Source organism: Rutidosis leptorrhynchoides, chromosome 5, assembly GCF_046630445.1.
Source record: "Rutidosis leptorrhynchoides isolate AG116_Rl617_1_P2 chromosome 5, CSIRO_AGI_Rlap_v1, whole genome shotgun sequence".
NCBI lineage: Eukaryota > Viridiplantae > Streptophyta > Magnoliopsida > Asterales > Asteraceae > Rutidosis > Rutidosis leptorrhynchoides.
Window position 1 is genome coordinate 381,756,219 of NC_092337.1, and position 144,179 is coordinate 381,900,397.

Here is a 144,179-nt window from a genome sequence, read left to right on the forward strand (position 1 = left end):
AACCCATCTGTTATTTCCTTTTACGGCTACTAACATACTTATTAATTCATGAATTAATTAATGAACCATAACAACCCATCATCTCAACCGTTACCTTCATCGCAATCACCTTAACCACCTTGAAACCCACCTGCAAATTGATCCTGTACATACGTCTGTTCCTATTTTATTTACGAAACCAAAAGCCAATCGAAACGAAAACCATTGTCAACTTAATTGCTATTGGATTACTTATGAACTGAATAAGGATCGAACAAAGGATGTTGCTTTTACGTGCTTTTTATCAATGACAGAAAACCCTACTTTTAATAAAGGGATAGATGATGGTGTAAATAATGAGCTGGAAAGGGGGAAACTATGTGTCGATATTATCAGATGAAACCCCACCCAAAAATCACATCGAGCAGTTTAATCTAAAAGGTGTTATGGGCTGTGAAATTATGGATTGGTTATATTCTTGGACTTGATATACGAATTGGGCCAATGGCAGACTAATCACAGTATACGGGTTATATGGTTTAAGATACGATTTAGAATAGAAAAAGCATAAACAGTGTAACGGTTTGGAGTCTTGGCGTTTATCAAGAGGTCGAGGGTTCGAGCCCGGCTTGGTGCAATTTTTTTTAAAACTGACTCCTAAGGTAGTTTTATACTTTTAAAAATTATTATTATTATTAATATTATTATTATTATCCTTAGGTATTTCTACAATTATTAATTTTACAAAACAAAAGATATATATGTAAATATATTATTACATAAAATATACTAATATTACATAAAATTATGTTTCAACTAATATTATTGATATAACATTAATTAAATATCAAATAAGTATCATAATATATTATAAGAATAATTAATACATAATAAATATATAAACTTAATTGATTTATACTATAATGTGTTAATACTTGATATAGGTTCGTGAATCCGAGACCAACCCTGCATTGTTCAATGTCGTCATATGTATTTTTACTACAAAATACAGTATGGTGAGTTTCATTAATCCCTTTTTAAATGCTTTTGCAACATATATTTTTGGGCTGAGAATACATGCAATGTTTTAATAACTATTTTACAATATTTGTATGCGTGAGTTTCATTTACCCTTTTTTACTCTTTACGTTTTTGGGCTGAGAATACATGCAAATGCTTTATTAACTGTTTTACAATATTTATATGCGTGAGTTTCATTTGCCTTTTTACCCTTTATATTTTTTTGAGCTGAGAATACATGCGCTACTTTTATAACTGTTTTACGAAATAGACACGAGTAAATGAAACTACATTCTATGGTTGGATTATTAAACCGAATATTCCCCTTTTTATTAAGTCTGGTAATCTAAGAATTAGGGAACATACACCCTAATTGACGCGAACTCTAAAGATAGATCTATCGGGCCCAACAAGCCCCATCCAAAGTACCGGATGCTTTAGTACTTCGAAATTTATATCATGTCCGAAGGAGGATCCCGGAATGATGGGGATATTCTTATATGCATATTGTGAATGTCGGTTACCAGGTGTTCAATCCATATGAATGATATTTTTGTCTCTATGCATGGGACGTATGATTATGAGAAATGGAAGTATGAAATCTTGTGGTCTATTAAAATTATGAAATGATTCTTTATGATAAACTAATGAACTCACCAACCTTTTGGTTGACACTTTAAAGCATGTTTATTCTCAGGTACGAAAGAAATCTTCCGCTGTGCATTTGCTCATATTAGAGATATTACTTGGAGTCATTCATGACATATTTCAAAAGATGTTGCATTCGAGTCGTTGAGTTCATCAAGATTATTATTAAGTCAATTATATTTGGATATATTATGAAATGCTTTACATGCCTGTCAACTGTCGATGTAACGAAAGTTTGTCTTTTAAAAACGAATGCAATGTTTGTAAAATTTATCATATAGAGGTCAATTACCTCGCGATGTAATCAACTGTTATGAATCATTTGTAATCGATATGGACTTCGTCCGGATGGATTAGGACGGGTCTCTACATTATGTACTCATTATTTGTTTCTCATATTTTTTTTGAAGTTCACGATGTATACTGCTGGAGTAAGAAATCGGTCAAATGGTGGAGATATTTGTATTGCAGACAGTGGTGCTACTCACACCATACTCAAATCTAAAAAATATTTCACAGACTTGAAAGCAACGGAAGGAACTATACATACTATATCAGGTCCTGTGGACTTAATAAAAGGAATGGGAAAGGCAAAATTCATGTTACCAAATGGTACGAATTTTATGATAAATAATGCCTTATTTTCTCCCATGTCAAAGAGAAATTTGTTAAGTTTCTCTGACATATACCAAAATGGATATGATTATCAGTCAGTGACAACAGAAAATGAAAAATATTTAAGTATCACTGATAAGAATCGTGTAATTGAAAAACTACCAAGACTTCATTCTGGTTTACATTATACACATATAAATGTACCTGAAGTAAATGTGGTAGTTAAAGAAAAATCATGTGATCCTGTAATGATCAGTTTGTGGCATGAGAGATTAGGCCACCCAGGATCAACAATGATGAAAAGAATAATACAAAATACACATGGACATCCATGGGCGGATCAAAGGATCCCTCATGATGCACTTATCCCATGTACATCATGCTCACTTGGAAAGTTGATAATAAGACCATCACCTCTTAAGGTTGAAAAAGAATCACCAATGTTTCTTGAAAGAATTCAAGGTGATATATGTGGACCAATTCATCCACCATGTGGACCATTTAGATATTTTATGGTTCTAATAGACGCATCTAGTAGATGGTCTCATGTTTGTCTATTATCAAGTCAAAATATGGCATTTGTAAAATTTCTTGCTCAAATTATTAAATTGAGAGCACATTTCCCTGATTATACTATTAAAAGGGTGAGACTAGATAATGCCGGTGAGTTTACGTCTCAAGCATTTAATAATTTTTGCATGTCTATTGGGATTATTGTTGAACATCCCGTTGCCCATGTGCATACACAAAATGGTTTAGCTGAATCATTAATTAAACGATTGCAGCTAATAGCTAGACCATTGATAATGCGAACAAAACTCCCAATATCTGTATGGGGCCATGCAATTTTGCATGCTGCATCATTGATTCGCATTAGACCAAGCGCAAGTCATACATATTCTCCCTTGCAACTTGCTTTTGGCCATCAGCCAAATATTTCCCACCTTAGAACATTTGGTTGTGCGGTTTATGTCCCTATCGCACCACCACAACGTACTAAAATGGGTCCTCAAAGAAGGATGGGAATATATGTTGGATATGAAACATCTTCAATAATAAGATATATTGAACCCATGACGGGTGATGTTTTTACAGCACGTTTTGCTGATTGTCACTTTAATGAAATATTATTCCCTAGATTAGGGGGAGAAATAAAAAATAAATAAAATGATGTTTCATGATGTGAACCTCAATTAATGTATCTTGATCCTCGCACAAAAGAATGCGAGACCGAAGTTCAAAAAATAATGCATATGCAAGTACTTGCGAATAAATTGCCCGATGCATTTACAGATACAAAAAGGGTGACTAAATCATATATACCAGCAGCAAATGTTCCAGCTCGAATTGAAATTCCAAAAACTGGCAATAATGTCATTCTTGAGTCTTTGCCACGCCAGAAACGTGGGAGATCAATTGGTTCCAAAGACAAAAATCCTCGAAAAAGAAAATCAGCTGATAATGAGGTAAAAGAAAGTGTTCAAGAAGAACTACAAATCAATACTCCTTCTGCAGAGGAGATTGATGATGTCAATACGGAATTTTCAATCAATTATGCACATTCAAAAATATTATGGAACCGAAATGAAATGAAAAATCTTGATGAGATATTTTCATATAATGTTGCATATGACATCATGAATGATGATGATGATCCAGAACCAAAATCTGTCATGGAATGTCAAAATAGACATGATTGGGATCATTGGAAAGGAGCAATACGAGCTGAATTTGAATCGCTCAATAAAAGAAAAGTTTTCGGATCTATCATTCTCACACCTAAAGATGTGAAACCTGTGGGATATAGATGGGTTTTTTGTGCGAAAAAGAAATGAGAAAAATGAAGTTACAAGGTATAAAGCTAGACTTGTAGCTCAAGGTTTTTCTCAAAGACCAGGAATTGATTATGAGGAAACTTATTCTCCTGTTATGGATGCAATTACTTTTAGATACTTAATCAGCCTGGCAGTTTCTAAAAATTTAGAAATGCATCTCATGGATGTTGTGACTGCTTATCTTTATGGATCACTTGATAGTGAGATATATATGAAGATACCTGAAGGATTTAAGGTATCAGAAGCAACCAATGCAAAACCCAAAGAAATGTACTCAATCAACTTACAAAGGTCTTTATATGGGTTGAAACAATCAGGTCGCATGTGGTATAAACGATTAAGTGATTACTTGATAAGCAAAGGGTATACTAATAATCTTATTTTCCCATGTGTTTTCATTAAGAAAACAACATCCGGATATGTAATCATAGCTGTTTATGTTGATGATCTTAATATCATAGGTACAAATAAAGAGATCCATGAAGCCATTCAACTTCTAAAGAAAGAATTTGAAATGAAAGATCTCGGAAAAACCAAGTATTGCCTTGGTTTACAAATTGAACATATGCCTAATGGTTTACTTGTACATCAAACAACATATACTGAAAAGATTTTAAAACGTTTTAATATGGACAAGGCAAAACCATTAAGTACTCCTATGGTTGTTAGATCACTTAATGTTGACACTGATCCATTTCGTCCCTGTGAAGATCATGAAGATATCCTGGGACCAGAAGTACCATATCTTAGTGCAATTGGAGCTCTTATGTATCTTACAAATTGTACAAGACCTGACATTTCTTTTGCAATTAATTTGCTGGCAAGATTCAGCTCAGCTCCTACCAAAAGACACTGGAATGGGATCAAACACATATTTCGATACCTTCGAGGAACTACTAATTTAGGATTATTTTATTCTAACAATTCAAAACAAAATTTAGTTGGTTATGCAGATGCAGGTTATTTATCTGATCCACATAAAGCCAAATCTCAAACTGGATATGTATTCCTAAATGGCGGTACCGCAATATCATGGCGTTCTCAAAAACAAACACTTGTTGCAACATCATCAAATCATGTTGAAGTGATTTCATTACATGAAGCTACTCGGGAATGTTTTTGGTTGAGATCAATGACACAACTCATTACTGATTCTTGTGGACTAGAACGCGATAAAAGCCCAACAACTATCTATGAAGATAATGCAGCTTGCATAGCACAGATAAAAGAAGGGTATATCAAAAGTGACCGAACGAAACAAATACCTCCTAGATTCTTCTCTTACACTCAAGATCTCATCAAAGACAACCAGATTGAAATGAGACATGTTCAATCTAGCAAAAACTCTGTTGATCTTTTCACCAAAGCACTTCCAACTGCTATTTTCAGAACGCATGTTCACAATATTGGCATGAGGCATGTTCAAAACATGTGACGACTCAATGATGTCTACTTGAGGAGGAGTCAACTCTATGCTGCACTCTTTTTCCCTTGGCTAAAGTTTTTATCCCACTGGGTTTTTCTTTAGCAAGGTTTTTAACGAGGCAGTACTAAGTTGCTCTTTAATAATTTGTCATTCAAGGGGGAGTGTTATGATAAAGACATAAAGTGGATGACAAACTATGTTCATGATCACGGGTGTATTATTATTTCACCTAACTGCACAGTAAAATTTATAGTATAAATATAGGATCGAATGTAATGAGTTTTTGCACCATTCACTTCAATAAGATTTATTACTCTCTCATTTCTCTTTAATATCAGTAGTCCATAACCAAGAGTCAGATCACTAAAGGTAGTTATAAACTTTTAAATTATAACAATAATAATAATAATAATAATAATAATAATAATAATTATTCACTTCCTAACTCCTTAAATCCATATGTGGCGAGTTCCAGTAGGGGTGATTTTGATGGGCCTAGTCCTTATTGGCCTAGTGATGGAAGTGTGAAAGGTTCTAGCGGACTCGAGGTCGTTGCATCTAAAATCGAAAAGCCCATTAGTAATAAGCATATCCTCTCGGGGTCTAATGGTAATAAAGTGGACGAATTTATTGCGGTTTTTTGCGAGGTTATGAATAATATGGAAGGCATTCAAAATGGCGATGTTAATCGTAGCAAACTGCCTCCCGAATCGGAGCATGTTAAAAGCCGAGGAAGGAGAAAAAGAAGAAATTGGTTCAAGGTGCAGAGATGAAATCTTTTGGCGATTTCATCAAAGACGCATAATTGCTTTTTTTAGCGTGGTGTCGGAGGAGCTCTCGGTTTTTAGATGAATTTTAATCTTCCGTTTCTCGCTTAGATTGTTTTCTATCTTTCCCTTTGTAGTTCTTTATCCCTGTCGATCATTGTCTTTGTTAGTTTTGCGAGCTTAAAGAAAACTGTCGGATATCCACGAATTTTACCCACAAATATTAATTCGTGGTTATATAGCCACACATTACCCACAAATTTACCATGATTGTAGATTTAGTTTGTCCATCAAAATTACCCTCAACTTTCCCACGTATTTACCCACAAAATTAACCATGACTTTTTTCTCCCCGAGTCAAATTGGCCATGAAAATAAACACAAAAAATTACCAACGTAACATTTTGTGGGTAAAACCAAGTATATACGTTCACCCACAAATTAGCCACGTATAATTACACATGATTACACATGTCGTGTGTAATTTGTACCCACTCACAATTACCCATGATTTTACCCATATATTTACCCATGAAATCTTAATATGTGGGTAATCCGTGTGAAATATTTGGAACTCGTTAATTTAGTCACCAATTTGCCTCGGGAAAAAAGTCATGGTTAATTATGTGGGTAAAATCGTGGGAAAGTTGAGGGTAATTTTGATCGACAAGCTAAATCTACAATCATGGTAAATTTGTGGGTAATCCCTGGCTATATAACCACGAATTAGTATTTGTGGGTAAAATTTGTGGGTATCCGACAGCTTTCTTGTAGTGATGGGAACCCCGTTGAGCTTAATCTTCCAAGCTGTTGGAAGACTCCATTGCTATCAACATGTCAATGGAGCTTACTTGGATGACCACGAACCAATATGTCGTTGCATAGCAATGTTGAAGGACGCAGCTCAACTTTGATTATTTGTAAAATACAGATAAAGAGTGGTACATTGTATTAAATAATTAATTTATGTGAATCCATTTGATGGTAAAGATGTATGTCATGAATATTAGGGAGTGTGATGGGTTAAGTGAAGCACCAATGTTATTGTATGACGAGTGTTATGGTTAAAAGTAGTCTAACACGAAGTCTCCACTAAGATTAACCTCCTGCTCGAACTAGCCACTGAGCAAAGACAAAAAACGAAACACAAACAATTAAATGCGAAAAAGCTACTAAACAACATTTAAACACATTCCTACATATAAAAAAAGAAGCAACTTAAACACATCAAAAACAAAAACAAAACAACTAGAACCGAGTCAAATTAGCATGATGGTTTGACACTTTGACTCCGTAATAAAATCAGTGTTATGAAAACATCCATCCATCCGTAATAGATACAGCAAAAAAATTAAGAGATCGAACTCGGGACAGATTAATCAAAATATCATTAAACAATCAAATAAGAACACATCGATGATAGCACAACGGAAAAAAATAAGATTAACACTTGCATTCTTATTATCTATCTCTTTTTGCTTGTTTGAGCTGCATTCCCATCAAACAACTCTTCAATACATGTTTCTATATCTTCTGGCTGATACTTTATATACTTCTCCGTTTGCCTTCCTGGTGTAAAAACTTGACTAAACCTCCCCATAAACGATCTGTAAGCCGGTATCACAATAGCCGATATCGAAACCCTAAGTTCCGATTGCAATTGCTCGTCGCTAACGACCCAAGTGGTTTGTGTTCTATGTATCTCGTCAAACATCGCGTTAAAACTCTTGAACCGTTCTTTCAAAACCGGCTTCATTACCTTCCCATTTACGCTTAATCCTTCGTGATTCAAACAATTCAACAATTTCGTCCACGTTTCACGCTTATAATTCGTATGATAACTTCTTATATCCGAAGACCGTCTTCTGACCCATGGATCCCCCATTAAAGTCCTCATTTCACCTGTCCCTTTTGTTTTCTGCAATATGTATCTTCCATTATTCATCATAAAAATCAAACTCAACGCATTATCTCTATACAACCTAGATTTCGTTTCTAAATTCGCGTCTAGCAGATCCATAATTTTGACTAATTGTGACTGAAACGGTGTTTCATTCTCATTAAAACTCGGATCATTCTCCGATTCTGTAACTGAATCCGCTCGATCGATTCTCCTATGCTCTTTAAACACCTGCTCCAACGTGTCGCTATACTCGCACGCGTACTTTAGATAATTCATCGTGTAACGAGTTAACGGATGAACCGCTCCACCAGGAACCGGCGTTTTCGCTGAGTCAGCTTTTATTGAGTGTTCGAGTTCTATAAAGATATTGTATATAGACTCACCAAGCGTTGTATTAATCAATGAAACAGCGGATTTAAACGGATTCAAATACTCATCAGATAACAAATTTTCAACCTTAGTGATGCTATCTCGTAACGTCTCGTAAATATCTAGAAACTTAAACACTTTTTCAGCTGATCGTTTCGTCATCATAACCGCTTCTGCAAAACCGAGAAAATAAAAAAGTACAATTCTCGATAAATTGCCGAACAAGCAATCAGCAATGGCGGAATGATGAGAAAACACAGAGTCTAGAAGCTTCCGTTCGCTAGGTAATAACGAATCACAAAAACATTTAAACATATTCATCCATGAACCGACCTCTTTCTCAATTTGATCCCATTGCATCTTCTGCATTTCATCAATTGAAATTTTTTCAAATGAGAATACCTTCAAGTTCTGTTCGATTGCGTTTCGTCGAACGAATAAATAAATTTCACTACACTCTATTTCATGACCTCCTTGAATCAATCCGTCAGCTAATTTATTCAGATTCAATATCATCTCATCTGAATAACCTAAAAACTCATCTTTCTCTGTTTTTGATTGATTAGATTGATCCGGTAACTCCGTTTCAGACGACGCCGACGACGCCTCTCCAACGTTACTAGCAGATGACGTAAGCTGTTTCGTTTTCGCTTCTTCGATTTTATAATTCTCCTGATCTCGATCGTATGACGTTTGATAATCGTCGAGGATCGATTTAAATTCGTCTTCCATTATCGACATTGCACGTTGCTGGATACCGCTAATCCTGTTAACCGCAGCGGAGTAATTTTCATCGGAATGAAAATTCGATAACGATTTCAAAAGCTTCGATGTTCGATCAATGGATTCGATGAAAGAAAACGAAGATGATTCATCTTCTTCGAGCTGATTCCATTTTTTGGAACCGGATTCGTATTCGACGATGTTAACATCGAGAAGATCAGCGAAATTGTGAACAGATTCAACGATTTCAGGCGGTGTTGATTGATCATCGGAGTCTAATAGGGAAATGAATTGATCGATTTTTTCGTGAAGTTTAACGTCTTGAGATGTAGCGGTTGTCGGTTGGTTGTCGATTTGTGGTGTCTGATTATCAGAAGTTTGGTTGGTGGTGTCTGGAGGTGGTAGATCTTGATCCTCCATTTGAAATTGAATTTGATTTGAAGGGAGAGTGAATGAATGAATGTGTTTTGGGGAAAATGGAATGAAAGGAAAATGGCGGGGAGAGAAAGAAAGGAGAAGAGGTGATGGACGTATGAGTTTTGGAAGTGGAGAAGACGAGCGAAAATTATGGAGGATGGTTGGTATTTCCATTTTTATGTTATGGGATTTTTCCAAATAATACTGTACTGTAATTATTAATCAAGAAAAAAAAAAAAAAAAAAAAATATGACGAATTTACAGTTTTTACACCAAAATTTTATATGTATACCATAAGTTCGAACATGATTGAAACAAATCCTTGTTAGGATTTACTGAACGGGTCGAAAAAACTTTAATTTCTTGTGAACAAGTTCGAACACACCTCGTTCGAATATAAAATGTTGTTTGAACCTTTATCTGAGATACAAGAAGTTCGAATACTATCAGGTTCGAACAAGTTCGACGTTCGAACACACTGTTAATTTTTTTTGTGTGTTATATAAAAAAAGAATTTAGTGTACATAGATCATCATAAAACATACGAACACCACATATTTATTTATCATCTTAACTGACAAGCCTGTAATCTACCGTTTTAACGCATGCTCGACGTCTATAATTGAAAGAGTTATAAAACTCCCAAACACAATCAGGAAAAACAAGAAAAGTAAGCCAAGAAACTCAAACATTCGGTACTCTCGACAATGTACTAGATGAGTTGGAATTGAAATTTGACAACTTTCAGCTTCGATTGCCCTCAACACAGAACACGGTCGCGTTCGACCCTTGTTCGAACCTAGTGCAAGAGCACGCATTTGAATTTTGTCCGGACACCGAAGTTTTCCCGACTGGTTCACTAGGTTCGAACATGGGTTATTTGAACGTGACATTTTGTGTGAAAAATGTATTTTGTCACAAAACTTTGAAAAATAGTGCAAATTCGTCCAAATCCCATGAAAAAAATATTTACCTTATTTAATGAGTTATTTATGCCAAATATTTTTTATCATTAGATTAAAATAATTCCAACAATTAAAATAATACTCTATTATTATTGATTCTACTCTAACCGCATGTGATTGATTACATTTAACAAGTAATTTGAATTTTATTACTGTAGTAGACCATAATTACATTGAAAGAACTAAACAAACACCAATAAACCACTAAAATAAATAAGATATCATAACTTGTGTGTACACATAGCACCCACCGAGAGTCAACATAAAGAAGCCGACGACTTGCATTTGATTGTAAAAAAGGTGACGATATATCACCATCATTTTTACTTCATCCACCATAAATTATACATTAACATGTTGTACTGTACCATTTGGTAATGCACAGTTATGGTAGATGAAGTAAAAATGATATTGAATATGTCAATGCCCTAAAACATTGTCAAAACATGTGACGGTCTTAAGAGCTGTAGAGCATCCCTAAAACCCGTAATAAGCCTTAAACTTCATACCTCAATCTCACCGAACACATATATACTAACTGGTTTATCCCGTCACCTTTCAGCCGTGTTCAAGATATATTTATTACTACAAGGTTTGAACTCGTGACCTAATATAAGAATATTAGGATCTCTATCACTATATTATACATTATACATGATATATATATAGCCATATAGGAATGACAATAGATCAGATATGGATCGGGTGGTGCCGTATCCATATCCATATTCATTTAGATTTTGTTCATCTGTATTCATATTCATATCCATATTCGTCGGATCAAACGGGTTAATAGATATTCATTGGATATTAAAAAAATGTTCTAATATTTTCTAATATGCCATGAAAACGAAACGTGATATAGCAATAATAAATATAACATGACATAATTAAAAATTTATCCACACGAATATGTAATCTTTGTCGAAAATAGTACACAATTTGTAAAATTTATTTTTAAACATGGATTATGAAAAATCAAATATGTAATGTGTATCTTTATTTTGTTTGATATACATGTTTTATCGTAATATATCACAGTTATTTAATTATAAGGTTGAAAATAAAAATGTAAATTTAATGGTAAAAGCATTTTTTATAGTAATTATTTAAGCATATATATATATATATATATATATATATATATATATATATATATATATATATATATATATATATATATATATATATATATATATATATATATATATATATATATATATATATATATATATATGAAATTTTTAATCCATATCCATATTTATATAGATTCATTTAAATCTGTACCCATATTTATTTAGGTTCATTCAATCAGATGAATATATAGTGGATCGGGTGGCCATTGTCATTCCTCTAGATATATATGGTGATTTAAATTTGTTACACAATAATGAACAATGAATTCATATAAATTTTATTATAATATATATATATATATATATATATATATATATATATATATATATATATATATATATATATATATATATATATATATATATATATATATATATATGTGTGGGCAGGATCAATGGGGAAGTAACCAATCGGGGGGAAGCAAAAAAAAAAATTCGTTTTTTTTGAATTTTTTTTTTCCGACATCAAGATCACACGAAAATATGAACATTTAGAAGAGACACTTCATGATGAATGTTATTATTTAGGTTGAAAAACGATCGACAAAAATAACATTCAAGATAATATTGTTCGTGAAGAATATGAACGTTTTTTTTTTCCATGTTTTGTGAAGTAAAATTTAGCCCGATTTAGAGTTTAGGGTTTAGGGTTTAGAGTTTAGGGTTTGGTGTTTTGGGTTTATTCCATAAACCCAAAACACCAAACCCTAAACCCTAAACCCTAAACCCTAAACTCTAAACCGTTCGTGTTAAAAACTCAATCTAAATCCTAAATCTAAACCCTAAATCTAAACCCTAAACCCTAAATTTCTAAACCCTAATATCTAAACCCTATAAACCCTAATATCTAAACCCTAATATCTAAACCCCAATAGCTAAAACCTCAAAATACGCTCGAAAAATACGATAATTGTTAAATATTACTTCTTCGAGCGTTTTCCCGCCAAAATAAAAACATTTATCACAAAGTGTCTCTACTAAATGTTCATATTTTCATCTCATCTATAATGTTCGTGAACAAAGTTTTTTCAAAAAACGAAAAAAAAAGTTTTTGCTTCCCCCGAATGGTTACTTCCCTCTTGATCCTACCACTATATATATATATATATATATATATATATATATATATATATATATATATATATATATATATATATATATATGGCTGACCATAATTCAGGGGATATATATTTCGTTTTGACTTTGGAATTATGTTTTACGAATGGTGCTAACCACGTCGTATGTTCGTTCCATTGTTTATTTGCTTTATCTTATTGTTCAAGTATCATGTACGTATTTTTTTTTTTTTTAAGTAGGAGTAGGACCTATTGGCATATTTGTACTGTACTAGAATATTCCAATAATGAACATATATTGTAAAGTTATATAATACGGAGTATAATATAAATTTCCTAACATTTGAGACATAGCTATGATGAAGCCATTTTCTTTTCCTTTTAGTGATATAAAATTTACGGCAAATGGCCTGCAGCAAAAGTAACCTATGTTATTAAATTTGACAATCAAGGTAACTCTTTAAAAAAGATATCCGAAAAGGATTTTAATTTTGAAAACTTCAGAGAAAAGGTAACAGCGTCAAATTCATTAACGATTGTCAGTCAAAATTACACAATTGGTCCCTAAAGTTTGTTAAAAGATTGCACCACTAGTCCTTATTAATAAAATACAACATTTATGAAGATCAAATGACCAAAACAATATGTGTAGGGGCTTATGTATAAAGTTAATAAAACTTTATTTTTGTCCAGATCCTTGTAGGAAGATGAACATGAAATTCGACTTTTTAGATCTAGTTGTTGTTAGGCTTCGATTCCTTCATGTAAGTTGTTACAAATCTTTTTCCCAAACCTGAAAATTAAATGTGGGAGTAAGTCTTTTTAATCTCTTTATCACTCAGCTCCCTTTCACCAAATTAGGTGTCTTCGATTCCTTCATGTAAGTAATTCTTTATCACTCTTTGATCTTCAAATGTAAACAACAAATACAGATTGTTTGATTTCGAGCTCATATTCATCGTTTTTCGAAACCGCGAGCTGTTCTAGTCCACGAGTTTATTCAGAATGAAATAAACAAATCTAAAATTGTAAAAGTGTTCAGAATCACCTCATGAACATGTCTGCAAAGTATTAGGATCTAATTTGAAGAATCAAACTCGAATTTCATGGTCAAACTTCAAAGTTAAAAAGTCAACAGTTCGTTCTTCACTTGAATTCGAAGCTTGTATGATGTTTCAGGACATGTTGATAATTTTCGAGTGTTATACACATGATCTACAACAGGGTTGATGAAGAAATCGAGGCTTCAAAACAATTAAATCATGAGATTTGATTTTCAAGTGTGTTCTTATTTGCTGCTACTGTTCGAGGTCCAAATCAGTGATTTAAAGATGTTTTTGTACTTGATTATTCATGAATCATGTTAATCGTAGCCTATAGAACCTGATAACTATATGGTTAGACAAAGTTCTACTGATTTGGATTTCGAATTTAGTGGTGTTGGTTATGACCTGTTGTTGAATTTGAAGTCCAGATCCATTAAATTGGTGGTAGTTCAACCTTTAATTTCTTTAATTCCATTCTTTTTAAACTCTTTGTTTTTACCCTTCTGTTTGTTTTTACATCCACTGGTGTTGATGAGAGGATGAAGATGTGTGTGAAGTTGATGGTGATGATGAAGATGACTCTTGGTACAATTTTTTAAGAAATTTCGGGGACCAATCGTGTATTTTTAACTAACGATTGTTAATAAATTTAACGAAGATTACCTCAATTTTAGAATTTTTGAACACGCAATCCTTTTCTTTTTCTTAAGCAAAAATAAAATTGAAATCCTTTTCGGGCTTATGCGATTTGGGAGTTACCTTAATTGTCAAATTTAGTAACTTATGTTACTTTTTCGGACCATTTGCTCTAAAATTTAATACAAAACCACCTTTCTTTAAATAGTTGAACATGTGTGTATATTTTTACATTTGCCAAAAAATAGTTGAACATGTGTGTATATTGATATTGCATATATTTATGAATACGTTTTGATATGTGTTCGTTCATGAATACGATTAGATATTAAAGGGCAATTGGCATGACGGTATCGTGATGACGTGATGACCTTTCAACAAATAGGTTGAGAGTTCAAGTTTTGTTGTGAACATATTCCACGGATTAGCGTAAATGTTCCTGTAATGAGTGTGTGAGTTTGCATTTCAAAAAAAATAAATTGAATAAGATTAAATACTAGCAAAATCAGCTCTTATAATTAATTACTTTAATATAATAACATGGTAGAGCTAACAGTTAAGGTTTGGCCCTTAACAGGTCTCAAATACTCGGTGAAGATAAGACTAGCCTGTAACCGGTCTGTCTTGGGTTCGCATATTTTGAACCGTAACTGGTTAAGGCCCAGTTAAAAGAAGGGCCCGTCTCAGTCAAAACGTGATTAAAGATTATACCGTAACTTATCGTCATTATATTCAGTTAAATCTTTTGTTAGAAAGAGAGTATATCTATTTTTGCATATGATAACATTTTTGTCAAATTTACGAATGATAACGTCACTATTATGCGCAAAAACATTATTGAAAAGCAAAATTGTGTGACATATAAACATCACTATTTAGTTACGAAATAACAATTTGAAGTTAGAGAAAATAAAAAAATGGACGGGCCCTTATAGCACTTTGACTTAGGGCCTGTTTACTAACACATTAATGGACTTAATTGACTGGAATACTTATTCGATCACCCATATCATGTGTTTACTTGCACCTTAATAAATAATACCAACTGAGTCGATGCCTGTTTCGGTCACCAGAATTTCCCTACTACTCCCCATACAGCTGTATTATTCCTTACATACCCTTGGTTATATATGCTCTTATATTAATAAAAAAAAATCCAAAGACCACTTTTAAGAGAAATTAAACACTTTTTGAGAGAGATTTAACGCATCGTCATCATCATCCCCTAGTCTTGATGAAACGATATGTATCCATTTTGAAGAAAATTGAAGAAGAAAATTCTGCAGTTTTTTCTACTAAAGAAAATAGTAGAAGTAAATTTCATCGGGGATTCTGCAAAGCCTCTTCTACCACCGTCACTTTTTGTTAAAATTAATTAAAATCATATCTTGAAATAGAGAGAGATAATAGTTTGTGATTTATATAGTTGATTTATTATGATTTATTGTTATGGTTATTCGGCAGTAACGCACGAAGGAGACGAATTTTTTGGATGAAAATGTTTCTTGGAGCTTTTTTACTATGAGTGACAATGATAGTTGGAGATAAAGAGTATTGTCTGGAAGTTTCGTGAGTTTCAAGAACTATTATTGGATGATATTTATTATTATTGATTATTGAATATTACGGAGTACTATTTTACTATTATTATTGTTTGATTTGATGTGATTATATTTCATTATTTATAAGTGTGTATATATATTAGTCGAATAAAAATAAATAAAAAGTAAATATCATTTTGTCATTAGTAAACATGTCCTTTACATATGCATATTTTTGTTCTCAAGGTCAAAAAGGTAATTTACATCATTCAGTCAATTCATCCAGCATAAAAAGTAAACAACTATTTTCATTCTCTGCTTACTGGATATAACCATTCATTATCCATACTGCCATCTATATCCATATTGAGCTTAATAGAAAAAAAAAGTAAACAGGCCCTTAAATGGGTATGGTCTTCAGGCTTAAATGGGTCGTGTCGGGTGTTGGGCCGGTTCTAATCAGACCACGTTTACTCATATAAACAACGGGTTATCCGATTCTAACCAGTTATGCAAAGACAGGAGCCTTGGACCAGTTCATGTGCATCTCCATGTTTAGGTATCAAATAGATTAATCAATGGAAGAAAACGTCAATTTCCCGCTAATTTTAAATGTATGCTGCTGTTATTGTTAACAGTTTCGGGAAAACGGCTAAACAAGTCAATCAAGTGCTTGCTGCTTAATCAATTAAGTGGTGATTAAACGTACACTTATAGAGGTCCATATTTGATGCATCTAATCTAATACTAATATTAATATATAATTGAGCACATTGATGTGTGCGAGGCGTATTAGGAAATAGTTATATTTTTACTACGAAAAACTATTAAATACGATACAATTTTACACAAGTGATTTATTTATTTATAGAGTGGATATACCTAAACCTTGCTACAACACTTATAGGCAGTGTACCTAATCGTACAGTAGTATAGTTTTTAGTAAGTCCGGTTCGTTCCACAGGGATCTTTTAAACAAGCTTAACGCTATATTTTTAAAAACTATATTTGTAAAAATACAAAAATATATAAGTAATATTATTATTATAAAAAGGGGGTTTTTTACCGTTTAATGACCGGTTTGTCGATTTTAAAACTTAAGTCGCAGTTAAAACCTAATGTAAAATATTAAAAATAAATATAACTTAATTTAAAGGGTAAAGTAAATAACGATAATGAAATTGCGATAAATAAAAGTGCGATAAATAAAATAACGGTAAATAAAATTGCGATAATTAAAAAGTGCAATTAAATAAAATGACAATAAATAAAAGTGCGATAATTAAAAGTGCAATTAAATATGAAATAAAGGACATTAAATATGAAATAAATGAATTATGCTTATTTAAACTTCCGTAATCATGATGTTTGACGTGTTGATTTTAGTTTTATTACCATGGGTTAATTGTCCTTTGTCCTGGATTATTCAATATGTCCGTCTGGTTTTTGTCCATAACAGTCCATCAGTCATAAATATAAAGTGCGAGTGTCCTCGTCAAATTATCCTTATATCTGAAGTCAAATATTTCAACTAATTGGGGACTTAAACTGTAACAAGGTCTTAATATTTTGTTTAATAATTACACCAGGATATCGACTTCGTGTAACCCAATGTTTTAATACTTTGTTAACAATTACGCCAAGTGTCCTTGTACATAATTCACCCCTGTTTTAATAAGTCTATTAACTATTAATTCATTCCCGTGTCCGGTTAAATGAACGATTATTCGTACATATAAATATCTCGCCCATCGTGTCCGATTGAGTGTATGTGGTTATTTATAGGTACGTCTAATTGTAAATCTTTATATTAAAATTAACAAACTATCATTTAGTTAAACAAATATAAAGCCCATTAATAGCTCATAGTCTAATTTCCACAAGTGTCGTTCTTTTGTCCAAACCCCAATTATGGTACAAAGCCCAATTACCCCGTTTTAATATTTTAGCCCAACATCACGATTACTTCGGCATTAAATAAGCATAATAATAACTTAGCTACGAGACATTAAATTAAAAAGGTTGAACATAACTTACAATGATTAAAAATAGCGTAGCGTTACACGGACAGAATTTCGACTTACACCTTTACAACATTCGCTAACATACCCTTATTATTAGAATTTAAAATTAAAACTATAATTATAATTATAATTATAATATATATATATATATATATATATATATATATATATATATATATATATATATATATATATATATATATATATATATATATATATATATATATATATATATATATATATATATATTATACGTTTGAGAGAGATAGATAAAAAGATGTTTTTATGATCAACCAAAACCGCGAATTTATAGGCATGTGGCCAGCTACCTACTGCCATGCGATCGCATGGATTTAACACTTCCAGGCCATGCGATCACATGGCCTGCTTTTCCAGCTCACAGGTCTTTGTTTGTTTATTTTCCGACGTTTTAATAAATAAATATAATATATAAATAATTTTAAGAATTATTTAAATATTATATTATATTTATGTGCATACTTGACTTGTAATTTTTAGTCCGTTGCGTCGAGCGTTGAGAGTTGACTCTGGTCCCGGTTCCGGATTTTCGAACGTCCTTGCGTACAATTTAATATCTTGTATTTTGCGTTTTGCGACTTGTATCTTGTAATTTTGAGACGTTTCTCATCAATAATTTGAACCACTTTGATTATACTTTGTACTTTTGAGCTTTTTGGTCATTTGCGTCTTCAATTCGTCGAATCTGTCTTTTGTCTTCACCTTTTATTATTTAAACGAATATCACTTGTAAATAGAACAATTGCAACTAAAAGCTTGTCTTTCTTGAGGGATAATGCTATGAAATTATGTTCGTTTTTAGCATTATCAAATATTCCCACACTTGAGCGTTGCTTGTCCTCAAGCAATATAGTCTTGAAATAAAAATACTAGAATCACTTCTTTATTCTTCACACTTTGTACATCAGTGATTTTTATACGGTGGTATGAACAATGGTAGTAACGATGTGGTTTACAGTCCCACATGACTATAAAAATTTAGATCCTTAAGGAAATTAAATCTTTATGAAAACATTTGATCTTTTGAAAATACGATCTAGCTTTTACCCTAGATAAGTTTTCCGGAATAACCCTTCACCGGTGTTTGCAAATTATTTTTGTGGGTTTTGTGGGTTTCAGATTTTAAAATTTTAACTCAAAACTTGCGGTTTTGTTCACCCACTTGCTAACCTTGTATTAGGAAAGCAACACGTCCAGTATACTTGCTCCGTATATTACCTTTAGGTAAACTACCGTCCGGTTGTAAAGGAAAGCGTTGAACAAGCAACTGTTAAGGCAATGTCCCCTGACATGCTTTTAATTATGGTCTATAACGTGTCGGATGCAATTACTATCCTTTGTAGGAGCAATAGTAAAGCTCACCCTTATAATTTTTCGGTCTGGCACAAGGTCCTGTCTTCGACCATGCTATGCAACCACCGTTCTTATGGTTGACACCCGATTTGGTTCAGGTGATCTAATGAATTCTAGGTGAATTCCTAGGATTTTACGTTCAATGGTAATGAACGCATTAAAAATGGTTTTTCAAAAAACAAATAGGTTTGTAATTTGATCAAAATATTTTCTCGTTCAAACTCGAGTTTAGATATCATCGAATTCCATGAGTTTATAATTCTCAATCTTTAAAGTCAATCTCAAGGATTGAGTAATATCAGGCTTAAAAGCTGATTTTTAATCCTTAAGGAGATTATCCTTTCTGGGGGTCTGATTCATTAGTCTTATCAAGCTAATTTGCACGGCGTCCTCCCCATTTTACGAGACAGATCCTCTCATGGTTAGGATAAGTCTGACCACTTGGCGACCCTGTTTTATGCTGAGGTCCGTGGATTTCCAGCTGATTTTAGAGATGGCTTTTCTAGATTTTTCGTCAACCTACAGCTGGTCTGGACGACAACTTCCTGACCTAAATCAAGAAGCGCGTTTCTTTTTCGGAAGACTTTACTTCCTTTTAATGATGGAATTGATTCATCGTGTAGATCCATCTTTCTTTCAAATATATTATAAGAAATTGGGTAAAACAGTTAATTTTGTCCAAAACAAAAGTATCCTCAGTTATTTGTACAAAAATATGTGATATATGTTCAAAATAACTTGGTAAATTTTTCCCACACTTGGCTTTTATTTTCCCTTCTTTGCCTTTTTATTGTCCTCTATTCCATTTTAAATGAATTCTAACATTTTGGGTTGTTTCTCAATTTATGTCCTTTCCGAGGTAACAATATTTTCGGTGTTAACACCTAGTTTTATCGTTCATAAATATGTATAAACATGATTTTGAATTCATTTAATTGAAAATTTTACTAGAATTGGGTAGTCAGTATATAAGACTATGGCTGTTCTTTATTATCAGAGAGCACTAGATTCTAATAAAACTACTGCGTTACTAGTATTTTTAATGGTAACCAAGTGTATAAGTTAAAATTTTAAAAATCCGAAAGAATTTAACCCCTTCCCACACTTAAGATCTTGCAATGCCCTCATTTGCAAGAAATCAGTAACAATTTAAATTATTGAGGGTGATTAGCGTAGAAAAATGATTAAATTTTACCAAAGTTTCCAAACATATTGGCGTTTGTTTGCTGAATGATAAATGGTGCACATCATTTGTTCATTCTGTCTTGTTGTTACATCACATTTGTTTTTCGTTTTGTCGTCAAAATTAGTAGCTTTTGCTGAACTTAATGTCAATCTTTGAAAATTGCTGTTTTACCCTGTTGTTTACAATTGACAATATACATACATACAAATATAAACATGCATGGTAATTTGAAATGGGACTTAAAATCCCACTTTCAAATCAAATATGAAATATTAGTACCAAATAATAAAAATATTAAACAATACATTAATGTATCACAATATCATATGTTTAAACATAAAAATAATAAATAATAAAAATTATAGAAATCACCAACTGGAACTATATCAATCTGGATAGGGGTTCCAGTTCATGTTGTTGTTCGGGTTCCATGGTTGGTGATAGGTGTACTGGTAGGCCTGGTTAGGGTCGTAGAGAGTATATGGTGGTCTCATCTCGGGCTGGTGTGGAGGATAGTAAGCGGGTCGGGTTGGGACGTAGTGATCCTAAGGTGACAGCCGGCTCATAATCTGACGCTGATGATAGTCCCATCTATCATGCTGTCGTTACCTGGAATGCTCGTAATCATTCCGGGCTTGCCACTGCTCCATCCGACTAAATCTCTCCCCGTTTGTCATATCTACCTCGTCTACACGCTGGTAGACGTCAGTCATAGCCTCCCTAATGACATCCCTAATGTCATCCGCTTCCTCCATTTCCTTATCTGAAACTCTCTCTACCTGAGGATGACTACCTTCATAGGGTACTGGTTGGTTGCGTCTGCTCTTTAATACCTTAGCACCCTGATAGACCTTCAATCCTAAAGGCTCAACCTGTTCCCTACATTCCAAAAGTGGACCCCCTTGGTCCCTATCTACACCCAAATACTCTCCAATGAGAGTAACAAAAATACCTCCTCCTATAATCCCCCCTTCCTGTATTCCTTCCACCATTTTTGATAAATAAAAACCAACACAGTAGGGGATATTAACAAAGCTTCTTGGGTCTCGAATACACTTTAGGTAAAATAAATCATGTAAGGTCATTTTCTCTTTATTGTGACCTCTCTGTGTAATCGAGTTAGCCAAAAATCTATGAATTATACGAAGTTCGGCTTTGTTAATATGTAAGTAGGAGTGTTTTCCTTCCAGCGTAAAAACATTATAGTTTGACATACGCCTCTAGACGGCGTTCGCGTCAAAATTCCTATCTACCCTTTCACCACGATAAATCAAATTCATACAATCGGGTAGTAGTAATTCACCAGGAGTATATATCTGTAAAGCCCTGGCCATGTCCAGCATGGACATCCTGTACATCCTACGGCCAAGTATAAATCTAAGAAAACTTCTATCATCTAATCTATCTACATCTACATTTAATGCTATAGTACTCATCAGCTCAACACACCATTCCTTATATACATGTCTACGAATGGTGAATAGACGTTCCCAATCGGTAAAAGAAGAACTGCCATACCTTTGGATCAGATGCTCCCTAACTGAGTTAACTAGTTGGACCATTTCCAAAGGATCCCAATCGATTACCCTTGGCACTTCTACATTTTTCGGTAGCAGTTTGAATTTGTTACTTTGATATGCCCGGTAATCCCTCCAGCTTCTATCGAATCTCAGATTAGGATGCAACGTGTGTTCAAGAATCGTTGGGTATTCTACTGGTGGATGTATCGAAAATACTATGAAGGCATCAAAAAATTGTAGCGGATCATAATAAGGTACGTGTTGATCAGGTTGATGTTGATGTTCCTGTTGTGGTTCTTGTTCGGGTTCTTTCTCGAGTTCTTGCTCGTATTGCGGCTCATATTCTGGTTCAGGTTTCGGTTGTGGTTGTCTAGATGATGATGATGCACCTCCAGTTTCAGTATATTTCTGCAAAACTCATTAAACACCAAATTTGTGCATCCAAATATGCATTAGTGTTAGCAAAATAACAATTTAAAACAATCACAATGACATGTTCAATCAAAATTAAACTTATACACATTTTCACAATTTTTACAATTCTACACTTTTTCAAATAAGCATATATGAAAATGTATACAAAGTTCATAAGCATTCAACTCAAATAACATGTTAAAACATCCATTACTAACAATTAAACAAGTCTCAAATGGCAATTATATCCAATTAATCAAGTTCATGAATTTTAGATTTAAAAAGTCCACTTTAATCTTCAAAAATCATGTTTAGGATCAAAGTTTTGATCATTTAGCTACCTAAACATGTTACACTACTTAATTTAGCAATAATTCATGACAAAAATCGGCCATAACCTGTTTATATCTAAAAGCCCCAAATTGCTCAAGAACACAAACCCTAGATTTCTAAAACTTTTGAAGTTTTTGACTTCAAATCATGTTAAATAGCATCAATCTAGGTTATACATGCATAATATACTAACAATTTAACTCTAATTACACTAGAAATTAACAAAATTAAATTAGGTAAAATATTGGTAATTATCACAAAAACTAGAAAATTTAAGAGTTTAGGGGTGTAATTTTTACCTTTTTATTGAAGAATTCGAACCTAGGCATGATTAGAGCAAGAAATTTGACGAATTACGGTGAAAATTTGCGAATTTTAGAGATGATTTGGGAGTATTTTCGGGTGTTTGTGTATGTAGTGGTGTGAAGAACACAGCTCGCTGAGCTTTTTGTTCCTGGCCTGAAATCCAGCCCCATGCGATCGCATGGATCTGAAGGCCAAATCCCATGCGATCGCATGGGGTTCGGGTACAGTGGTTTTTTGCTTTTTTTTTTTTTTTTTTTTTTATAAAAACCTTATACTAATAAAACATATAATTAATTAAAAATTAAAAATTTGTTTCTTTTTAGGATGAAGGCGTTTCGGAATGATGTCCTAGTCCGTCCCTCGACAAAATTTTAAAATTTGTCATTTTTTAAGCGCGGTTTTAAAAGTAAAGATTTTTGAGTTTTTTTAAATGTTTTTGGCATACTTTAATTCAATAAGATTAAAAATAATGATAATAAAAGTTCTCGTCCCTCCCTTGGGTAGAGCAATTTTGGTTCAACGACCTAGTTTTCAACTCACGACGAATTTTAAAAATCATATTTTTAACTTAGCGAAAGAAAGTAAATTTTGTTTTTAAATTCACACCAAACTTAAATTTAAAATGCATAAAATTAAAAATTCATATTATTAAAATTAAAATTTCACACTAAATTTATATTATAATTTTGTTTTTATACATACAAACTTATATTAAAAACATAAATTTTTCAAATATTTACAAACTTAAATATATTGATTTTAAAAAGTTTACAATATTATTTTAATATTAATTTTAAAAACAAAGTAAAAATAAAAATTAAAAATCTTTTTGATCTTTTATCCCACTTTAATCAATCAAATATTATCAAAAATATACGCCACTCTTTTCGGTAAAGTAATTTTGGCTATATTACCTAGTTTTACTCCTGACGAATTTCTGAAATATTTTGTGTTGATTGATTAAAGATATTTATACCTTAAGAATAAACGGTAAATTTCGCAGTGATGTAATAAATTTTTGTATGATATCAATAATTTCGGTCGCAAAACCTAATTTTATTGAGTATCAATTTAATACTTTATAGCGAACAATTTAGCGTTTATTATCAAAAGGTTAAAAGCAATAAAATAAAAATAAAAACTGTACATACTTACCTGTGAGATAGAATTCTCAGTGACCTACTTTAGCCCACTCATAAAATAGTCGGACTAATTGGTTTTCCATAGCTACATAGGCATAACCTCGAGCATTCAACTATTTTTCTTCAAAACATATGAACGGTCCTTCTCTGCATAAAGTAACGAACTCGGTATTGGAATATGTCTGATTCGTCGAGCATTTTCCTTCGTGAGACCATTTTACGCATTTGTGACATCTTTCAAGGTGTCGTGCTCTTCTTTTCGCTGCGGATTTTGATTTTCCTTTACCAAAATGTATCTTATTATGATCGTTTCTGAGTTCTTTTCTTACTCCGTCCAATTTGGCTCTTATTACTGATACCAGGTCACTCGGGAGTGTGTCATTATTACGTTTAGTGATCAAAGCGTGTAGCATTAGACCATGGTTCAGATCAAAGGAATTTTTCATCTCGTAAAACCTAAAAAAATAAAAATTCAGAATGGGAGGAGAAGACTAGTTCTTTAGGGTCTGCTAGGGAAAGACCATTCAGATTCCATTCTCGAGAACTACACGAAAACAGAATATCTAACTCTAACAGAAATACATATTACCCTAAAAAGATTCGAACCTCTCCACACTTAGTAAGATGTGGTGTTGAAATTGTGATTAACTTCGTTGTCAACTTCCATCTGACTATCTATATAATGTTTAACTCTGTGACCATTAACTTTAAATTCAATCCCATTTGAATTTATTAACTCTATTGTTCCGTATGGAAAAACTCTTTTGACTATAAATGGTCCAGACCATCTTAATTTCAATTTTCCAGGAAATAGCTTGAATCGTGAATTGAAAAGAAGAACCCTGTCTCCTTCTTTAAATTCTTTTGAACTTCTGATTCTTTTATCATGCCATTTCTTCGTTCTTTCCTTATAGATTAACGAATTTCCATATGCTTCATGTCTTAATTCTTCTAATTCGTTTAATTGACTTAACCGTAGACGTCCAGCTTCATGTAAATCAAGATTACATGTCTTCAAAGCCCAAAATGCTTTGTGTTCAATTTCTACTGGAAGATGACATGCTTTTCCGTAAACGAGTTTAAAAGGTGTGGTTCCAATTGGAGTTTTGTAGGCTGTTCTAAAAGCCCAGAGTGCATCCTCCAATTTCATGGACCATTCCTTCAGATTTGATCCTACGGTTTTCTCTAGAATACGTTTTAATGCTCGGTTGGTATTTTCAACTTGTCCACTTGTCTCTGGATGATAAGCAGTGGAGATTTTATGAGTTACTCCATATCTTTTGAGAACTTTCTCAAGTTGATTATTACAAAAATGAGTACCCCAATCACTTATTAAAGCTTTCGGTGTTCCAAACCTAGCAAAAAGACGTTTTAAGAAGTTGACTACAACTCGTGCATCGTTAGTGGGGAGAGCTTGTGCTTCCGCCCATTTAGATACATAATCAATGGCAACGAGAATGTAGAGATTATTGTGAGATTTTGGAAATGGACCCATAAAGTCAATACCCCAAACGTCAAATACTTCACATACTTGAATGACATTTTGTGGCATTTCATCACGTTGACTTATTTTTCCGGCCCTTTGACAAGCATCACAGGATTTGCAAAGAAGGTGTGCGTCTTTGAAAATTGTAGGCCAATAGAATCCAGCATCGTAAACTTTTCTTGCTGTGAGTTGAGGCCCATAATGCCCTCCTGTTGGTCCTGCGTGACAATGGTTTAATATTTGACTAGCTTCATCTCCGAATACACATCGGCGTATTATTCCATCGGGACAACTTTTAAACAAATGTGGATCTTCTCAGAAATAGTGTTTTATATCACTAAAGAATTTCTTTCGTTTTTGGTACGACAATCATTTTTCAAGGAATCCACATACAAAATAGTTTGCATAGTCTGCAAACCATGGAATTTCATTATAATCTATCTTCAATAGATATTCATCAGGAAAGTTGTCTTGTATGGCCGATTCATTTAGAACTTCTAATTCGGGATTTTCAAGACGAGAAAGATGATCAGCTGCGAGATTTTCTGCTCCCTTTTTATCTCGGATTTCAATATCGAACTCTTGTAAGAGTAAGATCCAACGGATTAATCATGGTTTGGCATCTTGTTTCGAAAATAGGTATCTAAGAGCAGAATGATCGGTATAGACCACCGTTTTAGCTAGAACGAGATATGAACGAAATTTATCAAAATCAAAGACAATAGCAAGGAGTTCTTTTTCAGTAGTTGTATAATTCGTTTGTGCTCCTTGTAATGTCTTACTAGCATAATATATAGGTTGAAATTGTTTTTCAATTCTTTGTCCTAAAACGGCTCCCATTGCAAAATCACTTGCATCGCACATTAGTTCAAACGGTAGATTCCAATTTGGAGTTATCATAATCGGCGCATTAGTGAGTTTTTCTTTAAGAATATTAAAAGATTTGATGCATTCATCTGAAAAGATGAATGGAGCATCCTTTTCTAGGAGTTTATTCATAGGAGTGACAATTTTAGAAAAATCTTTTATGAAACGTCGGTAAAAACCGGCATGCCCTAGAAAACTCCTAACTCCTCTAACATTGGTGGGATGCGGAAGTTTAGCAATTACATCTACTTTAGCTCTATCCACTTCAATTCCTTCCTTTGAAATTTTATGTCCAAGAACGATGCCTTCTTTAACCATGAAATGGCATTTCTCCCAATTAAGTACTAGGTTTGATTGTTCACATCTAATAAGCATTCGTTAAAGATTAACTAGACATGATTTAAATGTATTACCATAGACTGAAAAGTCATCCATAAAAACTTCTATCATGTCGTGAAAAATCGCCATCATGCACCTTTGAAAGGTTGCAGGGGCGTTGCAAAGTCCAAATGGCATGCGTTTATAAGCAAAAGTACCATAAGGGCACGTGAATGTGGTTTTCTCTTGGTCCTCGGGTGCTATTGGAATTTGAAAATATCCGAAAAAACCATCAAGAAAACAATAGTAACTATTTCTGGCTAATCTTTCCAACATTTGATCAATGAAAGGTAAGGGAAAGTGATCTTTTCTGGTGCCGTCATTTAATTTTCTATAATCAATACAAACACGCCATCCTGTTACAGTCCTAGTAGGAATAAGCTCATTTTTCTCATTTGTGATGACAGTCATGCCACCCTTCTTAGGTACGCATTGAACTGGGCTTACCCATGGACTATCAGAGATTGGATAAATTAAACCTGCATCAAGCAATTTAATAATATCTTTCTTAATAACATCTTGCATATTAGGATTTAGTCTTCGTTGGCGTTGCACATACGTTTTATGACCTTCTTCTATAAGGATTTTATGTGTGCAATACGAAGGACTTATTCCTTTAATATCATGAATTTTCCATGCAATAGCTGGTTTATGAGCTTTTAGCACAGAAATGAGTTGAGATTTTTCATTTTCAGTAAGAGAAGACGATATTATTACAGGTAATTCAGATTCACCATGTAAATAAGCGTATTCCAAATGGTTTGGAAGTGGCTTTAACTCTAATGTCGGTGGTTCTTCTATCGATGATTTATATCGATATCTGTCTTCCTCTTTTAGAATTTGAATTTCTTCTGTTGTTGGTTCATATCCATTAGCCATAAGTGTAGCTAACATTTCAGCTTCATTAATTTGTTCAGTTCCTTCTCCTAAAGAACATTCTCCTGTTCCTTGTAATTCTGGAAATTCTTCTAAAAATTCTGCATGTGAATCTATAGTTTGAATATAATAACATGTATCATCTGCAGATTGAGGTTGTTGCATGGCTCTATCAACAGAAAAGGTAACACTCTCGTCCTCTATACTTAGGGTCAGTTTCTTACCGAACACGTCTATTATTGCTTTAGCCGTGTTTAAGAATGGTCTTTCTAATATGAGAGGAACTCGAGAATCTTCTTCCATGTCCAGAATAACAAAATCTACTGGAAATACTAAATTACCAACTTTAACTAGCATGTTTTCCATTATCCCTCTAGGATATTTTACTGATCGATCGGCTAGTTGTATGCTTATTCGTGTTGGTTTCAATTCTCCAAGGTCTAGTTTAGCGTATAGTGAATAAGGCATTAAATTTATACTAGCACATAAATCTGCCAATGGTTCTATTGAACTAAGACTACCCAGAAAACATGAAATTGTGAAACTTCCTGGATCTGATAATTTTTCTGGTATCTTATTCAAAAGCACTGCAGAACAATTAGCATTCATAGTAACAGCCGAGAGTTCTTCCATTTTCTTTCTATTTGTGATTAGATCTTTCAAGAATTTGGCATATCTAGGCATTCCTGAAATCACATCAATGAAAGGAAGATTAACATTTATCTGTTTAAACATATCCAAGAATTTGGATTGCTCGGCTTCTAGTCTTTCTTTTCTCATTTTACTTGGGTAAGGAAGTGGTGGTTGGTATGGTTTAACATAAGGTTTAGCCTTAACTGTGTTATATTCATTAACCTTTTCAACTACCGGTTCTTTTTCCTTATCTTGTTCAGATTGTGGTTCTTGTGGGGTAGGAATAGCTTCATCAGAAATTACAGGCATTTCAGGTGGTTTAAGTGTAATACTACTTCTTGTAGTAATGGCTTTAGCTGTTTCATTCTGGGGCTTAGCATTTATATCACTAGGTAGACTTTCTGGTTTTCTTTCACCTATTAACCTTGCTAGGTTACTTAATTCTTGTTCCAAATTTTGAACAGAAGCTTGTTGATTTCTAAATATTTGAGCATTTTGTTCATTGGTTTGTTTCTGAGATGTGAAAAACTGAGTTTGAGATTCAACTAGCTTCGACATCATGTCTTCTAAATTTGGCTTTTTATCATCCGTTTGTGGTGGTTTGTTTTGAAAAATAGGTCTTTACTGATTGTAAGTATTATTATATACTTGTTGGTTGTTAGGACCTTGTTGGTTGTTGTATGAAACATTTCGGTTATAGTTCTGATTTTGATTGTAGATTGGCCTTGGCGGTTAATAATTATTCTGATAATTATTTCCAGGCCTTTGGTTTATGTATGAAACATTCTCTCTTTGTTCCATTGTTAGTTCAATACTGAGACAATCTTTTGTTAAATGTGGTCCTCCACACTGCTCACAACTAATTCGTATTGAGTGGATATCTTTAGTCATCTTTTCCATTCGTCTCTCGACAGCATCTATCTTTGCAGAAATGAAATCTAAGTCATGGCTAGAATCGGCTCTAGCTGCTTTAGATGATCTAACGATAGCTTTTTCTTGATGCCACTCATGTGAGTGGGAAGCAGTGTTATCAATAATTTTGTAAGCGTCAGTTGCTGTTTTCTTCATAATGGAACCACCAGCTGCTATATCGATATCTTTTCGTGTAGTGATGTCGCATTCTTGGTAGAATATTTGTACTATTTGACAAGTGTCTAAACCATGTTGCGGACATCCTCTTAATAACTTTCCAAATCTTGTCCACGCCTCATACAGAGTTTCGTTTGGCTTTTGTGTGAACGTAACAATTTCTCCTTGAAGTCTTACGGGTTTAGATGCCGGAAATAATTGTTTAAGAAATTTTTCAACTAAAACGTCCCATGTATCAATCGCCCCTTCAGGTAATGATTCTAACCAATCTTTGGCTTCTCCCTTTAAAGTCCAGGGAAATAACATGAGATATATATGTTCATCCTCAACTTCTCTTATTTTAAATAGAGTACAGATCATATGAAAGGTTCGAAGATGTTCGTTTGGATCTTCCTTTCGGCGCACCACTAAATTGGCATTGATTAGTTACCATGTGTAGGATTTGTCCTTTGATTTCATAATCTGGCACATTAATGTCAGGTTGAGTAATTGCGTGACCTTGGCCAGTGCGTTTAGCTCTCATTCGGTCTTCCATACTTAGAGGTTCCAGATTCTCCATGATTGAATTTGTTGAATCTGAATCACTATAGTATTCTGATTTAATGGTAGGTTCCTCAACAATCTCTGTTTGAATGATTGGTGGTTCCGGAGGAAAGATTAATGGTTCAGGATCTCTGAATTGTCCCTGAATATCCTCCGGATTCTCAATTGTGAGGTCGGGTTCAAAAAATGGATTATTGGAAATTAGAATTGGAGTACTTGATTGACTGGATGACGATTCTAAAGAAAATCAACAGCGACAATATTGGCTAGATGTCTTGATCAAGTTACAGGTGGTGAACGTACAAAAGGTGGTGAACGTTTTGCTCGGTGCATTCACTGAATATCCTATTAGTTATAAAAATAAAAATTATATAAGTTATCAAATTAATAGACTTTTCTGATTTTGCCTACGTTTCGAATAGCCAATAGATGCAGCAGGGAGCCAGAACCCTTTAAATTGGAAGCTCACAACTCAGCCACTAACAAATCTAATTATTACTACGAACCAGAAAATTTGGATGTCTATCAATTCATCCACTTAAAATAATTTTTCGTTGAAATTTAAAGAAATTTTAGAGAAGAAATAGAAAATTCTATGTCCTAAAACTAGATCGGTGAGAAATAAGAAAGAAAAAGAGCGCGTCGAAAAATGTCAAAAAATAAAAGGTCGAAAAAAAAATAATAAGCGTCAAAAAATAAAAATAAGAAAGTAGCGCGTCGATACTTAAAAAGGAACTAAAAACTAAGAATTAAAAGTTGCGTCTAAAAATATTAAGGCTTAGAGAAAATCTAAATCCAAAACGACAATTACTTAAAAAGGTACTAAAATTTATAAAAAGGACGTCGCAAAATTCTAAAGCACGTAATTCTTAGTCTAAAGAAAAAGCACTTAAGGGATTTTACGGCAAAGCCTAAGAATCTAGAAATAAAAATAACTATAGCAAAAACTATGACTTAAAACTAATTACGAGCGAAAAATACAAAAATTATGCTAAAACAAATAAAAAGATTCAAAATATAAAAATATACTTAAAGTTGTAAAAAGTACAATTTTTATAAAAATATTATTTTTATATTATTTATTTTATAAAACTATTAATTTTATAATTTATTAAAACTAATTAAACTAAATAATTCAAATTAATTAAAAACTAAACTAAATAATAAATAAATGAAAACCTAATTAGGGTTTTAATTAATTAATAATAATAATAATTATTACGTAATTATTGCAGTTGGATGGTCAAACTGTGGCGTGTCAGAACCAGTCATGTGATCGCATGGATTTTTGCCTTCGGGTTCATGCGATCGCATGGAGTAGGGTTTCGGGCCCGAGTTGGGCTGCTACAATACCGGGCCTCGCGTTTTTACTTTTTTTTTTCTGTTTTAATTTTCTATTTTAATATTTATAAAATTTAAATAACTTAAATAAAAATTTAATTTTGTAAAAACTAAAATAAAAATACTTTTATAAATTTTTAACAACTCTTAACAACAAATATATAGATTTTTTTTTTATATTTTCGCATTTTTTTATAGCGTTTCGCTTCCGGCGTTTATGTTGTTCCCCGGCAGCGGCGCCAAAAATACTTGATGTGTGCGAGGCGTATTAGGAAATAGTTATATTTTTACTACAAAAAACTATTAAATACGATACAATTTTACACAAGTGATTTATTTATTTATAGAGTGGATATACCTAAACCTTGCTACAACACTTATAGGCAGTGTACCTAATCGTACATTAGTATAGTTTTTAGTAAGTCTGGTTCGTTCCACAGGGATCTTTTAAACAAGCTTAACGCTATATTTTTAAAAACTATATTTGTAAAAATACAAAAATATATAAGTAATATTATTATTATAAAAAGGGGGTTTTTTACCGTTTAATGACCGGTTTGTCGATTTTAAAATTTAAGTCGCAGTTAAAACCTAATGTAAAATATTAAAAATAAATATAACTTAATTTAAAACGTAAAGTAAATAACGATAATGAAATTGCGATAAATAAAAGTGCGATAAATAAAATAACGGTAAATAAAATTGCGATAATTAAAAAGTGCAATTAAATAAAATGACAATAAATAAAAGTGCGATAATTAAAAGTGCAATTAAATATGAAATAAAGGAAATTAAATATGAAATAAAGGAATTATGCTTATTTAAACTTCCGTAATCATGATGTTTGACGTGTTGATTTTAGTTTTATTACCATGGGTTAATTGTCCTTTGTCCTGGATTATTCAATATGTCCGTCTGGTTTTTGTCCATAACAGTCCATCAGTCATAAATATAAAGTGCGAGTGTCCTCGTCAAATTATCCTTATATCCGAAGTCAAATATTCCAACTAATTGGGGACTTAAACTGTAACAAGGTCTTAATACTTTGTTTAATAATTATACCAGGATATCGACTTCGTGTAACCCAATGTTTTAATACTTTGTTAACAATTACGCCAAGTGTCCTTGTACATAATTCACCCCTGTTTTAATAAGTCTATTAACTATTAATTCATTCCCGTGTCCGGTTAAATGAACGATTATTCGTACATATAAATATCCCGCCCATCGTGTCCGATCGAGTGTATGTGGTTATTTATAGGTACGTCTAATTGTAAATCTTTATATTAAAATTAATAAACTATCATTTAGTTAAACAAATATAAAGCCCATTAATAGCTCATAGTCTAATTTCCACAAATGTCGTTCTTTTGTCCAAACCCCAATTATGGTACAAAGCCCAATTACTCCGTTTTAATATTTTAGCCCAACATCACGATTACTTCGGCATTAAATAAGCATAATAATAACTTAGCTATGAGACATTAAATTAAAAAGGTTGAACATAACTTACAATGATTAAAAATAGCGTAGCGTTACACGGACAGAATTTTGACTTACACCCTTACAACATTCGCTAACATACCCTTATTATTAGAATTTAAAATTAAAATTAAAATTAAAATTATAATATATATATATATATATATTATACGTTTGAGAGAGATAGATAAAAAGATGTTTTTATGATCAACCAAAACCGCGAATTTATAGGCATGTGGCCAGCTACCTACTGCCATGCGATCGCATGGATTTAACACTTCCAGGCCATGCGATCGCATGGCCTGCTTTTCCAGCTCAAAGATCTTTGTTTGTTTATTTTCCGACGTTTTAATAAATAAATATAATATATAAATAATTTTAAGAATTATTTAAATATTATATTATATTTATGTGCATAGTTGACTTGTAATTTTTAGTCCGTTGTGTCGAGCGTTGAGAGTTGACTCTGGTCCCGGTTCCGGATTTTCGAACGTCCTTGCGTACAATTTAATATCTTGTATTTTGCGTTTTGCGACTTGTACTCTTGTAATTTTGAGACGTTTCTCATCAATAATTTGAACCACTTTGATTGTACTTTGTACTTTTGAGCTTTTTGGTCATTTGCGTCTTCAATTCGTCGAATCTGTCTTTTGTCTTCACCTTTTATTATTTAAACGAATATCACTTGTAAATAGAACAATTGCAACTAAAAGCTTGTCTTTCTTGAGGGATAATGCTATGAAATATATGTTCATTTTTAGCATTATCACACGTATAGGATCCATATTAGATGTGAAATATAGCACACGTGTCTACATGCAAGACAGAATACATCACCTATTAGGCACATATAGGATCCAAATTGGATGTACAATAGCACATATCGGAGGTACAAATGTTGTGAGTAGATTAGAATGACTATTTCATGTGGTAGTGATATGCCTCTCTTAGTGAGAGATCAAAAGTTCGACTTTTGTGGGGTGCAACATTGTACACAAGGTTGCCCCTTAACTCTTGAATTCCACTCAAGGGTGTCTTCAGCTCATCGCGTTGCGGGGCAACATGGACCGTTCATGCCTTCGGATTGAGCCGGGTTTCCTCTTGGGTAGCACTTGGAAGCGGGGTTATGCAACTGCGGAAGAGGAACGCGCGGGTGGTTTAGTCCTCTGGGTGATCCCGAACTGCTATTTAAGCAAAAAAAATGATTTATTTAGGTGGTTGTGAAGAAATAATCAACAGATCATAAACAAAAACTTCAATCACTAGAATCAAACTCTTTTTTTTTAACGGCAAGCTTGCATCAGTGTATCATTTATTTCAACGATACTCATCATTTTCACTAGAATCAAACTCTTAATGCCAAAATTATGCAAGATCCTTACAAAATACAGAAACCAGCAATCTTCTAAGAACAATAAAATGAAACAAGAAACTGATCTCTTAACACACTATTACAGAAATTGAAGAACTAATTCATCAAGTAGATGATTAGGGTTCTTAGAGAGAGAGAGAGAGAGAGAGAGAGAGAGAGAGAGAGAGTTGTTTGCCAGATGAAAACAATCGAATCATACACTGTAGCAGTCACCAACCCTAACTAGAAATTAGGGTTATATATCCTGGCATGAGTGTGGGCTTCATTATATAACAGCCCGATAAATGAAGTCGATGAATCCAATAATGCATAGCCCATTAGTCCAGTCCATAAGCTTAAACTCTTTGACACTTTGAGTCCTTGAACTTTAATGACAGCTACATTGAACCTGAAATATTCTAGAAATACCACAAATAAATTCTTGATACATAATCTTCTAAACTAAACTTGTTATTTCACTATAACATTTTAACACCCCTCTTCAAATTTAGTTTGGAACAAATCAATAAGACCTAAACTATTAGACAACTGATGATGTTGTCTTATAGAAACTCCCTTGGTCAAAATGTCACTTAGGTTAGTAAGTGACTGAGTCTTTAAAACTTTAATAATATCAGTTGAAATTTTGTCCCTTAAGTAGTGTCAATCTATTTCAAAATGTTTGGTTTTTCATGAAAGACTGGGTTTGCACTTATTTGAATTGCAGAACTATTGTCACATATAAACTGAACTGGTAAATTAATTTTTATACCAAAATCTAAAAGCAAGTTTTTTATCCATATAATCTCACAAGCAGTGCTAGCCATGGCTCTATATTCTGCTTCTTCAGAAGATCTAGAAACCACAGATTGTTTTTTTTTACTTTTCCATGAAACAAATGATCCACAAAAATATACCAAGTATCATGTGACAGATTTTCTATTCATTTTACATTTACCCCAATTAGAATCACAATATGCATAAAGATCAACATTATTACCTTTAACTAGATGACTTCCTTTACCTGAAGAACCTTTTATGTACTTAAGAGTTCTAAAAGCAAGGTTTAAATGAAAGTGTAAAGGTGCATGCATATATTAACTTAAAATATGAACAGCAAAAGATACTCAGGTCTAGTCAAAGTTAAGTAAATTAATCTACCAACTAATTTATGATATTCAGTAATATTGGACAACAGTTGATCTTTATCACTTGGATCACAATTAACACACAGATTTGTTTCAATTGGAGTACTCGTTGGTTTATATCCTAACAAACCATAATCATTTAAAAGTTCCAGACAATATTTCCTTTGAGATAGACAAATCCCTTTTTCTGTTTTAAGAACTTCAATTCCTAAAAAATATTTAAATTCACCTAAGTCTTTTATTATAAAATTTGTTTTTAGAAACTTCTTAAATTGTTCAATTTGAGATATGTCATTTCCAGTAATAACAATATCATCTACATATACAAGCAATACCATAAAATCACTACCAGAAGTTTTTGTATATAAGGAGTAGTCTGATTTACTCTGAACAAAAACATTTTCTAAAAGAGCTTCATTAAGTTTAGCATTCCATTGTCTTGGAGCCTGTTTAAGCCCATAAAGAGATTTGGTTAACTTGCAGACTTTGTTTTTATCTTTATAATCAGTATAGTATCCTTCTAGTAATTTCATATAGATTTCTTCATTAAATTCACCATAAAGAAAGGCATTATTGATATCCAGTTGATGTAAAGGCCAATTATTTTGAATTGCAATAGTTATAAAACATCTTACAGTGACATGTTTGACTACAGGACTAAAAGTTTCTTCATAATCTATTCCTTCATTTTGACTAAAACCTTTAGCAACAAGTCTTTCTTTAAATCTTTAAATTTCTCCATTAGACTTATATTTTATTCTATAAATCCATTTACAATCAACATGTTTTCTATTATACAGGGTAAATCTGTATTTCCCAAGTCTGTTTAAAGCTTCAATTTCAAGATTCATTGCTTCAACCCAATTGAGATCTTTACAAGCTTGATCATATGTTTTTGGTTCAAGTATTTTATCTAAATTTGAAACAAAGTAGAAGTTTTCAGAATTCAAATTTGAGTAATTTACAACTCTTTCAATACCATATTTTACTTTTCCATCTACAACAAACTCATCATACTTTTTTGGAAATACAGTGCTTCTGGAAGATCTCCTTACATCACTGACTTGCTCAGTATTACTAGTAGATGAATCAGAATTGCCCTCAGGGATTGAAGATTGATCTTCATTATGTGTTACTGTAGGACTGTTCTCATTATCCTGAGAACTATCACTACTGCCATCACATGTATCATTTGTTATCCCTTCATCATTAGGACTTGAAGTGTTTTGAATGTGGTTTTTAAAGATATCATCAAAAAACTGAGAATAACTAGAATCTTATGAAGAATCATTAGAAAAATGTTTATGTAAAAACTTGTTTGTGGCATCAGACTTAAGTTTTAAAGGAGAAACAGTTTCATAAAATTTCACATCTCTAGAGTAAAAAATACTTTTATCCTCAAGACTAAGTAATTTGTAACTCTTTTTGACATTTGAAAAACCAATTAAAACACACTTGATTGACCTGCTACTAAACTTGTCTCTAGGATTTAAATCAACATAAAAACATAAGCACCCAAAACACTTTAAGTGAGAGAAATTAGGTTCAGATTCAAAAATCATTTCATAAGGAGACTTTTCATTTAGCACGGCAGTTGTATCTTATTAATTAAGTAACAAGCAGTTAGAATACAATCTGACCACATATTAAGAGGTAATCCCCCTGAAACATAAGTGCTTTTGCTACATTTAGCAAGTGCCTATGTCTCCTCTCAACAATACCATTTTATTGAGGTGTATAAGCCATGTGGTTTGATGAATGATTCATTTACTGTTGGTAAAATTTGTAAATTAATGATTTATAAATTCAATTCCATTATCACATCTAAAAACTTTTATCCTTTTTTGAAATTGTGTTTCAATAAGCTGCACAAAGTATACAATATTTTCAAACACTTCATCCTTTATTTTGATTAAGAAAAACCAAACAGCTCTATAATAGTAATCAACCACAGTTAAAAAAGATTTAAAACCTTCTTTTGTTTGAATTTTAAAAGGACCCCACAAGTCCAGATGAACAAGTTCACCTATGTAACAACCCGACTTTTTCCATTTACTATCGTTACTTGTCCTTTAAGAATTTAACGGTGTTTCCTTAGACTTGTGTGTTTATCAGAATTAAATGCATATTTGATCCTATCGAATTACTTGAATTAGCATGTTATATTAATTTATGGAATTGTTCGGATAGCGAAATAACTAGAAACGTTACGATTAAGTTAATCGCCTAGAAATCTTTTCAGTTTACGGAACTCAGAAAAATGACAAAACAATTATTTTCAATAATTATTGACTTTACGAAAATTATATTTAATTTATTATTTATTTAATGAATTAAATCCGGTGATTGCGTTTCAACGACTAGTTAACGTTCCGGAGACCCGGTACGGTTAACGGCGCTCGAAACGGACCATGCGCATACAAGTAATTTAGCAAAACCGAGCCCAGGACACCTCTAGGTGGGCCATCCAGCCGACCACCCCCCTAAGCCCCTTAGATTTTGTAATTTGGGCTCCTAGTGTGCTTGTGGACTTGTAATTAGGCCCTAAACACAACATTTAAATAACAAGGAAATCCCACAAACCCTCATTCTTATTTTTTTTAGTCGACATTCATCCCCTCTCCTCCCTCCTTTGGCCGTCGACTTCATCCACACCTACACACACTTAAAAACAAAAAAGTTGATCAAGTCTTGAAGCTAAAAGTTGTTCCTTGTATCGTTCTGTGATGACCCGGAAATTTTCGATCAAATTTAAACTTTAATCTTTATATGTTTCCGACACGATAAGCAAAGTCTGTAATGTTGAAGTCTCAAAAAAAATATATATATGTATTCATGTATTCATTTACCCTTCGACCATTCCCGACGATTCACGAACAACTATTTGTAAATAGATATGTGAGTATATATATAAATAATAATTGGAATATAATTTAAAATATTAAATGTTGTTGTTATAAAATATGATATTATAATTATTATTATTTAAAACATATCAATATAAATAAAGTATATTAAAAATAAATATTAATTGATTATAGTACTCGTTTGATATTTCGATTGTTATTGATAGATATATTGTATGGATTCCTTTTTGCTATAAGACACATGCATACATTAACATGCTCGATGAATCACACCCCACTAGTTACTATTTTTGTTTTAGCATATTAATATTTCATGTGCATACAATTATATAATCCGTTAACACATACATGCATATTAGGAAAAACAATACTTCTGCTTTTTGGTTTAGTCAACAAACCACAACCCACCATCTTATTGGTCACTTTTCTAATTTAATAATTAATCGTACCACCACTGCTGGTTCCACAATCTCTCAAAATAAAACCGTACATGGACTAAAATATCATTTTATCATAATCGATTCACCAAAACTTTTCACACTACCGAATGAAAAATTTAATGTGCACATACACGTGAAAGACTTGTTTCATTTGAGTATTTATATGTAAACATAGAGAGTAAAGACCATGCCTTTAATTTACTTTATTCATTACATAAAAGTTTATGAGGGAAAGAATTAACTATTATTCACCTATATCCAATGTTCTCATGTAAATATCGAATTTCTTATAAAGTGAATTAATACTATTAACTTTATGACTAAAATAACAATGATCATGTTTGTTACTTGTTGCAATCCAAATTTAGATCAAATAATTGTAACTAGGTCCCATCCTTACACATTATCTAAAGTAGGAGAGCTCATGTTGGCCGAATTATTTCCACTTCAACTATTCGATTTTTGTATTTTTCAAAACAATCCCACACATGCATATACTTACCACTACCTTGCTTTTTCTCTTTCTGCTCGACATATCTACTGCTGCTATTCTCCTCCTTTTATGTTTCTTGTTTGATTAACAACATTCATCAAATTATTTGAGTGCTGCAATTCACTGCTACAATGGATCTTGTTTTTTTCGTTTGACTTACAACCCAAACACCACCACAAATCATCACCATAACTTCCCTTTTACTTCCTTCCTCTCCCTCTCTTGTGATACCGTGACCTCCACTGCAACTCATTGTCACCACCATATCCATCAACCATAACCACCACCTTCACTTTATCACCATCTCCAAACCCCACAGTTTTGTTTTGTCTTGGGTCAAGAACGAACAACCACTCACCATTCTATCCGTCACCACCATAGCCCACAGCTGCTTACCACCGTGAACCATCCACAACCCGTCACCATCTTCACTAACATGAAACTACACACCACACTAATCACAACCATCATCGTTTGATGTTTCCTGTTCAAATCGAAACTCACCATTGTTGTTACCTTTCACTGCTATTCGAAGATGATGATTAAGTAATAACTGGTCAGCTAAAGTTTTGGAAACATGGGTGCAGTGATTATGAATATACTACCTTATTAATATTTTTTTATGCAAGTGGGGATTGTTGCTACTTAGTGGCCGACACATTTAAATCAATAGAACCCCACTTGAATTGTATATGGTATGATATTATATTGTTGCTGCTTCGTTCCTGTCATTTCGCAACCCAGAAATGTTTGTGGGCCGATGACAAATAGAAGTGTTATTGAGCCGAGTTATTTTTTGTTGTTGTTTCATTTGTCTGTTGGACCACGTTTATGTTGCTTGGTTAGACTGAGGTCCAATTTGTTTTTGGGCCGTTAATAGTCAGTTGGGCCGAGAAGGGTGTTGGGATGTTGTTGTCTTGCTGTTGGGCCGAGATAAAAGAGTATATGGACTTAGTTAAGACATAATTCACAAAAACTAAATTGGTTAATTGGTGTTGAGTGTTTGTGTGTATCCGAGAGGTCTCGGGTTCAAATCTGGGCAAGGGCGATTATATTTTTTTTGGAAACCTATTCTTGTGAGGTAGTAGTCTTTTATTTTTATTTTTATTACTTCATTATTATTATTAATAATAATATTATTATTATTATTAATTATTAATTATTATTCTTGTTATTGTTATTAGTATTTTTATCATTAGTTATTATTATCATTATCACATGTATCATAATTATTATTATTAGCAATGCCAAAATAAGTATTAGTTATCATTTTTATCATTATTAACACTCTTATTAATATTAGTATTTTCATTAAGATTATTATTAGTATTATTATTATGATTGAAAACTATCATTTTTATTATTATCATTCATATTTTCATAACAAATAAATATTATGTATATAAAAAATATATACGGATATTCATATTAAATATAATTATAGATTGAGTATATTAACATTTTTACATATAGCAAATTATTGACTTTTGATAAAAATACTAATTACATATAAATATATATATAATCATAAGTATAAATATTAACTACTTTAAAAGTATATACAAAATAAGAATAGAAAACATATAATTTAGGATATAAAATATACATAAAGTATAGGATATAAAATATACATAAAGTATGTATATATATATATATATATATATATATATATATATATATATATATATATATATATTAATTAGGATTTATCATAAATCTCATATAATTACAACACTTAACATATAAATATTATAAGATTAATATATGAAATTATTTGATTACCATTATATGTATTAATATGCACAAATGATATAGGTTCGTGAATCCGAGGCCAACCCTGTATTGTTCAGTTGTTCAATGTCGTCATATGTATTTTTACTACAAAATACAGTACTGTGAGTTTCATTACTCCCTTTTTATATATATTTTTGGGACTGAGAATACATGCGCTGCTTTTATAAATGTTTTACGATATAGACACAAGTAATCAAAACTACATTATATGGTTGAATTATCGAAATCTGATATGCCCCTTTTTATTAAGTCTGGTAATCTAAGAATTAGGGAACAGACACCCTAATTGACGCGAATCCTAAAGATAGATCTATTGGGCCTAACGAACCCCATCCAAAGTACCAGATGCTTTAGTACTTCGAATTCGTTTATATCATGTCCGAAGGGTTTCCCGGAATGATAGGGGATATTCTTATATGCATCTTGTTAATGTCGGTTACCAGGTGTTCACTATATGAATGATTATTTTTGTCTCTATGCATGGGACGTATATTTATGAGAAATGAAAATCTTGTGGTCTATTAAAATGATGGAAATGATTATTTATGTTAAACTAATGAACTCTCCAACCTTTTGGTTGACAATTTAAAGCATGTTTATTCTCAAGTATGAAAGAAGTCTTCCGCTGTACAATTGCTCATTTTAAAGATATTACTTGGAGTCATTCATGACATATTTCAAAAGACATTGCATTCGAGTCGTTGAGTTCACCAAGATTGTTATTAAGTCAATTATAGTTAGATATATTATAAAATAGTATGCATGCTGATAATGCTAAAAACGAACATATATTTCATAGCATTATTCCTCAAGAAAGACAAGCTTTTAGTTGCAATTGTTCTATTTACAAGTGATATTCGTTTAAATAATAAAAGGTGAAGACAAAAGACAGATTCGACGAATTGAAGACGCAAACGACCAAAAAGCTCAAAAGTACAAAAGACAATCAAAAAGGTTCCAATTATTGATAAGAAACGTCTCGAAATCACAAGAGTACAAGATTCAAAACGCAAAGTACAAGATATTAAATTGTACGCGAGGACGTTCGAAAATCCGGAACCGGGACCAGAGTCAACTCTTAACGCTCGACGCAACGGACTAAAAATTACAAGTTAACTATGTATATAAATATAATATAATATATAATTAATTATATTAATTATATATATATTATATATATATAATAAAAACCGTCGGCAGCAAGAAACTCCAAGGGTGTGAGCTGTAAATACCTCTCCGCGACTCGCGGAGTTTTAAGGGCATTTTGCCGCGAGTCGCGGAGCCCCAAATTTCAAGTCTGGCTATAAAGCCAACCGAATTCTGATCAAAATGAATCATCTTTTTCTCTTCCTCTTCATACGTAAATATATTTATATTTATAATTTATATTTTAATTTTAATTTAAATCCTAATAATAAGGGTATGTTAGCGAATGTTGTAAGGGTGTAAGTCGAAATTCTGTCCGTGTAACGCTACGCTATTTTTAATCATTGTAAGTTATGTTCAACCTTTTTATATTAATGTCTCGTAGCTAAGTTATTATTATGCTTATTTAAAACGAAGTAATCATGATGTTGGGCTAATTACTAAAATTGGGTAATTGGGCTTTGTACCATAATTGGGGTTTGGACAAAAGAACGACACTTGTGGAAACTAGACTATGGGCTATTAATGGGCTTTATATTTGTTTAACTAAATGAAAGTTTGTTAATGTTAATATAAAGATTTACAATTGGGCGTCCCTATAAACTACCATATACACTCAATCGGACACGATGGGCGGGGTATTTATATGTACGAATAATCGTTCATTTAACCGGACACGGGAATGGATTAATAGCCACTAGAATAATTAAAACAGGGGTGAAATTACATTCAAGGGTAATTGGTGTAATTGTTAACAAAGTAGTAAAACCTTGGTTTACACGCAGTCGATAACCTGGTGTATTCATTAAACAAAGTATTAAAACCTTGTTACAATTCGAATCCCCAATTAGTTGGAATATTTATCTTCGGGTATAATAATAATTTGACAAGGACACTTGCAATTTATATTTATGACTGATGGACTGTTATGGACAAAAACCAGACGGACATATTGAATAATCCAGGACAAAGGACAATTAACCCAAGGGCATAAAACTAAAATCAACACGTCAAACATCATGATTACGGAAGTTTAAATAAGCATAATTCTTTTATTTCATATTTAATTTCCTTTATTTTATATTTAATTGCACTTCTAATTATCGCACTTTTATTTATTGTTATTTTATTTTATCGCACTTTTAATTATCGTACTTTTTAATTATCGCAATTTTATTTTATCGCATTTTTATTATTCGCAATTTCATTATCGTTATTTACTTTACGCTTTAATTTAAGTCTTGTATTTATTTTATATTTTACATTAGGTTTTAACTGCGACTAAAGTTTTAAAATCGACAAACCGGTCATTAAACGGTAAAAAAACCCCCCTTTATAATAATAATATTACCTATATATATATTTGTATTTTTATAAAAATAAACTAATATAGCGTTGAGCTTTGTTTAAAGATTTCCCTGTGGAACGAACCGGACTTACTAAAAACTACACTACTGTACGATTAGGTACACTGCCTATAAGTGTTGTAGCAAGGTTTAAGTATATCCATTCTATAAATAAATAAATATCTTGTGTAAAATTGTATCGTATTTAATAGTTTTTCCTAGTAAAATATAAGCTATTTTATATACACCTCGCTTCGCATCAAGTTATTTTTGGCGCCGCTGCCGGGGAACTATCTTAAAAACCGGAAGCGCAACGCTAATATAAAAAAAAAAAAAAAGATTTTTAGTTACTTTTATTAAAAGTCGTTTTTGTAAAAATACGTTTTAAATATTCAAAAATATAAAAAGAAAAACAAAAATATATGTATTTTTAAGATTTTGTAAATATTTAAGTTTTATAAGTTTCTTTATTTCTATTTTAGTTTATAAAAATATAAGTTTTATTTTAAAATCGTTTATTTAAATTAAAAACAAAAAAACATAAAAAAAAAATAAAGAAAAACACGTAAAAAGTGAAACCTGTCAACTGAATTCTGGAACCCTGCGACTCGCGGGGTTTTCCTCTTTAATTGCCGCGACTCGCGGAGGGTCTCTGACAGGCGACAAGGAAGCCCTAAACCTGCATTAATTACGGGTTTTAATTTATTATTATTATTATTTAACCTTAATTATTATTATTATTATTATTATTATTAGTTTTAGTTTTAATTTTACTTTTTATTTAATTTAATGTATTTAGTATAAATAAGTTTTATTAAAATTGTAAAATTAATAGTTTTATTAAATAAATAATATAAAAATAATATTTTTATAAAAATTGTACTTTTTACAACTTTTTGTATATTTTTATATTTTGTACCTTTTTAATCGTTGTAGTGTAATATTTGTATTTTTAGCTCATATTTAATTTTAAACTTAGTTTTTGCTATAGTTATTTTTACTCCTAGATTTTTAGGCTTTGCCGTAGAATTCCTTAAGTGCTTTTTCTTTAGACTAAGATTTAGGTGCTTTAGAATTTTGCGACGCCTTTTTAAGTTTTAGTTTCTTTTTAAGTTATTTTCATTTGGGATTTAGTTTTTCCTTGTAAGCTTTAATATTTTTAGACCTTTTACTATGTATCAATTATCATTCCAATTAGTAATTTCAATTTGCGATTATAATTTTAAGTTAGTTGTAGTAATAAGGTTAAATTAATTAAGTATTTTTTAAGTTTTTATAAGTTTCTTTTATTTTTCCGTCACCTTTTATTTTTCAACCATTTTTTCTTTTTCGACCTTTTTCGACGAACTCTTTTTCTCTCTTATTTCTCGCCATTCTAGTTTTTAGGACATAGATTTTTATTCTACTTCTTATCTAAATTTCTTAAAATTACGAAAATTTATTTTAAGTGGTTAAATTGATAGACATCAAAATTTTCTGGTTCGTAGTAATAGTTGGATTTGTACGTGGACCGGGTTATTGGAGCCAAACAGTCCTCAATTATATTGAGACCAAATGAATCCTGCCCCTCTGCTGCATCTTTTGGCTATTCGAAACGTGGGCAAAATCAGAAAAGTCTATTGATTGGATAACTTATTATAATTTTTCTTTCCTTTTAAAAAACTAATAGGATATTCAGTGAATGCACCGAGCAAGACGTTCATCACCTTTTGTACGTTCACCACCTGTAACTCGATCAAGACATCGTTTAACAAATATAGCCGCCGTTGATTTTTCTTTAGAATCGTCATCCAGTCGACCAAGTACTTCAGTTCAAATTTCCGATAATCCAGTTTTTGAAACAAACCTCACAATTGAGAATCCAGAAAATATTCAGGAACGGTTCGTAGATCCTGAACCATTAAACTTTCCTCCGGAACCACCAATCATTCAAACAGAGATTGTTGAGGAACGAACTATTAAATCAGAACCATCTAGTGATACCGATTCAACAAATTCAATTATGGAGAATCTGGAACCTTTAAGTATGGAAGACCGAATGAGAGCTAAACGCACTGGCCAAGGTCACGCAATTACTCATCCAGACATTAATGCGCCAGATTATGAAATCAAAGGACAAATTCTACACATGGTGACTAATCAATGCCAATTTAGTGGTGCGCCGAAGGAAGATCCAAATGAACATCTACGTACCTTTAATAGGATCTGCACACTATTTAAAATACGAGAAGTGGAGGATGAACAGATATATCTCATGTTATTTCCCTGGACTTTGAAGGGAGAAGCCAAAGATTGGTTGGAATCGTTACCTGAAGGGGCGATCGATACATGGGATGTTTTAATTGACAAATTTCTTAAACAATTCTTTCCTGCATCTAAAGCCGTAAGACTTCAAGCAGAAATTGTTACGTTCACACAGAAGCCAAATGAAACTCTATATGAGGCATGGACAAGATATGGAAAGTTATTAAGAGGATGTCCGCAACATGGTTTAGACACCTGTCAAATAGTACAAATATTCTACCGAGGATGCGACATCACTACAAGGAAAGACATAGATATAGCAGCTGGTGGTTCTATTATGAAAAAAACCGAAACTGATGCTTACAAAATTATTGATAACACTGCTTCCCACTCACATGAGTGGCATCAATAAAAAGATATCCTTAGATCATCTAAAGCAGCTAGAGCCGATTCTAGCCATGACTTAGATTCCATTTCGGCAAAGATAGATGCTTTCGAGAGACGAATGGAAAAGATGACTAAAGATATTCATGCTATACGAATTAGTTGTGAGCAGTGTGGAGGACCACATTTGACAAAAGATTGTCTAAGTATTGAATTAACAATGGAACAAAGAGAGAATATTTCATACATAAACCAAAGGCCTGGAAATAATTATCAGAATAATTATCAACCGCCAAGACCAATTTACAATCAAAACCAGAATTATAACCGAAATATTCCATACAACAACCAACAAGGTCCTAGCAATCAACAAGTATCCAATAATACTTATAATCAGCAAAGACCTAATTTTCAAAACAAACCACCACAACAAACCGATGATAAAAAGCCGAATTTAGAAGATATGATGACAAAGCTAGTTGAAACTCAAACGCAGTTTTTCACATCTCAAAAACAAACCAATGAACAAAATGCTCAAGCATTTAGAAATCAACAAGCTTCTATTCAAAATCTGGAACAAGAAGTAAGTAACCTAGCAAGGTTAATAGGTGAAAGAAAACCGGGAAGTCTACCTAGTGATACAAATGCTAACCCCCGGAATGAAACAGCTAAAGCTATTACCACAAGAAGTGGTACAACACTTAAACCACCTGAAATACCTGTAACTTCTGATGAAACTATTCCCACTCCACAAGAACCACAACCTGATCAGGATAAGGAAAAAGAACCGGTAGTTGAAAAGGTTAATGAAGATAACACAGTTAAGGATAAACCTTATGTTAAACCATACCAACCACCACTTCCTTATCCGAGTAAAATGAGGAAAGAAAAACTTGAAGCCGAGCAATCCAAATTCTTGGATATGTTTAAACAAATAAATGTAAATCTTCCTTTCATTGATGTGATTTCAGGAATGCCTAGATATGCTAAATTCTTGAAAGATCTAATCACGAATAGAAAGAAAATGGAAGAACTCTCGGCTGTTACTATGAATGCAAATTGTTCAGCAGTGCTGTTGAATAAGATACCAGAAAAACTATCTGATCCAGGAAGTTTCACAATTCCATGTTTTCTGGGTAGTCTTAGTTCAATAGAAGCATTGGCAGACTTAGGTGCTAGTATAAATTTAATGCCGTATTCACTATACGCTAAACTAGACCTTGGAGAATTGAAACCAACCAGAATAAGCATACAACTAGCCGATAGATCAATAAAATATCCTAGAGGGATAATGGAGAACATGCTAGTTAAAGTTGGTACTTTAGTATTTCCAGTAGATTTTGTTGTTTTGGACATGGAAGAAGATTCTCAAGTTCCTCTCATATTAGGAAGACCATTCTTAAACACGGCTAAAGCAATGATAGACGTGTTCGGTAAGAAACTGACCCTAAGTATAGAGGATGAGAGTGTTACCTTTTCAGTTGATAGAGCAATGCAACAACCACAATCTGCAGATGATACATGTTATTATATTCAAACTATAGATGCACATGCAGAATTATTAGAAGAATTTCCAGAATTACAAGGAACAGGAGAATGTTCTTTAGGAGAAAGTAATGAACCAATTGATGAAGCTGAAATGTTAGCTACACTTATAGCTAATGGATATGAACCAACAACAGAAGAAATTCAAATGCTAAAAGAAGAAGACAGATATCGATATAAATCATCGATAGAAGAACCTCCGAAATTAGAGTTAAAGCCACTTCCAAACCATTTGGAATACGCTTATTTACATGGTGAATCTGAATTACCTGTAATAATATCGTCTTCTCTTACTGAAAATGAGAAATCACAACTCATTTCTGTGTTGAAAGCTCATAAACCAGCCATTGCATGGAAGATTCATGATATTAAAGGAATAAGTCCTTCGTATTGCACACATAAAATCCTTATGGAAGAAGGTCATAAAACGTATGTGCAACGCCAACGAAGACTAAATCCTAATATGCAAGATGTAGTTAAGAAAGAGATTATTAAACTGCTAGATGCAGGTTTAATATATCCAATATCTGATAGTCCATGGGTAAGCCCAGTTCAATGCGTGCCTAAGAAGGGTGGCATGACTGTCATCACAAATGAGAAAAATGAGCTTATTCCTACTAGGACTGTAACAGGATGGCGTGTATGTATTGATTATAGAAAATTAAATGACGCCACCAGAAAAGATCACTTTCCCTTACCTTTCATAGATCAAATGTTGGAAAGATTAGCCGGAAATAGTTACTATTGTTTTCTAGATGGATTTTCCGGATATTTTCAAATTCCAATAGCACCCGAAGATCAAGAGAAAACCACATTCACGTGCCCTTATGGTACTTTTGCTTACAAACGCATGCCATTTGGACTTTGTAACGCCCCTGCAACCTTTCAAAGGTGTATGATGGCGATTTTTCATGACATGATAGAAGAATGCATGGAAGTATTCATGGATGACTTTTCAGTCTTCGGTGATACATTTAAATCATGTCTAGTTAATCTGGAACGAATGCTAATTAGATGCGAAAAATCAAATCTAGTACTTAATTGGGAGAAATGCCATTTCATGGTTAAAGAAGGCATCGTTCTTGGACATAAAATTTCAAAAGAAGGAATTGAAGTGGATAGAGCTAAAGTAGATGTAATTGCTAAACTTCCACATCCCACAAATGTTAGAGGAGTTAGGAGTTTTCTAGGGCATGCCGGTTTTTACCGACGTTTCATAAAAGATTTTTCTAAAATTGCCACTCCTATGAATAAACTCCTAGAAAAGGATGCGCCATTCATCTTTTCAGATGAATGTATCAAATCTTTTAATATTCTTAAAGAAAAACTCACTAATGCACCGATCATGATAACACCAAATTGGAATCTACCATTTGAACTAATGTGCGATGCAAGTGATTTTGCAATGGGAGCCGTTTAGGACAAAGGATTGAAAAACGATTTCAACCTATATATTATGCTAGTAAGACATTACAAGGAGCACAAACGAACTATACAACTACTGAAAAAGAACTCCTTGCTATTGTCTTTGCTTTTGACAAATTTCGATCATATCTCGTTCTAGCAAAAACGGTGGTCTATACCGACCATTCTGCTCTTAGATACCTATTTTCAAAACAAGATGCTAAACCAAGATTAATCCGTTGGATCTTACTCTTACAAGAGTTTGATATTGAAATCCGAGATAAAAGAGGAGCAGAAAATCTCGCCGCTGATCATCTTTCTCGTCTTGAAAATCCAGAATTGGAAGTTCTGAATGAATCGGCCATACAAGACAACTTTCCTGATGAATATCTATTAAAGATAGATTATAAAGAAATCCCATGGTTTGCAGACTATGCAAACTACTTAGTTTGTGGATTCCTTGAAAAAGGATTATCGTACCAAAGACGAAAGAAATTCTTCAGTGATATAAAACACTATTTCTGGGAAGATCCACATCTGTTTAAAAGTTGTCCCGATGGAATAATACGCCGATGTGTATTTGGAGATGAAGCTAGTAAAATTTTAAACCATTGTCACACAGGACCAACAGGAGGGCATTATGGGCCTCAACTAACAGCAAGAAAAGTTTATGAAGCTGGATTCTATTGGCCTACAATTTACAAAGACGCACACCTTCTTTGCAAATCCTGTGATGCATGTCAAAGGACCGGAAAAATAAGTCAACGTGATGAAATGCCACAAAATGTCATCCAAGTATGTGAAGTATTTGACATTTGGGGTATTGACTTTATGGGTCCATTTCCAAAATCTCATAATAATCTATATATACTCGTAGCCATTGATTATGTATCTAAATGGGCGGAAGCACAAGCTCTCCCAACTAACGATGCACGAGTTGTAGTCAACTTTTTAAAACGTCTTTTTGCAAGGTTTGGAACACCGAAAGCTTTAATAAGTGATCGGGGTACTCATTTTTGTAATAATCAACTTGAGAAAGTTCTTAAAAGATATGGAGTAACTCATAAAATCTCCACCGCATATCATCCACAAACAAGTGGACAAGTTGAAAATACAAACCGAGCCTTAAAACGTATTCTAGAGAAAACCGTAGGATCAAATCCGAAGGAATGGTCCATTAAATTGGAGGATGCACTCTGGGCTTTTAGAACAGCCTACAAAACTCCAATTGGAACCACACCTTTTAGACTTGTTTATGGAAAAGCATGTCATCTTCCAGTAGAAATTGAACACAAAGCATTTTGGGCTTTGAAGACATGTAATCTTGATTTACATGAAGCCGGACGTCTACGATTAAGTCAACTAAACGAATTAGAAGAATTAAGACATGAAGCATACGAAAATTCGTTAATCTATAAAGAAAGAACGAAGAAATGGCATGATAAAAGAATCAGAAGTTCAAAAGAATTTAAAGAAGGAGACAGAGTTCTTCTTTTCAATTCACGATTCAAGCTATTTCCCGGAAAATTGAAATCAAGATGGTCTGGACCATTCATGGTCAAAAGAGTTTTCCCATACGGAACGATAGAATTGATGAATTCAAATGGGATTGAATTTAAAGTTAATGGTCACAGAGTTAAACATTACATACATGGTCCGATGGAAGTCGACAACGAAGTTACTCACAATTTCGACACCACAGCTAACTAAGTGTGGGGAGAATCAAGTCTTTAAAGGATAATATGTATTTCTGTTAGAGTTAGATTGTCTGTTTTCGTGTAGTTCTCGAAAATGGAACACGTATGGTCTTTCCCTAGCAGACCCTAAAGAACTAGTCTTCTCCCCCCATTATGAATTTTTATTTTTTTAGGTTTTTACGAAATGAAGACTGCCTGTGAACTAAACCATGGTCTAATGCTACACGCTTTGATCACTAAAAGAAATAATGACATACTACCGAGTGAAATAGTATCAGTAATCAGAGAAAGAATGGACGGAGTTAGAAAAGGATCCAGATGCGAAGATAATAAGTTACAATTTGGTAAAGGAAAATCAAAATCCGCAGCGAAAAGAAGAGCACGACACCTAGAACGATGTCACAAATGCGGAAAATGGTCACATGGAGGAAAATGTTCAAATAATCAAACCTATTCAAATACCGAATTTGTTACTTTATGCAGAGACGGACCGTTCATATGTTTAGAAGAAAAGACAATGAATGCTCGAGGTTACGCCTATGCAGCCATGGAAAATCAATTAAACCGACTATCTTATGAATATAATAGATCATATAACTAAGAAATCTATTTCACAGGTATGTCTGTACAGTTTTTATTTTTATTTTTATTTTTAACCTTTTGATAATAAACGCTAATTTGTTCGCTAAAAAGTATTAAATTGGTATTGAATAAAATTAGGTTTGGCGACCGAAATTATTGATATCGTTCAAAAATTTATTACATCACTGCGAAATTTAACGTTTATTCTTAAGGTATAAATATCTTTAATCAATCAAACCAAAATATTTCAAAAATTCGTCATGAGTTAAATTAGGTCTTGGAACCGAAATTACTTTACCGAAAAGAGGGGCGCATATTTTTGATAATATTTGATTGATTAAAGTGGGATAAAAAGACAAAAAGATTTTTAAATTTATTTTTACCATGTTTTTAAAATTAATATTTAAATCTTAAGTTAATATTGTAAACTTTGTAAAACAATATATTTAAAATTGTAAATATTTGAAAAATTAATATAAGTTTGGTATGAATTTATAAATTTTTAAATTAAGTTTGGTGTGAATTTTTAATTTTTAAAATATTAATTTTAATTTTATGCATTTTAAATTTTGAGTTTGGTGTGAATTTTTAATTTTGAATTTTATATTTAAGTTGTGTGAATTTAAAAACAAAAATTTACTTTATCTCATTAAGTTAAAAATATGATTTTTAAAATTCGTCGTAAGTTGAAGACTAGGTCTTTGAACCGAAATTGCTTTACCCGAGGGAGGGACGAGAACTTTTATTATCAATATTTTTAATCTTGTTGATTTAAAGTATGCCAAAAACATTAAAAAACCCAAAAATCTTAGCTTTTAAAACAATCGCTACAAAAAGACAAATTTTAAAATTTTGTCGAGGGACGGACTAGGACATCGATCCGAAACGACCTCGTCCTAAATAATAAGGGAAACAAAATTTTAAAATTAATTTCTTAATTGTGTTATAAGTTAAAGATTATAAAAAAAAAAAAAAAAAAAAAAAAAGGGTAAACTCCGCGACTCGCGGAGTTTGCAGGGCAAAACCTCCGCGACTCGCGGAGGGACAAAATTACAGAAAAAAAAAATATAACAAGCTGCACGATCAGTTCACTCACCCACACACATAAACACCCAAATACTGCGAAAAAAGACCCCGAAAAACCCGAAAATCACCCCCAAAAATCTCAATTTTTAACCGTTAATCACCAAATTTTTTGCTAAAATCATGTTGAGAAGGATGATATCTAAGAACTACTCAAGAAAAACGGTAAATTTCTACACCTAAACACCATTTAATTCAAATTTTAGTGTTCTTGAGCTATTTTTCCCCAATTTGATTTTGATGCTTTCTAGTGTAATTAGACTTAAATTGTTTATGTATTATGCTTGTATAACCTAGATTGATGCTGTTTAACATGATTAGAAGCCTTAAACTTCAAATTTTGAATAATCTAGGGTTTGTGTTCTTGAGCAATTTGGGGCTTTTTGATATAAACAGGTTATGGCCGATTTTTGTCATGAATTGTTGCTAAATTGAGTAGTGTAACATGTCTAGGTAGTTAAATGATCCAAACTTTGAGCCTAAACATGATTTTGAGAATTAAAGTGGACTTTTTCAAGTCTAAAATTCATGAACTTGATTTTTGAAAGATAATGCCATTTGAGACTTGTTTATTTGCTAGTAATGATTATTTTGACATGTTATTTGAGTTGAATGCTTATGAACTTGGCAAAAATTTTTCGTATATGCTTATTTGAAAAAGTGTAGATTTGAAAATGAGTTTAAGTTTGATATAAATTGATAATGTCATTGTAATTATTTTGATTGATGATTTTGCTGACACTAATGCATATTTGGATGCACAAAATTTGTGTTTGATGTGTTTTGCAGAATGAAAGGGGTGAATCTTCATCCCAAGCCCGCCATGCTCCTGCTGAGAACTTGGAACAACAGGAGGTAGATAACTACTACAAGCAGGATGTACCTCATTCAGTCATGACCTTTTCAGATATGCACTTGGAACAGTTGCACCCGAACCTGCGATTTGACAGACTTTGGATAGATTATCCAAAATATCAACGGGGTTTGCATACTCTTCATTCCAAGGTTGTTGAGGTACCGAGGGTCATAGAATGGGGACCCTTGGAAGCTGTAGAATTGGCCGGGCCAATTAGGGAATTACTGGTACAGAGGTATGGTAATTCTTCTTTTAATGACTGGATATGTTTATTCACCATACGCAGACCTGTATATAAAGTATGGTGTGAAGAGTTGTTATGTAGTATAGAGTTGAATGATCGGGTAGCTAGTTTAACCGATCGTTCTTTTATTAGATTTTTGTTAGGCGGTTCGATGCGCCATATGTCTTTACTGGACATGGCTCAGGCTTTACGTATATATACGCCTGAGGAATTAGCGTCTGCCGATTGTAGAGGATTGATACTAAACGGTAGGAAAATAGATGAAAATTTTGATACACACGGTGTGTGGAGTCAAATGACAAGCCATCACCGTTTCAAAGGGGGAAACTACTCTTATTTGGATATAGATAGAGCCGAATTAAGAGTAATACATAGGTTTTTAGCTAATTCGATTACACAAAGGGGTAAAAACAAAGAAAAGGTAAATGAACAAGATTTGTTTTACCATATGTGTATTCGAGACCCACACAGCGCTGTAAGTATACCATATTGTGTGGGTTATTATTTATCAGCTATGGTTCGGGGGATGCGTCCACATAGCATAATAGGAGGTGGTATTTTTATTACTTTGATTGGTGAATATCTCGGTGTGGATATAAGTCGGGGGGGATTATTAGTAGAAGAGCCGGAACCCCGCGACACTATAGGTTTAAATGTATACCATGGTGCGAAAGTTTTGAAGCGGCGAAATAACGCCGCAGTACGATACAATGGTAGACATCCACAGGTAGAGAGAAACCAGGAACAAGGTAATGTAGGAGGGGGGAATGAGATGCAAGAAATGCATAGGTTTATAGCTTCTCAGGAATACGAAAATGCTAGACAGAGAGCATTTGAAGATTGGCAAGTTCATCAGAACCAGATCATAGCGCATTGCCAACATATAGGTAGAAACTATATTCCTACACCGAAACCCGTCTTCCCTCCTTGGTCGGTAGAGATGCAGCCACCATATCCTACGTATGACCCTGCCGAAGCATTCTATAGCACTTATGGTTATGCGTGGAACCCCTATTGGTACCAATATCATCCTTAGTTTTATTATTATTTTTTTTTATTTTATAATTTGTAATTATTGATACATTTAATATTTTTGTTAATATTGTAATCATTTTTATAATTATCTAACTTTTATTCTTAGATTTTAATAATTTTTGAATGTGGGGTAATAAACCAAACTTCAAAAATATGTATATATGTTGCAGTTTATCTTATGTACACAACAGGGTAAAACAACGCATTTTCAAAGACTGGCATTAAGTTCAGCAAAAGCAACTAATTTTGACGACAAGATGCAAAATATATGTGAAATAACAACAAGACGGAATGAACAAATGATGTGCACCATTTATCATTCCGCAAACAAACGCCAATATATTTGGAAACTTTGGTAAAAATTTAATCATTTTCACACAAATCACCCTCAATAATTTAAATTGTTACTGATTTCTTGCAAATGAGGGCATTGCAAGATCTTAAGTGTGGGAAGGGGTTAAATTCTTTCGGATTTTAAAATTTTTTACTTTATACACTTGGTTACCATTAAAAATACTAGTAAAGCAGTAGTTGTATTAGAATCTAGTGCTCTCTGATAAAAAAGAACAGCCCTAGTCTTATATACTGACTACCCAATTCTAGTAAAATTTTTCAATTAAATGAATTCAAATCATGTTTATACATATTTATGAACGATAAAACTAGGTTTTAACACCGAAATTATTGTTACCTCGGAAAGGACATAAATTGAGAAACAAACTAAAATGTTAAAATTCATTTAAAATGGAATAGAGGACGATAAAAAGGAAAATAAAAGCCAAGTGTGGGAAAATTTACCAAGTTATTTTAAACATATGTCACATATATCTGTAACCAATAACTGAAAATACTTTTGCTTTGAACTAAACTAAACTGTTTTACCCGATGAAAGAAAAGAAGAGATGGATCTACACGATGAATCAATTCCATCATTAAAAGGAAGTAAAGTCTTCCGAAAAAGACACGCGCTTCTTGATTTAGGTCATGAAGTTGTCGTCCAGACCAGCTGTAGGTTGACGAAAAATCTAGAAAAGTCATCACTAAAATCAGCTGGAAATCCACGGACCTCAGCATTAAACAGGGTCGCCAAGTGGTCAGATTTATCCTAACCATGAGAAGGATTTATCTCGTACAATGGGGGGGCACCATGCAAATTAACTGGATAAGACTAATGAATCAGATCCCCAGAAAGGATAATCTCCTTAAAGATTAAAAATCAGCTTTTAAGACTGATATTACTCAATCCTAGAGATTGACCTTAAAGATTGAGAATTACAAACTCATGGAATTCGATGATATCTAAACTCGAGCTTGAACGAGAAAATATTTTGATCAAAAATACAAACCGATTTGTTTTCTGAAAACCCTATTTTCAATGCGTTCATTACCATTGAACGTAAAATCCTAGGAATTCACCTGGAATTCATTAGGTCACCTGAACTAAATCGGGTGTCAACCGTAAGAACGGTGGTTGCATAACATGGTCAAAGACAGGACTTTGTGCCAAACCGACAAATTATAAGGGTGAGCTTTGCTATTGCTCCTACCAAGGATAGTAATTGCGTCCGACACGTTATAGACCATAATCAAAAGCATGTCACGGGACATTGCCTTAACAGTTGCTTGTTCAACGCTTTCCTTTACAACCGGACGGTAGTTTGCTGAAAGGTAATATACGGAACAAGTAAACTGGACGTGTTGCTTTCCTAATACAAGGTTAGCAAGTGGGTGACACAAAACCGCAAGTTTTGAGCTAAAATTTTCAAATCTGAAACCCACCAAACCCACAAAAATATTTTGCAAACACCGGTAAAGGGTTATTCCGAAAAAACTTATCTAGGGTAAAAACTAGATTTAATTTTCAAAAGATCAAATGTTTTCATAAAGATCCAATTTCCTTAATGGATCTAAATTTTTATAGTCATGTGGGACTGTAAACCATATCGTTACTACCATTGTTTATACCGCCATATAGAAATCACTGATGTACAAAGTGTGAAGAATAAAGAAGTGATTCTAGTATTTCAAGATAATATTGCTTGAGGACAAGCAACGCTCAAGTGTGGGAATATTTGATAATGCTAAAAACGAACATATATTTCATAGCATTATTCCTCAAGAAAGACAAGCTTTTAGTTGCAATTGTTCTATTTACAAGTGATATTCGTTTAAATAATAAAAGGTGAAGACAAAAGACAGATTCGACGAATTGAAGACGCAAACGACCAAAAAGCTCAAAAGTACAAAAGACAATCAAAAAGGTTCCAATTATTGATAAGAAACGTCTCGAAATCACAAGAGTACAAGATTCAAAACGCAAAGTACAAGATATTAAATTGTACGCGAGGACGTTCGAAAATCCGGAACCGGGACCAGAGTCAACTCTTAACGCTCGACGCAACGGACTAAAAATTACAAGTTAACTATGTATATAAATATAATATAATATATAATTAATTATATTAATTATATATATATTATATATATATAATAAAAACCGTCGGCAGCAAGAAACTCCAAGGGTGTGAGCTGTAAATACCTCTCCGCGACTCGCGGAGTTTTAAGGGCATTTTGCCGCGAGTCGCGGAGCCCCAAATTTCAAGTCTGGCTATAAAGCCAACCGAATTCTGATCAAAATGAATCATCTTTTTCTCTTCCTCTTCATACGTAAATATATTTATATTTATAATTTATATTTTAATTTTAATTTAAATCCTAATAATAAGGGTATGTTAGCGAATGTTGTAAGGGTGTAAGTCGAAATTCTGTCCGTGTAACGCTACGCTATTTTTAATCATTGTAAGTTATGTTCAACCTTTTTATATTAATGTCTCGTAGCTAAGTTATTATTATGCTTATTTAAAACGAAGTAATCATGATGTTGGGCTAATTACTAAAATTGGGTAATTGGGCTTTGTACCATAATTGGGGTTTGGACAAAAGAACGACACTTGTGGAAACTAGACTATGGGCTATTAATGGGCTTTATATTTGTTTAACTAAATGAAAGTTTGTTAATGTTAATATAAAGATTTACAATTGGGCGTCCCTATAAACTACCATATACACTCAATCGGACACGATGGGCGGGGTATTTATATGTACGAATAATCGTTCATTTAACCGGACACGGGAATGGATTAATAGCCACTAGAATAATTAAAACAGGGGTGAAATTACATTCAAGGGTAATTGGTGTAATTGTTAACAAAGTAGTAAAACCTTGGTTTACACGCAGTCGATAACCTGGTGTATTCATTAAACAAAGTATTAAAACCTTGTTACAATTCGAATCCCCAATTAGTTGGAATATTTATCTTCGGGTATAATAATAATTTGACAAGGACACTTGCAATTTATATTTATGACTGATGGACTGTTATGGACAAAAACCAGACGGACATATTGAATAATCCAGGACAAAGGACAATTAACCCAAGGGCATAAAACTAAAATCAACACGTCAAACATCATGATTACGGAAGTTTAAATAAGCATAATTCTTTTATTTCATATTTAATTTCCTTTATTTTATATTTAATTGCACTTCTAATTATTGCACTTTTATTTATTGTTATTTTATTTTATCGCACTTTTAATTATCGTACTTTTTAATTATCGCAATTTTATTTTATCGCATTTTTATTATTCGCAATTTCATTATCGTTATTTACTTTACGCTTTAATTTAAGTCTTGTATTTATTTTATATTTTACATTAGGTTTTAACTGCGACTAAAGTTTTAAAATCGACAAACCGGTCATTAAACTGTAAAAAAACCCCCCTTTATAATAATAATATTACCTATATATATATTTGTATTTTTATAAAAATAAACTAATATAGCGTTGAGCTTTGTTTAAAGATTTCCCTGTGGAACGAACCGGACTTACTAAAAACTACACTACTGTACGATTAGGTACACTGCCTATAAGTGTTGTAGCAAGGTTTAAGTATATCCATTCTATAAATAAATAAATATCTTGTGTAAAATTGTATCGTATTTAATAGTTTTTCCTAGTAAAATATAAGCTATTTTATATACACCTCGCTTCGCATCACATGCCGTCAACTTTCTATATAATGAAAGATTGTCTTTTCAAAAACGAATGCAATGTTTGTAAAATGTATCATATAGAGGTCAAGTACCTCGCGATGTAATCAAATGTAATGTTCTCGTCCATATGAATTTGGTCGGGGCATCACAGTTGGTATCAGAGCGGTGGTCTTAGCGAACCGGGTCTTGCATTAGTGTGTCTAACTGATAGTCGTTAGGATGCATTAGTGAGTCTGGACTTCGACCGTGTCTGCATGTCAAAAGTTTTGCTTATCATTTTGTTGGAAATCATCTGCTTATCATCCTTAAGAAATTACCTGCTTATCATTATTAGTCTAGACACGTCTTGCTACATTAATTGCATAGACAGTGTATAGACAAAATTCATATCTTAGCGTATCTGCTAAATCATATCTTATCGTATCTGTTACTTTAAACTTTGCCTGACATATCCCGCAAATTTCTCCGTAATCTACGAAATCTTTTGATCTATATATATAGATATCCTATGTAAATAGAATACCACCCGATAGCTGGAAAATCATTTTATATCGAAAAATCATTTATCCAATCGTACGAAATGGAATTTGTCATCAGTTCAAGTCCCTCGAATTCCGAAATGGAATCCCACTCAAGCTCCGAAAGAAGTGTGACCGGAATGGATCAACCAATCAGTCATCATCTATTCTGGATAAATTGGGGATGGGTTCGTAGCCTCCTCAATCATTGGAGACAAGAAGAAGGTGATCCTTTCCATCCACCACATTGCCCTCTTGACGAAGAACCTGAAGCATTTACCGAAGAACCTGTCCGAAAAAAAAAAAAAATTTCTCATTTCCAGGGTATCTCGTCACGATTATATACTATACCAAATTCTAGATCATATTTATCCGCTCGTCCGAACCGACAATCATCCCGGTGTAATAGAAGAAGTCAACGAGCTTCGCGCTCGGGTAGTGGCTTTGGAGAATATGGTGCAAAGGTTACAAACGCCAGCAGCAGCACCATCAGCATAACCAGTATCACCACCACCAACAACAACCGCATCGCAAACCTCAACTTCACAATCTGTCACACGAACATCAACGTCATACGCACCATAGATACCAAGGAGTACCAATAACAATGAACGATGAAGTATTAATTCATAACTTCATTGAAGAAATATTCTGCGAAGAATATGTGGTTTCTAAAAGTTTTAGAGATTACTTATTCTAGCTCAAACCGAAAAGCAAATGAGATTAATATCATGTTAACTCATTAAATCCATGATTACATCTGAAGAAAATATATATGTATATATATATATTTTTTTCATAACGATTGTAATTAAAAATTCTTTTGTACAAATTGTTAATGATGAAAATATTTTAACGGGTAGGTAATACCCGAGGAATATTTAGATTTCACATTAATAAGTTACACTGTACATTCTTCGAATCAGATTCAATAGTCATTTACTATCCTACTCACATCCACCGATATACGTATCTGTTCACCGCAGAATAACCATTTTCATTCAATTTCATATTTGGATTTTGACCTATCAGAATCCAACAAGTGGCATAATGAAGAAAACAGTTGACAAAATAAAATTTGTTAGAAACAAACAATTTAACTATGAAAAGAATTTTGTTAAGAATCCAGCTAACTGTTCCTAGCTAACTGGTTACATTTTATTTATCGCAATTTACATTCTCGCAATTTACATTCTCGCAATTTACATTCTTGCAATTTTATTTATCGTTATTTAATTTCTGTTATTTATTTTACGCACTTTAAATATCGGGACACGTATACAAGGTTTTGACATATCATATCGACGCATATATATATATATATATATATATATATATATATATATATATATATATATATATATATATATATATATATATATATATATATATTATTTGGAATAACCATAGACACTCTATATGCAGTAATGAATGAGTTCTCTATACAGGGTTGAGGTTGATTCTACAATAATATATATAATTTGAGTTGTGATCGAGTCTGAGACATGTACATGGGTCACGATACGTATTAATTAATTCAAATATTATATATTAAAATATATATGAATTATTGGACTGTTACTGTGGACTATCGACTGTGGACTAATAACATTGGATAATTAAAATGAATTAAAATATTGATCATAACATATGAAACTAAACAATTCTTCAAGTTTGCCACTTGATTTCATCTCAAATCTCATTTGTATCTTGACGATTACGATCCACGTTCAAACCTTTCATGATTCTTGAAAATATCTCAAACAAGAGGATAAACCAACCGCACTTCATCTACGGGAGAAAAGATTGATGCATTTAGTTATGCATCTGAAAAACTCTCGGAAACTGAGTAAACATTTAACACGTAGTTGTGCTAATTCCTTTAGTGTTATTATTACCCAAAATAACTTGGTAATTCCTTTCAAAGTAGCAAATTTTGTCACAGCTCCAGCAAATCAACTTCGAATTTTCGCTCGAAACAACCTTATTATCACCTTGATTTATATGTATGCTCTTTTATTGTTACCGGGGAACCTTTTATATTCCACCATATACAGTCAGTGTTTAATCATCTAAAAACACAATTCTCTTGAAATTACCTCAGATCGATAACCAATGATTCAGATATGGTAATAGTAAATGTAGAAGAATCGGCAATCAGTACTTTGAAAACTCACAGCATATCTACATCAACAGTTATATGTATAACATTTATCTCTTAGAATAATGACTTTCCATTATGAAAAGCACACAGTCTACGAATTAATACTTCAAATTTTGAGAAAGCTGAATGAAGCAACAGAAACAGCAGACAACCATAAATGACCTTAACCATCAGAAGTTTGATGATAAAGAATGGAGTGTTAGGAACGCTCGATAGAAAATTTAGTACCGAAAAGCGGATTATGCGAAACTATGAAAGAAGCCGTGGACAAATCACAAAGAATAAGTTTGACTTCAAAGAATCTAAATGATTCAATGTCTGCTGAAATCTTTAGCGAATACCTTGTTTCTGGCTCCAAACTCTTGCGGACAGATTTTCTTCACCATCCTTCGATATTAGAAATTTCAAGATATCATCGTATCTTTCATTATAAATATCCTCGATATTTCTGAATATATTTTCATAACTAATCTTATCTGAAATCATTAATCTCTTCGTGCTATCAGTGTTACATCATATAGAAACTGTTAGTTTCTATATTTTGTAAACTTTCGAGCTTAAAATATGAATGTTATTGAAGTAATGTTAGGAACTGAAGCATGAGTTAGTATAATATAATGACACTTGATCAACGTGATTATATTACAGTAATTCATGCTGAGTTTCTAATGGAACGTGATGATTCACAGAACATACCGTCATCATGTGCCATTTACACGACTCTTACATTCTAACCAATCTCCAAAAAAATATTAAGAACATATCTTCTTGATAGTTTTATCTTTCTGGATATTCTGGTAATTTGACAAATCAAGATCGTACCATTACGATTTCCTTCTTAGAACACTAACTATATTCATCCAAAACTCTATACCTACGAATTCTGGACCATTACTTGATGTGCTTAATGGATAGAAGAGAAAACAGAGCATAAAGCTTCGAAGTGTAAATGGAGGTATAATCGCAGCAAACATGAGAGAGCATTAACGGTGGACGATAATGATGATAGGAGACAGAAGCAGGGACATCGAAATATAAGGGAAGATATAAAACCCAACAACAACGCAGAAATTACAAACCGTATATATCGATGCATATAGCAATATAAAGACACTGAAGAACTAAGAACACTATAAAACCCAGAGTATAGTAGAAGTAAATAGATTCTTCCGGTAGTAATGGAAAAGAAGAATGACAGATATGAAGGTGAGGAATATATCAAGAAGTAGAACTGAATGGAGCATAGTGATAAATGCTTTAACATATGAGTTGATGGAGAAAGAATAGAAGGTGTGAGTTGTAAGGAAACGACAGGGGTGGATTTATAGTAAAATATCCGATAGAGCAATCAAAACAGATGATCGCATTTAAAGCGGATCCTAATTCCCTTGATTACCGAAGAATCAAATCTTATTACGAAAATTTTCTCCAAATCTCTTGAACTTGGGAAATCAATCCTATCTACGTCAAAAGATATGACGAATCTATACCTACTCATTTCACTCTTTGGTGATAGCTTCACTTGTACTCTTCACAAAATCAAATGGTTTTATCCATATTACTCAATGATGATAAAACTCTATTTATCAACTCATGTTTGTCATGAAAACATTCTCATTGTTATCCATGACGACCTATATCAAATTTCGGGGTCGAAATTTCTTTAACGGGTAGGTACTGTGATGATCCAGAAATTTCCGATCAAATTTAAACTTTAATCTTTATATGTTTCCGACACGATAAGCAAAGTCTGTAATGTTGAAGTCTCAAAATATATATATATATATATATATATATATATATATATATATATATATATATATATATATATATATATATATATGTGTGTGTGTGTGTGTGTGTTCATGTATTCATTTACCCTTCGACCATTCCCGACGATTCACGAACAACTATTTGTAAATAGATACGTGAGTATATATATAAATAATAATTGGAATATAATTTAAAATATTAAATGTTGTTGTTATAAAATATGATATTATAATTATTATTAATTAAAACATATCAATATAAATAAAGTATATTAAAAATAAATATTAAATGATTATAGCACTCGTTTGATATTTCGATTGTTATTGATAGATATATTGTATGGATTCCTTTTTGCTATAAGACACATGCATACATTAACATGCTCGACGAATCACACCCCACTAGTTACTATTTTTGTATTAGCATATTAATATTTCATGTGCATACAATTATATAATCCGTTAACACATACATGCATATTAGGAAAAACAATACTTCTGCTTTTTGGTTTAGTCAACAAACCACAACCCACCATCTTATTGGTCACTTTTCTAATTTAATAATTAATCGTACCACCACTGCTGGTTCCACAATCTCTCAAAATAAAACCGTACATGGACTAAAATATCATTTTATCATAATCGATTCACCAAAACTTTTCACACTACCGAATGAAAAATTTAATGTGCACATGCACGTGAAAGACTTGTTTCATTTGAGTATTGATATGTAAACATAGAGAGTAAAGACCATGCCTTTAATTTACTTTATTCATTACATAAAAGCTTATGAGGGAAAGAATTAACTATTATGAAATGTCCCGTTCTTATTGATTAAAAATGTTCCATATTAATTGATTTCATTGCGAGGTTTTGACCTCTATATGAGACGTTTTTCAAAGACTGCATTCATTTTAAAACAAACCATAACCTTTATTTCATCAATAAAGGTTTAAAAAACTTTACGTAGATTATCAAGTAATGATAATCTAAAATATCCTGTTTACACACGACCATTACATAATGGTTTACAATACAAATATATTACAACAAAATAAGTTTCTTGAATGCAGTTTTTACACAATATCATACAAGCATGGACTCCAAATATCGTCCTTATTTAAGTATGCGACAACGGAAGTTCTTAATAATCACCTGAGAATAAACATGCTTAAAACGTCAACAAAAATGTTGGTGAGTTATAGGTTTAACCTATATATATCAAATCATAATAATAGACCACAAGATTTCATATTTCAATACACATCCCATACATAGAGATAAAAATCATTCATATGGTGAACACCTGGTAACCGACATTAATAAGATGCATATATAAGAATATCCCCATCATTCCGGGACACCCTTCGGATATGATATAAATTTCGAAGTACTAAAGCATCCGGTACTTTGGATGGGGTTTGTTAGGCCCAATAGATCTATCTTTAGGATTCGCGTCAATTAGGGCGTCTGTTCCCTAATTCTTAGATTACCAGACTTAATAAAAAGGGGCATATTCGATTTCGATAATTCAACCATAGAATGTAGTTTCACGTACTTGTGTCTATTTTGTAAATCATTTATAAAACCTACATGTATTCTCATCCCAAAAATATTAGATTTTAAAAGTGGGACTATAACTCACTTTCACAGATTTTTACTTCGTCGGGAAGTAAGACTTGGCTACTGGTTGATTCACGATCCTATAACAATATATACATATATATCAAAGTATGTTCAAAATATATTTACAACACTTTTAATATATTTTGATGTTTTAAGTTTATTAAGTCAGCTGTCCTCGTTAGTAACCTACAACTAGTTGTCCACAGTTAGATGTACAGAAATAAATCGATAAATATTATCTTGAATCAATCCACGACCCAGTGTATACGTATCTCAGTATTGATCACAACTCAAACTATATATATTTTGGAATCAACCTCAACCCTGTATAGCTAACTCCAACATTCACATATAGAGTGTCTATGGTTGTTCCGAAATATATATAGATGTGTCGACATGATAGGTCGAAACATTGTATACGTGTCTATGGTATCTCAAGATTACATAATATACAATACAAGTTGATTAAGTTATGGTTGGAATAGATTTGTTACCAATTTTCACGTAGCTAAAATGAGAAAAATTATTCAATCTTGTTTTACCCATAACTTCTTCATTTTAAATCCGTTTTGAGTGAATCAAATTGCTATGGTTTCATATTGAACTCTATTTTATGAATCTAAACATAAAAAGTATAGGTTTATAGTCGGAAAAATAAGTTACAAGTCATTTTTGTAAAGGTAGTCATTTCAGTCGAAAGAACGACGTCTAGATGACCATTTTAGAAAACATACTTCCACTTTGAGTTTAACCATAATTTTTGGATATTGTTTCATGTTTATAATAAAAATCATTTTCTCAAAATAACAACTTTTAAATCAAATTTTATCATAGTTTTTAATTAACTAACCCAAAACAGCCCGCGGTGTTACTACGACGGCGTAAATCCGGTTTTACGGTGTTTTTCGTGTTTCCGGGTTTTAAATCATTAAGTTAGCATATCATATAGATATATAACATGTGTTTAGTTGATTTTAAAAGTCAAGTTAGAAGGATTAACTTTTTTTTGCTAACAAGTTTAGAGTTAACTAAACTATGTTCTAGTGATTACAAGTTTAAACCTTTGAATAAGATAGCTTTATATATATGAATCGAATGATGTTATGAACATCATTAATACCTTAAGTTCCTTGGATAAACCTGCTGGAAAAGAGAAAAATGGATCTAGCTTCAACGGATCCTTGGATGGCTCGAAGTTCTTGAAGTAGAATCATGACACGAAAACAAGTTCAAGTAAGATCATCACTTGAAATAAGATTGTTATAGTTATAGAAATTGAACCAAAGTTTGAATATGATTATTACCTTGTATTAGAATGATAACCTACTGTAAGAAACAAAGATTTCTTGAGGTTGGATGATCACCTTACAAGATTGGAAGTGAGCTAGCAAACTTGAAAGTATTCTTGATTTTATGTAACTAGAACTTGTAGAATATATGAAGAACACTTATAACTTGAAGATAGAACTTGAGAGAGATCAATTAGATGAAGAAAATTGAAGAATGAAAGTGTTTGTAGGTGTTTTTGGTCGTTGGTGTATGGATTAGATATAAAGGATATGTAATTTTGTTTTCATGTAAATAAGTCATGAATGATTACTCATATTTTTGTAATTTTATGAGATATTTCATGCTAGTTGCCAAATGATGGTTCCCACATGTGTTAGGTGACTCACATGGGCTGCTAATAGCTAATCATTGGAGTATATATACCAATAGTACATACATCTAAAAGCTGTGTATTGTACGAGTACGAATACGGGTGCATACGAGTAGAATTGTTGATGAAACTGAACGAGGATGTAATTGTAAGCATTTTTGTTAAGTAGAAGTATTTTGATAAGTGTATTGAATTCTTTCAAAAGTGTATAAATACATATTAAAACACTACATGTATATACATTTTAACTGAGTCGTTAAGTCATCGTTAGTCGTTACATGTAAGTGTTGTTTTGAAACCTTTAGGTTAACGATCTTGTTAAATGTTGTTAACCCAATGTTTATAATATCAAATGAGATTTTAAATTATTATATTATCATGATATTATCATGTATGAATATCTCTTAATATGATATATATATATACATTAAATGTCTTTACAACGATAATCGTTACATATATGTCTCGTTTAAAAATCATTAAGTTAGTAGTCTTGTTTTTACATATGTAGTTCATTGTTAATATACTTAATGATATGTTTACTTATCATAGTATCATGTTAACTATATATATATATATATATATATATCCATATATATGTCATCATATAGTTTTTACAAGTTTTAATGTTCGTGAATCACCGGTCAACTTGGGTGGTCAATTGTCTATATGAAACATATTTCAATTAATCAAGTCTTAACAAGTTTGATTGCTTAACATGTTGGAAACATTTAATCATGTAAATATCAATCTCAATTAATATATATAAACATGGAAAAGTTCGGGTTACTACAGTACCTACCCGTTAAATAAATTTTCTCCCGAAATTTTAAGCTGTTGAAGGTGTTGACGAATCTTCTGGAAATAGATGCGGGTATTTCTTCTTCATCTGATCTTCACGCTCCCAGGTGAACTCGGGTCCTCTACGAGCATTCCATCAAACCTTAACAATTGGTATCTTGTTTTGCTTAAGTCTTTTAACCTCACGATCCATTATTTTGACGGGTTCTTCCATGAATTGAAGTTTTCCGTTGATTTGGATTTCATCTAACGGAATAGTGAGATCTTCTTTAGCAAAACATTTCTTCAAATTCGAGACGTGGAAAGTGTTATGTACAACCGCGAGTTGTTGAGGTAACTCAAGTCGGTAAGCTACTGGTCCGACATGATCAATAATCTTGAATGGTCCAATATACCTTGGATTTAATTTCCCTCGTTTACCAAATCGAACAACGCCTTTCCAAGGTGCAACTTTAAGCATGACCATCTCTCCAATTTCAAATTCTATATCTTTTCTTTTAATATCAGCGTAGCTCTTTTGTCGACTTTGGGCGGTTTTCAACCGTTGTTGAATTTGGATGATCTTCTCGGTAGTTTCTTGTATAATCTCCGGACCCGTAATCTGTCTATCCCCCACTTCACTCTAACAAATCGGAGACCTGCACTTTCTACCATAAAGTGCTTCAAACGGCGCCATCTCAATGCTTGAATGGTAGCTGTTGTTGTAGGAAAATTCTGCTAACGGTAGATGTCGATCCCAACTGTTTTCGAAATCAATAACACATGCTCGTAGCATGTCTTCAAGCGTTTGTATCGTCCTTTCGCTCTGCCCATCAGTTTGTGGATAATAGGCAGTACTCATGTCTAGACGAGTTCCTAATGCTTGCTGTAATTTCTGCCAGAATCTTGAAATAAATCTGCCATCCCTATCAGAGATAATAGAGATTGGTATTCCATGTCTGGAGACGACTTCCTTCAAATACAGTCGTGCAACTTCTCCATCTTGTCATCTTCTCTTATTGGCAGGAAGTGTGCTGATTTGGTGAGACGATCAACTATTACCCAAATAGTATCAAAACCACTTGCAGTCCTTGGCAATTTAGTGATGAAATCCATGGTAATGTTTTCCCATTTCCATTCTGGGATTTCGGGTTGTTGAAGTAGACCTGATGGTTTCTGATGCTCAGCTTTGACCTTAGAACACGTCAAACATTCTCCTACGTATTTAGCAACATCGACTTTCATACCCGGCCACTAAAAATGTTTCTTGAGATCCTTGTACATCTTCCCCGTTCCAGGATGTATTGAGTATCTGGTTTTATGAGATTCTCTAAGTACCATTTCTCTCATATCTCCAAATTTTGGTACCCAAATCCTTTCAGCCCTATACCGGGTTCCGTCTTCCCGAATATTAAGATGCTTCTCCGATCCTTTGGGTATTTCATCCTTTAAATTTCCCTCTTTTAAAACTCCTTGTTGCGCCTCCTTTATTTGAGTAGTAAGGTTATTATGAATCATTATATTCATAGATTTTACTCGAATGGGTTCTCTGTCCTTCCTGCTCAAGGCATCGGCTACCACATTTGCCTTCCCCGGGTGGTAACGAATCTCAAAGTCGTAATCATTCAACAATCCAATCCACCTACGCTGCCTCATATTCAGTTGTTTCTGATTAAATATGTGTTGAAGACTTTTGTGGTTGGTATATATAATACTTTTGACCCCATATAAGTAGTGCCTCCAAGTCTTTAATGCAAAAACAACCGCGCCTAATTCCAAATCATGCGTCGTATAATTTTGTTCGTGAATCTTCAATTGTCTAGACGCATAAGCAATCACCATCGTTCATTGCATTAATACACAACCGAGACCTTGCTTTGATGCGTCACAATAAATCACAAAATCATCATTCCCTTCAGGCAATGACAATATAGGTGCCGTAGTTAGCTTTTTCTTCAATAACTGAAACGCTTTCTCTTGTTCATCATTCCATTCAAATTTCTTCCCTTTATGCGTTAATGCAGTCAAGGTTTTTGCTATTCTGGAAAAGTCTTGGATGAACCTTCTGTAGTAACCAGCTAGTCCTAAAAACTGGTGTATGTGTTTCGGAGTTTTCGGGGTTTCTCACTTTTCAACAGTTTCTATCTTTGCCGGATCCACCTTAATACCTTCTTTGTTCACTATGTGACCGAGGAATTGAACTTCTTCCAACCAAAATGCACACTTTGAAAACTTAGCGTACAATTCTTCCTTCCTCAATACTTCTAACACCTTTCTCAAATGTTCACCGTGTTCTTGGTCATTCTTTGAGTAAATAAGTATGTCATCAATGAAAACAATGACAAACTTGTCAAGGTATGGTCCACACACTCGGTTCATAAGGTCCATGAACACAGCTGGTGCATTAGTTAAACCAAACGGCATGACCATAAACTCGTAATGACCGTAACGTGTTCTGAAAGCAGTCTTTGGAATATCATCTTCTTTCACCCGCATTTGATGATACCCGGAACGTAAGTCAATCTTTGAATAAACAGACGAGCCTTGTAGTTGATCAAATAAGTCGTCGATTCTCGGTAGTAGGTAGCGGTTCTTGATGGTAAGTTTGTTCAACTCTCGATAGTCGATACACAACCTGAATGTACGATCTTTCTTCTTGACAAACAAAACAGGAGCTCCCCACGGTGATGTGCTTGGTCGAATGAAACCACGCTCTAAAAGTTCTTGTAATTAGCTTTGCAGTTCTTTCATCTCGCTGGGTGCGAGTCTGTAAGGAGCACGAGCTATTGGTACAGCTACTGGTACAAGATCTATTTGAAATTTAACGGATCGATGTGGGGGTAATCCCGGTAATTCTTTCGGAAATACATCGGGAAATTCTTTTGCAATGGGAACATCATTGATGCTCTTTTCTTCAGTTTGTACTTTCTCGACGTGTGCTAGAACAGCATAGCAACCTTTTCTTATTAGTTTTTGTGCCTTCAAATTACTAATAAGATGTAGCTTCGTGTTGCCTTTTTCTCCGTACACCATTAAGGGTTTTCCTTTTTCTCGTATAATACGAATTGCATTTTTGTAACAAACGATCTCTGCTTTCACTTCTTTCAACCAGTCCATACCGATTATCACATCAAAACTCCCTAACTCTACTTGTATCAAATCAATCTTAAATGTTTCGCTAACCAGTTTAATTTCTCGATTCCGACATATATTATCTGCTGAAATTAATTTACCATTTGCTAATTCGAGTACAAATTTACTATCCAAAGGCGTCAATGGACAACTTAATTTAGCACAAAAATCTCTACTCATATAGCTTCTATCCGCACCTGAATCAAATAAAACGTAAGCATATTTATTGTCAATAAGAAACGTACCCGTAACAAGCTCCGGGTCTTCTTGTGCCTCTGCCGCATTAATATTGAAAACTCTTCCACGGCCTTGTCCATTCGTGTTCTCCTGGTTCAGGCAATTTCTAATAATGTGGCCTGGTTTTCCACATTTATAACAAACTACATTGGCATAACTTGCTCCGCTATTACTCGTTCCGACACCATTTTTTCCTTTCGTTCTATTAACCCCTGTTCCGTAGACCTCACACTTCGCCGCGCTATGACCATTTCTTTTACACTTGTTGCAAAATTTGGTGCAGAACCCCGAGTGATACTTTTCACACCTTTGGCATAGCTGCTTCTGATTGTTGTTGTTGTTGCGGTTATTATTGTTGTTGGGATGATTGTTGTAGTTGCTGTTGTTGTTGTTGTTGTTGTTGTTGTTGTTGTTGTTGGGCCGTTTGTTGTAGTTGCGATTGATGTTGCGATTGTTGGGATAATTGTTGCGATTATTGTTGTAATTGCTGTTGTTGTTGTATTGGTGATTCTTATCACCGTTTTCCTCCCACTTTCTTTTGACTTGCTTCACATTGGCCTCTTCAGCAGTCTGTTCTTTAATTCTTTCTTCAATCTGGTTCACTAGTTTGTGAGCCATTCTACATGCCTGTTGTATGGAGGCGGGCTCGTGTGAACTTATATCTTCTTGGATTCTTTTCGGTAATCCTTTCACAAACGCGTCGATCTTCTCTTCCTCATCTTCAAATGCTCCCGGACACAATAGGCACAATTCTGTGAATCGTCTTTCGTACGTGGTAATATCAAATCCTTGGGTTCGTAACCCTCTAAGTTCTGTCTTGAGCTTATTGACCTCGGTTCTAGGACGGTACTTCTCGTTCATCAAGTGCTTGAATGCTGACCACGGTAGTGCGTACGCATCGTCTTGTCCCACTTGCTCTAGATAGGTATTCCACCATGTTAACGCAGAACCTTTGAAGGTATGCGTAGCGTACTTCACTTTGTCCTCTTCAGTACACTTACTTATGGCAAACACCGATTCGACCTTCTCGGTCCACCGTTTCAATCCGATCGGTCCTTCGGTTCCATTAAATTCCAAAGGTTTGCAGGCAGTGAATTCTTTGTAGGTGCATCCTACACGATTTCCTGTACTGCTAGATCCAAGGTTATTGTTGGTATGTAGCGCAGCCTGTACTGCGGCTATGTTTGAAGCTAGAAAAGTACGGAATTCCTCTTCATTCATATTCACGGTGTGTCGAGTAGTCGGTGCCATTTCCTTCAAAATAGTCAAATGGAACAAGTTAATCATACAGAATATTAAGAGTAGTTAATAGTATTTCGTAGCATAATATGAACTCATTTATAAAAGCTTTTTCTTCATATTAGCGTTTTATAAGTTTAAATTCGGGTAGTACCTACCCGTTAAGTTCATACTTAGTAGCTAATATACAATTCAACTACTACAATTCTATTTGAAAAACTGATTATAATAATATTTCGCGTTCAAACTTTTACACAATATTTTACAAACTTACAATACCGCTTATTTTACATATAGCATGAAATATAGCACACAATAAATTTGATACAAGATGGTTGTGAAGATAATTCTAGCTAGTACACAAGTCGTTCAGCAAAGGCAATAAAGACACGTAATTCATACGTCCAGAAACAAGTCATGCATTCTGGTTTTACTAGGATTACTTCCCATCCTTGGTCTTGTGGAACATAACTGTTATGGCCGTTGATAACACAGTGTGTTGTAACATCGTCAAAGGGACGAGGGTTACGTAATGTCCAACAGTCTCGTAACAATCTAAAAACCTCATTTCTTACCCCAATTACCGACTCCGTCACTTGTGGGAATGTTTTGTGTAATAGTTGTAGCCCGATGTTCTTGTTCTCACTTTGGTGAGAAGCGAACATTACTAATCCGTAAGCATAACATGCTTCTTTATGTTGCATGTTAGCCGCTTTTTCTAAATCACGAAGTCCAATATTCGGATATATTGAGTCAAAATAATTTCTTAACCCATTGCGTAAAATAGCATTTGGGTTCCCCGCAATATATGCGTCAAAGTAAACACATCGTAACTTATGGATTTCCCAATGTGATATCCCCCATCTTTCGAACGAAAGCCTTTTATAAACCAAGGCATTCTTGGAACCTTCTTCGAATGTCTTACAAACTGATCTCGCCTTAAATAGTTGTGCCGAAGAATTCTGACCGACTCTAGACAAGATTTCATCAATCATGTCTCCGGGTAGGTCTCTTAAAATATTGGGTTGTCTATCCATTTTGTGTTTTTATACTGTAAAATAGACAAGAGTTAGATTCATAAAAAAAATACTTATTAATACAAGCAATTTTTACATATATCATAAAGCATAAGCACACTATATTACATATATTACACCACACGAATACAACTATCTTATTCCGACTCGCTTGTTTCTTCTTCTTCGGTTTTGGATCGTTTTGCCAAGTTTCTAGGGATATATGATGTTCCCCTAATACGAGCCATCGTTTTCCACATTGGTTTAGAAAAACCTGGTGGTTTAGAGGTTCCCGGGTCATTGTTACAACTAAGGACTTCGGGGGTTGACGATACATATAAAGTTCATCGGGGTTGGAATTAGATTTCTCTATTTTTATGCCCTTTCCCTTATTATTTTCTTTTGCCTTTTTAAATTCAGTTGGGGTAATTTCTATAACATCATCGAAATTCTCGTTGGAATCCGATTCATCGGAGAATTGGTAATCCTCCCAATATTTTGCTTCCTTGGCGGAAACACCATTGACCATAATTAACCTTGGTCGGTTGGTTGAGGATTTTCTTTTACTTAACCGTTTTATTATTTCCCCCACCGGTTCTATTTCTTCATCCGGTTCCGATTCTTCTTCCGGTTCCGATTCTTCTTCCGGTTCCGACTCTTCTTCCGGTTCCTCTTCGGGAACTTGTGAATCAGTCCACGAATCATTCCAATTTACATTTAACTCTTCGTTATTATTAGGCGAGTCAATGGGACTTGTTCTAAAGGTAGACATCTATCAAATAATATCAAACGCGTTAAGAGATTAATATATCACATAATATTCACATGTTAAAAATATATAGTTTCCAACAAAATTTGTTAAGCAATCATTTTTCAAGTAAACACGGTCGAAGTCCAGACTCACTAATGCATCCTAACAAACTCGATAAGACACGCTAATGCAAAATTCTGGTTCTCTAAGACCAACGCTCTGATACCAACTGAAATGTCCCGTTCTTATTGATTAAAAACATTCCATATTAATTGATTTCGTTGCGAGGTTTTGACCTCTATATGAGACGTTTTTCAAAGACTGCATTCATTTTAAAACAAACCATAACCTTTATTTCATCAATAAAGGTTTTAAAAACTTTACGTAGATTATCAAGTAATGATAATCTAAAATATCCTATTTACACACGACCATTACATAATGGTTTACAATACAAATATATTACAACAAAATAAGTTTCTTGAATGCAGTTTTTACACAATATCATACAAGCATGGACTCCAAATCTCGTCCTTATTTAAGTATGCGACAGCGGAAGCTCTTAATAATCACTTGAGAATAAACATGGTTAAAACGTCAACAAAAATGTTGGTGAGTTGTAGGTTTAACCTATATATATCAAATCATAATAATAGACCACAAGATTTCATATTTCAATACACATCCCATACATAGAGATAAAAATCATTCATATGGTGAACACCTGGTAACCGACATTAACAAGATGCATATATAAGAATATCCCCATCATTCCGGGACACCCTTCGGATATGATATAAATTTCGAAGTACTAAAGCATCCAGTACTTTGGATGGGGTTTGTTAGGCCCAATAGATCTATCTTTAGGATTCGCGTCAATTAGGGTGTCTATTCCCTAATTCTTAGATTACCAGACTTAATAAAAAGGGGCATATTCGATTTTGATAATTCAACCATAGAATGTAGTTTCACGTACTTGTGTCTATTTTGTAAATCATTTATAAAACCTGCATGTATTCTCATCCCAAAAATATTAGATTTTAAAAGTGGGACTATAACTCACTTTCACAGATTTTTACTTCGTCGGGAAGTAAGACTTGGCCACTGGTTGATTCACGAACCTATAACAATATATACATATATATCAAAGTATGTTCAAAATATATTTACAACACTTTTAATATATTTTGATGTTTTAAGTTTATTAAGTCAGCTGTCCTCGTTAGTAACCTACAACTAGTTGTCCACAGTTAGATGTACAGAAATAAATCGATAAATATTATCTTGAATCAATCCACGACCCAGTGTATACGTATCTCAGTATTGATCACAACTCAAACTATATATATTTTGGAATCAACCTCAACCCTGTATAGCTAACTCCAACATTCACATATAGAGTGTCTATGGTTGTTCCGAAATATATATAGATGTGTCGACATGATAGGTCGAAACATTGTATACGTGTCTATGGTATCTCAAGATTACATAATATACAATACAAGTTGATTAAGTTATGGTTGGAATAGATTTGTTACCAATTTTCACGTAGCTAAAATGAGAAAAATTATTCAATCTTGTTTTACCCATAACTTCTTCATTTTAAATCCGTTTTGAGTGAATCAAATTGCTATGGTTTCATATTGAACTCTATTTTATGAATCTAAACAGAAAAAGTATAGGTTTATAGTCCGAAAAATAAGTTACAAGTCATTTTTGTAAAGGTAGTCATTTCAGTCGAAAGAACGACGTCTAGATGACCATTTTAGAAAACATACCTCCACTTTGAGTTTAACCATAATTTTTGGATATAGTTTCATGTTCATAATAAAAATCATATTCTCAGAATAACAATTTTTAAATCAAAGTTTATCATAGTTTTTAATTAACTAACCCAAAACAGCCCGCGGTGTTACTACGACGGCGTAAATCCGGTTTTACGGTGTTTTTCGTGTTTCCAGGTTTTAAATCATTAAGTTAGCATATCATATAGATATAGAACATGTGTTTAGTTGATTTTAAAAGTCAAGTTAGAAGGATTAACTTTTGTTTGCGAACAAGTTTAGAATTAACTAAACTATGTTCTAGTGATTACAAGTTTAAACCTTCGAATAAGATAGCTTTATATGTATGAATCGAATGATGTTATGAACATCATTACTACCTTAAGTTCCTTGGATAAACCTACTGGAAAATAGAAAAATGAATCTATCTTCAACGGATCCTTGGATGGCTCGAAGTTCTTGAAGCAGAATCATGACACGAAAACAAGTTCAAGTAAGATCATCACTTGAAATAAGATTGTTATAGTTATAGAAATTGAACCAAAGTTTGAATATGATTATTACCTTGTATTAGAATGATAACCTACTGTAAGAAACAAAGATTTCTTGAGGTTGGATGATCACCTTACAAGATTGGAAGTGAGCTAGCAAACTTGAAAGTATTCTTGATTTTATGTAACTAGAACTTGTAGAATTTATGAAGAACACTTAGAACTTGAAGATAGAACTTGAGAGAGATCAATTAGATGAAGAAAATTGAAGAATGAAAGTGTTTGTAGGTATTTTTGGTCGTTGGTGTATGGATTAGATATAAAGGATATGTAATTTTGTTTTCATGTAAATAAGTCATGAATGATTACTCATATTTTTGTAATTTTATAAGATATTTCATGCTAGTTGCCAATTGATGGTTCCCACATGTGTTAGGTGACTCACATGGGCTGCTAAGAGCTGATCATTGGAGTGTATATACCAATAGTACATACATCTAAAAGCTGTGTATTGTACGCGTACGAATACGGGTGCATACGAGTAGAATTGTTGATGAAACTAAACGAGGATGTAATTGTAAGCATTTTTGTTAAGTAGAAGTATTTTGATAAGTGTATTGAAGTCTTTCAAAAGTGTATAAATACATATTAAAACACTACATGTATATACATTTTAACTGAGTCGTTAAGTCATCGTTAGTCGTTACATGTAAGTGTTGTTTTGAAACCTTTAGGTTAACGATCTTGTTAAATGTTGTTAACCCAATGTTTATAATATCAAATGAGATTTTAAATTATTATATTATCATGATATTATCATGTATGAATATCTCTTAATATGATATATATATACATTAAATGTCTTTACAACGATAATCGTTATATATATGTCTCGTTTAAAAATCATTAAGTTAGTAGTCTTGTTTTTACATATGTAGTTCATTGTTAATATACTTAATGATATGTTTACTTATCATAGTATCATGTTAACTATATATATATATATCCATATATATGTCATCATATAGTTTTTACAAGTTTTAACGTTCGTGAATCACCGGTCAACTTGGGTGGTCAATTGTCTATATGAAACATATTTCAATTAATCAAGTCTTAACAAGTTTGATTCCTTAACATGTTGGAAACATTTAATCATGTAAATATCAATCTCAATTAATATATATAAACATGGAAAAGTTCGGGTCACTACAAATTGCACTTCTAATTATCGCATTTTTATTTATTGTTATTAATTGCACTTTTAATTATCGTACTTTTTAATTATCGCAAGTTTATTTTATCGCACTTTTATTTATCGCAATTTCATTATCGTTATTTACTTTATGCTTTAAATTAAGTCTTTTATTTATTTAATATTTTACATTTGGTTTTAACTGCGACTAAAGTTTTAACATCGACAAATCGGTCATTAAACGGTAAAAACCCCCCTTTATAATAATAATATTACTTATATATATATATATATTTGTATTTTTATAAATTTAAACTAATATAGCGTTAAGCTTTGTGAAAAAGATTCCCTGTGGAACGAACCTGACTTACTAAAAACTACACTACTGTACGATTAGGTACACTGCCTATAAGTGTTGTAGCAAGGTTTAAGTATATCCATTCAATAAATAAATAAATATCTTGTGTAAAATTGTATCGTATTTAATAGTTTTTCCTTGTAAAATATAAAGCTATTTTATATACACCTCGCATAACATCAAGTAATTTTTGGCGCCGCTACCGGGGAACTTAAAAATTTAGCTTAAAAGCCGGAAGCGCAACGCTATATATAAAAAAAAAAGATTTTTATTTTTAGTTTACTTTTATAAAAATACGTTTTTGTAAAAATACGTTTTAAAAATTCAAAAATATAAAAAGAAAAACAAAAATTTATATATTTTTAAGAGTTTGTTAAATATATAAGTTTTATAAAGTTTCTTTATTTTTATTTTTAGTATTTAAAAATATAAATTTTATTTAAATATTGTGTTTTTTTTTATAAAACATCAAAACAGCAAAACAAAAAAAAATATATATAAAAGTTTACGGGCTACACTGTAGCAGCCCAACCCATCTGGCTCGATTTTCTACTTCATGCGATCGCATGAATATATAGCATACACTCCATGCGATCGCATGGAGTGATTTGACTCGTCTGAAACATAAGCTGTACGAAATTAGGGTTTATAATAATAATTATTATTAATTAATAACCCTAATTAGGTTATAATTATTTTATTATTTAGTTTAGTTTATTTATAATTTGTATTTTAAGTCTAAATTAGTTTTAATAATTTATAAAATTAATAGTTTTATAAAATAAATAATATAAAAATAATATTTTAATAAAAATTGTAATTTTTACAACTTTTTATATATTTTTATATTTTGTCCCTTTTTAATAGTTTTAGCGTAACTTTTGTATTTTTCGCTCGTATTTAGTTTTAATTCATAGTTTTTGCCATAGTTATTTTTATTTCTAGATTTTTAGGCCTTGCCGTAAAATCCCTTAAGTGCTTTTTCTTTAGACTAAGATTTAGGTGCTTTAGAATTTTGCGACGCCTTTTTAAGTTTTAGTACCTTTTTAAGTTATTTCCATTTGGGATATAGTTTTAGTTGTAAGCTTTAAGACGCAACTTTTAATTTTTAGTTTTTAGTTCCTTTTTAAGTTTAGACGCGCTATTTTCTTATTTTTCGACGCCTTTTACCTATGTATCAATTATCATTCCAATTAGTAATCTCAATTTGCGATTATAATTTTAAGTTAGTGGTAGTAATAAGGTTGGGTTAGGCGAATGTTTTAAAGTTTTATAAGTCACTCTTTTTATTTCTTATTTTTCAACGCCTTTTTCAATTTTTCTTTTCTTTTTCGACCTTTTTCGACGCGCTATTTTTCTTTCTTATTTCTCGCTATTCTAGTTTTTAGGACATAGATTTTTATTCTACTTCTTATCTAAATTTCTTAAAATTACGAAAATTTATTTTAAGTGGTTAAATTGATAGACATCAAAATTTTCTGGTTCGTAGTAATAGTTGGATTTGTACGTGGACCGGGTTATTGGAGCCAAACAGTCCTCAATTATATTGAGACCAAACGAATCCTGCCCCTCTGCTGCATCTTTTGGCTATTCGAAACGTGGGCAAAATCAGAAAAGTCTATTAATTGGATAACTTATATAATTTTTCTTTCCTTTTTAAAAACTAATAGGATATTCAGTGAATGCACCGAGCAAGACGTTCACCACCTTTTGTACGTTCACCACCTGTAACTAGATCAAGACATTTAGCAAATATTACCGCCGTTGATTTTTCTTTAGAATCGTCATCCAGTCGACCAAGTACTCCAGTTCAAATTTCTGATAATCCATTTTTTGAACCCGACCTCACAATTGAGAATTCGGAGAATATTCAGGGACGATTCATAGATCCTGAACCACTAAACTTTCCTCCGGAACCACCAATCATTCAAACAGAGATTGTTGAGGAACGAACCATTAAATCAGAATCCTCTAGTGATTCCGATTCAACAAATTCAATTATGGAGAATCTGGAACCTTTAAGTATGGAAGACCGAATGAGAGCTAAACGCACTGGCCAAGGTCACGCAATTACTCATCCAGACATTAATGCGCCAGATTATGAAATCAAAGGACAAATTCTACACATGGTGACTAATCAATGCCAAATTAGTGGTGCGCCGAAGGAAGATCCAAATGAACATCTTCGTACCTTTAATAGGATCTGCACACTATTTAAAATCCGAGAAGTGGAGGATGAACAGATATATCTCATGTTATTTCCCTGGACTTTAAAGGGAGAAGCCAAAGATTGGTTGGAATCGTTACCTGAAGGGGCGATTGATACATGGGACGTTTTAGTTGAAAAATTTCTTAAACAATTCTTTCCGGCATCTAAAGCCGTAAGATTTCAAGGAGAAATTGTTACGTTCACACAGAAGCCGAATGTAACTCTATATGAGGCGTGGATAAGATTTGAAAAGTTATTAAGAGGATGTCCGCAACATGGTTTAGACACCTGTCAATAGTACAAATATTCTACCAAGGATGCGACATCACTACAAGAAAAGACATAGATATAGCAGCTGGTGGTTCTATTATGAAGAAAACCGAAACTGATGCTTATAAAATTATTGATAACACTGCTTCCCACTCACATGAGTGGCACCAAGAAAAAGATATCGTTAGATCATCTAAACCAGCTAGAGCCGATTCTAGCCATGACTTAGATTCCATTTCTACAAAGATAGATGCTGTCGAGAGACGAATGGAAAAGATGACTAAGGATATTCACTCAATACGAATTAGTTGTGAGCAGTGTGGAGGACCACATTTGACAAAAGATTGTCTCAGTATTGAATTAACAATGGAACAAAGAGATAATATTTCATACATAAACCAAAGGCCTGGAAATAATTATCAGAATAATTATCAACCGCCAAGACCGATTTACAATCAAAACCGGAATTATAATCAAAATATTCCATACAACAACCAACAAGGTCCTAGCAATCAACAAGTATCCAATAATACTTACAATCAGCAAAGACCTAATTTTCAAAACAAACCACCACAACCCGATGATAAAAAGCCGAATTTAGAAGATATGATGACGAAGCTAGTTGAAACTCAAACACAGTTTTTCACATCTCAAAAACAAACTAATGAACAAAATGCTTAAGCATTTAGAAATCAACAAGCTTCTATTCAAAACTTGGAACAAGAAGTAAGTAACCTAGCAAGGTTAATAGGTGAAAGAAAACCGGGAAGTCTACCTAGTGATACAAATGCTAACCCCCGGAATGAAACAGCTAAAGCCATTACCACAAGAAGTGGTACAACACTTAAACCACCTGAAATACCTGTAACTTCTGATGAAGCTATTCCTACTCCACAAGAACCACAACCTGATCAAGATAAGGAAAAAGAACCGGTAGTTGAAAAGGTTAATGAAGATAACACAGTTAAGGCTAAACCTTATGTTAAACCATACCAACCACCACTTCCTTACCCGAGTAAAATGAAGAAAGAGAAACTTGAAGCCGAGCAATCCAAATTCTTGGATATGTTTAAACAGATAAATGTAAATCTTCCTTTCATTGATGTGATTTCAGGAATGCCTAGATATGCTAAATTCTTGAAAGATCTAATCTCAAATAGAAAGAAAATGGAAGAACTCTCGGCTGTTACTATGAATGCTAATTGTTCAGCAGTGCTGTTGAATAAGATACCAGAAAAACTATCTGATCCAGGAAGTTTCACAATTCCATATTTTCTGGGTAGTCTTAGTTAAATAGAAGCATTGGCAGACTTAGGTGCTAGTATAAATTTAATGCCGTATTCACTATACACTAAACTAGACCTTGGAGAATTGAAACCAACTAGAATAAGTATACAACTAGCCGATCGATCAATAAAATATCCTAGAGGGATAATGGAGAATATGCTAGTTAAAGTTGGTACTTTAGTATTTCCAGTAGATTTTGTTGTTCTGGACATGGAAGAAGATTCTCAAGTTCCTCTCATATTAGGAAGACCATTCTTAAACACGGCTAAAGCAATGATAGACGTGTTCGGTAAGAAACTGACCCTAACTATAGAGGACGAGAGTGTTACCTTTTCAGTTGATAGAGCAATGCAACAACCGCAATCTGCAGATGATACATGTTATTATATTCAAACTGTAGATTCACATGCAGAATTATTAGAAGAATTTCCAGAATTACAAGGAACAGGAGAATGTTCTTTAGGAGAAGGAACTGAACCAATTGATGAAGTTGAAATGTTAGCTACACTTATAGCTAATGGATATGAACCAACAACAGAAGAAATTTAAATGCTAAAAGAAGAAGACAGATATCGATACAAATCATTGATAGAAGAACCTCCTAAATTAGAGTTAAAGCCACTTCCAAACCATTTGGAATACGCTTATTTACATGGTGAATCTGAATTACCTGTAATAATATCGTCTTCTCTTACTAAAAATGAGAAATCACAACTCATTTCTGTGTTGAAAGCTCATAAACCAGCCATTGCATGGGAGATTTATGATATTAAAGGAATAAGTCCTTCGTATTGCACACATAAAATCCTTATGGAAGAAGGTCATAAAACGTATGTGCAACGCCAACGAAGACTAAATCCTAATATGCAAGATGTAGGAAGAAGGTCATAAAACGTATGTGCAACGCCAACGAAGACTAAATCCTAATATGCAAGATGTAGTTAAAAAAGAAATTATTAAACTGCTAGATGCAGGCTTAATTTATCCAATTTCTGATAGCCCATGGGTAAGCCCAGTTCAATGCGTGCCTAAGAAGGGTGGCATGACTGTCATTACAAATGAAAAAAATGAGCTTATTCCTACTAGGACTGTAACAGGATGGTGTGTGTGTATTGATTATAGAAAATTAAATGACGCCACCAGAAAAGATCACTTTCCCTTACCTTTCGTTGATCAAATGTTGGAAAGATTAGCCGGAAATAGTTACTATTGTTTTCTAGATGGATTTTCCGGATATTTTCAAATTCCAATAGCACCCGAAGATCAAGAGAAAACCACATTCACGTGCCCTTATGGTACTTTTGCTTACAAACGCATGCCATTTGGACTTTGCAATGCCCCTGCAACCTTTCAAAGGTGTATGATGGCGATTTTTCACGACATGATAGAAGAATGCATGGAAGTTTTCATGGATGACTTTTCAGTCTTCGGTGATACATTTGAATCATGTCTAGTTAATCTGGAACGAATGCTTATTAGATGCGAACAATCAAATCTAGTACTTAATTGGGAGAAATGTCATTTCATGGTTAAAGAAGGCATCGTTCATGGACATAAAATCTCAAAGGAAGGAATTGAAGTGGATAGAGCTAAAGTAGATGTAATTGCTAAACTTTCACATCCAACCAATGTTAGAGGAGTTAGGAGTTTTCTAGGGCATGCCGGTTTTTACCGACGTTTCATAAAAGATTTTTCTAAAATTGCCACTCCTATGAATAAACTCCTAGAAAAGGATGCTCCATTCATCTTTTCAGATGAATGTATCAAATCTTTTAATATTCTTAAAGAGAAACTTACTAATGCGCCGATCATGATAACACCAAATTAGAATCTACCGTTTGAATTAATGTGCGATGCAAATGATTTTGCAATGGGAGCCGTTTTAGGACAAAGGATTGAAAAATGATTTCAACCTATATATTATTCTAGTAAGACATTACAAGGATCACAAACGAACTATACAACTACTGAAAAAGAACTCCTTGCTATTGTCTTTACTTTTGACAAATTTCGATCATATCTCGTTCTAGCTAAAACGGTGGTCTATACCGACCATTCTGCTCTTAGATACCTATTTTCGAAACAAGATGCTAAACCAAGATTAATCTGTTGGATCTTACTCTTACAAGAGTTTGATATTGAAATTCGAGATAAAAGAAGAGCAGAAAATCTCGCTGCTGATCATCTTTCTCGTCTTGAAAATCCCGAATTTGAAGTTCTAAATGAATCGGCCATACAAGACAACTTTCCTGATGAATATCTATTGAAGATAGATTATAATGAAATTCCATGGTTTGCAGACTATGCAAACTATTTAGTATGTGGATTCCTTGAAAAAGAATTATCGTACCAAAAACGAAAGAAATTCTTCAGTGATATAAAACACTATTTCTGGGAAGATCCACATCTGTTTAAAAGTTGTCCCGATGAAATAATACGCCGATGTGTATTTGGAGATGAAGCTAGTAAAATTTTAAACCATTGTCACACAGGACCAACAGGAGGGCATTATGGGCCTCAACTAACAGCAAGAAAAGTTTACGATGCTGGATTCTATTGGCCTACAATTTACAAAGACGCACACCTTCTTTGCAAATCCTGTGATGCTTGTCAAAGGGCCGGAAAAATAAGTCAACGTGATGAAATGCCACAAAATGTTATCCAAGTATGTGAAGTATTTGACATTTGGGGTATTGACTTTATGGGTCCATTTCCAAAATCTCATAATAATCTCTATATTCTCGTTGCCATTGATTATGTATCTAAATGGGCGGAAGCACAAGCTCTCCCAACTAACGATGCACGAGTTGTAGTCAACTTTTTAAAACGTCTTTTTGCAAGGTTTGGAACACTGAAAGCTTTAATAAGTGATCGAGGTACTCATTTCTGTAATAATCAACTTGAGAAAGTTCTTACAAGATATGGAGTAACTCATAAAATCTCCACCGCATATCATCCACAAACAAGTGGACAAGTTGAAAATACCAACCGAGCTTTAAAACGTATTCTAGAGAAAACCGTAGGATCAAATCCGAAGGAATTGTCCATTAAATTGAAGGATGCACTCTGGGCTTTTAGAACAGCCTACAAAACTCCAATTGGAACCACACCTTTTAGACTTGTTTATGGAAAAGCATGTCATCTTCCGGTAGAAATTGAACACAAAGCATTTTGGGCCTTGAAGACATGTAATCTTGATTTACATGAAGCTGGACGTCTACGGTTAAGTCAACTAAACGAATTAGAAGAATTAAGACATGAAGCATACGAAAATTCGTTGATATATAAGGAAAGAACGAAGAAATGGCATGATAAAAGAATCAGAAGTTTAAAAGAATTTAAAGAAGGAGATAGAGTTCTTCTTTTCAATTCACGATTCAAGCTATTTCCTGAAAAATTGAAATCAAGATGGTCTGGACCATTCATAGTCAAAAGAGTTTTCCCATACGGAATGATAGAATTTATAAGTTCAAATGGGATTGAATTTAAAGTTAATGGTCACAGAGTTAAACACTACATAGATAGTCTGATGGAATTCGACAATGAAGTTAATCACAATTTCGATACCACAGCTAACTAAGTGTGGGGAGAATCAAGTCTTTAAAAGATAATATGTATTTCTGTTAGAGTTAGATTTTCTGTTTTCGTGTAGTTCTCGAAAATGGAACCCGAATGGTCTTTCCCTAGCAGACCCTAAAGAACTAGTCTTCTCCCCCCATTCTGAATTTTTAATTTTTTTAGGAAATGAAGACTGCCTGTGAACTAAACCATGGTCTAATGCTACACGCTTTGATCACTAAACGTAATAATGACACACTTTCTAGTGAAATAGTATCAGTAATCAGAGAAAGATTGGACGGAGTAAGAAAAGAATCCAGATGCGAAGATAATAAGTTACAATTTGGTAAAGGAAAATCAAAATCCGCAGCGAAGAGAAGAGCACGACACCTAGAAAGATGTCACAAATGCGGAAAATGGTCACATGGAGGTAAATGTTCAAATAATCAAACCTATTCAAATACCGAATTTGTTACTTTATGCAGAGACGGACCGTTCATATGTTTAGAAGAAAAAATACTGAATGCTTGAGGTTACGTCTATGTAGCCATGGAAAACCAATTAAACCGACTATCTTATGAATGGGATAGATCATATAACTAAAGAATACTATCTCACAGGTAAGTCTGTACAGTTTTTATTTTTATTTTTAACCTTTTGATAATAAACGCTAATTTGTTCGCTATAAAGTATTAAATTGGTATTGAATAAAATTAGGTTTAGCGACCGAAATTATTGATATCATTCAAAAATTTATTACATCAAGGCGAAATTTAACGTTTATTCTTAAGGTATAAATATCTTTAATCAATCAACCCAGAATATTTCAAAAATTTGTCATGAGTTAAATTAGGTCATGGAATCGAAATTACTTTACCGAAAAGAGGGGCGCATATTTTTGATAATATTTGATTGATTAAAGTGGGATAAAAAGCCAAAAAGATTTTTAATTTTATTTTTACCATGTTTTTAAAATTAATATATAAATCTTAAATTAATATTGTAAACTTTGTAAAAACAATATATTTAAAATTGTAAATATTTGAAAAATATAATATAAGTTTGGTGTGAATTTTTAATTTTTAAATAAGAATTTTTAATTTTATGCATTTCAAATTTTAAGTTTGGTGTGAATTTTTAATATTAATTTTGAATTTTATGTATTTTTATTTTAAGTTTGGTGTGAATTTAAAAACAAAAATTTACTTTATCTCATTAAGTTAAAAATATGATTTTTAAAATTCGTCGTAAGTTGAAGACTAGGTCATTGAACCGAAATTGCTTTACCCGAGGGAGGGACGAGAACTTTTATTATCATTATTTTTAATCTTATTGAATTAAAGTATGCCAAAAACATTAAAAAAAAACCTAAAAATCTTAGCTTTTAAAACAATCGCTACAAAAAGACAAATTTTAAAATTTTGTCAAAGGACGGACTAGGACATCGATCCGAAACGATCTCGTCCTAAATAACAAGGGAAACAAAATTTTAAAATTAATTACTTAATTGTTTTAATTAGTATAAGATATAAAAAAAAAAAGCTGAAAGTAATGTAGCCGGCACCCCATGCGATCGCATGGGGTTTGCACTTGGAACCCATGCGATCGCATGGGGACCAAATGCAGGTCAGAAACAAATAGCTCAGAGAGCTGAGTTCTTCACACCACAACACACAAACATACGAAAATACTCCCAAATCACCTCTAAAATTCGCCATTTTTCACCATAATTCGTCATTTTTCTTGCTCTAATCATGCCTAGATTCTCATTCTTCAGCAAAATGGTAAAAATTACACCCCTAAACTCTATAAATTCCTAGTTTTTGTGATAATTACCAATTTTTTACCTAATGCAATTTTGTTAATTTCTAGTGTAATTAGTGTTAAATTGTTAGTATTTTATGCATGTATAACCTAGATTGATGCTATTTAACATGATTTGAAGCCAAAAACTTCAAAATTTTTAGAAATCTAGGGTTTGTGTTCTTGAGCAATTTGGGGCTTTTTGATATAAACAGGTTATGGCCGATTTTTGTCATGAATTATTGCTAAATTGAGTAGTGTAACATGTTTAGATAGTTAAATGATCCAAACATTGATCCTAAACATGATTTTTAGAAATTAAAGTGGAATTTTTAAGTCCAAAATTCATGAACTTGATTAATTTGATATATTTGCCATTTGAGACTTGTTTAATTATTAGTAATGACTATTTTGACATGTTATTTGAGTTAAATGCTTATGAATTTTGTATACATTTTCATATGTGCTTATTTGAAAAGTGTAGAATTGTGAAAAATTGTGAAAATGTGTATAAGTTTAATTTTGATTTAACATGTTATAGTGATTGTTTTAAGTTGTTATTTTGCTAACACTATTGCATATTTGGATGCACAAATTTTGTGTTTAATGTGTTTTGCAGAAAGCCGATACTGGAGGTTCAGGAGCATCATCATCTAGACGACCAGCACCAGCACCAGAACCAGAACCAGAAATGCAACACGAACAAGAACTACAACAGGAACAACAACAACAGCCTGATCAGCACATACCTTATTATGATCCGGTACAGTTTGTTGATGAATTCATAGTATTCCCAATGAGGCCGCCAGTAGAATTCCCAACGATTCCTGAGCACACTCTGCATCCTAATCTGAGATTTGATAGGAGATGGAGAGATTACGAGACATATCAAAGGAACAAATTCAAATTGGTAACAAAAAATGTAGAGGTGCCAAGGGTAATCGATTGGGCCCCTTTGGAAACGGTCCATCTAGCTGACCGTGTTAGACAGCTTTTAGTTCAAAGGTATGACAGTTCTTCTTTTACAGATTGGGAACGTCTTTTCACCATTCGTAGACCTGTATATAAGGAATGGTGTGTTGAGTTGATGAGTACTGTATCACTTGATACAAATATAGTTAGAATAGATGATAGAAGATTTCTTAGGTTTATCCTTGGCGGTAGGATGTACAGAATGTCCATGCTGGACATGGCCAGGGCCTTACAGATATATACTCCTGGTGAGTTGCTATTACCCGATTGTACAAATTTGATTCATTATGGTGAAAGGGTAGATAGTAACTTTGACGCTGACGCCATTTGGAGGCGTATGTCACATTTTGATGTTTTTACACGAGCAGGAGGACACTCCTATACACATATTGACAGAGCCGAGCTTCGTATTATTCATAGATTTTTGGCTAACTCGATTACACAGAGAGGTCATAATAAAGAAAAAATTACCTTACATGATTTATTCTACCTAAAGTGTATTCGGGATCCCAGAAGCTTTGTCAATATCCCTTACTGTGTTGCTTTTTATTTATCTAAAATGGTAGAGGGAATGCAGGACGGGAGTGTAATAGGAGGAGGTATTTTTGTTACTCTCATTGGAGAGTATTTAGGTGTTGATAGGAACCAAGGGGGTCCATTACAGCTTTGTAGAGAACAGGTTGAGCCCTTAGGATTGAAAGTTTATGTGGGTGCTAAGGTATTGAAAAGTAGACGTAACCAGGCAGTACCCTATGAGGGATCTCATCCTCAGGTAGAGAGAGGCTCAGACGAGGAAATGGAGGAGGCGAAAGATATTAGGGATGTCTTTCGAGATGCTATTCTTGACGTCCACGTTCGTATAGATGAGGAAGCAATGACGAACGCGGCCAGACATAGTATGTATGAGCAGTAGAACTCCGAGCGAGTATACGAGGATTATAGGCGACGCCAACATGATAGCTGGTTAGTTCATCAGCACCAAATCATGAGCCAGCTATCATATCAGGTACCAAATAACTATGTACCTACTCGACCTGCTCATTTTCCACCACACAGCCCCGATATCCGACCACCCTTTAACCGGTATGACTATAACCAAGCCTATCAAAACACCTATAACCAACAATGGAACCCACCTGACGAGATGAACTGGAACCCATATCCAGACTGATTTAGTTCCATTTGGTTATTTATATGATTTTTATGTTTTTATCTTTTTTACTTATTCATGTTTAAACTTATGTTACTTGAATATACTTATGTAATCTTTATCATTTTTATTATTATTGTGTACTAATATTTCACATTTAGGATTTGAAAGTGGGATATTAAGTCCCATTTCAAATTGCCATGCATGTTTATATTTGTATGTATGTATATGGTAAATTGTACAAAACAGGGTAAAACAACGATTTTCAAAGACTGACATTAAGTTCAGCAAAAGCTACTAATTTTGACGACAAGATAAATGTGATGTAACAACAGACGGAATGGACAAATGATATGTACCATTTATCATTCAGCAAACAAACGCCAATATGTTTGGAAACTTTGGTAAAATTTAATCATTTCTACGCTAATCACCCTCAATAATTTAAATTGTTACTGATTTCTTGCAAATGAGGGCATTGCAAGATCTTAAGTGTGGGAAGGGGTTAAATTCTTTCGGATTTTAAAATTTTTACTTTATACACTTGGTTACCATTAGAAATACTAGTAAAGTAGTAGTTGTATTAGAATCTAGTGCTCTCTGATAATAAAGAACAACCCTAGTCTTATATACTGACTACCCAATTCTAGTAAATTTTTTTAAAATTTTCAATTAAATGAACTCAAAATCATGTTTATACATATTTATGAACGATAAAACTAGGTGTTAACACCGAAATTATTGTTACCTCGGAAAGGACATAAATTGAGAAACAAACCAAAGTGTTAAAATTCATTTAAAATGGAATAGAGGACAATAAAAAGGAAAATAAAAGCCAAGTGTAGGAAAAATTACCAAGTTATCTTAAACATATGTCACATATTTCTGTAACAAATAACTGAAAATACTTTTGCTTTGGACTAAACTAAATTATTTTACCCGATGAAAGAAAAGAAGAGATGGATCTACACGATGAATCAATTCCATCATTAAAAGGAAGTAAAGTCTTCCGAAAAAGAAACGCGCTTCTTGATTTAGGTCAGGAAGTTGTCATCCAGACCAGCTGTAGGTTGATGAAAAATCTAGAAAAGTCATCTCTAAAATCAGCAGAAAATCCACGGACCTCAGCATAAAATAGGGTCGCCAAGTGGTCAGATTTATCCTAACCATGAGAAGGATTTATCTCGTACAATGGGGAGGCACCGTGCAAATTAGCTTGATAAGACTAATGAATCAGATCCCCAGAAAGGATAATCTCCTTTAAAGATCAAAAATCAGCTTTTAAGACTGATATTACTCAATCCTAGAGATTGACCTTAAAGATTGAGAATTACAAACTCATGGAATTCAATGATATCTAAACTCGAGCTTGAACGAGAAAATATTTTGATCAAATTATAAACCGATTTGTTTTCTGAAAACCCATTTTCAATGCGTTCATTACCATTGAACATAAAATCCTAAGAATTCACCTTGAATCCATTAGGTCACCTGAACCAAATCGGGTGTCAACCGTAAAAATGGTGGTTGCATAGCATGGTCGAAGACAGGACCTTGTGCCAGACCGAAAAATCATAAGGTTGAGCTTTACTATTGCTCCTACAAAGGATAGTAATTGCGTCCGACACGTTATAGACCATAATTAAAAGCATGTCAGGGGACATTGCCTTAATAGTTGCTTGTTCAACGCTTCCCTTTACAACCGGATGGTAGTTTACCGAAAGGTAATATACGGAGCAAGTATACTGGATGTGTTGCTTTCCTAATACAAGATTAGCAAGTGGGTGACACAAAACCACAGTTTTGAGCTAAAATTTTCAAATCTGAAACCCACCAAACCCACAAAAATATTTTGCAAACACCGGTGAAGGGTTATTTCGGAAAACTTATCTAGGGTAAAAACTAGATTTAATTTTCAAAAGATCAAATGTTTTCATAAAGATCCAATTTCCTCAATGGATCTAAATTTTATAGTCATGTGGGACTGTAAACCACATCGTTACTACCATTGTTTATACCGCCGTATTGAAATCACTGATGTACAAAGTGTGAAGAATAAAGAAGTGTTTCTAGTATTTCAAGACTATATTGCTTGAAGACAAGCAACGCTCAAGTGTAGGAATATTTGATAATGCTAAAAATGAACATATATTTCATAGCATTATTCCTCAAGAAAGACAAGCTTTTAGTTGCAACTGTTCTATTTACAAGTGATATTCGTTTAAATAATAAAAGGTGAAGACAAAAGACAGATTCGACGAATTGAAGACGCAAACGACCAAAAAGCTCAAAAGTACAAAATACAATCAATGAGGTTCCAATTATTGATAAGAAACGTCTCAAAATTACAAGAGTACAAGATTCAAAACGCAAAGTACAAGATATTAAATTGTACGCAAGGACGTTCGAAAATCCGGAACCGGGACCAGAGTCAACTCTCAACGCTCGACGCAACGGACTAAAAATTACAAGTCAACTATGCACATGAATATAATATAATATATAATTAATTCTTAAAATTAATATATATATTATATTATTATAAATAAACGTCGGCAGAAGAAAACAACTAAAAGTGGCTCTCCCCGGCTGGTCATGCGATCGCATGGCCTGGAAGGCATAAATCCATGCGATCGCATGAGCCTCTTTTCCAGATCACATGCCTATAAAAATCGAGCTTTGGTGTAACACAAAACATCTTTTTCTTCTTCACTCAACGTAGTATATGTATATATAATATTTTAATTTTAATTTTAAATCCTAATAATAAGGGCGTGTTAGTGAATGTTGTAAGGGTGTAAGTCGAAATTCTGTCCGTGTAACGCTACGCTATTTTTAATCATTGTAAGTTATGTTCAACCTTTTTACATTAATGTCTCGTAGCTAAGTTATTATTATGCTTATTTAATCCGAAGTAATCATGATGTTGGGCTAAAAATATTAAAATTGGGTAATTGGGCTTTGTACCATAATTGGGGTTTGGACAAAAGAACGACACTTGTGGAAATTAGACTATGGGCTATTAATGGGCTTTATATTTGTTTAACTAAATGATAATTTGTTAATGTTAATATAAAGATTTACAATTGGACGTCCCTATAAATAACCATATACACTCAATCGGACACGATAGGCGGGATATTTATATGTACGAATAATCGTTCATTTAACCGGACACGGGAATGGATTAATAGCCACTAGAATTATTAAAACAGGGGTGAAATTATGTACAAGGACACTTGGCATAAGTGATAACAAAGTATTAAAATCTTGGGTTACACTCAGTTGACATCCTGGTGTAATTATTAAACAAAGTATTAAAATCTTCTTACAGTTTAAGTCCCCAATTAGTTGGAATATTTAAACTTCGAGTATAAGGATAATTTGACGAGGACACTCGCACTTTATATTTATGACTGATGGACTGTTATGGACAAAAACCAGACGGACATATTAAATAATCCAGGACAAAGGACAATTAACCCATGGGCATAAAACTAAAATCAACACGTCAAACATCATGATTACGGAAGTTTAAATAAGCATAATTCTTTTATTTCATATTTAATTTCCTTTATTTTATATTTAATTGCACTTCTAATTATCGCATTTTTATTTATTGTTATTAATTGCACTTTTAATTATCGTACTTTTTAATTATCGCAAGTTTATTTTATCGCACTTTTATTTATCGCAATTTCATTATCGTTATTTACTTTACGCTTTAAATTAAGTCTTTTATTTATTTAATATTTTACATTTAGTTTTAACTGCGACTAAAGTTTTAAAATCGACAAACCGGTCATTAAACGGTAAAAACCCCCCTTTATAATAATAATATTACTTATATATATATTTGTATTTTTATAAATTTAAACTAATATAGCGTTAAGCTTTGTGAAAAAGATTCCCTGTGGAACGAACCGGACTTACTAAAAACTACACTACTGTACGATTAGGTACACTACCTATAAGTATTGTAGCAAGGTTTAAGTATATCCATTCAATAAATAAATAAATATCTTGTGTAAAATTGTATCGTATTTAATAGTATTTTCTTGTAAAATATAAAGCTATTTTATATACACCTCGCATAACATCACTTGTTTTCTTGTTTGATTAACAACATTCATCAAATTATTTGAGTGCTGCAATTCACTGCTACAATGGATCTTGTTTTTTTCGTTTGACTTACAACCCAAACACCACCACAAATCATCACCATAACTTCCCTTTTACTTCCTTCCTCTCCCTCTCTTGTGATACCGTGAACTCCACTGCAACTCATTGTCACCACCATATCCATCAACCATAACCACCACCTTCACTTTATCACCATCTCCAAACCCCACAGTTTTGTTTTGTCTTGGGTCAAGAACGAACAACCACTCACCATTCTATCCGTCACCACCATAGCCCACAGCTGCTTACAACTGTGAACCATCCACAACCCATCACCATCTTCACTAACATAAAACTACACACCACACTAATCACAACCATCATCGTTTGATGTTTCCTGTTCAAATCGAAACTCACCATTGTTGTTACCTTTCACTGCTATTCGACGATGATGATTAAGTAATAACTGGCCAGCTAAAGTTTTGGAAACATGGGTGCAGTGATTATGAATATACTACCTTATTAATATTTTTTTATGCAAGTGAGGATTGTTGCTACTTAGTGGCCGACACATTTAAATCAATAGAACCCCACTTGAATTGTATATGGTATGATATTATATTGTTGCTGCTTCTTTCCTGTCATCTCGCAACCCAGAAATGTTTGTGGGCCGATGACAAATAGAAGTATTATTGAGCTGAGTTATTTTTTGTTGTTGTTTCATTTGTCTGTTGGGCCACGTTTACGTTGCTTGGTTGGACTGAGGTCCAATTTGTTTTTGGGCCGTTAATAGTCAGTTGGGCCGAGAAGGGTGTTGGGATGTTGTTGTCTTGCTGTTGGGCCTAGATAAAAGAGTATATGGACTTAGTTAAGACATAATTCACAAAAACTGAATTGGTTAATTGGTGTTGAGTGTTTGTGTGTATCCGAGAGGTCACGGGTTCAAATCTGGGCAAGGGCGATTATATTTTTTTTGGAAACCTATTCTTGTGAGGTAGTAGTCTTTTATTTTTATTTTTATTACTTCATTATTATTATTAATAATAATAATAATATTATTATTATTAATTATTATTCTTGTTATTGTTATTAGTATTTTTATCATTAGTTATTATTATCATTATCACATGTATCATAATTATTATTATTATCAATGCCAAAATAAGTATTAGTTATCATTTTTATCATTATTAACACTCTTATTAATATTAGTATTTTCATTAAGATTATTATTAGTATTATTATTATGATTGAAAACTATCATTTTTATTATTATCATTCATATTTTCATAACAAATAAATATTATGTATATAAAAAAATATATACTGATATTCATATTAAATATAATTATAGATTGAGTATATTAACATTTTTACATATAGCAAATTATTGACTTTTGATAAAAATACTAATTACATATAAATATATATATATATATATAATCATAAGTATAAATATTAACTACTTTAAAAGTATATACAAAATAAGAATAGATAACATATAATTTAGGATATATATATATATATATATATATATATATATATATATATATATATATATATATATATATATATATATATATAACACTTAATTAGGATTTATCATAAATCTCATATAATTACAACACTTAACATATAAATATTATAAGATTAATAAATGAAATTATTTGATTACCATTATATGTATTAATATACACAAATGATATAGTACTGTGAGTTTCATTACTCCCTTTTTATATATATTTTTGGGACTGAGAATACATGCGCTGCTTTTATAAATGTTTTACGATATAGACACAAGTAATCGAAACTACATTATATGGTTGAATTATCGAAATCGAATATGCCCCTTTTTATTAAGTCTGGTAATCTAAGAATTAGGGAACAGACTATTGGGCCTAACGAACCCCATCCAAAGTACCGGATGCTTTAGTACTTCGAATTCGTTTATATCATGTCCGAAGGGTTTCTCGAAATGATAGGGGATATTCTTATATGCATCTTGTTAATGTCGGTTACCAGGTGTTCACCATATGAATGATTATTTTTGTCTCTATGCATGGGACGTATATTTATGAGAAATGAAAATCTTGTGGTCTATTAAAATGATGGAAATGATTATTTATGTTAAACTAATGGACTCACCAACCTTTTGGTTGACACTTTAAAGCATGTTTATTCTCAGGTATGAAAGAAATCTTCCGCTGTGCAATTGATCATTTTAAAGATATTACTTGGAGTCATTCATGACATATTTCAAAAGACGTTGCATTCGAGTCGTTGAGTTCACCAAGATTGTTATTAAGTCAATTATAGTTAGATATATTATAAAATAGAATGCATGCTGTCAACTTTCGATATAATGAAAGATTGTCTTTTCAAAAACGAATGCAATGTTTGTAAAATTATTCATATAGAGGTCAAGTACCTCGCGATGTAATCAAATGTAATGTTCTCGTCCATATGAATTTGGTCGGGGCATCACACGTTCTCTACATGATTGTGTGATCAATTTGATATTTTAAGGTATAACTTGTAAGCCTAATTTCTATAATTCAGATTTTTGTTCAATTACATGGTGTATTCAAGTCTAGTGCTCAATTAATGGTGTTTTGCGTTGTAGTTTATCGTTTAATCGACCAATTGATGTTGTTTGCATGAAAAACGAATTTGTAGTTTAATGATCTGATAAAATTGACATGTGTACTGATCTTGTAAGATGTTTAGATGGATAGATATAGAAAATTTATTAATTTTGGACTTCGATTTTGCTTGATTTCGTTATCGTATGCTCAAGATATGCTTAATCGAAGTTTTGGCTAGGTTATGCTCGTAATACGAATTTTCTGACTTAAATGCTTTGTGATTTAGTTAATGAAAAGTGTACTATCGTATTCCTTGCGAAAAATCATGCATGTTAGACTTAAGATTTGCGTCAAAAGCTTTTGTAATGCTTCCGTTATGTCAAAACGAAGATTCATGTTGTTAAGTGAGCTGAAAATGTTTTTAAAGTTAAACAAAAATTGTTAGAGTGAACTAGAAGTTGATTGAGACTTTGATATTCTGGAATATGTTAGTTTATATGTTCCTTGATGTTTTTCATTTGTATGCCTACTTGCAAAAATGTGATTTGCCATGAGATATATGCTCGTCTAAGTGTTGTGCTTATTTGTTGACCAAAACTGAAAGGTTTGTAAAGATTGATTAAACTGTACGAATTGGTTAAAGAGATGTCTTTGATTATTTTATCACTAAAATTTTGGGATGTTTTGAGATGAATCTAATTGTCCGTTAATCAAAATATATTTTCTATATTTTTTGAGAATTGTTTCAAAACTGACGAGCGTGCTGAAACTGATTTGGTAAACCATAACTAGACCTTTTCTTATTCCTGACTTTTAGATCTCGTATGAGGCTTTGGCTGGACTTTTTGGAATCTATTTTGAGTCTAGTTGTTATCTAGAGTTGGTCATAATTTTATGAATTATGTGCTATGACTTATAGTTGTATCTTTCTACGATGTACGTATTTTGAAGGCATGCGTTAAACTGCGAATGTGCAATATGCTTAACTATGAACTGTAAAGTGTTACTTGACCTAGGTTTGACATGTTGACCATGTTTTCATGACCTACTGAGATGTTTGACTTTAGTTAACCACCTTGACTGAGTATGACTTTTGGTTTGACTTTGGTTGACTTTTGTTGACTTGCTTGGACTAGTTGACTTTTAATTGCTTGTTGAGTCAGTTTGAGCACTAGGACTTTGTGTATACTATCGGTTGATATAGTATGACCTATATGTGCATACTTAAGATGACCTATTGACTAGGTTGCGTTGTTCGGTCGAGACTGTTCGACTACAGTACGTTTTGCTAAGATATTTCATGTGCTTTTGCTAAGGTGAGTCTAGAGTCCCTACTACGTTTTTACAGGGATGAGATACATGCTTTTTACAAATGTTTTACATATTAGGCACAAGTACTTAAACAACTATACATATGAGTTCAGATCAAAAATCCCTTAGCTTGATTATATTAGTTACTTTATGTAAGCTCGACTTATAGGTACGGTACCGTTAGGTTTGACAAACCTCACCGCAACATAACTGCTGCTTATTTTGTCATTACTTGTACACTTGATTGGTGTATGCTTAGAAAGGGTAAAAGGAAGACGTATAGCGCTTTAGCTATCCGCAAAGGTTAAAGTTTTATAATCAAGTGCTCATGATAATGTATACTTTTCTTACGATGTTTTCCAGAAATCTTGTGGCCTAACTTACGAAATGCTTTACTAAACCTGTAGATTCACTCAACGTTTTCGTTAACGTTTTGCATGTTTTATCTCAGGTCCATAGAGGTAGTGCTTCCGCTATACAGAAGTTGTCATGCTTGTCTGCTGCTAGAACTGGACGATGTTCAGCATATTTTATCATCTTTATTTCAAGAACAAATATTCACATTTAAACTATTTACTTATTGAGATGTTTTGGGTTCATTTACGTTGGTCATTTATGTCAAATACATCCATGTTACATTTTCTTTAATAAATGACTTTGGTTTGATAATTAATGAGAATACTTTTCGGAAACGTCTCATATAGAGGGCGTGACCGCTAAATTGTGGGACTAGAGTTAATACACCGTTAGTGGATTCTGACGGGGTATTACAACCTAAACTTAAGGTTTTATGATCACTTAAAGGAAAAGGACTTTTGCTTTGTTTAGCTTTGTGACAAATATCACAAGGCTCTTCTTCAACTTTAGTTTTAAGATTAAGTTTATTTTTAAGAACAAGTAAGACTTGATCAGAAGGATGACCAAGTCTCATATGCCACAGATTTGAAGATGCAGCACAAGCAGCAGAATTATCATTGAAATTATTCTTACATTCACTTTCAGAATTATTAAAGATGTATAAACCACCTTCTTCTTTACCAATCCCTTTTATTTTCTTGTTCCTCAAATCCTGGACAAAGCATTTAGTGTCATCAAAGCTGACAATTAGTTTATTGTGTTTGGATAATTTATTAATAGACATAAGACTCACACAATATTCTGGAACAATAAGAACATCTATTAATGTTATAATTGTTTAACACAAGGTTTCCAATTCCTTTAATTAAAGCTTGAGTACCATTAGGATATCCTAATGTTAAGTTTAGATTAGAAATATCAACAACATTAACTAAACCCGAACTGGATGAAGTCATATGTTGATTTGCTCCAGAATCAATAATACAACCATTGTGAACATGTTTGGATTGTGTGAGATTGGAATTGAAGAATTTGTTAAAGTTCAAATTAAATTTTGAGCTTCCATTATAAAAGGTACCTTCCATAGCAGACATAGAACTTGTTGAAACAGAACTTGGTGCATCATTGATTAGACTAAGAAGCTTGAGCTTTTGCTCATTAGAAAAAGAAATAGGAGAAGAACCACTTGTGCTTGCTTCATTGGAAGCAACATGGTTGTTAGACAGAGATTTAAAGTTATTATTATTAAAGTTATTTTGATTATTGTTAAAAATTTTATTTTGATTATTATTGAAATTTCTTTTAAAATTAGAAGGATAACCAACAATCTCAAAACATCTTTCAATTGTGTGATCAATTTTGTTGCATTTTTTATACTTTAAATTTAGATTAGGACCTTTGTTGTTGTTATTAAATTTGGACACATTATTGTTATTATTATGTTTAATTGGACCTTGAGCTACAAAAGCATATGTTTGAGTTTTATTATTAACCTCTTTAGAAGAACCGATTCTATGAGATTCTTCTATAGAAATAACGGCATAAGCAGTTTTAACATCTGGGAGTGGATCCCTTAACAAAATGTTACTTCTCACAGACATATAAACATCATTTAAACCCATTAAGAATTGCATTAGTTTAAGTCTGTTATTATTTTGAATAAAAGAAGTTGAAGCATCACAATTACAAGCATTAGCACCACAAGTGCAGGGTGGTGAGGACACCATTGAATCATATTGTTTCCAAAGATTATTAAGATTGTGATAATATTCAGACAGAGGACTATCATTTTGCTTTAGACTGTTTATTTTTTAATGTAGATTAAAGATTACAAAATCATCAATCTTATCATATGTTTCCTTTAAATCATTCCATACAGTTAAAGCACTAGTACTGAATATTTGACCATTATACAATTCTTCAGATAAAGTACCAAGCATCCAAGACAATACTACAATGTTACATCTATCCCATTGACTTGCAAGTGCAATATCAGTTGTACTTTTAACACAAGAACCACTTATAAAACCAAGTTTATTTTTAGTACTTACTGCAAGAAGCATTGATCTACTCCAAATGTTATAGTTTTCAGTACCTTTAAGTTTTATAGAGATAATAGGTGTACCAGATGTAGTATCACTTGGATGCAAATACATAGGATCCCCAAATCAAGTTTGTTGATTAGGGTTAAAGATCTAGATGCATCAACACTATCCCCCATTTAAGCAGACAATAAGAGTAAAGCAAGAAAAAACAGTAATCAAATATAACATAGATAGCACTTAAAAACTTACAACTAACTGTGCTTGATCAGGTTTTCACCAATTTTAATGAATTGGGATCAAGAGTTGAGCACAGGGTTGCAAATTTTAAGCAATAACAAATATAACACACAAAGATAATAATAAAGAAGAGTTAAGATGTAACCAATCAATCACGAATGATTGATGAAGCAGCGGAAGACAGATGACAACCAAGAAGAATGATGAACACCAGAAAACCAGATGAACACCAAACCCTAACCCTAATTTGAGAAAAATTAGGGTTTTCAGCAGCAATCGAAAGATCTAGATAACTACCACCCACAAGTTCACAATCGAACACAAGCAGACTAAAAGAACACCAAAAAACTTCTTCGAACAAGAGAAATCGAAGAAACCCTAAAATTCTTCGAACACCAGAATATCACCAGAGATCAGTAAATCACCATGAACGAACCTCGCCGCTCTTATACCATGAAGAAATAATCAACAGATCATAAACAGAATCTTCAATCACTAGAATCAAACTCTTAATACCAAAATTATGCAAGATCCTTACAAAATACAGAAACAGAAACCAGCAATCTTCTAAAAACAATAAAACGAAACAAGAAACTGATCTCTTAACACACTATTACGGAAATTGAAGAACTAATTCATCAAGTAGATGATTAGGGCTCTTAGAGAGAGAGAGAGAGAGAGAGAGAGAGAGAGAGAGTGGGCTTTGTTAGATAACAGCCCAATAAATTAATTCCATGAATCCAATAATGCATAGCCCGTTAGTCTAGTCCATAATTTTAAGCTCCTTGACACTTTGAGTCCTTGAACTTTAATGACAGCAACATTGAACCTGAAATATTCTAGAAATACCACAAATAAATTCTTGATACATAATGTTCTAAACTAAACTTGTTATTTCAATATAACATTTTAACAGGTTGAAAAATGGATAAACCTTAAAAGTTTTAAAGTCAAAACAATATGGTGTACAAAATTTTAATGCCCTTATTACTTTTTACTTTGTAGTGGGTTCATTCTTTATTAACTTATTATGATACCTTAGTTTTAATTTGAAAGATTCTGCTAACACAAGTACTATGTCTTTAATTAAAAGTACTTTTGGTTTAAACAAAATATTTAAATAATTAACGTAATTAAAAGGTGTGGTTAAAGGAGGAGAGCATGGTGTTTAACTTTTTACCCGTGATAAGAACAGCCAAATACACAAAAGACAAAGAAAATAGTAAGTAAATATAAATTCGACCATACCTTTTGACCACCGCTGGCCAAAGACTTGTTACTTACTTTAACATACCAATCTCATTAACAAAGTAACCAAAATAAGTTAATAAGTTAATAACTAATATAAAAAACAGTTTGACCAATAACCCTTACCCTTTTTTGTCTAAAACCAAACACAACCCACCATTAACTAAACACTCAGACTTAATACAAAAGATCCCATGCTTAAGATTTGTTTAAGGAATATATATACAATGAAGACAAGTAAACGGTAGTATGGTTTCTGACCCACAAAAAATAGTCAACTATCCATATCCACTGTCGTTTATTATGTAAACTGGTATCGTAGGTGGCGAAAAAATAGTTTCGTTTGGCAACATACGCGTTAATAGAACGTTTACATTTTTTTGGAATATTAGTGAGGAAACCCTCCTGCTCTCCTATAGAGGGTAAACCTCGGATAATTAAGTCCACCGAATTAAACGCGAGACCTGGTACCGGCTGAATTGCGCATTACGCACACCCTCTGGTCACACTCCCTTTCCGAACGATTTGGCATAGCCGAAATCGAACCCGGGTTGTGTGCTTCATTGGACAATACGGTGACCACTCAGGCAAGTCTGCGTGGTTAAAACGTTTACATTTCATCGGACAATTCGGTAACCCACCATACGTCTTTTAGCTCAAAATGGTTTTTTATTTCTTTTTTTAAATGGTGCGCCATGCCAAGGCGATCGTGTAACATCAAGGCGACACTCAAAGACCTTAAAACAAGCTATTGTGAAGGGTCTCTGTCAATAAAAAATAAGATTAATATCGATTGGTCTGATGATTCACATATTAGATACAAAGTATTAAACTGATAAGAACATATACTAAACTTGATCTATCCTAAAGGCAAAAGGCCGCTGTTTCTTAAATAATGATTGTTATGATGATGATGATATGCACGACTAATAAAGAGACGTGAACGTAAAAATTGCAGTTTGGTTGTAAGTAGGAGTATTGTTCGATTAAAAATATCTGGGTTTCCGGTATATACTTAATATCTACTCGTGCTCTAGTAACCCACGTAACATGGTTATATTGATGAAATGACTAGTATTATTTTATATCTAATTGTAAACACTACTAGTACGTTCCGTTCGTATATATATAGTATAGTGTGTTTAGTTAAATAAGGAAGAAAAAATAAAAGGTAGTCAACGGGGAACAAAAGGCAATGGAGCAGGAAACAAAAGCTGCGAAGGTGTTATGGTGATGTCTGCCCTGTTTTTACACAGTACTAAATACCACGTAAGTACTCCACACCCAATACCCAATTCATTCCTTTCTTTTTTCCCTTTACCGAAAGCTGTCTCTTGTCTCCCTTCACTTCACAACTCATTCACTCACTAAAAATGTACATACGTTCAAGTTTTATATACTAGTCAAACATAAAATTTCTTCCAAGTATATTCTGCACAACTACTCTCATAAGTGACCAATCCAATTAATCAAGAATCTGGCACGATTAAGATTATAATGGATGAAAAGATATATCCGATGTTAGGAAGAGGGGATCGCCTGAACGTTGGGAGATACAAATTTGAGAGAAAAACAACTCTATTACTCACAAGAATAGATTTACAGAGTATTACAAAACTCTTAAAAAAAAACTCTCAAAACTCACACACACTATCTAGGTTGTGATTACACTTCTCTGTGTGATTTGGGATGATTTACAACTGAGGTTTGCACCTCTATTTATAGTAAAAATTCTATGGTGTTGGAATGGTGTGAACGGAGAAGGTTGACGGCCGTCATCGTTATCAACTTTGCTACTTCCATATGAGTTGTCAAGGTTGCCTACTTTGAATATCTAGAAGGTGGGCTTCTAGATTGTAGGCTGGAAATCTTCAATTCTCCCCCTCCAGTCGAATCCACAAACATTCCAGTTATGTCTCTGCATAACTCCAACTTCTCTCGAGTCACCACCTTTGTTAACATATCCGCAGGATTCTCCTTTGTATGGATCTTCACTAGTCTCAACAGTTGTCGATCAATTACCTCACGTATCCAATGATAGTGAATATCAATATGTTTTGTACGGGAATGGTACATGGAGTTCTTGCTCAAATCTAGAGCACTCTGATTGTCACAATGTACCTTGTACTCCTTTTGCTTGATTCCAAATTCTTGAAGATAACGCTTTAACCACAACATTTCTTTTCCAGCTTCTGCGGCAGCAATATACTCTGCTTCAGTTGTGGATAATGCAACACACTTCTGTAGTCTTGACTGCCATGAAACAGCTCCTCCTGCAAAAGTGTAAATGAATCCTGAAGTAGATTTCCTACTATCAGGATCTCCGGCCATATCCGCATCTGTATAGCCTTCCAAGATCGGATCAGCTCCCCCGTAACAAAGACGTATCTTCGTTGTACCTTTAAGATATATGAGAATCCATTTTAACGCATTCCAATGCTCTTTCCCGGGGTTCGAGAGAAAATGACTCACCGTTCCCACTGCATGAGCAATATCGGGCCTTGTACACACCATTGCATACATCAAACTTCCAACTGCTGAAGAATATGGTACTGAAGACATCTCCCCGATCTCTTCCTTGGATGAGGGACAAGAACTCTTGCTTAACTTGAAATGGTTGGCTAATGGAATGCTAACAGGTTTGGCATTGTTCATATTGAAACGTGAAAGCACTCGTTCAATATACTTCTCCCGAGATAGCCATAACCTTTTATTCTTCCTGTCTCGGGTTATCTGCATTCCCAAAATCTGTTGAGCCTGTCCTAAGTCTTTCATGTCAAAAGACTTAGAGAGTTCCTTCTTCAGCTGGTTGATCTTCGTTGCGTCTTTCCCTACGATCAAAATATCGTCTACATATAGTAGAAGAGCAACGAAATCTCCTTCAGAAAACTTCTGAATGTAGACACACTCATCTGCTGCAATTTTCTTGTACCCTTGACTCACCATGCACGAGTCAAACTTCTTATACCACTGCCTAGGTGCCTGCTTCAAACCATATAAACTTTTCTTCAGCTTGCATACGAGGTTATCTCCTGAAACCTCAAAACCTTCCGGCTGCTCAATGTAAATTTCTTCATGTAAATCTCCATGAAGAAAAGCTGTCTTTACATCCATCTGTTCAAGCTCCAAGTTCATACTTGCGACCAATCCAAGTATGACTCTAATTGAAGTCATCTTGACTACTGGTGAAAATATCTCGTCAAAATCAATCCCTTTCTTCTGTTGGAATCCTTTGACTACAAGCCGTGCTTTGTATTTCACCACTTTTCCGCTACCATCCTTTTTCAGCTTGAACACCCATTTGTTTTTCAGTGCCTTCTTCTCGCGTGGAAGTTCTACAATCTCATAAGTTTGATTTTTCTGCAGAGAATCCATCTCATCCTGCATTGCGAGCAACCATTTTTCTTTGTCCTTATGAGATACTGCTTCATGAAAACTCTCTGGTTCTCCATCTTCAGTAAGTAGAAGGTACTCGGATTCTGGATATCTACTCGATGGAATCCGACCTCATTCAGATCTACGAACTTCTGGAATATACTGAGGAGATCCACCATCATCTTCGCCTTGTGATGGTCCTGGAACGTCTGACAGATGGGGTTGTGGCTCCCCCTGCTCAGCACCGTCATTTTCCTCATTTTCTTCTACTTCTGGCATTTCTTCCTGCACTGAAAATTCATTTCTCATGAATGATTCTGTTGTTGCCTCTGGCACCTGAGCATCAACATTTGACTTCTGAGATATTGTGGGCTTTTCAATATCTTCTATTGTCTGGCTTTCATGGAATACCACGTCCCTACTTCTGATCACCTTTTTCTCCTTTGGATCCCATAATCTGTATCCAAATTCTTCATCTCCATAGCCTATGAATATGCATGGAGTAGATTTTACATCCAGCTTCTGCCTGAGCTCCATGGATACATGTGCGTACGCCAAACATCCAAATACTCTTAAGTGAGAGTATGATGGATCCTTTCCAGACCAAAGTTTCTCCGGAACTTCAAAATTCAGTGGTACTGATGGAGATCGTTGATCAAGTAACATGCGGCTCTGACTGCTTCTCCCCAGAATGGCTTTGGTAGCTTAGCCATACTGAGCATGCTCCGAACACGTTCCATGATTGTTCGGTTCATTCTTTCTGCTATGCCATTGTGTTGAGGGGTATGTGGAACTGTCTTCTCATGTCAGATGCCATATGATCTGCAATAGGCATCGAACTGCCTGAAAGAGTATTCACCGCTGTTGTCGGATCGAAGACACTTTAACTTCTTTCCCGTTTCACGTTCTACCATGACATGAAACTGTTTGAAGTAATCAAACACCTGGTCCTTCGTCCGCAAGAAATATACCCACACCTTTCGAGAAGCATCATCGATAAACGTTAGAAAGTATCGGTTGTCGCCAATTGATTCAACCTCTAAGGGACCGCAAACATCAGAGTGTACCAGACTGAGTAACTCTGATTTTCTCGTTGAAGATGAATTAAACGAGACTCTATGCTGCTTACCAAACAGACAATGATTGCAAGGATCTAGTGCAGCGTCCTTGTCTACATTGATAAGCTTCTTCATTATTATGGTAGACAACCCTTTCTCACTCATGTAACCGAGTCTCTGGTGCCATAAATTTTGTGAAGCCTCATTTTCTGCAACATTAATGCTGTCTGTGCAGATCTTCACATGAGTCTTGTACAGTGTGCCACAAATGTGTCCTCGAGCGACTATCATAGCGCCTCTTGACAACTTCCATGCGCCTCTACTGAAATGACTATCATAGCCCTGTTTATCGAGAGCTACTCCGGAAAGTAAATTCAGTCAAAGATCTGGCACATGGCGGACATCCTTCAAAGTGATTGTGCTCCCGGAAATTGTCTTTATCTTGACATCACCAATTCCGACAATCTCAGCGGAACTGGAATTTCCCATCTTCACAGCTCCAAAGTCTCCAGCTTTGTATGTTGTGAAGTATTCCTTGTATGGAGTCACGTGGTAGGAAGCTGCAGTATCTACCACCCATTCTGTTTCTTCTCGTGAGACGTGAAGGCATGTATCATCATGGGTTGAACAATAAACGACATCACCAGAGATAGTCACTAATGTTTCTCCACCCTTATTCTTCGGCTGTGAACTGCTTTGACCTTGTTCCTCTTTCAATCTATAGCAGTTCTTCTTCATATGTCCCTCTAATCCATAATGATGGCATTTATATGTTAGTTTTCTGCCATCAGCTGACCTGCCCCTGCTCTTGCTTCTGCCTCTCCATTTATTTCTGCTACTCATTCGCTGTCTCCCCTGATTCTCTGTGACAAAGGCATGGGTCTGATCTGTGCCCATGTCTTTTCTCCTTGCCTCTTCACTGAATAGGGCATCCTTGACCATTGACATGGTAAGTTTGCCATTCGGGGCTGAGTTGCTGAGTGTTACTACCAGCGTTTCCCAACTATCGGGAAGGGAACTAAGTAGCAGTAGCGCCTGAACTTCATCGCCAAGCGGCATTTCTACAGACGATAACTGGTTGACTAAGCTCTGGAACTCACTGGTATGCTCGGCAACTGAAGTTCCACTTTTGAGCTTCATGTTGACTAAACGCCTCATCAGTGAAATGTCCCGTTCTTATTGATTAAAAACGTTCCATATTAATTGATTTCGTTGCGAGGTTTTGACCTCTATATGAGACGTTTTTCAAAGACTGCATTCATTTTAAAACAAACCATAACCTTTATTTCATCAATAAAGGTTTAAAAAGCTTTACGTAGATTATCAAATAATGATAATCTAAAATATTCCGTTTACACACGACCATTACATAATGGTTTACAATACAAATATGTTACAACAAAATAAGTTTCTTGAATGCAGTTTTTACACAATATCATACAAGCATGGACTCCAAATCTCGTCCTTATTTAAGTATACGACAGCGGAAGCTCTTAATAATCACCTGAGAATAAACATGCTTAAAACGTCAACAAAAATGTTGGTGAGTTATAGGTTTAACCTATATATATCAAATCGTAACAATAGACCACAAGATTTCATATTTCAATACACATCCCATACATAGAGATAAAAATCATTCATATGGTGAACACCTGGTAACCGACATTAACAAGATGCATATATAAGAATATCCCCATCATTCCGGGACACCCTTCGGATATGATATAAATTTCGAAGTACTAAAGCATCCGGTACTTTGGATGGGGTTTGTTAGGCCCAATAGATCTATCTTTAGGATTCGCGTCAATTAGGGTGTCTGTTCCCTAATTCTTAGATTACCAGACTTAATAAAAAGGGGCATATTCGATTTCGATAATTCAACCATAGAATGTAGTTTCACGTACTTGTGTCTATTTTGTAAATCATTTATAAAACCTGCATGTATTCTCATCCCAAAAATATTAGATTTTAAAAGTGGGACTATAACTCACTTTCACAGATTTTTACTTCGTCGGGAAGTAAGACTTGGCCACTGGTTGATTCACGAACCTATAACAATATATACATATATATCAAAGTATGTTCAAAATATATTTACAACACTTTTAATATATTTTGATGTTTTAAGTTTATTAAGTCAGCTGTCCTCGTTAGCAACCTACAACTAGTTGTCCACAGTTAGATGTACAGAAATAAATCGATAAATATTATCTTGAATCAATCCACGACCCAGTGTATACGTATCTCAGTATTGATCACAACTCAAACTATATATATTTTGGAATCAACCTCAACCCTGTATAAATAACTCCAACATTCACATATAGAGTGTCTATGGTTGTTCCGAAATATATATAGATGTGTCGACATGATAGGTCAAAACATTGTATACGTGTCTATGGTATCTCAAGATTACATAATATACAATACAAGTTGATTAAGTTATGGTTGGAATAGATTTGTTACCAATTTTCACGTAGCTAAAATGAGAAAAATTATCCAATCTTGTTTTACCCATAACTTCTTCATTTTAAATCCGTTTTGAGTGAATCAAATTGCTATGGTTTCATATTGAACTCTATTTTATGAATCTAAATAGAAAAAGTATAGGTTTATAGTCGGAAAAATAAGTTACAAGTCGTTTTTTAAAGGTAGTCATTTCAGTCGAAAGAACGACGTCTAGATGACCATTTTAGAAAACATACTTCCACTTTGAGTTTAACCATAATTTTTGGATATAGTTTCATGTTCATAATAAAAATAATTTTCTCAGAATAACAACTTTTAAATCAAAGTTTATCATAGTTTTTAATTAACTAACCCAAAACAGCCCGCGGTGTTACTACGACGGCGTAAATCCGGTTTTACGGTGTTTTTCGTGTTTCCAGGTTTTAAATCATTAAGTTAGCATATCATATAGATACAGAACATGTGTTTAGTTGATTTTAAAAGTCAAGTTAGAAGGATTAACTTTTATTTGCGAACAAGTTTAGAATTAACTAAACTATGTTCTAGTGATTACAAGTTTAAACCTTCGAATAAGATAGCTTTATATGTATGAATCGAATGATGTTATGAACATCATTACTACCTTAAGTTCCTTGGATAAACCTACTGGAAAAGAGAAAAATGGATCTAGCTTCAACGGATCCTTGGATGGCTCGAAGTTCTTGAAGCAGAATCATGACACGAAAACAAGTTCAAGTAAGATCATCACTTGAAATAAGATTGTTATAGTTATAGAAATTGAACCAAAGTTTGAATATGATTATTACCTTGTATTAGAATGATAACCTACTGTAAGAAACAAAGATTTCTTGAGGTTGGATGATCACCTTACAAGATTGGAAGTGAGCTAGCAAACTTGAAAGTATTCTTGATTTTATGTAACTAGAACTTGTAGAATTTATGAAGAACACTTAGAACTTGAAGATAGAACTTGAGAGAGATCAATTAGATGAAGAAAATTGAAGAATGAAAGTGTTTGTAGGTGTTTTTGATCGTTGGTGTATGGATTAGATATAAAGGATATGTAATTTTGTTTTCATGTAAATAAGTCATGAATGATTACTCATATTTTTGTAATTTTATGAGATATTTTATGCTAGTTGCCAAATGATGGTTCCCACATGTGTTAGGTGACTCACATGGGCTGCTAAGAGCTGATCATTGGAGTGTATATACCAATAGTACATACATCTAAAAGCTGTGTATTGTACGAGTACGAATACGGGTGCATACGAGTAGAATTGTTGATGAAACTGAACGAGGATGTAATTGTAAGAATTTTTGTTAAGTAGAAGTATTTTGATAAGTGTATTGAAGTCTTTCAAAAGTGTATAAATACATATTAAAACACTACATGTATATACATTTTAACTGAGTCGTTAAGTCATCGTTAGTCGTTACATGTAAGTGTTGTTTTGAAACCTTTAGGTTAACGATCTTGTTAAATGTTGTTAACCCAATGTTTATAATATCAAATGAAATTTTAAATTATTATATTATCATGATATTATCATGTATGAATATCTCTTAATATGATATATATACATTAAATGTCTTTACAACGATAATCGTTACATATATGTCTCGTTTAAAAATCATTAAGTTAGTAGTCTTGTTTTTACATATGTAGTTCATTGTTAATATACTTAATGATATGTTTACTTATCATAGTATCATGTTAACTATATATATATATCCATATATATGTCATCATATAGTTTTTACAAGTTTTAACGTTCGTGAATCACCGGTCAACTTGGGTGGTCAATTGTCTATATGAAACATATTTCAATTAATCAAGTCTTAACAAGTTTGATTGCTTAACATGTTGGAAACATTTAATCATGTAAATATCAATCTCAATTAATATATATAAACATGGAAAAGTTCGGGTCACTACAGTACCTACCCGTTAAATAAATTTCGTCCCGAAATTTTAAGCTGTTGAAGGTGTTGACGAATCTTCTGGAAATAGATGCGGGTATTTCTTCTTCATCTGATCTTCATGCTCCCAGGTGAACTCGGGTCCTCTGCGAGCATTCCATCAAACCTTAACAATTGGTATCTTATTTTGCTTAAGTCTTTTAACCTCACGATCCATTATTTCGACGGGTTCTTCGATGAATTGGAGTTTTTCGTTGATTTGGATTTCATCTAACGGAATAGTGAGATCTTCTTTAGCAAAACATTTCTTTAAATTCGAGACGTGGAAAGTGTTATGTACAGCCGCGAGTTGTTGAGGTAACTCAAGTCGGTAAGCTACTGGTCCGACACGATCAATAATCTTGAATGGTCCTATATACCTTGGATTTAATTTCCCTCGTTTACCAAATCGAACAACGCCTTTCCAAGGTGCAACTTTAAGCATGACCATCTCTCCAATTTCAAATTCTATATCTTTTCTTTTAATGTCAGCGTAGCTCTTTTGTCGACTTTGGGCGATTTTCAACCGTTGTTGAATTTGGATGATCTTCTCGGTAGTTTCTTGTATAATCTCCGGACCCGTAATCTGTCTATCCCCCACTTCACTCCAAAAAATCAGAGACCTACACTTTCTACCATAAAGTGCTTCAAACGGCGCCATCTCAATGCTTGAATGGTAGCTGTTGTTGTAGGAAAATTCTGCTAACGGTAGATGTCGATCCCAACTGTTTCCGAAATCAATAACACATGCTCGTAGCATGTCTTCAAGCGTTTGTATCGTCCTTTCACTCTGCCCATCAGTTTGTGGATGATAGGCAGTACTCATGTCTAGACGAGTTCCTAATGCTTGCTGTAATGTCTGCCAGAATCTTGAAATAAATCTGCCATCCCTATCAGAGATAATAGAGATTGGTATTCCATGTCTGGAGATGACTTCCTTCAAATACAGTCGTGCTAACTTCTCCATCTTGTCATCTTCTCTTATTGGCAGGAAGTGTGCTGATTTGGTGAGACGATCAACTATTACCCAAATAGTATCAAAACCACTTGCGGTCCTTGGCAATTTAGTGATGAAATCCATGGTAATGTTTTTCCATTTCCATTTCGGGATTTCAGGTTGTTGAAGTAGACCTGATGGTTTCTGATGCTCAGCTTTGACCTTAGAACACGTCAAACATTCTCCTACGTATTTAGCAACATCGGCTTTCATACCCGGCCACCAAAAATGTTTCTTGAGATCCTTGTACATCTTCCCCGTTCCAGGATGTATTGAATATCTAGTTTTATGAGCTTCTATAAGTACCATTTCTCTCATATCTCCAAATTTTGGTACCCAAATCCTTTCAGCCCTATACCGGGTTCCGTCTCCCCGAATATTAAGATGCTTCTCCGATCCTTTGGGTATTTCATCCTTTAAATTTCCCTCTTTTAAAACTCCTTATTGTGCCTCCTTTATTTGAGTAGTAAGGTTATTGTGAATCATTATATTCATAGATTTTACTCGAATGGGTTCTCTGTCCTTCCTGCTCAAGGCGTCGGCTACCACATTTGCCTTCCCCGGGTGGTAACGAATTTCAAAGTCGTAATCATTCAACAATTCAATCCACCTACGCTGCCTCATATTCAGTTGTTTCTGATTAAATATGTGTTGAAGACTTTTGTGGTCGGTATATATAATACTTTTGACCCCATATAAGTAGTGCCTCCAAGTATTTAATGCAAAAATAACCGCGCCTAATTCCAAATCATGCGTCGTATAATTTCGTTCGTGAATCTTCAATTGTCTAGATGCATAAGCAATCACCTTCGTTCGTTGCATTAATACACAACCGAGACCTTGCTTTGATGCGTCACAATAAATCACAAAATCATCATTCCCTTCAGGCAATGACAATATAGGTACCGTAGTTAGCTTTTTCTTCAATAACTGGAACGGTTTCTCTTGTTCATCCTTCCATTCAAATTTCTTCCCTTTATGCGTTAATGCAGTCAAGGGTTTTGCTATTCTGGAAAAGTCTTGGATGAACCTTCTGTAGTAACCAGCTAGTCCTAAAAACTGGCGTATGTGTTTCGGAGTTTTCGGGGTTTCCCACTTTTCAACAGTTTCTATCTTTGCCGGATCCACCTTAATACCTTCTTTGTTCACTATGTGACCCGAGGAATTGAACTTCTTCCAACCAAAATGCACACTTTGAAAACTTAGCGTACAATTCTTCCTTCCTCAATACTTCTAACACCTTTCTCAAATGTTCACCGTGTTCTTGGTCATTCTTTGAGTAAATAAGTATGTCATCAATGAAAACAATGACAAACTTGTCAAGGTATGGTCCACACACTCGGTTCATAAGGTCCATGGACACAGCTGGTGCATTAGTTAAACCAAACGGCATGACCATAAACTCGTAATGACCGTAACGTGTTCTGAAAGCAGTCTTTGGAATATCATCTTCTTTCACCCGCATTTGATGATACCCGGAACGTAAGTCAATCTTTGAATAAACATACGAGCCTTGTAGTTGATCAAATAAGTCGTCGATTCTCGGTAGTGGGTAGCGGTTCTTGATGGTAAGTTTGTTCAACTCTCGGTAGTCGATACACAACCTGAATGTACCATCTTTCTTCTTGACAAACAAAACAGCAGCTCCCCACGGTGATGTGCTTGGTCGAATGAAACCATGCTCTAAAAGTTCTTGTAATTGGCTTTGCAGTTCTTTCATCTCGCTGGGTGCGAGTCTGTAAGGAGCACGAGCTATTGGTGCAGCTCCTGGTACAAGATCTATTTGAAATTCAACGGATCGATGTGGGGGTAATCCCGGTAATTCTTTCGGAAATACATCGGGAAATTCTTTTGCAATGGGAACATCATTGATGCTCTTTTCTTCAGTTTGTACTTTCTCGACGTGTGCTAGAACAGCATAGCAACCTTTTCTTATTAGTTTTTGTGCCTTCAAATTACTAATAAGATGTAGCTTCGTGTTGCCCTTTTCTCCGTACACCATTAAGGGTTTTCCTTTTTCTCGTATAATGCGAATTGCATTTTTGTAACAAACGATCTCTGCTTTCACTTCTTTCAACCAGTCCATATCGATTATCACATCAAAACTCCCTAACTCTACTGGTATCAAATCAATCTTAAATGTTTCGCTAACCAGTTTAATTTCTCGATTCCGACATATATTATCTGCTGAAATTAATTTACCATTTGCTAATTCGAGTAAAAATTTACTATCCAAAGGCGTCAATGGGCAACTTAATTTAGCACAAAAATCACTACTCATATAGCTTCTATCCGCACCCGAATCAAATAAAACGTAAGCAGATTTATTGTCAATAAGAAACGTACCCGTAACAAGCTCCGGGTCTTCCTGTGCCTCTGCCGCATTAATATTGAAAACTCTTCCGCGGCCTTGTCCATTCGTGTTCTCCTGGTTCGGGCAATTTCTAATAATGTGGCCCGGTTTTCCACATTTATAACAAACTACATTGGCATAACTTGCTCCGACACTACTTGCTCCGCCATTACTCGTTCCGACACCATTTGTTCCTTTCGTTCTATTAACCCCTGGTCCGTTGTGACGATCGGTCCAAATCCATATGGACGAACACGTCATTCATTGATTTCATTGCGAGGTATTTGACCTCTATATGATACATTTTGTAAACATTGCATTCTTTTGAAAAGGCACACCATAAATGAATATTTAAATCAAAGGTTTTCTACATCTGATGATTTCTACATATAGAAAATCACCATAAATAATAGTTTACAACAGTATTTCTGTTGACAATGCAGTCAAAATAAGATACATGGTGATGATTTGGTGAATGCAACGTCTCCTTGAAAAATATGTCATGTAAGACTCCATGCACATAGCTTGTTTAACATCTAAGCAAACAGCGGAAGACTTCTAGAAAACCTGAGAATAAACATGCTAACAAGTGTCAACACAAAGGTTGGTGAGTTCATAGTTTTAGTGTTTCGCATAATCTGTATATAAAAGTGGATCACAAGATTTCAGTTGTTTCATCCAGAAACGTTTATCAAAATATTCTACAAAATTGAGCACCCTGGTAACTAAACTTAACGTATATATAATTTGTACCCTTTGTATAATCATCTTAATAATACACGTAAACCAACGTGTACGCTTCTCAAATAGCATACGTCCGTTAAAAGGCTAGTGCTCTAGCTCGGACGGGGATATCAAGCCCTATGGATCCATATACTACTACTCGCGTCCACCAGTTCTTATAACTGGCAGTTACTAGTTACCAAAGCTAAGGGATTTTCGGTTCAAACTCAGTGTAGAATTTAGTATGTACTTGTATCCATTGTGTTTAAAATAAAGTGCATGTATTCTCAGCCCAAAAATATATATTGCAAAAGCAATTAAAAAGGGAGCAAATGAAACTCACACATATAAATATTGTAAATAAGTTAATAAAGCATTTGCATGTATTCTCAGCCCAAAAATGTAGAGAGTAAAAGGGATCATATGAAACTCACTCAAATCAGTTTTAGTTTTTGTATTCATTTTATAAAACAGCGCATGTATTCTCAGTCCCAAAAATATATATAAAAAGGGAGTAATGAAACTCACACATATAAATATTGTATATCGGTTATTAAAGCATTTGCATGTATTCTCAGCCCAAAAATGTAGAGAGTAAAAGGGATCTTATGAAACTCACTGTTTAATATTGATATACAATATTGTAGGAAAGCACGTAGACGCATCGGAGATGATAAACACGAGGTTTACTTCACAAAAATATCCCCGAACATTACCCATAACCTCCTTGGTAATAACCCATATTTTCCTTAGCTCTAGCTCGCTTGGAAACTCGTTTTGAAAATTACTTGGACAGCACTTCGTCTTAATATTTTATGTACATTATTATTTTTGTATTGCAAAAATAATAACACTAATAATAAAAATAATAAGATTAATAATAATCTTATTAATAATAATAATAATAATAATAATAATAATAATAATAATAATAATAATAATAATAATAATAATAATAATAATAAATATTATACGGAGTAATATATATTTGAGTATGTGTGTGTGATTTTTCATTTGAGCAAAACACCTGAATTTATAGTACCTGGCCTGGAATTCCCCTCCATGCGATCACATGATTTTGTAGAAGGATTCCCATGCGATCGCATGGGCTCCTTTTCCAGCTCACAAAACTTTTGTATTTTTGTTTGTCGACATAATAAATAAATATATAATATATATAATTTAAATAATTAATTATATATTATATTAAATTCACATGCATAGTTGATTTGTAATTTTAGTTCCGATAAGTCGTACGTCATCACTCGACTTATGTCCCGGTTCCGGTTTTTCGAACGTATTTTCGTACGTTTAGAAAACTTGCATTTTACGTTTCGTGACACGTACCTTTGTCAAAATATAGACTTAAACTATCCATAAACTATGTCACTCAAAGTGTATCTTATACATTTGAGTGTTTTGGTCATTTACTTCTATAAATCATCGTTTCACTATTTGTTAAAATACATTTTTAAAATAGTGTTTTACTGTAGCAAAGTTAATTTTACTGTAGCAAATAGTGCTTTTCGAAAACACTGTAGCATTTTGGGTACTGTAGAAATTTGAAAATACTTTAGCAAATTAGTGTTTTACTGGTTCATCTTAAACGTTTTAGTTAACTTATATAAATATCAATTGAATCAATAATCGAATGTTATTATCATTTACTAAATAACTTGAGATCATATATATTCAAATAGATATATAAACCAATAAGTTTAATGTACGGTATCATTTTCATAACACTTTGTTACGTTTTCAAGTTATAGCATATGTATCTATTTACATATAATTGTTCGCGAATCGTCGAAAATAACCGAAGGGTATTTAAATATATAAAAGTAGTTCAAAAATTTTGAGATTCAGTTTTACAAACTTTGCTTATCGTGTCGAAAATGTTAATCATACAAAGATTAAGTTTAAATTTGGTCAGAAATTTCCGGGTCATCACATCCGTAGACCTCACACTTCGCCACGCTATGACCATTTCTTTTACACTTGTTGCAAAATTTGGTGCAGAACCCCGAGTGATACTTTTCACACCTTTGGCATAGCTGCTTCTGATTGTTGTTGTTGTTGTTGCGGTTATTATTGTTGTTGGGATGATTGTTGTAGTTGCTGTTGTTGTTGTTGTTGTTGTTGGGCCGTTTGTTGTAGTTGCGATTGATGTTGCGATTGTTGGGATAATTGTTGCGATTATTGTTGTAATTGCTGTTGTTGTTGTATTGGTGATTCTTATCACCGTTTTCCTCCCACTTTCTTTTGACTTGCTTCACATTGGCCTCTTCAGCAGTCTGTTCTTTAATTCTTTCTTCAATCTGGTTCACTAGTTTGTGAGCCATTCTACATGCCTGTTGTATGGAGGCGGGCCCGTGTGAACTTATATCTTCTTGGATTCTTTCCGGTAATCCTTTCACAAACGCGTCGATCTTCTCTTCCTCATCTTCGAATGCTCCCGGACACAATAGGCACAATTCTGTGAATCGTCTTTCGTACGTGGTAATATCAAATCCTTGGGTTCGTAACCCTCTAAGTTCTGTCTTGAGCTTATTGACCTCGGTTCTGGGACGGTACTTCTCGTTTATCAAGTGCTTGAATGCTGACCACGGTAGTGCGTACGCATCGTCTTGTCCCACTTGCTCTAGATAGGTATTCCACCATGTTAACGCAGAACCTGTGAAGGTATGCGTAGCGTACTTCACTTTGTCCTCTTCAGTACACTTACTTATGGCAAACACCGATTCGACCGTCTCGGTCCACCGTTTCAATCCGATCGGTCCTTCGGTTCCATCAAATTCCAAAGGTTTGCAGGCAGTGAATTCTTTGTAGGTGCATCCTACATGATTTCCTGTACTGCTAGATCCAAGGTTATTGTTGGTATGTAGCGCAGCCTGTACTGCGGCTATGTTTGAAGCTAGAAAAGTACGGAATTCCTCTTCATTCATATTCACGGTGTGTCGAGTAGTCGGTGCCATTTCCTTCAAAATAGTCAAATGGAACAAGTTAATCATACAGAATATTAAGAGTAGTTAATAGTATTTCGTAGCATAATATGAACTCATTTATAAAAGCTTTTTCTTCATATTAGCGTTTTATAAGTTTAAATTCGGGTAGTACCTACCCGTTAAGTTCATACTTAGTAGCTAATATACAATTCAACTACTACAATTCTATATGAAAAACTGATTATAATAATATTTCGCGTTCAAACTTTTACACAATATTTTACAAACTTACAATACCGCTTATTTTACATATAGCATGAAATATAACACACAATAAATTTGATACAAGATGGTTGTGAAGATAATTCTAGCTAGTACACAAGTCGTTCAGCAAAGGCAATAAAGACACGTAATTCATACGCCCAGAAACAAGTCATGCATTCTGGTTTTACTAGGATTACTTCCCATCCTTGGTCTTGTGGAACATAACCGTTATGGCCGTTGATAATACAGCGTGTTGTAACGTCGTCAAAGGGACGAGGGTTACATAATGTCCAACAGTCCCGTAACAATCTAAAAACCTCATTTCTTACCCCAATTACCGACTCCGTCACTTGTGGGAACGTTTTGTTTAATAGTTGTAGCCCGATGTTCTTGTTCTCACTTTGGTGAGAAGCGAACATTACTAATCCGTAAGCATAACATGCTTCTTTATGTTGCATGTTAGCCGCTTTTTCTAAATCACGAAGTCCAATATTGGGATATATTGAGTCAAAATAATTTCTTAACCCATTGCGTAAAATAGCATTTGGGTTCCCCGCAATATATGCGTCAAAGTAAACACATCGTAACTTATGGATTTCCCAATGTGATATCCCCCATCTTTCGAACGAAAGCCTTTTATAAACCAAGGCATTCTTGGAATGTTCTTCGAATGTCTTACAAACTGATCTCGCCTTAAATAGTTGTGCCGAAGAATTCTGACCGACTCTAGACAAGATTTCATCAATCATGTCTCCGGGTAGGTCTCTTAAAATATTGGGTTGTCTATCCATTTTGTGTTTTTATACTGTAAAATAGACAAGAGTTAGATTCATAAAAAAAATACTTATTAATACAAGCAATTTTTACATATATCATAAAGCATAAGCACACTATATTACATATATTACACCACACGAATACAACTATCTTATTCCGACTCGCTTGTTTCTTCTTCTTCGGTTTTGGTTCGTTTTGCCAAGTTTCTAGGGATATATGATGTTCCCCTAATACGAGCCGTCGTTTTCCACATTGGTTTAGAAAAACCTGGTGGTTTAGAGGTTCCCGGGTCATTGTTACAACTTAAGGACTTCGGGGGTTGACGATACATATAAAGTTCATCGGGGTTGGAATTAGATTTCTCTATTTTTATGCCCTTTTCCTTATTATTTTCTTTTGCCTTTTTAAATTCAGTTGGGGTAATTTCTATAACATCATCGGAATTCTCGTCGGAATCCGATTCATCGGAGAATTGGTAATCCTCCCAATATTTTGCTTCCTTGGCGGAAACACCATTGACCATAATTAACCTTGGTCGGTTGGTTGAGGATTTTCTTTTACTTAACCGTTTTATTATTTCCTCCACCGGTTCTATTTCTTCATCCGGTTCCGATTCTTCTTCCGGTTCCGATTCTTCTTCCGGTTCCGACTCTTCTTCCGGTTCCTCTTCGGGAACTTGTGAATCAGTCCACGAATCATTCCAATTTACATTTGACTCTTCATTATTATTAGGTGAGTCAATGGGACTTGTTCTAGAGGTAGACATCTATCAAATAATATCAAACGCGTTAAGAGATTAATATATCACATAATATTCACATGTTAAAAATATATAGTTTCCAACAAAATTTGTTAAGCAATCATTTTTCAAGTAAACACGGTCAAAGTCCAGACTCACTAATGCATCCTAACAAACTCGATAAGACACACTAATGCAAAATTCTGGTTCTCTAAGACCAACGCTCGGATACCAACTGAAATGTCCCGTTCTTATTGATTAAAAACGTTCCATATTAATTGATTTCGTTGCGAGGTTTTGACCTCTATATGAGACGTTTTTCAAAGACTGCATTCATTTTAAAACAAACCATAATCTTTATTTCATCAATAAAGGCTTAAAAAGCTTTACGTAGATTATCAAATAATGATAATCTAAAATATCCCGTTTACACACGACCATTACATAATGGTTTACAATACAAATATGTTACAACAAAATAAGTTTCTTGAATGCAGTTTTTACACAATATCATACAAGCATGGACTCCAAATCTCGTCCTTATTTAAGTATGCGACAGCGGAAGCTCTTAATAATCACCTGAGAATAAACATGCTTAAAACGTCAACAAAAATGTTGGTGAGTTATAGGTTTAACCTATATATATCAAATCGTAACAATAGATCACAAGATTTCATATTTCAATACACATCCCATACATAGAGATAAAAATCATTCATATGGTGAACACCTGGTAACCGACATTAACAAGATGCATATATAAGAATATCCCCATCATTCCGGGACACCCTTCGGATATGATATAAATTTCGAAGTACTAAAGCATCCGGTACTTTGGATGGGGTTTGTTAGGCCCAATAGATCTATCTTTAGGATTCGCGTCAATTAGGGTGTCTGTTCCCTAATTCTTAGATTACCAGACTTAATAAAAAGGGGCATATTCGATTTCGATAATTCAACCATAGAATGTAGTTTCATGTACTTGTGTCTATTTTGTAAATCATTTATAAAACCTGCATGTATTCTCATCCCAAAAATATTAGATTTTAAAAGTGGGACTATAACTCACTTTCACAGATTTTTACTTCGTCGGGAAGTAAGACTTGGCCACTGGTTGATTCACGAACCTATAACAATATATACATATATATCAAAGTATGTTCAAAATATATTTACAACACTTTTAATATATTTTGATGTTTTAAGTTTATTAAGTCAGCTGTCCTCGTTAGTAACCTACAACTAGTTGTCCACAGTTAGATGTACAGAAATAAATCGATAAATATTATCTTGAATCAATCCACGACCCAGTGTATACGTATCTCAGTATTGATCACAACTCAAACTATATATATTTTGGAATCAACCTCAACCCTGTATAGCTAACTCCAACATTCACATATAGAGTGTCTATGGTTGTTCCGAAATATATATAGATGTGTCGACATGATAGGTCGAAACATTGTATACGTATCTATGGTATCTCAAGATTACATAATATACAATACAAGTTGATTAAGTTATGGTTGGAATAGATTTGTTACCAATTTTCACGTAGCTAAAATGAGAAAAATTATCCAATCTTGTTTTACCCATAACTTCTTCATTTTAAATCCGTTTTGAGTGAATCAAATTGCTATGGTTTCATATTGAACTCTATTTTATGAATCTAAACAGAAAAAGTATAGGTTTATAGACAGAAAAATAAGTTACAAGTCGTTTTTGTAAAGGTAGTCATTTCAGTCGAAAGAACGACGTCTAGATGACCATTTTAGAAAACATACTTCCACTTTGAGTTTAACCATAATTTTTGGATATAGTTTCATGTTCATAATAAAAATCATTTTCTCAGAATAACAACTTTTAAATCAAAGTTTATCATAGTTTTTAATTAACTAACCCAAAACAGCCCGCGGTGTTACTACGACGGCGTAAATCCGGTTTTACGGTGTTTTTCGTGTTTCCAGGTTTTAAATCATTAAGTTAGCATATCATATAGATACAGAACATGTGTTTAGTTGATTTTAAAAGTCAAGTTAGAAGGATTAACTTTTATTTGCGAACAAGTTTAGAATTAACTAAGCTATGTTCTAGTGATTACAAGTTTAAACCTTCGAATAAGATAGCTTTATATGTATGAATCGAATGATGTTATGAACATCATTACTACCTTAAGTTCCTTGGATAAACCTACTGGAAAAGAGAAAAATGGATCTAGCTTCAACGGATCCTTGGATGGCTCGAAGTTCTTGAAGCAGAATCATGACACGAAAACAAGTTCAAGTAAGATCATCACTTGAAATAAGATTGTTATAGTTATAGAAATTGAACCAAAGTTTGAATATGATTATTACCTTGTATTAGAATGATAATCTACTGTAAGAAACAAAGATTTCTTGAGGTTGGATGATCACCTTACAAGATTGGAAGTGAGCTAGCAAACTTGAAAGTATTCTTGATTTTATGTAACTAGAACTTGTAGAATTTATGAAGAACACTTAGAACTTGAAGATAGAACTTGAGAGAGATCAATTAGATGAAGAAAATTGAAGAATGAAAGTGTTTGTAGGTGTTTTTGATCGTTGGTGTATGGATTAGATATAAAGGATATGTAATTTTGTTTTCATGTAAATAAGTCATGAATGATTACTCATATTTTTGTAATTTATGAGATATTTTATGCTAGTTGCCAAATGATGGTTCCCACATGTGTTAGGTGACTCACATGGGCTACTAAGAGCTGATCATTGGAGTGTATATACCAATAGTACATACATCTAAAAGCTGTGTATTGTACGAGTACGAATACGGGTGCATACGAGTAGAATTGTTGATGAAACTGAACGAGGATGTAATTGTAAGAATTTTTGTTAAGTAGAAGTATTTTGATAAGTGTATTGAAGTCTTTCAAAAGTGTATAAATACATATTAAAACACTACATGTATATACATTTTAACTGAGTCGTTAAGTCATCGTTAGTCGTTACATGTAAGTGTTGTTTTGAAACCTTTAGGTTAACGATCTTGTTAAATGTTGTTAACCCAATGTTTATAATATCAAATGAAATTTTAAATTATTATATTATCATGATATTATCATGTATGAATATCTCTTAATATGATATATATACATTAAATGTCTTTACAACGATAATCGTTACATATATGTCTCGTTTAAAAATCATTAAGTTAGTAGTCTTGTTTTTACATATGTAGTTCATTGTTAATATACTTAATGATATGTTTACTTATCATAGTATCATGTTAACTATATATATATATATCCATATATATGTCATCATATAGTTTTTACAAGTTTTAACGTTCGTGAATCACCGGTCAACTTGGGTGGTCAATTGTCTATATGAAACATATTTCAATTAATCAAGTCTTAACAAGTTTGATTGCTTAACATGTTGGAAACATTTAATCATGTAAATATCAATCTCAATTAATATATATAAACATGGAAAAGTTCGGGTCACTACAGTACCTACCCGTTAAATAAATTTCGTCCCGAAATTTTAAGCTGTTCAAGGTGTTGACGAATCTTCTGGAAATAGATGCGGGTATTTCTTCTTCATCTGATCTTCACGCTCCCAGGTGAACTCGGGTCCTCTGCGAGCATTCCATCGAACCTTAACAATTGGTATCTTGTTTTGCTTAAGTCTTTTAACCTCACGATCCATTATTTCGACGGGTTCTTCGATGAATTGGAGTTTTTCGTTGATTTGGATTTCATCTAACGGAATAGTGAGATCTTCTTTAGCAAAACATTTCTTTAAATTCGAGACGTGGAAAGTGTTATGTACAGCCGCGAGTTGTTGAGGTAACTCAAGTCGGTAAGCTACTGGTCCGACACGATCAATAATCTTGAATGGTCCTATATACCTTGGATTTAATTTCCCTCGTTTACCAAATCGAACAACGCCTTTCCAAGGTGCAAATTTAAGCATGACCATCTCTCCAATTTCAAATTCTATATCTTTTCTTTTAATGTCAGCGTAGCTCTTTTGTCGACTTTGGGCGGTTTTCAACCGTTGTTGAATTTGGATGATCTTCTCGGTAGTTTCTTGTATAATCTCCGGACCCGTAATCTGTCTATCCCCCACTTCACTCCAACAAATCGAAGACCTACACTTTCTACCATAAAGTGCTTCAAACGGCGCCATCTCAATGCTTGAATGGTAGCTGTTGTTGTAGGAAAATTCTGCTAACGGTAGATGTCGATCCCAACTGTTTCCGAAATCAATAACACATGCTCGTAGCATGTCTTCAAGCGTTTGTATCGTCCTTTCACTCTGCCCATCAGTTTGTGGATGATAGGCAGTACTCATGTCTAGACGAGTTCCTAATGCTTGCTGTAATGTCTGCCAGAATCTTGAAATAAATCTGCCATCCCTATCAGAGATAATAGAGATTGGTATTCCATGTCTGGAGATGACTTCCTTCAAATACAGTCGTGCTAACTTCTCCATCTTGTCATCTTCTCTTATTGGCAGGAAGTGTGCTGATTTGGTGAGACGATCAACTATTACCCAAATAGTATCAAAACCACTTGCGGTCCTTGGCAATTTAGTGATGAAATCCATGGTAATGTTTTTCCATTTCCATTTCGGGATTTCAGGTTGTTGAAGTAGACCTGATGGTTTCTGATGCTCAGCTTTGACCTTAGAACACGTCAAACATTCTCCTACGTATTTAGCAACATCGGCTTTCATACCCGGTCACCAAAAATGTTTCTTGAGATCCTTGTACATCTTCCCCGTTCCAGGATGTATTGAATATCTAGTTTTATGAGCTTCTATAAGTACCATTTCTCTCATATCTCCAAATTTTGGTACCCAAATCCTTTCAGCCCTATACCGGGTTCCGTCTCCCCGAATATTAAGATGCTTCTCCGATCCTTTGGGTATTTCATCCTTTAAATTTCCCTCTTTTAAAACTCCTTATTGTGCCTCCTTTATTTGAGTAGTAAGGTTATTGTGAATCATTATATTCATAGATTTTACTCGAATGGGTTCTCTGTCCTTCCTGCTCAAGGCGTCGGCTACCACATTTGCCTTCCCCGGGTGGTAACGAATTTCAAAGTCGTAATCATTCAACAATTCAATCCACCTACGCTGCCTCATATTCAGTTGTTTCTGATTAAATATGTGTTGAAGACTTTTGTGGTCGGTATATATAATACTTTTGACCCCATATAAGTAGTGCCTCCAAGTATTTAATGCAAAAACAACCGCGCCTAATTCCAAATCATGCGTCGTATAATTTCGTTCGTGAATCTTCAATTGTCTAGATGCATAAGCAATCACCTTCGTTCGTTGCATTAATACACAACCGAGACCTTGCTTTGATGCGTCACAATAAATCACAAAATCATCATTCCCTTCAGGCAATGACAATATAGGTACCGTAGTTAGCTTTTTCTTCAATAACTGGAACGGTTTCTCTTGTTCATCCTTCCATTCAAATTTCTTCCCTTTATGCGTTAATGCAGTCAAGGGTTTTGCTATTCTGGAAAAGTCTTGGATGAACCTTCTGTAGTAACCAGCTAGTCCTAAAAACTGGCGTATGTGTTTCGGAGTTTTCGGGGTTTCCCACTTTTCAACAGTTTCTATCTTTGCCGGATCCACCTTAATACCTTCTTTGTTCACTATGTGACCGAGGAATTGAACTTCTTCCAACCAAAATGCACACTTTGAAAACTTAGCGTACAATTCTTCCTTCCTCAATACTTCTAACACCTTTCTCAAATGTTCACCGTGTTCTTGGTCATTCTTTGAGTAAATAAGTATGTCATCAATGAAAACAATGAGAAACTTGTCAAGGTATGGTCCACACACTCGGTTCATAAGGTCCATGAACACAGCTGGTGCATTAGTTAAACCAAACGGCATGACCATAAACTCGTAATGACCGTAACGTGTTCTGAAAGCAGTCTTTGGAATATCATCTTCTTTCACCCGCATTTGATGATACCCGGAACGTAAGTCAATCTTTGAATAAACAGACGAGCCTTGTAGTTGATCAAATAAGTCGTCGATTCTCGGTAGTGGGTAGCGGTTCTTGATGGTAAGTTTGTTCAACTCTCGGTAGTCGATACACAACCTGAATGTACCATCTTTCTTCTTGACAAACAAAACAGCAGCTCCCCACGGTGATGTGCTTGGTCGAATGAAACCACGCTCTAAAAGTTCTTGTAATTGGCTTTGCAGTTCTTTCATCTCGCTGGGTGCGAGTCTGTAAGGAGCACGAGCTATTGGTGCAGCTCCTGGTACAAGATCTATTTGAAATTCAACGGATCGATGTGGGGGTAATCCCGGTAATTCTTTCGGAAATACATCGGGAAATTCTTTTGCAATGGGAACATCATTGATGCTCTTTTCTTCAGTTTGTACTTTCTCGACGTGTGCTAGAACAGCATAGCAACCTTTTCTTATTAGTTTTTGTGCCTTCAAATTACTAATAAGATGTAGCTTCGTGTTGCCCTTTTCTCCGTACACCATTAAGGGTTTTCCTTTTTCTCGTATAATGCGAATTGCATTTTTGTAACAAACGATCTCTGCTTTCACTTCTTTCAACCAGTCCATATCGATTATCACATCAAAACTCCCTAACTCTACTGGTATCAAATCAATCTTAAATGTTTCGCTAACCAGTTTAATTTCTCGATTCCGACATATATTATCTGCTGAAATTAATTTACCATTTGCTAATTCGAGTAAAAATTTACTATCCAAAGGCGTCAATGGGCAACTTAATTTAGCACAAAAATCACTACTCATATAGCTTCTATCCGCACCCGAATCAAATAAAACGTAAGCAGATTTATTGTCAATAAGAAACGTACCCGTAACAAGCTCCGGGTCTTCCTGTGCCTCTGCCGCATTAATATTGAAAACTCTTCCGCGGCCTTGTCCATTCGTGTTCTCCTGGTTCGGGCAATTTCTAATAATGTGGCCCGGTTTTCCACATTTATAACAAACTACATTGGCATAACTTGCTCCGACACTACTTGCTCCGCCATTACTCGTTCCGACACCATTTGTTCCTTTCGTTCTATTAACCCCTGGTCCGTTGTGACGATCGGTCCAAATCCATATGGACGAACACGTCATTCATTGATTTCATTGCGAGGTATTTGACCTCTATATGATACATTTTGTAAACATTGCATTCTTTTGAAAAGGCACACCATAAATGAATATTTAAATCAAAGGTTTTCTACATCTGATGATTTCTACATATAGAAAATCACCATAAATAATAGTTTACAACAGTATTTCTGTTGACAATGCAGTCAAAATAAGATACATGGTGATGATTTGGTGAATGCAACGTCTCCTTGAAAAATATGTCATGTAAGACTCCATGCACATAGCTTGTTTAACATCTAAGCAAACAGCGGAAGACTTCTAGAAAACCTGAGAATAAACATGCTAACAAGTGTCAACACAAAGGTTGGTGAGTTCATAGTTTTAGTGTTTCGCATAATCTGTATATAAAAGTGGATCACAAGATTTCAGTTGTTTCATCCAGAAACGTTTATCAAAATATTCTACAAAATTGAGCACCCTGGTAACTAAACTTAACGTATATATAATTTGTACCCTTTGTATAATCATCTTAATAATACACGTAAACCAACGTGTACGCTTCTCAAATAGCATACGTCCGTTAAAAGGCTAGTGCTCTAGCTCGGACGGGGATATCAAACCCTATGGATCCATATACTACTACTCGCGTCCACCAGTTCTTATAACTGGCAGTTACTAGTTACCAAAGCTAAGGGATTTTCGGTTCAAACTCAGTGTAGAATTTAGTATGTACTTGTATCCATTGTGTTTAAAATAAAGTGCATGTATTCTCAGCCCAAAAATATATATTGCAAAAGCAATTAAAAAGGGAGCAAATGAAACTCACACATATAAATATTGTAAATCAGTTAATAAAGCATTTGCATGTATTCTCAGCCCAAAAATGTAGAGAGTAAAAGGGATCATATGAAACTCACTCAAATCAGTTTTAGTTTTTGTATTCATTTTATAAAACAGCGCATGTATTCTCAGTCCCAAAAATATATATAAAAAGGGAGTAATGAAACTCACACATATAAATATTGTATATCGGTTATTAAAGCATTTGCATGTATTCTCAGCCCAAAAATGTAGAGAGTAAAAGGGATCTTATGAAACTCACTGTTTAATATTGATATACAATATTGTAGGAAAGCACGTAGATGCATCGGAGATGATAAACACGAGGTTTGCTTCACAAAAATATCCCTGAACATTACCCATAACCTCCTTGGTAATAACCCATATTTTCCTTAGCTCTAGCTCGCTTGGAAACTCGTTTTGAAAATTACTTGGACAGCACTTCGTCTTAATATTTTATGTACATTATTATTTTTGTATTGCAAAAATAATAACACTAATAATAAAAATAATAAGATTAATAATAATCTTATTAATAATTATAATAATAATAATAATAATAATAATAAATATTATACGGAGTAATATATATTTGAGTATGTGTGTGTGATTTTTCATTCGAGCAAAACACCTGAATTTATAGTACCTGGCCTGGAATTCCCCTCCATGCGATCGCATGATTTTGTAGAAGGATTCCCATGCGATCGCATGGGCTCCTTTTCCAGCTCACAAAACTTTTGTATTTTTGTTTGTCGACATAATAAATAAATATATAATATATATAATTTAAATAATTAATTATATATTATATTAAATTCACATGCATAGTTGATTTGTAATTTTAGTTCCGATAAGTCGTACGTCATCACTCGACTTATGTCCCGGTTCCGGTTTTTCGAACGTATTTTCGTACGTTTAGAAAACTTGCATTTTACGTTTCGTGACACGTACCTTTGTCAAAATATAGACTTAAACTATCCATAAACTATGTCACTCAAAGTGTATCTTATACATTTGAGTGTTTTGGTCATTTACTTCTATAAATCATCGTTTCACTATTTGTTAAAATACATTTTTAAAATAGCGTTTTACTGTAGCAAAGTTAATTTTACTGTAGCAAATAGTGATTTTCGAAAACACTGTAGCATTTTGGGTACTGTAGAAATTTGAAAATACTTTAGCAAATTAGTGTTTTACTGGTTCATCTTAAACGTTTTAGTTAACTTATCTAAATATCAATTGAATCAATAATCGAATGTTATTATCATTTACTAAATAACTTGAGATCATATATATTCAAATAGATATATAAACCAATAAGTTTAATGTACGGTATCATTTTCATAACACTTTGTTACGTTTTCAAGTTATAGCATATGTATCTATTTACATATAATTGTTCGCGAATCGTCGAAAATAACCGAAGGGTATTTAAATATATAAAAGTAGTTCAAAAATTTTGAGATTCAGTTTTACAGACTTTGCTTATCGTGTCGAAAATGTTAATCATACAAAGATTAAGTTTAAATTTGGTCAGAAATTTCCGGGTCATCACATCCGTAGACCTCACACTTCGCCACGCTATGACCATTTCTTTTACACTTGTTGCAAAATTTGGTGCAGAACCCCGAGTGATACTTTTCACACCTTTGGCATAGCTGCTTCTGATTGTTGTTGTTGTTGCGGTTATTATTGTTGTTGGGATGATTGTTGTAGTTGCTGTTGTTGTTGTTGTTGTTGTTGGGCCGTTTGTTGTAGTTGCGATTGATGTTGCGATTGTTGGGATAATTGTTGCGATTATTGTTGTAATTGCTGTTGTTGTTGTATTGGTGATTCTTATCACCGTTTTCCTCCCACTTTCTTTTGACTTGCTTCACATTGGCCTCTTCAGCAGTCTGTTCTTTAATTCTTTCTTCAATCTGGTTCACTAGTTTGTGAGCCATTCTACATGCCTGTTGTATGGAGGCAGGCTCGTGTGAACTTATATCTTCTTGGATTCTTTCCGGTAATCCTTTCACAAACGCGTCGATCTTCTCTTCCTCATCTTCGAATGCTCCCGGACACAATAGGCACAATTCTGTGAATCGTCTTTCGTACGTGGTAATATCAAATCCTTGGGTTCGTAACCCTCTAAGTTCTGTCTTGAGCTTATTGACCTCGGTTCTGGGACGGTACTTCTCGTTTATCAAGTGCTTGAATGCTGACCACGGTAGTGCGTACGCATCGTCTTGTCCCACTTGCTCTAGATAGGTATTCCACCATGTTAACGCAGAACCTGTGAAGGTATGCGTAGCGTACTTCACTTTGTCCTCTTCAGTACACTTACTTATGGCAAACACCGATTCGACCTTCTCGGTCCACCGTTTCAATCCGATCGGTCCTTCGGTTCCATCAAATTCCAAAGGTTTGCAGGTAGTGAATTCTTTGTAGGTGCATCCTACATGATTTCCTGTACTGCTAGATCCAAGGTTATTGTTGGTATGTAGCGCAGCCTGTACTGCGGCTATGTTTGAAGCTAGAAAAGTACGGAATTCCTCTTCATTCATATTCACAGTGTGTCGAGTAGTCGGTGCCATTTCCTTCAAAATAGTCAAATGGAACAAGTTAATCATACAGAATATTAAGAGTAGTTAATAGTATTTCGTAGCATAATATGAACTCATTTATAAAAGCTTTTTCTTCATATTAGCGTTTTATAAGTTTATATTCGGGTAGTACCTACCCGTTAAGTTCATACTTAGTAGCTAATATACAATTCAACTACTACAATTCTATATGAAAAACTGATTATAATAATATTTCGCGTTCAAACTTTTACACAATATTTTACAAACTTACAATACCGCTTATTTTACATATAGCATGAAATATAGCACACAATAAATTTGATACAAGATGGTTGTGAAGATAATTCTAGCTAGTACACAAGTCGTTCAGCAAAGGCAATAAAGACACGTAATTCATACGCCCAGAAACAAGTCATGCATTCTGGTTTTACTAGGATTACTTCCCATCCTTGGTCTTGTGGAACATAACCGTTATGGCCGTTGATAATACAGCGTGTTGTAACGTCGTCAAAGGGACGAGGGTTACATAATGTCCAACAGTCCCGTAACAATCTAAAAACCTCATTTCTTACCCCAATTACCGACTCCGTCACTTGTGGGAACGTTTTGTTTAATAGTTGTAGCCCGATGTTCTTGTTCTCACTTTGGTGAGAAGTGAACATTACTAATCCGTAAGCATAACATGCTTCTTTATGTTGCATGTTAGCCGCTTTTTCTAAATCACGAAGTCCAATATTGGGATATATTGAGTCAAAATAATTTCTTAACCCATTGCGTAAAATAGCATTTGGGTTCCCCGCAATATATGCGTCAAAGTAAACACATCGTAACTTATGGATTTCCCAATGTGATATCCCCCATCTTTCGAACGAAAGCCTTTTATAAACCAAGGCATTCTTGGAACGTTCTTCGAATGTCTTACAAACTGATCTCGCCTTAAATAGTTGTGCCGAAGAATTCTGACCGACTCTAGACAAGATTTCATCAATCATGTCTCCGGGTAGGTCTCTTAAAATATTGGGTTGTCTATCCATTTTGTGTTTTTATACTGTAAAATAGACAAGAGTTAGATTCATAAAAAAAATACTTATTAATACAAGCAATTTTTACATATATCATAAAGCATAAGCACACTATATTACATATATTACACCACACGAATACAACTATCTTATTCCGACTCGCTTGTTTCTTCTTCTTCGGTTTTGGTTCGTTTTGCCAAGTTTCTAGGGATATATGATGTTCCCCTAATACGAGCCGTCGTTTTCCACATTGGTTTAGAAAAACCTGGTGGTTTAGAGGTTCCCGGGTCATTGTTACAACTTAAGGACTTCGGGGGTTGAAGATACATATAAAGTTCATCGGGGTTGGAATTAGATTTCTCTATTTTTATGCCCTTTTCCTTATTATTTTCTTTTGCCTTTTTAAATTCAGTTGGGGTAATTTCTATAACATCATCGGAATTCTCGTCGGAATCCGATTCCCAATATTTTGCTTCCTTGGCGGAAACACCATTGACCATAATTAACCTTGGTCGGTTGGTTGAGGATTTTCTTTTACTTAACCGTTTTATTATTTCCCCCACCGGTTCTATTTCTTCATCCGGTTCCGATTCTTCTTCCGGTTCCGATTCTTCTTCCGGTTCCGACTCTTCTTCCGGTTCCTCTTCGGGAACTTGTGAATCAGTCCACGAATCATTCCAATTTACATTTGACTCTTCATTATTATTAGGTGAGTCAATGGGACTTGTTCTAGAGGTAGACATCTATCAAATAATATCAAACGCGTTAAGAGATTAATATATCACATAATATTCACATGTTAAAAATATATAGTTTCCAACAAAATTTGTTAAGCAATCATTTTTCAAGTAAACACGGTCGAAGTCCAGACTCACTAATGCATCCTAACAAACTCGATAAGACACACTAATGCAAAATTCTGGTTCTCTAAGACCAACGCTCGGATACCAACTGAAATGTCCCGTTCTTATTGATTAAAAACGTTCCATATTAATTGATTTCGTTGCGAGGTTTTGACCTCTATATGAGACGTTTTTCAAAGACTGCATTCATTTTAAAACAAACCATAATCTTTATTTCATCAATAAAGGTTTAAAAAGCTTTACGTAGATTATCAAATAATGATAATCTAAAATATCCCGTTTACACACGACCATTACATAATGGTTTACAATACAAATATGTTACAACAAAATAAGTTTCTTGAATGCAGTTTTTACACAATATCATACAAGCATGGACTCCAAATCTCGTCCTTATTTAAGTATGCGACAGCGGAAGCTCTTAATAATCACCTGAGAATAAACATGCTTAAAACGTCAACAAAAATGTTGGTGAGTTATAGGTTTAACCTATATATATCAAATCGTAACAATAGACCACAAGATTTCATATTTCAATACACATCCCATACATAGAGATAAAAATCATTCATATGGTGAACACCTGGTAACCGACATTAACAAGATGCATATATAAGAATATCCCCATCATTCCGGGACACCCTTCGGATATGATATAAATTTCGAAGTACTAAAGCATCCGGTACTTTGGATGGGGTTTGTTAGGCCCAATAGATCTATCTTTAGGATTCGCGTCAATTAGGGTGTCTGTTCCCTAATTCTTAGATTACCAGACTTAATAAAAAGGGGTATATTCGATTTCGATAATTCAACCATAGAATGTAGTTTCACGTACTTGTGTCTATTTTGTAAATCATTTATAAAACCTGCATGTATTCTCATCCCAAAAATATTAGATTTTAAAAGTGGGACTATAACTCACTTTCACAGATTTTTACTTCGTCGGGAAGTAAGACTTGGCCACTGGTTGATTCACGAACCTATAACAATATATACATATATATCAAAGTATGTTCAAAATATATTTACAACACTTTTAATATATTTTGATGTTTTAAGTTTATTAAGTCAGCTGTCCTCGTTAGTAACCTACAACTAGTTGTCCACAGTTAGATGTACAGAAATAAATCGATAAATATTATCTTGAATCAATCCACGACCCAGTGTATACGTATCTCAGTATTGATCACAACTCAAACTATATATATTTTGGAATCAACCTCAACCCTGTATAGCTAACTCCAACATTCACATATAGAGTGTCTATGGTTGTTCCGAAATATATATAGATGTGTCGACATGATAGGTCGAAACATTGTATACGTGTCTATGGTATCTCAAGATTACATAATATACAATACAAGTTGATTAAGTTATGGTTGGAATAGATTTGTTACCAATTTTCACGTAGCTAAAATGAGAAAAATTATCCAATCTTGTTTTACCCATAACTTCTTCATTTTAAATCCGTTTTGAGTGAATCAAATTGCTATGGTTTCATATTGAACTCTATTTTATGAATCTAAACAGAAAAAGTATAGGTTTATAGTCGGAAAAATAAGTTACAAGTCGTTTTTGTAAAGGTAGTCATTTCAGTCGAAAGAACGACGTCTAGATGACCATTTTAGAAAACATACTTCCACTTTGAGTTTAACCATAATTTTTGTATATAGTTTCATGTTCATAATAAAAATCATTTTCTCAGAATAACAAATTTTAAATCAAAGTTTATCATAGTTTTTAATTAACTAACCCAAAACAGCCCGCGGTGTTACTACGACGGCGTAAATCCGGTTTTACGGTGTTTTTCGTGTTTCCAGGTTTTAAATCATTAAGTTAGCATATCATATAGATATAGAACATGTGTTTAGTTGATTTTAAAAGTCAAGTTAGAAGGATTAACTTTTATTTGCGAACAAGTTTAGAATTAACTAAACTATGTTCTAGTGATTACAAGTTTAAACCTTCGAATAAGATAGCTTTATATGTATGAATCGAATGATGTTATGAACATCATTACTACCTTAAGTTCCTTGGATAAACCTACTGGAAAAGAGAAAAATGGATCTAGCTTCAACGAATCCTTGGATGGCTCGAAGTTCTTGAAGCAGAATCATGACACGAAAACAAGTTCAAGTAAGATCATCACTTGAAATAAGATTGTTATAGTTATAGAAATTGAACCAAAGTTTGAATATGATTATTACCTTGTATTAGAATGATAACCTACTGTAAGAAACAAAGATTTCTTGAGGTTGGATGATCACCTTACAAGATTGGAAGTGAGCTAGCAAACTTGAAAGTATTCTTGATTTTATGTAACTAGAACTTGTAGAATTTATGAAGAACACTTAGAACTTGAAGATAGAACTTGAGAGAGATCAATTAGATGAAGAAAATTGAAGAATGAAAGTGTTTGTAGGTGTTTTTGGTCGTTGGTGTATGGATTAGATATAAAGGATATGTAATTTTGTTTTCATGTAAATAAGTCATGAATGATTACTCATATTTTTGTAATTTTATGAGATATTTTATGCTAGTTGCCAAATGATGGTTCCCACATGTGTTAGGTGACTCACATGGGCTGCTAAGAGCTGATCATTGGAGTGTATATACCAATAGTACATACATCTAAAAGCTGTGTATTGTACGAGTACGAATACGGGTGCATACGAGTAGAATTGTTGATGAAACTGAACGAGGATGTAATTGTAAGAATTTTTGTTAAGTAGAAGTATTTTGATAAGTGTATTGAAGTCTTTCAAAAGTGTATAAATACATATTAAAACACTACATGTATATACATTTTAACTGAGTCGTTAAGTCATCGTTAGTCGTTACATGTAAGGGTTGTTTTGAAACCTTTAGGTTAACGATCTTGTTAAATGTTGTTAACCCAATGTTTATAATATCAAATGAAATTTTAAATTATTATATTATCATGATATTATCATGTATGAATATCTCTTAATATGATATATATACATTAAATGTCTTTACAACGATAATCGTTACATATATGTCTCGTTTAAAAATCATTAAGTTAGTAGTCTTGTTTTTACATATGTAGTTCATTGTTAATATACTTAATGATATGTTTACTTATCATAGTATCATGTTAACTATATATATATCCATATGTATGTCATCATATAGTTTTTACAAGTTTTAACGTTCGTGAATCACCGGTCAACTTGGGTGGTCAATTGTCTATATGAAACATATTTCAATTAATCAAGTCTTAAAAAGTTTGATTGCTTAACATGTTTGAAACATTTAATCATGTAAATATCAATCTCAATTAATATATATAAACATGGAAAAGTTCGGGTCACTACAGTACCTACCCGTTAAATAAATTTCGTCCCGAAATTTTAAGCTGTTGAAGGTGTTGACGAATCATCTGGAAATAGATGCGGGTATTTCTTCTTTATCTGATCTTCACGCTCCCAGGTGAACTCGGGTCCTCTGCGAGCATTCCATCGAACCTTAACAATTGGTATCTTGTTTTGCTTAAGTCTTTTAACCTCACGATCCATTATTTCGACGGGTTCTTCGATGAATTGGAGTTTTTCGTTGATTTGGATTTCATCTAACGGAATAGTGAGATCTTCTTTAGCAAAACATTTCTTTAAATTCGAGACGTGGAAAGTGTTATGTACAGCCGCGAGTTGTTGAGGTAACTCAAGTCGGTAAGCTACTGGTCCGACACGATCAATAATCTTGAATGGTCCTATATACCTTGGATTTAATTTCCCTCGTTTACCAAATCGAACAACGCCTTTCCAAGGTGCAACTTTAAGCATGACCATCTCTCCAATTTCAAATTCTATATCTTTTCTTTTAATGTCAGCGTAGCTCTTTTGTCGACTTTGGGCGGTTTTCAACCGTTGTTGAATTTGGATGATCTTCTCGGTAGTTTCTTGTATAATCTCCGGACCCGTAATATGTCTATCCCCCACTTCACTCCAACAAATCGGAGACCTACACTTTCTACCATAAAGTGCTTCAAACGGCGCCATCTCAATGCTTGAATGGTAGCTGTTGTTGTAGGAAAATTCTGCTAACGGTAGATGTCGATCCCAACTGTTTCCGAAATCAATAACACATGCTCGTAGCATGTCTTCAAGCGTTTGTATCGTCCTTTCACTCTGCCCATCAGTTTGTGGATGATAGGCAGTACTCATGTCTAGACGAGTTCCTAATGCTTGCTGTAATGTCTGCCAGAATCTTGAAATAAATCTGCCATCCCTATCAGAGATAATAGAGATTGGTATTCCATGTCTGGAGATGACTTCCTTCAAATACAGTCGTGCTAACTTCTCCATCTTGTCATCTTCTCTTATTGGCAGGAAGTGTGCTGATTTGGTGAGACGATCAACTATTATCCAAATAGTATCAAAACCACTTGCGGTCCTTGGCAATTTAGTGATGAAATCCATGGTAATGTTTTTCCATTTCCATTCTGGGATTTCAGGTTGTTGAAGTAGACCTGATGGTTTCTGATGCTCAGCTTTGACCTTAGAACACGTCAAACATTCTCCTACGTATTTAGCAACATCGGCTTTCATACCCGGCCACCAAAAATGTTTCTTGAGATCCTTGTACATCTTCCCCGTTCCAGGATGTATTGAATATCTAGTTTTATGAGCTTCTATAAGTACCATTTCTCTCATATCTCCAAATTTTGGTACCCAAATCCTTTCAGCCCTATACCGGGTTCCGTCTCTCCGAATATTAAGATGCTTCTCCGATCCTTTGGGTATTTCATCCTTTAAATTTCCCTCTTTTAAAACTCCTTATTGTGCCTCCTTTATTTGAGTAGTAAGGTTATTGTGAATCATTATATTCATAGATTTTACTCGAATGGGTTCTCTGTCCTTCCTGCTCAAGGCGTCGGCTACCACATTTGCCTTCCCCGGGTGGTAACGAATTTCAAAGTCGTAATCATTCAACAATTCAATCCACCTATGCTGCCTCATATTCAGTTGTTTCTGATTAAATATGTGTTGAAGACTTTTGTGGTCGGTATATATAATACTTTTGACCCCATATAAGTAGTGCCTCCAAGTATTTAATGCAAAAACAACCGCGCCTAATTCCAAATCATGCGTCGTATAATTTCGTTCGTGAATCTTCAATTGTCTAGATGCATAAGCAATCACCTTCGTTCGTTGCATTAATACACAACCGAGACCTTGCTTTGATGCGTCACAATAAATCACAAAATCATCATTCCCTTCAGGCAATGACAATATAGGTACCGTAGTTAGCTTTTTCTTCAATAACTGGAACGGTTTCTCTTGTTCATCCTTCCATTCAAATTTCTTCCCTTTATGCGTTAATGCAGTCAAGGGTTTTGCTATTCTGGAAAAGTCTTGGATGAACCTTCTGTAGTAACCAGCTAGTCCTAAAAACTGGCGTATGTGTTTCGGAGTTTTCGGGGTTTCCCACTTTTCAACAGTTTCTATCTTTGCCGGATCCACCTTAATACCTTCTTTGTTCACTATGTGACCGAGGAATTGAACTTCTTCCAACCAAAATGCACACTTTGAAAACTTAGCGTACAATTCTTCCTTCCTCAATACTTCTAACACCTTTCTCAAATGTTCACCGTGTTCTTGGTCATTCTTTGAGTAAATAAGTATGTCATCAATGAAAACAATGACAAACTTGTCAAGGTATGGTCCACACACTCGGTTCATAAGGTCCATGAACACAGCTGGTGCATTAGTTAAACCAAACGGCATGACCATAAACTCGTAATGACCGTAACGTGTTCTGAAAGCAGTCTTTGGAATATCATCTTCTTTCACCCGCATTTGATGATACCTGGAACGTAAGTCAATCTTTGAATAAACAGACGAGCCTTGTAGTTGATCAAATAAGTCGTCGATTCTCGGTAGTGGGTAGCGGTTCTTGATGGTAAGTTTGTTCAACTCTCGGTAGTCGATACACAACCTGAATGTACCATCTTTCTTCTTGACAAACAAAACAGCAGCTCCCCACGGTGATGTGCTTGGTCGAATGAAACCACGCTCTAAAAGTTCTTGTAATTGGCTTTGCAGTTCTTTCATCTCGCTGGGTGCGAGTCTGTAAGGAACACGAGCTATTGGTGCAGCTCCTGGTACAAGATCTATTTGAAATTCAACGGATCGATGTGGGGGTAATCCCGGTAATTCTTTCGGAAATACATCGGGAAATTCTTTTGCAATGGGAACATCATTGATGCTCTTTTCTTCAGTTTGTACTTTCTCGACGTGTGCTAGAACAGCATAACAACCTTTTCTTATTAGTTTTTGTGCCTTCAAATTACTAATAAGATGTAACTTCGTGTTGCCCTTTTCTCCGTACACCATTAAGGGTTTTCCTTTTTCTCGTATAATGCGAATTGCATTTTTGTAACAAACGATCTCTGCTTTCACTTCTTTCAACCAGTTCATACCGATTATCACATCAAAACTCCCTAACTCTACTGGTATCAAATCAATCTTAAATGTTTCGCTAACCAGTTTAATTTCTCGATTCCGACATATATTATCTGCTGAAATTAATTTACCATTTGCTAATTCGAGTAACTCCGGCGAGTTGACCAAACTTTGACCGCGTTTTCTGGGCTCGTTATAACTCCGTTTAAGTCGCCGTTTTTTGCATTGGACTCGGTTCGACGAGACGAATCCAATGGTACACTCAAAATTGAATTTTGAGAAAACTTCAGAAAACCCAAAAATCTCAACCAACGGCTCTAACCAAGCTCTTGATACCACTTGTTAGGAAGAGGAGATCGCCTGGACATTGGGAGATACAAATTTGAGAGAAAAACAACTCTATTACTCACAAGAATAGATTTACAGAGTATTACAAAACTCTTTAAAAAAAAACTCTCAAAACTCACACACACTATCTAGGTTGTGATTACACTTCTCTGAGTGATTTCGGATGATTTACAACTGAGGTTTGCACCTCTATTTATAGTAAAAATTCTATGGCGGTGGAATGGTGTGAACGGAGAAGGTTGGCGGCCGTCATCGTTATCAACTTTGCTACTTCCATATGAGTTGTCAATATTGCCTACTTTGAATATCTAGAAGGTGGGCTTCTAGATTGTAGGCTGGAAATCTTCATCCGAGCTACAATATTGGCTCAAACACGATAGGGCTTGATTGATATAGATCATACAATCTATTTGAGACTATTGAAACAAGACTCAAAAACAAACCATTATATTGAACAAATACAAATTAACTCAAAACTAACACGTGAAACTCTAGTTGTAAATTTCTTAACCAGACCCAGTGAAATCATCGTCAAAATATGTAACAGATAGAAATCTAGGTTAGACGTAAAATGATTTTTAGCACTTAGATTTATATTTGTGTACATATGGGTTTTTATTTTAATTAAGTGTTTAGAGTTATCTAATGGCTTGGTTAAGACCAGTTTGTGACAAGGGTTACAGAACCAGTTTGTTTATTTAATTTGGAATTAGTTAGGACCGCCTAACGAAGTAGGTAAGATATCAGATAAATAGCAACTACCTGTTTGTTTATCACATATTTTTTTAAATATTTTTGCAGGTGAGAAACTTTGTTCATTCGGTCTTATTCTTTCTATATTGAACATAAAATACAGGATTGTATTTTTACATGAATTTTATAAATGGTGACATTTCAATTATTATTTTTTTAATTCTTTATCAATTATCATGTCTAATATGGTTTTATTTTTATTATTTTATTTTTGAAAGGCAAACTCCCACACACTTTACGCGAAATATTTACAATAATTCACGAAATATGTTCATTACGGGACTTGAATCCTCCTCTTAGTTAAAAGGGTCACCTCGATAACGCCAGGTCAATGGCCCTTTAGTTTATTCTTTAGATAGATGATATTTATTTATAATATAATGGAATTAATCCTTCACAACAATGGATTATTCATATCTAGTTTTATATATGTTAAAAGCTTTATTAAATTTAAATTAAATTAATATTTTTTTTTATGTTAATAGAAAATTAAATATAGAAAAATAGAAAAATTTAAATTAAAAATTTTAGACCACCGATTTCTATTTATTAAATCGCGTATCTTTTCAACAATATTGTAACTATGTACGTATTATTTAAATAATTTTTTCAATAAATTCATAAGTTCACGAGTCATTCAACTTGTATATACTCCCTATAATGTTACCCTTTTAACAAAGTAAGCATTCTTTTTACAAGTGATGTCATGTTGTAGATACATTCTATTACTAAGTCGCCATCCCCACTCATCTATATGTGAATCAAGTTATCACTACAAAGGCAGATGGATAGGCATATGCAGTATATCTTTTATCTTTTAATAATAGTAAAGGCAAATATACGATTCTTTTGGATAAGATGCAATTTTAGAACACACATATAGCAAGTAAATCAGATGTGATGGTTCATATGGAATAAAGATAAGTTAAAGGGAATAAGGTGATCGATGGTTTCGGGCACAATATGACCCAATTTTTTTTTATATATATTGATATAATCGGAGATTTGAGTAACATGTGAACTTGAGAAACACAAATGAAGCAGCGAATGTGAAACACAATACGCCCAATTACAACAGTTAAAAGCCGCAAAAAAAGAAAAATCAAAGTCCAATAGCATTTTTTTTTTTGAAAGGCATGTAAATTTTATTATAAAAATAACAATACACGAGAAAAACCTAGCAAGGAGCTAAGCAAACACGAAACAACACACAACCACAAACTTAGCATGCACACACAAACATAAGCTCAAACTATAGAAGACACACAATCACGAAGGTATTATAGGCACACGACACGACAACTAAGCAAACTAAGTTTCCGAATCCGATGACGCGCAAGAAGAGCAACATGAGCAACAACCAATATTCTCCTCCAAGTTATTCATCACATTCTCGATAAAGTATCTTTCGTGCCATCGAAAATTATCTCGACGTCGGTTATGCTTCATATTACATCTACCCCACACATAATTAATAAAGCGACTTTTGATCAAAGGAGGAGCTTTTTTTTCTTTTAACACGAAAGCGAGCTACCGCGGTATATGCTTGACAAGGGGGTACATTTTACCAAGGTTCAAAGGCTTTTTTTTTTTAATAAAAATAATTATTTATTCGTTTGAGCCTAAAATTTCTTTTTTAAATAGCTTATATTGTTCGTTACGACCTAAGAGCTTTTTATAACTTGTTTGAGCCTTTTAGGTACGTAAATTCTCGGGATCGGTCGTGACTAACCTTTTTACATCCATAAAAAAAGTCAATATATATTGCCTTTGAGGACAATAATTATCCTCGATCCACAGAACTGGATCTTTGGAGAAAGACGGAGTAGCAAGAGAATCATGAGTGAAAAAAATAAATAAATTGTGATGTGTGTAACGTAAATAAATAAATATATACTCCGTATATAATTTACGAATTACTTATAATTCTAAATCCAAATAAATACGGAGTATATAAATATATATAAGTACACAGTATAAATATAAGTATATATTGTATTAATTAAGTATAATATAAATATATAAGTCTTAATTAAGTATAAATATATACTTATACTGTATAAATATAAATATTGTACTCTGTATTATTGTACTATACGTAAATAAAAAGAGTTGGAAAAGACCACGCCACCCTACCAGGCTACCTTTGCCTTTCATTTTAAAGTTCAAACCCCCCTTCCATATCTCTCTGCAAAAGCTTTTGTTTCTTGTCTCTTTGTCTTTCCCATTTGCTTACTGGATTTTTATTTATACTGTCAAATGGTTTAATTCAAAGAAGAAAAAAAACCATGATTCTAGAAAATGGTGGTCAATATTTCATAAAGAAAGAGTCAAAGCACATGGTAAGTTTTATAATCGATAGAAAAAATATATTCTAAAAATTTAGCCTAACAAAATACTCCGTTTTTGTATGTTAGTTAGTGTATGAAGTATACAATATATGAATATATAGATGTTAAAGAAAGAATCTATAGGGAGGTAATAGTGAAGTACATGACTAAAATATACGGAGTACGTAGAATTAAATATCTTATTAAGTTTTTTTTTTTTTAATTGATACATGACTAAAAAAATACAGTATAAAGTATGCTCTCGATCATAAGTTCACATAACCTTCTCTGTCAAACATAGTAAGGAGTACATTATTATTGTTTGTAATATATTCATCAGTCTAAACAAACTTTCTATCTTATTATTTATATTATATAATTATATATATTATATATGTTTAAAAAAAAATTATTACTAAGTAATAACTGCTAATTGCTAAATAACATTAAACTATTCAATTTATTTTCAGTATCATTTTTATAATTTCTTAAATATATTCGGTCAAATTTACTTTAATATAAGACAAACTGAAATTAATTAAAAGTAGTTAAAAACCAACAAAATACTTGGAATACAATTTTTTTTGAGATTGGAGAGTCTCATATTGTTATGCAGTAATGTATAATCTTGTAAAGTAGTAATGATCACCTGAACATAAAATTCTTTAATAAATTTCGTGAGCATGCATAAGTTTGTGTGATATGTTAAATTCGATGTTAATTACTCCTATAAATTAGTTGAGTAATACGGAGTATGTATAATGTGTGAGTTTTAAGAAAAAATAGATGGTAATGAAGTGAGTGAGAATCAGAAAACAGGGTAAGCTTGCATTGCATGGTAATCATAAAGTGACCTGTTTATTGATTGTGGGTGTGGGCCCCGAAAGCATGGGCGTATCCTGTATTGATCCTGTTTTAATTCTTCTGTCTTTCTGTATGGCACGCGCTCTTTACTTTACCAGACACACCAACCTTTTTCTTAATTTAACTACCAATATTAAATATTACTCCGTAAATATTAAATATTACTGTAAATATTAATTAATACTATTGCCTTTATATTTTCATTCGTCAAAATCAAATGATCTAACATACACAAAATTTACTAATTACTAGAGTAATTCGTACTAGAGCTAGGACATCTTAATGAAATCTGAAAATTCTTTGGTATCTTTAATAAGTGTAAAGGTTGTTTATTATCGAATTGGTAAAATGAGGTCGTGATCAATGATCGATTTTTAATATCAAATAGATAGATAGATCTTGTTGAAAATAGCGTAATAAATTTAAGGACTTTTCTAATGACAACCTTTAAGTTCAAATCAATTTTGATGAGCTGAGTTCAAGTATTCGTGACATGTAGACCCCTTCTTCCAATAATGTAAAAGATGCGGCTCGATAATTATATTTCACAATTAGGAATTTGTTTGTTGGATAGCTTGTTACTTAATTTGGAAGAATAGGAATTTTAAAGTTTTCAAGAACAAGGCTTCGACGATTTCCTCGTTGTTAATAGAAATTCAAGCTCTATCTTTCGATTGGATCTCGCGAAGGCACAAAAAGCATAAGATGGATTGGCACTCTTGGTTTAATAATCCTTAGTCTTTCTATTGCAACCTTTGCAATTTCGAGTATTGTTATAATGGTTGTTATTGTTTAGTTCTTCGTGGTTGGTTGTAAACATAAGCACTTCCGATGTAATTTTCGTGTTTAATTCAATTTACTTTCTTTTCAAAAAAAAAAAAAAAAAATTTATATTTCACAATTAGTATATGATGGTTACATCTTAAATTTTTAATTGTAAATAATACTTTGTTTACGTTTATGAGGTAGTATTTTGAATTTCACTATATATGTTACGTGTAAATGCATCTTATTAGGTATATTATTGAGATATGTTATAAAGTGTGTTTAGTGGGTTGAGAATCTGTAATCGGATTGATACTAGAATCGTGGTGTCACTTTCTTAATTCAGTATTTCGACCCACTTAGTTACAGGTATCATGAAATCACGATTATGATAAGACTAGTATGAACAATCCTCTTTACCAAAAGATAATTGTTCTTGCAATTGTAGAAAGTATAATCTAAAAGTTTTAGTGTTGAAAGTAGGCTTAGAAATGTTAAATTTCTGGAACTTTTCTTCAATGAATGAAGGTTTGCATTTATAATGGGTAAAGAGGTGCAATGAAGTGTTGCAACCTTTCAAATTTAATTATGATCAAAAGTCACAACCCTTGGCAATGGACATATTTGAATGAGTGCTTTAGAACACTAATAAACCACTTAAACATGTCCCAAAACGTCCAGGTACAATAACCAACCTTTTGTGAAATGTTGCAAAATGTTTGGGCAAAAGTTGCACCTTTTCTGCCCAGACAGCACAATGGTGCGGCACACCAATCCTCATGTCAGTCACATGGTGTGGCGCACCTAGTAACGATTGCGGAGCACCTTGACACATCAAAACTTACTAACTTCGAGTGATTCTTTTCACGTTATATGGTGCGGCATGTAGCGACTCGACAAAATCGCCATTGACGGCGCCGTTAACTTAGGTCACGTTGCGTGGTCATAGTCCCTATATGAGACGCGTTTGACCAAAATTATGTCGCATTCATTTGAAACGTACAAGCTTGCAAAGTTTAGTTTACAAAACGGATCGACAACAAGTTTAAGTTTACAAAAGTATAAAGTATAAATGAAATAACTTGCGACATAATTAGTTTAAAATCACGGTTGCCATAAATAGCGTAAGTATGTATGATTGAATCCAAAGGTGCTATCACTAGCATATGCATGTATGCTTGACCCCAAACAAGTAATCAAAGTATGCGGAAGCATGTATCAAGTAGCCAAGTATGAACCTGAAAAACATATAGAAAACTGTCAACGAAAAACGTTGGTGAAATCATAGGTGTATTTGTAAAAGTATGTCTTTGAACCACAAGATTTAGTATAAACCGATTATCAAGCGTATACATCTCAAAAGATGTGTTTGTATCATGAGCATCCAATTATCAAAGCTTAACTGAATCTTACCTCTGCATATAGTGTTAGAACCTATACTATTTCCCGAAAATACGTTTCATTCATCCGAATGAGGGTTCGTCAAACCCGTATGGCCACACAACATAAGTTCACGCTTACACCCTACAAGTGTAACTGATGATAATTGGACTTGAGGATTTTTGTTCTAACTCGTACGTATCTTTGCTTTCATATTTGTGTTCAAATTATAAGAGTATAAACCGTATAAAATGTATACAAAGTATATGTTTCTCAGCCCACGATTTAAAAGTATAAAAGTTATTGAAAAGGTGGGACTATGATCTCACCTCGAGTGCACGAGTATAATGGTACTTCACAAAGTAAATGTGTGCATGAAAGTTGTTTAGCCTTGACCTAAACAAGTTAGTTATATCAATTAACTGGTTACGACACAATGTCGGATGAAATGTGTTCAATTAGTCCTATGGCTCGTTACGACTAGAATATATAGCATGTGAGTCACGTTGTCAAGTTTCATGCAAAAATCAAGTATAAAAACATGTTAGAA

At 33.5% G+C, this 144,179-nt stretch overlaps 2 protein-coding genes and 1 non-coding gene across 3 annotated transcripts; all 3 read right to left on the reverse strand.

The window, feature by feature from the left end:
* Positions 1–7,755: 7,755 nt before the first annotated feature.
* On the reverse strand, positions 7,756–9,705 carry LOC139846645 (exocyst complex component EXO70C2-like). Its single transcript, XM_071836131.1, has one exon. It carries the CDS (start codon positions 9,703–9,705, stop codon positions 7,756–7,758), a length of 1,950 nt encoding a protein of 649 aa, XP_071692232.1.
* Positions 9,706–35,567: 25,862 nt separating this feature from the next.
* Positions 35,568–99,330, reverse strand: LOC139849783 (uncharacterized). Its single transcript, XM_071839407.1, has 7 exons — positions 99,089–99,330; positions 98,628–98,974; positions 98,253–98,369; positions 97,968–97,975; positions 97,500–97,886; positions 36,412–36,872; positions 35,568–36,339 (listed from the first exon to the last, which is right to left on the reverse strand). Exons 1-7 carry the CDS (start codon positions 99,328–99,330, stop codon positions 35,568–35,570), a joined length of 2,334 nt encoding a protein of 777 aa, XP_071695508.1.
* A 2,057-nt stretch (positions 99,331–101,387) lies between these two features.
* Positions 101,388–101,586, reverse strand: LOC139850971 (U2 spliceosomal RNA). Its single transcript, XR_011760342.1, has one exon. It is a non-coding gene; the product is annotated as a U2 spliceosomal RNA (small nuclear RNA).
* Positions 101,587–144,179: the final 42,593 nt, after the last annotated feature.

Excerpts from the sequence above, each read along its gene's own strand:
- LOC139849783 (XM_071839407.1), bottom strand. The coding sequence starts at position 99,330 with ATGTATTTGCATCCAAGTGATACTACATCTGGTACACCTATTATCTCT. Across the intron at positions 98,975-99,088 it reads GGTACTTTATCTGAAGAATT|TCTAAAGCAAAATGATAGTC; the intron begins GTATAATGGTCA and ends AAAAATAAACAG. Across the intron at positions 36,873-97,499 it reads ATATGAGACGTTTCCGAAAA|TTTTTTGATGATATCTTTAA; the intron begins GTATTCTCATTA and ends AGTTATTCTCAG.
- LOC139846645 (XM_071836131.1), bottom strand. The coding sequence starts at position 9,705 with ATGGAGGATCAAGATCTACCACCTCCAGACACCACCAACCAAACTTCT.